The following is a 144179-nucleotide window of genomic DNA, read 5'->3' on the forward strand; positions in this document are numbered from 1 at the left end:
ACCTCTGTCAGACACAATATTCTCCGGAATGCCATGCAAACGAACCACATGCTGAAAAAACAATGGAACCAGATCTGAGGAGGAAGGCAACTTAGGCAAAGGTACCAGATGGACCATTTTAGAGAACCAGTCACAAACAACCCAGATAACAGACAGCTTCTGGGAAACAGGAAGATCCGAAATAAAATCCATGGAAATATGCGTCCAGGGCCTCTCAGGGACCGGCAAAGGCAAAAGCAACCCACTAGCGCGGGAACAGCAAGGCTTGGCCCGGGCGCAAGTCCCACAGGACTGCACAAAAGCACGCACATCGCGAGACAAGGAAGGCCACCAAAAGGACCTAGCAACCAAATCTCTGGTACCAAAAATCCCAGGATGACCAGCCAACACAGAACAATGAACCTCAGAAATTACCTTACTTGTCCATCTATCAGGAACAAACAGCTTCCCCACTGGACAGCGGTCAGGCCTATCAGCCTGAAATTCCTGAAGCACCCGCCGCAAATCAGGGGAGATAGCAGAAAGAATCACCCCCTCCTTAAGAATTCCAACCGGCTCCAGGACTCCAGGAGAATCAGGCGAAAAACTCCTAGAGAGGGCATCAGCCTTAACATTCTTAGATCCCGGAAGATACGAGACCACAAAATCAAAACGGGAGAAAAACAGGGACCATCGAGCCTGTCTAGGATTCAGCCGCTTGGCCGACTCGAGGTAAATCAGATTCTTATGATCGGTCAGGACCACAACACGGTGTTTAGCTCCCTCAAGCCAATGTCGCCACTCCTCAAACGCCCACTTCATAGCCAACAACTCCCGATTGCCGACATCTTAATTACGTTCCGCAGGCGAAAACTTTCTGGAAAAAAAAGCACACGGTTTCATCAAAGAACCATCAGACTCCCTCTGAGACAAAACGGCCCCTGCCCCAATCTCAGAAGTGTCGACCTCAACCTGAAAAGGAAGAGAAACATCCGGTTGACGTAATACAGGGGCAGAAGTAAATCGGCGTTTAAGCTCCTGAAAGGCCTCAACAGCCTCAGAGGACCAATTAGTCACATCAGCGCCTTTCTTCGTCAAATCAGTAAGAGGCTTAACCACACTGGAAAAGTTGGCAATGAAACGGCGATAGAAATTAGAAAAGCCCAAAAATTTTTGAAGTCCCTTCACAGATGTGGGTTGGATCCAGTCATGAATAGCTTGGACCTTAACAGGATCCATTTCTATAGACGAGGGAGAAAAAATAAAACCCAAAAAAGAGACCTTGTGAACTCCGAATAGGCACTTAGACCCCTTCACAAATAAAGCATTATCACGAAGGATCTGGAACACCATCCTGACCTGCTTCACATGAGACTCCCAATCATTGGAAAAAATCAAAATATCATCCAAATATACGACCATGAATTTATCAAGATAATTGCGGAAAATATCATGCATGAAAGACTGGAACACAGATGGAGCATTAGAGAGCCCAAATGGCATCACAAGGTATTCAAAATGGCCTTCGGGCGTATTAAATGCAGTTTTCCATTCGTCACCCTGTTTAATACAAACAAGATTATATGCCCCTCGGAGGTCAATCTTAGTAAACCAACTAGACCCCTTAATCTGAGCAAACAAATCAGTAAGCAGAGGAAAGGGGTATTGGAATTTAACCGTGATCTTATTAAGAAGACGATAATCAATACAGGGTCTCAAGGAGCCATCCTTCTTAGCAACAAAAAAGAAACCCGCTCCCAATGGTGATGAAGAGGGCCGAATATGCCCTTTCTCCAAAGATTCCTTAACATAGCTCCGCATGGCGGCATGCTCTGGCACAGACAGATTGAAAAGTCGGCCCTTAGGGAACTTACAACCAGGAATCAAGTTAATAGCACAATCACAGTCCCTATGTGGAGGAAGGGAACTGGACTTGGGCTCATCAAATACATCCTGGAAATCCGACAAAAACTCAGGGACCTCAGAAGAGGGGGAAGAGGAAATTGACATCAAAGGAACGTCACTATGTACCCCTTGACAACCCCAACTAGTCACCGACATAGTTTTCCAATCCAGCACCGGATTATGTTCCTGTAACCATGGAAAACCCAGTACAACAACATCATGCAGGTTATGCAACACCAGAAAACGGCAATCTTCCTGATGTACTGGAGCCATGTACATAGTCATCTGTGTCCAGTACTGAGGTTTATCCTTGGCCAAGGGTGTAGCATCAATACCCCTCAAAGGAATAGGGCTCTGCAAAGGCTGCAAGGAAAAACCACAGCGCCTGGCAAATTCTTAGTCCATTAAGTTCAGGGCAGCCCCTGAATCTACAAATGCCATGACAGAAAAGGACGACAATGAGCAAATCAGGGTCACAGATAAGAGAAATTTAGGCTGTATTGTACTAATGGTAACAGACCTAGCGACTCTCTTAGTACGCTTAGGGGAATCAGAGATAACATGAGCCGAATCACCACAGTAAAAGCACAGCCTATTCTGATGTCTGAATTCCTGCCGTTCTATTCTAGTCAAAATCCTATCACATTGCATAGGTTCAGGACTATGCTCAGAGGATACTGCCATATGGTGCACAGCTTTGCGCTCGCGCAGACGCCGATCAATCTGAATGGCTAGAGACATAGATTCGCTCAAACGGGCAGGCGTAGGAAAGCCCACCATAACATCTTTAAGGGTTTCAGAAAGACCTTTTCTGAAAATAGCAGCCAGAGCCTCTTCATTCCATTTAGTGAGCACAGACCATTTTCTAAATTTCTGGCAGTATAACTCTGCCGCTTCCTGACCTTGACACAAGGCCAACAGGGTCTTTTCTGCATGATCCACAGAATTAGTTTCGTCATACAATAATCCGAGCGCTTGAAAAAATGCATTTACATTCAATAATGCCGGATCCCCTGTTTCAAGAGAAAAAGCCCAGTCTTGAGGATCACCACGCAGCAAGGATATGATGATTTTCACCTGCTGAATGGGATCACCAGAAGAACGGGGTTTCAAAGCAAAAAACAATTTGCAGTTATTTTTAAAGTTCAACAACTTGGATCTGTCCCCAAAAAACAAATCAGAGGTAGGAATTCTGGGCTCTAAAGCCGGAGTCTGGACAACATAGTCCTGGATATTCTGTACTCTTGCAGCAAGTTGATCCACACGAGAAAACAAACCCTGAACATCCATGCCAAAACATATATCCTGAACCACCCAAATATCAAGAGTAAAAAAAAAAGACATACCAAAGCACAGAAAAAAAAAAATGGTTCAGAACTTTCTTTTCCTTCTTTTGAGATGCATTTAATTCACTTTTGGCCACTTGTACTGTTATGATCTGGTGGTTTAGGAACAACATGAGACAAGCTCTGAAGGAGGTGGTATCTGTACTGACCGCAAACCCTGAACATAGCAGCGCAACTAAAAATAGCCGTGGGGGGTACCTGACGCTCCCTAGACCCCTCGACACAGCCTAAGATCTAACTTCCCCTAAAGATGGAAACAGGAAACCTATCTTGCCTCAGAGAAAATCCCCAAAGGAAAGATAGCCCCCCACAAATATTGACGGTGAGAGGAGGGGAAAATAACATACGCAGAAATTAAATCAGATTTTAGCACAGGAGGCCAGTCTAGCTTGATAGACAGGACAGGAAAGGATACTGTGCGGTCAGTATAAAAACTACAAAAACAATCCACACAGAGTTTACAAAATCTCCACACCTGACTAAAGGTGTGGAGGGTAAATCTGCTTCCCAGAGCTTCCAGCTAACAGAAAAAATCCATACTGACAACTGGACAAATATAGAATGCACAGAACAATAAGTCCACAACATGTGGACTGAAATGAGCAAAGCCAGAACTTATCTTTGCAGAACTGGTCAGGAAACCAGGAGAATCCAAGCAGAGATGTGAATCAGCTAGGAACATTGACAAGTGGCACAGGCTGAATAGAGCCAGACTTAAATAGCGGACAATAAGTGGAGGCAGCTGATGACAGCTAACTCCATGGAGCAGCCATACCACTAGAAACCACCAGAGGGAGCCCAAGAGCAGAACTCACAAAAGTGCCACTTACAACCACCGGAGGGAGCCCAAGAGCGGAATTCACAACACTCCGCCTCACAGTGCGTGCAGAAGCACTCACACCAGCCTGCTGCCATTCCTGAGCAAGCTCGGCACTGCTGGTAGTCCGATCCCGCAGCTGAAACAGTTTTAAGATACGATCCTGGCGCTTGCTGGTCTTTCTTGGGCGCCCTGGAGCCTTTTTGACAACAATGGAAGCTCTCTCCTTGAAGTTCTTGATGATGCGATAGATTGTTGACTGAGGTGCAATCTTTCTAGCTACGATACTCTTCCCTGTTATTCCATTTTTGTGCAGTGCAATGATGGCTGCACGTGTTTCTTTAGAGATAACCATGGTTAACTGAAGAGAAACAATGATACCAAGCACCAGCCTCCTTTTAAAGTGTCCAGTGATGTCATTCTTACTTAATCATGACTGATTGATCGCCAGCCCTGTCCTCATCAACACCCACACCTGTGTTAATAGATCAATCACTAAAACGATGTTAGCTGCTCCTTTTAAGGCAGGACTGCAATGATGTTGACATGTGTTTTGGGGGTTAAAGTTCATTTTCTGGGCAAATATTGACTTTGCAAGTACAGTAATTGCTGTTAAGCTGATCTCTCTGACATTCAGGAGTATATGCAAATTGCCATTAGAAAAAATTAAGCAGTAGACTTTGGAAAAATTAATATTTGTCTCATTCTCAAAATTTTTGTCCATGACTGTAATGCGTGTTTTACGGACGTAATTTATGCGCTCATACGTCCGTAAAACTTGCTAGTGTGAAGCCGGCCTAAAGCACAGGACAAATGTGAACAAAGCCTTAAACACATTTCTGGAGGCAGAATGAACAAAAAATCAACAGTTGAAGACTTTTTAATATATTATTATTATTATTATTATTATATATATATTATTCTGCGGGGCTGTACAATAATGATGATACAAGATTTGTGTGTCCTTTTTTTGTAACTTTTACACGGTAAAAATTCTTTTTTACAAAACACAATTTATTATTTGCCATGTGTTAAGATCTATAACTTACCAAGTTTTTTTGTGGGGGATTTTGTTTGAGCTGGGACATTGCTTCCTTTCTTTATTTTTTGGTAGGCAAACTGAACAAGAACCAGCAGTTATTTGTTTTACGACATTCACCCTATGGTAAAAGTGATAAGACAAATGGTGGTTTGATGATATATCATCAATTTTTGCTGTGTTTAATTTTTTTAAATATTTTTATAGATCTGTTTTTTTCTGGATGCGGCAATACAAAATGTGTACTTTTTTTTACATTAACCCCTTCACCACATGCTGTACATGTACTGCGTATGTCGTGTCCCTCTCTTTGATGTGGGACACACATGTAATCGCGATCCACCTGCGGCTGTTAACCCGTTAAGTGCAGTTGTCAATCGCTGTCAGTGGCATTTAATGTGATCGCGCCGGAAGCACATCTCTTATACCGCCCATTGGGGACCCTTTCACATGATCGCGGGTCACCAATGAGTCAGCATGACAACCAGAGGTCTCCAGCAGACCTCTATGGTTATCATTGCTGAATTGCTATGAGCACCGCCCAGTGGTTGGCGATCATAGCAAGTGAGCATTTCTGCTACACACAGGCGATCTGATCATCGCCTGTGTGTAGCAATGACGATCGGACAACTGCAGCTTCTAGTCTCCATGGAGACTATTGAAGCATGCAAACAAAAAGTAAAAAAAAAGTTTTCGAAAATATAAAAAAATAAAATATATAAAAGTTCAAATCCCTTTTGCCCTATTCAAAATAAAACAATTTTAAAAAATAATAAAATATACACATATTTGATATTGCCGCGTTCATAATCGCCCGATCTATCAAGCTATAAAAAGAATTAATCCAATCGGTAAACAGCGAAGCGAAAAAAAGAAAAAAAAAGTAAAAACGCCAGAACTAGGGTCTTTTTGGTTGCCACAACATTGTATTCAAATGCAATAACGGGAGATCAAAAGATCATATCCACACCAAAATAAGCCCTCACCCAGCCCCAGATCACTAAAAATGGAGACGCTACGGGTCTCAGAAAATGACACAATTTTTTTTTTTTATTTTTTTTTTTTAACAAACTTTGGATTTTTTTCATCATTTAAATAAAAAAACAACCTATACACGTTTGGTGTTTACGAACTTGTAATGACCTGGAGAATCATAGTGGCAGGTCAGTTTTAGCATTTAGTGAACATGGTAAAAAAAAATCCCAAAAAATAGTTGTGGAATTGCACCCTTTTTTTCCACTTTCACCGCAGCTGGAATTTTTTTCCCATTTTCGAGTACACGACATGGTAAAACCAATGGTGTCCTTCAAAAGGACAACTTGTCCTGCAAAAATCAAGCCATAACATGGCCATATTGATGGAAAAATAAAAAGTTATGGCTCTGGGAAGAAGGGGAGCGAAAAGCGAAAGACAGAAATGCAAAAGCAAAAAAGGGCTGCGGCGTGAAGGGGTTAAAAACACATTTATTGTTGAAAAAAAACTTTTTTTAGTTATTCTTTATTTCAAGATTTTAAAACTTTTTTTTTTTCCTTTATTCAGTCCCACTATGGAATTTCAACTTTCAATTGTCTGAGCACTGGTCTAACACTCTGCAATACTTATGCATTACAGGGTATTACACCTGTCAATTTTTAACTGACAGAACGACTTCTGGTGGGATTTTACACACCACCGTACCTGGCAGACCCAGAGGTCATTTTTATGACCTCTGTTCACCATGACTACCATTGACACTTCACAAATGTATCGCGGGGGGAGGGGGTGATGAGTTGAGCGAGGGTACCCCCTTACTGTCAAATCCTTTTAAATACTGCATGTGGCATCTAATAAGTTAAACAGCCGCAGGTGTTTCAGCAGGAGGTTGGTGGTCTGTTAAGCCAAGCTCCAGCAGTGATCATGCCAGGCACATTTCTTGTGCCCATGCAATTCCCAAGACATGCCAGTCCATCCATTTCGGGAACTTCTTCCCGAATAAGATGCACTAATGTGTCTTATGTCGGGAAGAGATTAATAAAGATTCAAATTTTTCTTTTACATTAGTTGCTTTTTTGGTTTTGGAGTTGGATTAGAGATATCATGTGATTAAATGTCTGTATGTAGGAATAATTGGATTGTGTGTTATACCGGGGGCAGGACGGGGCCATGACTGGATGTAGTGATCATGTGACGCCGGTAACAGCTCTGGAGATTTCTTACATGGGATCTTTATGATGTTACATCGTCACCTTCTCCCCATTCAGGTCCCTACAATATTGGATCCTCTCAGTGGAGATCTTCTATATAAGAGAATTCTCCTGAGTGACCCTACAAGGATGGATAGGGACAGGGACAAGATGGCGGAGAGGATATTACACCTCACCCTAGAGATCCTCTTCCGGCTTACTGGAGAGGTGAGAGATTCTGATGACGTCACATTACATCATTCTTATCTATGGGAATAACAGATGGACAGAACTGGAGAGGTGAGGACTCTGTAAATGTCTGTAGTGAGATTTATTAATGTGTCTCTCCATAACCAGGATTACACAGTTGTGAAGAAGACCTCTAGTGAGCGCTGTCAGGACCCTGTGTCTGAAGAATGGGGAAGAACCCTGAACCCAATCATTGGACCTCCACTTCACCTGCTGATACATGAGAACTTCAATGTCCAGAAGATCCTAGAACTCACCTACAAGATGATTGAGCTGCTGACTGGAGAGGTGACACTGCTGGGAATGCTGGGACATTATACAGTAACGCTATGGAGGGATCAGGGGGATGACAGTATTATTGTATGTGTCAGGTTCCTATAAGGTGTCAGGATGTCACTGTCTATTTCTCTATGGAGGAGTGGGGGTATTTAGAAGGACACAAAGACCTGTACAAGGAAGTCATGATGGAGGTTCCCCAGCCCCTCACATCACCAGGTAATAGACAGGACTAAATACACACGGTCTATAATCATCTGTATGTAAATAATGAATTCAGTCCCTGTATGTGTTTCCTCCAGTTCTATCCAGTGAGAGGACAACACCAGAGAGATGTCTCCGTCCTCTTCTACCACATGACTGTAAACAAGAAAATCTCAATGTTCCTCAGGATCATCAGGTAGATGGAGAGAAGGTGTCATGAAATCTCCCCTAAGTGTGGAAAGCTGTGAAGGTCTTGTATTCAGTCTTATGTTATTCACCAGTATTAAGAACAATTTATTACCGACACAGGCTCTGTCCTAATTGAAAATGTATTATTTGGAAATTTAACTTATCGCAGTGATAGCAGCATAAAATTTAATGATCATGAATAAGTGTAAATCCTCATAAGAATGAGAAAATTGTAAGATGTAAGCAACTTTCAATGAGGCACAGTTAATTAGTGCTATATTAGCTAGAGCCAGTATTTAAAAAAATGCCAACCATAAGAGGTTTTACTTGCTGCGGTGTCAAGAATAAATAGGGTTGTGATTGAGGAAAAACCTACAGTCAAAGGGGATCATGTGGGCATAAACAACTCAATGAGGTAGATGGCTCTGAAGAACCGGAGGTGCATGTAAAATGTAGCTAAGCTCAGAACAGAAGATGACCAGTTCCAGTGTAGTTGATGTCTAAGGCAAAGAAAAAGGGAAGACTTCATTGGACAAAAAAAAGAGCAAAAATTATATTACTGAGAAATGGAAAACATTGGTCAGATGAATCCAGATTTTTGTAACCCCGGTCTGATGGGAGGGTCAGACAGCATGAATCAATATTTCAGATATCAATATTTCAGTCTGATTAAGGTGGATTAATGGGTCAGGGAATGTTTTCTGGGCACAACCTGAATCGTCTGATACCTGTGGATGGATGTTTGAACACTAAAGCTTACCTAAGCATTATGGCCAACCAAGTTCTTCCATTTACGGCAGCTGTTTACCATATGGTAGAAGATGATGCACCACATCACTAGGGTCATACACTCATGGAATGCTACCAGAACCATAACAGGGAATTTTTCTTGCTTCACTGATTCTTACAGTCCTCAGATGTCAATTCTACAAAGAATTTCTGGAATAAGGTAGATTGCAGTATTCAGGGCATGTCAGTACCTTCATTTAATTTGTAGAAACTGCAAGAACCTATCCTGTCAGCATAGGACAATTTTCCTGCACAACTGTTTAAGCAACTAATGGAATCTGTGATGTGATAAATTGCTGAGGTTCTGAAAGTGAAAGGAGATCCAGCACAACACTAGATGGGTGTCTCTATTAAAGTGGCCATTCACTGTACATTTTATACTTGGTGGAGATGACCAGAAAAAGCTGATCATAGACATTAGATGTTACCTGGATCTTCTCACAATTTTCTGGTTACGGAAACTGCTGGTTAGAATTAGAACCTGACAGGTCGGGTTTATACAGGAGACAAGCTGCTATGTGATAACTACTGCTGTCATGTCTTTTTTGGTTGCCATTTGATCTTTTCTGCTCTTTGAAATCATTTCTTATGACTTCTCCCTCTGTCTGTAACTTTGTACAACATTTGTTTCAGGGTAAAGATCTGCCCCATATTAATACTACAGAGACATATGTGAGGGGTGATGAGCGGTATAAAGAGGAGATTCCTACAGATAACTGTACAGGTGAGTGGTAACCATTAAACGCAGAGAAGTCACAGATTATACAGTCACTGGCTTATATTAACATTAATATAATAACCAGTAATGGCTAAGTAGACAGCTCTGAGCTAATATTAACCCCTTTCTGCCATTGGACGTACTATTCCGTCCATGTGGGGTGGGCCCTACTTCCCAAAGACGGAATAGTACGTCCGGCGCGATCAGCCGCGCTCACGGGGGGGAGCGCGGCCGATCGCGGCCGGGTGTCAGCTGACTATCGCAGCTGACATCGGGCACTATGTGCCAGGAGCGGTCACCGACCACCCCCGGCACAATAACCCCCAGCACACTGCGATCAAACATGACCAAAATATGGAAAAATTATAGCTCTCAAAATGTGGTAACGCAAAAAAATATTTTTTGCAAGAAAAAGCGTCTTTTAGTGTGTGACTGCTGCCAATCATTAAAATCCGCTAGAAAACCCGCTATAAATAGTAAATCAAACCCCCTTCATCACCCCCTTAGTTAGGGAAAAATAAAAAAAATAAAAAAATGTATTTATTTCCATTTTCCCATTAGGGTTAGGGCTAGGGTGAGGGTTGGGGTTAGGGTTGGGGCTAGGGTAAGGGCTACAGTTTGGGTTGGGGCTAAAGTTAGGGTTAGGGATAGGGTTGGGGCTAAAGTTAGGGTTAGGGTTTGGATTACATTTACGGTTGGGAATAGGGTTGGGATTAGGGTTAGGGGTGTGTCAGGGATAGGGGTGTGGTTAGGGTTACTGTTGAGATTAGGGTTAGGGGTGTGTTTGGATTAGGGTTTCAGTTATAATTGGGGGGTTTCCACTAGAGTTGAGCGAACATGATTGGCTCCCTCTTTAGTTGGCAAGCTATAGCGCTTGCCGACTAGTTGCATAGAAAATCCGGCTTCCTGGAGCACGCCGGCTGATCAGCCGTCTGCCTCCGCAGCTGCATGTGCCGCGGCTGTGTGACAGGCACAACACATGCAAGGAGAGCCTATTTGTTGGGCTCATTTTATTCCTTTTATTTATTAGATAAATACATGTACAGTAAGCTACACCCACACTGCACTAATTATATAGTTCACTGACTTCTTTATATCTATATATCTTTTCTATCTATTCTGATGGGTCATGCTGTGAATTTACTGTACTCGACTGATGAAATATCAAGTTTCCTATGAGATGGGTGTGTAAAAAATGTTTTTCTTGCACCAATTGACTTGCATTGGTGAGTCTCAGGCATCTTACATGGCCATACTCAGTATGCTGCAATTTTTTTTTTCTCATACCGATTCCAGGAGAGGAAAAACTTGCAGATGAACACTGCCTTCTTGAATAACATTGTTGAAAGTGCAATGAAATTTTATTATTGTTTTTTTCACATTGCACTTTCCGTTTTTATACACAGATGTGAGTGAATCCTTAGTGAATTGGTTGAATTATAAAATAGTTTTGTATGAAAATGTTCTAAAATAATTATATAAATATTATTCCAATGTAGTCTCATTGAAATATAATAAAATCCATTTTATTCTTAGCAGATGAATGTACCAGGAGCTCAGAGGAGCATCTGATATTTTCTGATTTTGTAGAAGATGACAATGGAGTCACACCAAATCCATGCGAAGAACGTGCCATTATCCGAGATGCACAACAAGCTCTTAGAAAAAAATTGTCATCCAATCCTTTTCAACAGGTCCTTTGTTCTGTTTCATCAAAGATGAACGTGCAAAGCGAAAATGAAAGCACTATTGAGTATGAAACAGCTCTTACAGGGGAGAAGCCATTTTCATGCTCAGAATGTGGGAAATGTTTTACAGAGAAATACTATCTTATTACACATCAAAGAAGTCACACAGGGGAGAAGCCATTTTCTTGTTCCGAATGTGGGAAATGTTTTAATCAGAAATCACATCTTGTCACACACCATAGAATTCACACAGGGGAGAAGCCATATTCATGTTCAGAATGTGGGAAAAGTTTTAATCAGAAATCAAATCTTGTTATACATCAGAGAATTCACACAGGGGAGAAGCCATTTTCTTGTTCAGAATGTGGGAAATGTTATAGCGAGAAATCGAAACTTGTTATACACCAGAGAATTCACACAGGGGAGAAGCCATTTTTATGTTCAGAATGTGGGAAATGTTTTATAGAGAAATCACATCTTGTTATACATCACAGAACTCACACAGAGGAAAAACCATATTCATGTTCAGAATGTGGAAAATGTTTTAATGGTAAATCTGATCTTGTTAGACATCAGAAAATTCACAGAGGGGTGAAGCCATTTTCATGTTCAGAATGTGGGAAATGTTTTACAGAGAAAACAAATCTTGTTAGACATCACAGAACTCACACAGGGAAATAGTGATTTACTTTTTTTGTTATTTTATTGACAACATTTACTGTACAATAAAAATTCAACCAATTGTAAAATCACACATCTAAAAGAGAAAGAGAAAATAATTAAGTGCATTAGATGATTCTTAGAAAATGTACTCATTTACCAGTTATTTGCTATTGAAAAGCAATTAGTATCCATATAATGCACCTATTTTTGAACCATGTTGAAAATAGTTAAAAAATAGTTGACACTGGCCATGTATTAGCGCTAGTATACATGACTAGGAAAGTTGCCATCCAAAACCCAGCTCATCTCATCTAATTAATAAGGTGACCCATTATATACATACAGTACACTGTACATTAGCACATTGTGATTTACCACTTTCTGCCATCAGATGGAATAGGAAGTCCGATGGCAGATCCCCTACTTTGATGCGGGCTCCGGCGGTAAGCCCACATTAAAGCCGGGACATGTCAGCTGTTTTGTACAGCTGACATGTGCCCGCAATAGCGGCGGGTGGAATCGCGATCCACCCGCTGCTATTAACTAGTTAAATGCCACTGTCAAATGCTGACAGCGGCATTTAACAAGTGCTTCCGGCCATCGGGCCGGAAATGCGTGCACCGCTAACCCCCATCACATGATCGGGGGTCAGTGGTGCGTTGGCATAACAACCAGTGGTCTCCTGAAGACCTCTATGGTTGTTGATGCCAGATTGCTGAGTACCACCCTGTGGTTGGCGCTCATAGCAATGCAGCAATTCTACTACATAGGAGCGATCTGAACATCGCTCCTGTGTAGCAGAGACAGCTTCCAGCCTCCCGATGTAGGATATTGAAGCATGGCAATAGTTAAAAAAAAGTTTTTAAAAATATGAAAAAAAAAAGTTCAAATCATCCCTCTTTTGCTCTATTCAAAATAAAACAGTAAAAAAAAAATCACACCTACACACATCTGGTATCGCCCCGTTCAGAATCGCCCGATCTATCATTAAAAAAAAAAAAACCTGATCGCTAAACGGCGTAGCGAGAAAAAAATGAAAACCGCCAGAATTACTTTTTTGGGTCGCCACAACATTGTATTAAAATGCAATAACGGGCGATCAAAAGAACGTATCTGCACCAAAATAGTATCATTAAAAACGTCAGCTCAGCACGCAAAAAATAAGCCCTCGCCCAACCCGAGATCACGAAAAATGGAAACGCTATGGGTATCGGAAAACTGCGCTTTTTTTTTTTTTAGCAAAGTTTGGATTTTTTTTTCACCACTTAGATGAAAAATAACCTAGACATGTTTGATGTCTATGAACTCGTAATGACCCAGGGAATCATAATGGCAGGTCAGTTTTAGCATTTAGTGAACCTAGCAAAAAAGCAAAACAAAAAACAAGTGTGGGATTGCACTTTTTTTGCAATTTCACCGTACTTGGAATTTTTTTCCCGTTTTCTAGTACATGGCATAGTTCAAAAATACAACTTGTCCTGCAAAAAATAAGCCCTCACATGGCCATATTGACGGAAAAATAAAAAAGTTATGGGTCTGGGAAGAAGGGGAGCGAAAAACGAAAACACAAAACCGAAAAAAAGCTCCAGTCTTTAAGGGGTTAAAAAGGTCCCTTAGTCTATTTTAGTAGGCTCCACAATCATGCAGAAGACTGCTGACTTGACAGATGTCCAGAAGGCAGTCGTTGACACACTCCACAGAGAGGGTAAGCCACAAAAGGTCATTGCTAAAGAAGCTGGCTGTTCACAGAGTGCTGTATCCAAGCATATTAATGAAAAGTTGAGTGGAAAGAAAATGTGTGGTAGAAATAGGTGCACAAGTAATAGGGATAGCCGCAGCCTTGAAAGGATTTTTAAGAAAAGGTCACTGAGAAATTTGGGGGGAGATTCACAAGGAGTGGACTGCTGCTGGAGTCATTGCTTCAAAAGCCACCACACACTGACGTATCCAGGACATGAGCTACAAGTGTCGCATTCCTTGTGTCAAGCCACTCATGACCAATAGACAACACCAGCAGCGGCTGGGCCAAGCAGAAAAAGAAATGGACTGCTGCTCAGGGGTCCAAGGTGTTGTTTTCAGATGGAAATCAATTTTGCATTTAATTTGGAAATCAAGGTCCCAGAGTCTGGAGGAAGAGTGGAGAGGCATACAATCCAAGCTGCTTGAGGTCTAGTGTGAAGTTTCCACAATCACTGATGGTTTGGGGAGCCATGTCATCTGTTGGTGTAGGTCCACTGTGTTTTATCAAGACCAAAGTCAGCACAGACGTCTACCAGGAAAGTTTAGAGCACTTCATGCTTCCCTTTGCCGACAAGCTCTTATGAGATGGAAATTTCATTCTCCAGCAGGACATGGCACCTGTCCACACTGCCAAAAGTACCAATACCTAGTTTAAAAACAAGAATATTACTGTGCTTGATTGACCAGCAAACTCGCCTGACCATAACCCCATAGAGAATGTATGTATTGTCAAGAGGAAGATCCAACCAGATCCACCAGATCCAACAATGCAAACAAGATGAATGATGCTATCAAAGCAACCTGGGCTTCCATAACACCTCAGCAGTACCACAAGCTGATCTCCTCCATGCCACGCCGCATTGATGCAGCAATTGATGGAAAAAGAAGCCCCAACCAAGTATTGAGTCCATTTACTGAACATACATTTCAGTAGGCCAACATTTCAGACTTTAAAATCATTTTTCAAGCTGGTGTTATAAAGTATTCTAATTTACTCAGATAATGACTTCTGGGTTTTCATTGGCTGTAAGTAATAATCATATTAACAGAAATAAACAGTTGAAGTAGATCACTCTGTTTTGTAATGACTCTATATACGAAATTCACTTTTTGTATTGAAGAACTGAAATAAATTAACTTTTTGATGATATTCTAATTTTGTGAGATGCACCTGTTGCACTTATTGACCAATATAATATTTTGTTAGTACTATTGCAAATCAAGTTTGGCCTAACAAAGAACTTTGTAAAGGCAATGGATAAAAATACAAAAGCATTCAAGTTTCTAAGGCCGGGTTCACATTGCGTTAAACAGCAGCCCGTTCAACACATATGTGAACGGGCTGCCGATGCAAGTGCCGACATTCTCCATCGCACTAGCGCAAATAGAGCATCTGCTAGCTCTATCTGCGCTAGCAGTGACGGACCCGGAAACACTGCAGCCCGCGTCTCAGGGTCCGTCACTCAATGACGGCACATCGCTAGCGCACGCCCTTTGTGGGCGTGCGCTAGCGATGCGTCCGACATAGGAATTAATGGTGGGGTTAACGGACTACGTTACACCGCGTTTATGCCGCGGTGTAACGTAGTCCGTCTAACGGACGCCACTAACGTAATGTGAACCCAGCCTTATTGATACACTTCAAGGTTGAGTGAAACAAAGATAAAGTAAGGAGCCTTGGAAATCATGTTCTACAAGATGAGGAGTTTCTCCATTTGTTGCGGGACAAGAAACAGACTGCACAGGTAAAATTTGCATTAGTGGTAACTAGTGAGGAGTGAGTATACTCGTTACTCGGGTGGTCTCCGAGTATTTATGACTGCTCGGAGATTTAGTTTTCCTTGTTGCAGCTGCATGATTTACGGCTGTTAGACAGCTTGATTACATGTGGGGATTCCCTAGCAACCAGGCAACCCCCACATGTACTCAGGCTGGCTAGTAGCTGTAAACATGCAGCTGTGTCAAGAAAAACTAAATCTCCGAGCAGTCACAAATACTCGGAGACCACCCGAGCGTGCTAGGGAAAACCCGAGTAACGAGTATACTCGCTCATCACTTAGTGGTAACTAGAGTTGAGTGAACATGATCGGCTCCCTCCTTAGTCGGCAAGCTATAGCGGCTGTGTAACAGGCACAACACATGCATGCAGAGCCCCACAAATAGCCTCTCCATGCATGTGCTGTGCCTGTCACACAGCCGCGGTACATGCAGCTGCGAAGGCAGACAGCTGATCAGCCGGCCCGCTCCAGGAAGCCGGGTTTCCTATGCAACTAGTCGGCAAGCGCTATAGCTTGCCGACTAAGGAGGGAGCCGATCATGTTCGCTTAACTCTAGTAGTAACTAGTTTTTTAGGAAACTCAAAAGCAGATAACTATGAAGAATGGATGAAATATCTCTTCAATACATAAGGAGCTTGGTTGCAACATGCCCTTAAAGTTATTGGGGAAAAAAATCAAGTAAAATGGAATCAATCAATGCTTGCAGATTACTGTTAGACAATTATAAGATATGAACCAATGCAGGAGTACAAGAGACAAGAAAAAAAGCTGTCACTGAACGATGACAAAATTTTGTAGTGCGATTTCTGTAGCTGTTTATAATTTGCAATAGTGTTCAGACTGGTTTTAGTCATTTGAATTGTTGCTAAGTTTCCTCTAAACAAAATATCAAAATTGGCATAACTAAGTATTCTGCAACAATAATAATGTTTCAAAGTGCTGATAGTATTATTCATTATTCATATTTAGCAGTAAAAGGAAAATTCTTTGATTTAATAGAAACAAAAGGCAACTAAACATTTTCATTGTCAGATTTGAATTCAGGCTAACATCATTAAGAAATTACTCAATTTCATAACTGAACCTGACAACTTTTGAAAATATGTAGAACAATAACAAATCCTTAGGCTCCGTTCCCACAATGAGATTTTTTGCATCCATTAAATAAAATAGGTTACTTGCCTTTTTCTGAAAATACACAGCTTTAAAAACGCACCAAAAATTCATTGTGGGATTGAAGCGTTCTAGGGAGTAGAAAAATTTATCCCACTGAGAGGACTCCAGAAACATGGAGGGATCTCCTGACCCAGAGAAGAAAGATCTGGGCTGTAAAACAAAAGAAGTGCAACATAATGTACAGCGGAAAAAAAGAAGTATTTAGTCAGCCACCAATTGTGCAAGTTCTCCCACTTAAAAAGATGAGAGAGGCCTGTAATTGACATCATAGGTAGGTCACAACTATGAGAGTCAAAACTGAGAAAACAAATCCAGAAAATCACCTTGTCTGATTTGGCAATAATAATAATATTTATAGAGCGCCAACATATTCCGCAGCGCTTTACAGTTTAACAGTATCAAACCGTTTCAAAGATTTATTTTGCAAATGGAAAATAAGTATTTGGTCACCTAAAACATGCAAGATTTCTGGCTCTCACAGACCTGTAACTTCTTTAAGAGGCTCCTCTGTCCTCCACTCATTACCTGTAGTAATGGCACCTGTTTGAACTTGTTATCAGTATAAAAGACACCTGTCCACAACCTCAGTCACACTCCAAACTCCACTATGGTGAAGACCAAAGAGCTATATAAGGACACCAGAAACAAAATTGTAGCCCTGCACCAGACTGGGAAGACTGAATCTGCAATAGGTAAGCAGCTTGGTGTGATGAAATCAACTGCGAGAGCAATAATAAGAAAATGGAAGACATACAAGACCACTGATAATCTCCCTCGATCTGGGACTTTACGCAAGATCTCACCCCGTGGGGTCAAAATGATCACAAGAACGGTGAGCAAAAATCACAGAACCACACAGGAGGGACCTAGTGAATGACCTGAAAAGAGCTGGAACCACCGTCAGGGCCGGAATACGGATGAGTGCTATGCGAGAAAAAAAATTGCATAACACTCGGACCAGTATTAATCTATGGGGCAGCTCCCATCATCGTTTTTTCTCTCGGCCATATTATCCGTGCAAGTGATTTCACCCGTGTATCAGCCGAGATTCGCCAATGCAAGTCAATAGGTGCAAAAAAAAAAAAAAATCGCACAGCACTCGCATCATGAGAGTGCTGTCCAATATTTACTCATCGGCGTCCTTTGAAAAGCCGGCAATTCATGTCCGGTGTACAGTAAAATCACACTGACAGTTTAGAATAGAAAAGATAGAATAGATATATACACATAAAATATATATATATATATACGTCAGTGACACACACATATACAGTATATGTAATTATATTAGATACAAGAAAAGGATAGAATAGATGGATTACATACAGTGCAAGCATACAGAATAGGTAGATGTATAGTTATGTGGGGCAAATACAATTAGTATGTTATGTGTGCAGCTTACTGTAAATGTATTGAATTAATAAAACCTTATTTTGGGGAAAAAATGGCGTTCCCAAGTGGTTTACAGTCAGGACGGATGCATCTTGGCACCCTCCTGGTTGTAAACTATATGGCCCAGATATGGATTACTGCGTAGGACACACCGGTGGACAGGTATGGTATATTGTTGCTTTGTTATTTTTTTTTATTTTTTTTTACAGGAGAACAAGGGCGTCGCATGGATTAGCTGTTTAATAAAGATGGCAAACTGTGTTTTGTGTTTTATTTAACTAAAAGACTTTTCTGGCTGTGTCTTTTTTTTTACCCCCTAAAACAACTGTAGGATTAGTAATGGATAGGAGTCTTATTAACGCCTCTCCATTGCTAAGCCGGGCTTGATGTCACCTTACAATACAAAGGTGACAAAAAAAAACAACTACTACCCCACTTTGCCACCTCTTCAGGGCAAGTGGGAAGAGAGGGGCTAAGTGCCGGAATTGGCGCATCTTACAGATGCACCATTTTTGGGGCGGCAGAGAGCTGGTGTTTGTAGCCAGGGGGTGGTCAATATCCATGGCCCCTTCCTAGGCTATGAGTATCAGCCCGCAGCTGTCTGCATAGCTTTTTCTGGTTATTAATTATAGGGGGACCCCACGTCATTTTTTTGGGGGCCCCCCTATTTTAATAGCCAGTAAAGGCTAAATATACAGCTGTGGGCTGATATTCATAGCCTGGGAAGCTCCATGGGTATTAACCCCCTTCCCAGGCTACAAACATCGGCCCCTAGTCGCTGGCTTTCCCTCTCGCGTAGAAAATTGCACGGGAGCCCACGCCATTTTGTAAATTTTTTTTAATAAATTAAACAGATATTGCATTTAAGGCCGGGGTCACACTTGTGAGAAACTCGCACGGGTCTCGCACCTCAATACCCGGCACTGCCGCTGGCACTCAGGACCAGAGCGTTCCGCTACATAGATATACATGCAACAGCACGCTCCACTCCCGACTGCCGGCGGCAGTGCCAGGTATTAAGATGAGAGACTCATCCGAGTTTCTCGCATGTGTGATCCCGGCTTAACTCTTTATGCACCATTTTATTGTTTATTACTAAACATCGGGCTTGGTATTATCTATAGATATATCTATCTGTCGTATCTACCTGTCTGTGTGTGTAAACATTATTCTTCAATGAAGTATGTAAAAGAAGAGGTTGGACAAGAAATTACATCACAATTTTTTTTTGGTATATATTTAGCTTACAAAAACACACACAAATCCGCATGAAAAACGCGGATGTACGCAGCATCCACTGACCGTGGGAACATATCCCAATATATCTGCAAACAGGAAATCACTTTTTGCTTCCCAGAAGCCAGCTTTCAATTAGCTTTATTTCAAGTGACAAAAAAAACACATGCAATGAAAAAAAACGCATCAAAAACGCATGCGGAAAAAAAGCATAAAAAATGCAGGTGACCTGCCTGTGACCTCAGATGCAGATTTGGTGCAGATTTTACCTTCGTCAAATCCTGAATACTGAGCCATTCCTGACCGTAGAAACATACGTTTAGGCTACTTTCACATCAGCGATTTTTGCCATTCGCAGCAGATCCAGCAGTTTTTCTGCATCTGCCGTGTAACAGATCACTTACGGCAACACTGCGTTCGGCCTCATTCATTCCCTATGGTACTTGCGGACATGTGCGGGACTTGCGGTTTTGCCGGTGTTCTGTCTCCGCCATCTAATATTGTTACCCTGATTATCTGTTTGCGTAATTGCAGGTTTCTCAGTATGGATGTTCATATCTTTATTTATCTGTGATGCTTTGGCTCTTTCTAGCGGTCAGAGTTATGTTGGCAGTCCTATTTTCTGTTTCTGGTATTTTCCATGTTTGATTCTCCTCCTCCTTTGCAATGCATTATGATAGCTCAGCCTCCATTTCCCTCCATTTTTCCTTTCACTTTCTTCGGTTTGCCTTCAAGGAAAGACGCTTCACTTCATCCCCCTTGCGATTGCATTGCCGGTATGTCTTTATGCTTCCTATAGATATTTCTGCTCTATATTAGCTTAGTTTAACCAGTTGTACTCCTAGTTTAGTCACTAGCTTTCTAAATGTTATGCATAATGTATATCATGTGTATTATGTATCTGTTCTATGCCATGCACTGATTCTATGTATATCATTGTTCACAGTTTCACCGCATCAATATACCACTACGTTTAATAAAGCACAGACTCAACCACAGTCTCTTTATTGGACCCCGGTATAGCGGTTTAGCTGACTGTATAGCTACGTATGAGCCTGCCTCAGCTAGTGAGGACAGAACAGCCGGATTTAGCAATGTTTTTTCTTCTCACCGCAAGTGCCGTACATGTCGGCAAGTAGCAATCACTACCTGTCCCTAGTGAATCAAACACAGGGAATGCTGGGATTTGCAGTCCCTACAGTATCAACCACAGGGCATGCTGGGATATGAAGTCCCTACAGTATCAACCACAGGGCATGCTGGGATTTGCAGTCCCTACAGTATCAACCACAGGGCATGCTGGGATATTTAGTCCTACAACATCCCCATAATTAGAATGAAAGGACATGTTGTAACCTGTAGTTATCCTGCAGCTACAGAATTAAAGACAGGGCATGAAGGGACAAGTCCCCCTTATACTAAGACTGGGAATGCTGGAACTTATGGTTCTACAGTAGCTCCAGAATCAGAAAAAACAAGACATGCTGGAACCTGTACAGGGGTGGACACATACTGCAGTGGCCCCCTTATAGTGATTAGGACAAGGTTAATGTCCTGCTTCAGTGCTGTCCCTCTCAGCACCTCCCCTCTCTGTTCATATCCTCATGTCAGCAGCAGCAGCACAGGCAGCAGTAGAGGGAATCACAGTGCGACGCTCGATGTGATTAGATCCTCATTTCCTCCCAACAGACAGCAACATCAACACTAACAGGTGAGGACAGGGCCCCTCTCAGCATAATCTTGTGTAGTCTGCAGCAGAGTGGGTCCGGTCTCTCCTGCTAGTGCTGAAGCTGCCAGACATGCTGGGACAAGTAGTTCTACACCAAGCACCGCACAACTAACCTGGACACAACAATCTGTCTGCACCATCCTCCCCCGCAGCTGCTCCGGCACTCAAGTAGGAACTGAACTTGGCGCCACAGCGAGGAGGGGGTGGGGCCTGCAGTGTGACGTGTTTCCTCTTCCGACTCCCTGTGCAGTACACGTGACAGCGCGGGATCCGAGAGCCCCACAGCAGCCAGAAGTCGTAGGTGGGAGGCAGGGCTTGTGGGAGGGAGGGTGGTTGGGTTTCCGTGGGCAGGCCCTGGAGTAATAATAAAAAAAAACAACCTTGCTCAGGCGCCACTCCCCCCGCCCTAGGCACATGCCCTCAAGTGTCTAGTGGCAAATTCGGCCCTGATGACCGTAACAAAGGCTATCATCAGTAACACACTACACCGCCAGGGACTCAGGTCGTGCAGTGCCAGATGTGTCCCCCTCCTTAATCCAATACATGTCCAGTTTCGTCTGAGGTTTGCTAGAGAGCATTTGGATTATCCAGAAGAGTATTGGGAGAATGTTATATGGTCTGATGAAACCAAAGTTGAACTGTTTGGTAGAAACAAAGCCCGTCGTGTTTGGAGGAGAAAGAATGCTGAGTTGCATCTACAGAACACGATACCTACTGTGAAGCATGGGGGTGACAACATCATGCTTTGGGGCTGTTTCTCTGCAAAGGGACCAGAATGACTGATCCTTTTACATGAAAGAATGAATGGGGCCATATAACGTGAAATTTTGAGTTAAAACCTTCCATCGGAAAGGGCATTGAAGTTCAAACGTGGATGGGTCTTTCTGCATTAAAATGATCACATGCACACTGCCAGGGCAATGAAGGAATGGCTTCATAAGAAGCATATGAAGGTCCTGGAGTGGCCTAGCCAGTCTCCAGATGTCAACAGCATAGAAAACATTTGGAGGGAGTTGAAAGTCCGTGTTGCCCAGCGACAGGCCCAAAACATCACTGCTCTAGAGGAGATCTGCATGGAGGAATGGGCCAACATAACAACAACAGTGTGTGCCAACCTTGTGAAGACTTACAGAAAACGTTTGTCCTCTGTCATTGCCAACAAAGGATATATAACAAAATATTGAGATGAACTTTTGTTAGTGACCAAATACTTTTTTCCACCATAATTTGCAAAATAAATCTTGCCAAATCAGACAAGGTGATTTTCTGGATTTGTTTTCTCATTTTGACTCTCATAGTTATGGTCTACCTATGATGTCAATTACAGGCCTCTCTCATCTTTTGAAGTGGGAGAACTTGCACAATTGGTGGCTGACTAAATACTTTTTTCCCACACTATGGAGAATAATCACCACTAGATAAAATAAAGCTTATATTACACCGGGAATAACCACAGAATATAAATAATAGAGACACAAAGCCCTGCTACATACATTTGAATGTAAAAGTTTGGGCACCCCTGGTCAAAATTACTGTTATTGTGAACAGTTAAACAAGTTGAAAATGAAATGATCTCTTAAGGGCCTACAGTTAAAAATGACACATTTGGGACTTCCGGGAGGCGGAGCCTTGGGATGGCCGCCTTTTAGTTGAGCTCCTGGATCGCGGGCCCCTTATGAAGTGAAATTCCCGACTTCAATCAAACCCAGCGCCAGGATAAGGTCCGGACAAGGGTCGGTGGCATTGACCCAGCTCTCCGGCTGCCCCGGAGGCACAGGGCGCAAGCAGCGCCGAAGTTAAAGCTGCGCACAGCGGAGCCTTTACAGCGGGAATCCACGATGGTGGAGGAAAGCACAGAGGTACACCCGCCAAGCTCCCATTCAGCTTACCGGCCAGGTGCGGCACGTCGGTGAGCAGCTCCGACGAGACCGAGGGATTCCCCCGGCCGGATCAGCGGTAAGAGCGGTGCAGGAAAGGGGAAGGCAGGAGGCAGAGTCAGACCGGCGCCATTTTGCAGACCCACGTGTCGGGCTCTGGGACAGTATACCACGCTGCAGCTCAGTGGGCTAGGCGCCAGCACATCCCTCCTGAGCCATCCTGGCAGCGCAGCCTCTTTCAAAACATCACACCGCTGACTGTCTCTATACACAGGCTGCAGGATTGCCACTGTCTGGAATAAAGGGGACCACAAAAAGCACTTATGAGTAGCTGTAATGGGGAGAGGAGAAAGAAGGCAGCACTGATTGACACATCTTTCTAATTTAGCTGCTAGATGTAAGCGACACTTATCACGACATCGCTGACTCCCTTATATAATATAACAGACTCTCATTTCATCTCATTATGGATAAATATATGGGCAAAAATGTCAAAGCTGGCAGAAGCTCTACGCGTATCCAGGCAGGCGCATCTCCAACTCCACAGGCTTCTGAGATCAATAGTGAGAACACACAATCTATAGCAGATGCCATCTTGGACCAGTTGACGCCTGTAATTGACAAACGCCTGGCAGCCTTCCAGTCCTCCTTAGATTCGATTCTGTCACAAGTCAATGCCCAAGGAATGCGTATAGCAGAAGCAGAACAGAGAATCTCAGACTTGGAGGACTCCACTAAAGGCCCCTTCACATTAAGCGACGCTGCAGCGATACCGACAACGATCCGGATCGCTGCAGCGTCGCTGTTTGGTCGCTGGAGAGCTGTCACACAGACCGCTCTCCAGCGACCAACGATGCCGGTAACCAGGGTAAACATCGGGCAACTAAGCGCAGGGCCGCGCTTAGTAACCCGATGTTTACCCTGGTTACCATCCTAAAAGTAAAAAAAACAAACAGTACATACTTACCTAACGCTGTCTGTCCTCGGCGCTCTGCTTCTCTGCACTCCTCCTGTACTGGCTGTGAGCACAGCGGCCGGAAAGCAGAGCGGTGACGTCACCGCTCTGCTTTCCGGCTGACCGACGCTCACAGCCAGTACAGGAGGAGTGCAGAGAAGCACAGCGCCGGGGACAGACAGCGGTAGGTAAGTATGTACTGTTTGTTTTTTTTACTTTTAGGATGGTAACCAGGGTAAACATCGGGTTACTAAGCGCGGCCCTGCGCTTAGTTACCCGATGTTTACCCTGGTTACCAGTGAAGACATCGCTGGATCGGTGTCACACACGCCAATCCAGCGATGTCCACGGGAGATCCAGCGTCGAAATAAAGTTCTGGACTTTCTTCAGCGACCAACGATCTCCCAGCAGGGGCCTGATCATTGGTCGCTGTCACACATAACGATTTTATTAACGATATCGTTGCTACGTCACAAAAAGCAACGATATCGTTAACAATATCGTTATGTGTGAAGGTACCTTAAGGCTCTCAAGGACAAACTGACTAATAAATTAAAAGACATTTCAGACCTCCTGGATAAGGTGGATGATCTTGAGAACAGATCCCGCCTCAACAATCTGAGGCTCATAGGCATACCTGAATCTGTCCCCTCATCAGAATTGATTAAACTAACTTCAGAATGGCTTCCGAAATCTCTTGGCATCTCACTACCATCAGGTGCAATAACCATAGAGAGAGCCCACAGGCTGGGACCTTTTAGAGATGGAGACGGAGGCAGACCAAGACAAGTCATTTTCAAAGTCCTTGATTTTCAAGATAAAACCCGCATCCTATCAGCTTACAGGAAACAGCGATCCCTGTTATATGACAATCATAAGTTACTTTTGTTCCAAGATTATTCGGCTACCATGGCAGCAAAACGCAAAGCCTTCAACCCAGCCTGCAGAATTCTTGTGGAAAATAACATCCGTTTTAGCTTGCAGTACCCTTCAATCCTGCGATTCAACTCGGCAGGGAAAAACTGGGTCTTCAATGACCCAAATAAGGCTCTAGAGTTTCTCCGTGGGGAGATCCATCCACCTGCTAACTATAGCCCTACTTGAACGATGAGTTCTACCAGGATTCTTTCATCGTCGGCGATGTTGAGTTTATTATGTTGCTCCTTTGCCCATTGAGTGGCATGTTTTTATTCTGTAAGATGTTCATTTTACAGTTGAGCTATCTGATGATAGTTATAAAAGTTATCTGGGTTGGGGGGGGATTACTGTGTGCGCATCCAATCTGTTTCTGTTAGGCGAGATCTCACGCTTACTCGCTGGGATGGGCGGGGATCTCATTTAAAGTATTTACATGTTGGACAAATGTTTAATCGAACAGGTGTGGGTTGATGACAAGTCAAGATATTGTTAAAGATACCACAATCCGTTCTCTACAATGGTGCTCATGGAATGTAAATGGGCTGAATTCCCCAATTAAGAGGAAAAAGGTTTTAGATTTTTTACATAAACAAAATTTCCATATTATCTTCCTGCAGGAAACACATTGGATAAAAAAATAACCACCCTTCTTTGCTTAGTAGAAAATATACACTTTGCGCAGAGGCATCTTACTCCAAGAAACAACGAGGTGTGGCTATGTTAATCTACAATGGCCTTAAGTATGAAGTTATTGATACCTTAGAGGACCCACAGGGCAGATTTCGTTTGGCCAAGATTGTAATTGAGGGGATAAATTATAGCCTAGTCAATGTTTACGCTCCAAATATACCGGACGCACAGTTTCCAGTCAAAATATTGGAAGGTATGGCGGGGTGGGATACATCTAGGGTGATTATGGGTGGCGACTTTAACGAGGTGGCTGATGCCTCCATGGATAGATCTGGTTCGACAGTCACTCAGATTAGCACAAGGAAACAGCATTCATTCACTTTCGAAACATCTAGACCTAGTGGATATTTGGAGACTGCAACACCCTCTTGAAAGAGATTACTCCCATTACTCCCACGTACATGACTCCCATGCTAGGATAGACTGCTGGCTCCTACACTCTTCACTGCTCTCCACACTAATTCAGACAGATATACTCAACATCCATATCTCAGATCATGCTCCAGTGACAATACATCAGGAGAGGGGGTGGCGTTTCCCATGCTATCTCTATCAATCAGATGATTTTAAGAAACATTTACAAATGTCATGGGAAGTATATAAACAGGACAATCACATTCATTGGAATGACTCACACTTGTTTTGGATGGCGTCAAAAGCAGTAATAAGAGGTCAGATTATCTCTTATGTTAGTCATAAAAAGAAAGATCTAATGAAAAGAACCGTAGATACACAAAATTCGTTGACACTGGCCTATAAGGCATTTAAGTCAAATAATAACCCTCTAACAAAGACAAAGTTTTTAGAGGCTAGAGAGAGAGCAGAGGCTTTGGCACATGAGAGGGCCATGTTGAACTTGGATTACCAGAAACACAAATTCTACAGGTGGGGCAATAAGCCAGGTAGGGTTCGGGCCTCACTTACAAAGCCCTATAGGAAAAGAGCAAAGATACACAAAATACAACACCGTAATCGACATCAAGTAACTAATGATGCAGAAATAGTAGAGGAATTTAGACTTTTTTTCAGCGAATTATACAAATCAGAACCTAAGGGGGGAGTAGAGATTGAGAAATTCCTCCAAAGTCATTTAGCACCAACATTAACTGAGGAAGAGAGGGAGGCAATCAATGCCCCCATATCCACTTCTGAAATTTTACAGGTTATTAATAATCTCAAAATCTCCAAGGCACCGGGCCCGGATGGGTTTAGCAATGAACATTATAAGATTCTAGGACCTAGTCTGGCACCTCACCTTTGTGATTTGTACAATGATGTGGTTAAGGGGCGGCATCTTCCAGACCATTTTAGTGAGGCGGTAGTCATAGTCCTTCCAAAGCCGGGCAAAGATCATATGCAGGTGGAAGGGTATAGGCCAATATTTTTATTTAACTCCGACTTTAAGATTTTTACAAAAATTTTGGCTGACCGACTTCAAAGAATTATCCCTAACTTAATCTCACCACAACAAATCGGGTTTGTTCACGGGAAATCCATCACTTACAATATTAGAACAGCCTTGGGAGCCATATCCTATTGCAGAGCACAAAAACATACGAAATCAATCGTGGTCAGCTTAGACGCTGACAAGGCTTTCGACAGGGTGGCATGGGATTATCTGCACGACCTATTAGCATTTCTAAACTTTGGCCCCTGGTTCTGTGAGGCTATAAAAACAATCTACAAGAATCTGATGTCTAGGTTGTCAGTGAATAACATCTTATCTAAACCATTCGAAATTCAACAGGGAACTCGTCAGGGATATCCCTTGTCCCCCCTGCTATTTAATTTGGCATTGGACCCGCTCCTAAAAACATTGCAGAATGAAGCGGTTTTTGAGGGGGTAGGGTGGGAACAAACTTTGTTAAACTTTCAGCATTTGCAGATGACATTCTTTTATTTATCGCCAATCCAGCCCGAGCAATTCCGGCTATTATGAGAATTTTAAAAGATTTTGGCTCGTGCTTGGGTTTTAATGTCAATTATAGTAAATCAGAGGCCCTGGCAGTTTTTAGAACTGGTAGGTTGCATGATCCAATGTTCCCATTTCACTGGAGCCAGGGGTCTATCAAATATTTAGGGATACGGTTGACAGCAGATATGTCTAATTTGTACACAGCCAATTATAAACCACTGATATCTTCAATAATCAATCTCCTTCACTCATGGAAACACTTCACATTATCATTTTCAGGCAGATGCCATTTAATCAAAATGATAGTCTTCCCTAAACTGCTATATGCCTTTCAGACCCTGCCCCTTCTGTTGTCCAAGACAGATCTTAGCTTACTTAACTCCAGGTTTCGAAAATTTATTTGGGGTGTAGGAGGTAGGATGCGTATTGGCCTTGCTAAACTGCAGGCGAAAAAAAAAGATGGTGGAGTAAATTTTCCGGACATAGGTAGGTACAACCTAGCTGCTAACTTCAGATTTGCCATTGATTGGATAAGGGGTATCTCTCATTTTGCTAACGTGAGTTTAGAACAACAGATGTGTCCACATATCTCGCTGGCGGCATTGCTGCATTTGAGGGGGGAGGAGGTCCCGGCGGAAATACAAGAATACCCAACGTTATGGCAGACAGTGTTGACTTGGAGAGGATGTAGGAGACTTTGCAGGTTAAGTGCTGGGATTTCCCCTTTTCAGCCATTCCTTAAGAATCCAGGATTTTTGGGGGGCAAGGCTCCGTCATTCTATACTCAACTGGCGACTCAGGGATGCAGACAGGCAATAGATCTGCTAGACCTTAATTTTTCTATATCTTCTTTTGAATCTGCCTCGCTCCGATTCCCATCATTTGGCAACAATCCTTTTCTGTTTCTTCAAGCACGCAGTCTAGTTCAAAAATGCCTTCTTACAGGGGGGAAAGAGGGAGGGAGGACCAATCTGGATGGTTTTATTAGAAACACGAGGTCTCAACCGACGTCAATAAGTTCTATTTACTCAGTAATAAGAAGGAAATGGTCGTGGGAAGGTTTGACCACAGGGGTCGCAAGGTGGTCTGGGGATCTTACAGGTTACCAAGCAGGAGACTTCCTTGAAGCAACCACGACACAGAGGAAATTTATTACATACAGCAGTTACACTGACATGGCCCTTTTGATTTTACATAGAGCCTATGTCACTCCTTACTTACAATCTAGAATGACTCCTTCAAATGTATACTTGTGCTCAAAATGTAAATCGCATAAAACACTGACATTTTCCATCATCTGTGGAGTTGCTCAAAGATCCGGGATCTATGGGACAATGTACATTCTGAGCTACAGAGGTTGTGCGGGATCAGCTTCACACTTACGCCGCAATGGGCCATCTTTAACATTATAGACGATGCAAATCATAATTGGCCTAAACACATTAAGGCAACTTTAGTGATCTGGGCCTCGGCCACTAGAAAAAGCATATTACAGCACTGGCTGAATCCGGTGGCTCCATCGCTTTCTCTTATACACACAAAGATTAATTTTTTGTTTAAAATGGAGTGGTTGGAAGCTCAGACTAAGGCCGGCTTCACACTCAGCGTATGAAAATACGGTCCGTATATTACGGCCGTAATACGCTGAAATGTCCCGAAAATAGTGGTTCGTAGCTCCTCCGTAGGCAGGGTGTGTCAGCGTTTTTTGCGCATGGCATCCTCCGTATGTAATCCGTACTGCGTGGTTTTCTCGCAGGCTTGCAAAACCAACATACCGCTATAGAAATGATCCACGTGTCCCAAAAAGAAAAAATAATATATATATATACTGTCTATATATATATATATATATATATATATATATATATATATATATATATATATATATATATATATATGTCATTAGACACATATATGTATATATATTAATATTTATTCCAGCGCTATACAGCTTGAAAGCCGGTAATTCAATTACCGGCTTTTTCTTTCTCCTTCTTAAAACCCGACATGATTTGAGACATGGTTTACATACAGTAAACCATGTCTTCTCTCCATTTTTTTGCAGATTCCACACTACTAATGTCAGTAGAGTGTATCTGCAAAATTTGGCCGTTCTAGCTCTTAAAGTAAAGGGTTAAATGGCGGAAAAAATTGGCGTGGGCTCCCGCGCAATTTTCTCCGCCAGAGTAGTAAAGCCAGTGACTGAGGGCAGATATTAATAGCCTGGAGAGGGTCCATGGTTATTGGCCCCCCCCTGGCTAAAAATATCTGCCCCCAGCCACCCCAGACACCTATCCACAGGGCCGCCATCAGGGCATTACAGGCATCACTGCCGTATGGGGCCCGGTGATGAGGAGCAAAAAGGGGGGCCCGAGCGAGCACGCTGGCAGCCGGTCCGGTCCGCGCTCTGCTCGGGCCCCCCCTGACATTTTTATTCAGGCTGCGGCTGCAGTGCCACTGTGCTGTGCCTGCTGTCTCTAAATGAGCCTTGTACCTTTAAGGCGGCGGTGATTCATGGGCCCGCCCGCCGCAAGTAAGTGACGTCACACGCTGCCCTGCTCCACTTCCTCATTCCGGGACCAGAGCAGAGCAGCGTGCGGCGGCACACCACGTGGACGGCGGAGGCCGAGGGAGCAGAGAAGAGGCAGCGGGGGACCACCGGACGACGAGGGACCCGGCGGAGGAGAAGAGGCAGGCGGCAGCGGGGGACCGGTCACCGGCAGAGGAGAAGAGGGCAGAGGCAAGCGCCGGCGGCAGCGGGGCCCGGGGGACCGGCAGAGCAGAGGAGAAGAGGCAAGCACCGGCGGCAGCGGGGCCCGGGGGACCGGCAGAGCAGAGGAGAAGAGGCAAGCACCGGCGGCAGCGGGGCCCGGGGGACCGGCAGAGCAGAGGAGAAGAGGCAAGCGCCGGCAGCAGCGGGGCCCGGGGGACCGGCAGAGCAGAGGAGAAGAGGCAAGCGCCGGCGGCAGCGGGGCCCGGGGGACCTGTCAGTGGGGCAGAAATGCTGGACACAGTGGGGCACAAATGCTGGACTCAGTGGGGCAGAAATGCTGGACACAGTGGGGCAGAAATGCTGGACACACAGTGGGGCAGAAATGCTGGACTCAGTGGGGCAGAAATGCTGGACTCAGTGGGGCAGAAATGCTGGACTCAGTGGGGCAGAAATGCTGGACTCAGTGGGGCAGAAATGCTGGACTCAGTGGGGCAGAAATGCTGGACTCAGTGGGGCAGAAATGCTGGACTCAGTGGGGCAGAAATGCTGGACTCAGTGGGGCAGAAATGCTGGACTCAGTGGGGCAGAAATGCTGGACACACAGTGGGGCAGAAATGCTGGACTCAGTGGGGCAGAAATGCTGGACACAGTGGGGCAGAAATGCTGGACACAGTGGGGCAGAAATGCTGGACACACAGTGGGGCAGAAATGCTGGACTCAGTGGGGCAGAAATGCTGGACACAGTGGGGCAGAAATGCTAGACTCAGTTGGGCAGAAATGCTGGACTCAGTGGGGCAGAAATGCTGGACACAGTGGGGCAGAAATGCTGGACTCAGTTCGGCAGAAATGCTGGACACAGTGGGGCAGAAATGCTGGACACAGTGGGGCAGAAATGCTGGACACAGTGGGGCAGAAATGCTGGACACAGTGGGGCAGAAATGCTGGACACACAGTGGGGCACAAATGCTGGACACAGTGGGGCACAAATGCTGGACACAGTGGGGCACAAATGCTGGACACAGTGGGGCACAAATGCTGGACACAGTGGGGCACAAATGCTGGACACAGTGGGGCACAAATGCTGGACACAGTGGGGCACAAATGCTGGACACAGTGGGGCACAAATGCTGGACTCAGTGGGGCAGAAATGCTGGACTCAGTGGGGCAGAAATGCTGGACTCAGTGGGGCAGAAATGCTGGACTCAGTGGGGCAGAAATGCTGGACTCAGTGGGGCAGAAATGCTGGACTCAGTGGGGCAGAAATGCTGGACTCAGTGGGGCAGAAATGCTGGACTCAGTGGGGCAGAAATGCTGGACTCAGTGGGGCAGAAATGCTGGACTCAGTGGGGCAGAAATGCTGGACTCAGTGGGGCAGAAATGCTGGACTCAGTGGGGCAGAAATGCTGGACTCAGTGGGGCAGAAATGCTGGACTCAGTGGGGCAGAAATGCTGGACTCAGTGGGGCAGAAATGCTGGACTCAGTGGGGCAGAAATGCTGGACTCAGTGGGGCAGAAATGCTGGACTCAGTGGGGCAGAAATGCTGGACACACAGTGGGGCAGAAATGCTGGACTCAGTGGGGCAGAAATGCTGGACACAGTGGGGCAGAAATGCTGGACACACAGTGGGGCAGAAATGCTGGACTCAGTGGGGCAGAAATGCTGGACACAGTGGGGCAGAAATGCTGGACTCAGTTGGGCAGAAATGCTGGACTCAGTGGGGCAGAAATGCTGGACACAGTGGGGCAGAAATGCTGGACTCAGTTCGGCAGAAATGCTGGACACAGTGGGGCAGAAATGCTGGACACAGTGGGGCAGAAATGCTGGACACAGTGGGGCAGAAATGCTGGACACAGTGGGGCAGAAATGCTGGACACACAGTGGGGCAGAAATGCTGGACACAGTGGGGCAGAAATGCTGGACACAGTGGGGCAGAAATGCTGGACACAGTGGGGCAGAAATGCTGGACACAGTGGGGCAGAAATGCTGGACACAGTGGGGCAGAAATGCTGGACACAGTGGGGCAGAAATGCTGGACACAGTGGGGCAGAAATGCTGGACACAGTGGGGCAGAAATGCTGGACACAGTGGGGCAGAAATGCTGGACACAGTGGGGCAGAAATGCTGGACACAGTGGGGCAGAAATGCTGGACACAGTGGGGCAGAAATGCTGGACACAGTGGGGCAGAAATGCTGGACACAGTGGGGCAGAAATGCTGGACACAGTGGGGCAGAAATGCTGGACACAGTGGGGCAGAAATGCTGGACACAGTGGGGCAGAAATGCTGGACACAGTGGGGCAGAAATGCTGGACACAGTGGGGCAGAAATGCTGGACACAGTGGGGCAGAAATGCTGGACACAGTGGGGCAGAAATGCTGGACACAGTGGGGCAGAAATGCTGGACACAGTGGGGCAGAAATGCTGGACACAGTGGGGCAGAAATGCTGGACTCAGTGGGGCAGAATGCTGGACACAGTGGGGCAGAAATGCTGGACTCATTGGGGCAGAAATGCTGGACACAGTGGGGCAGAAATGCTGGACTCAGTGGGGCAGAGATGCTGGACTCAGTGGGGCAGAAATGCTGGACTCAGTGGGGCAGAAATGCTGGACTCAGTGGGGCAGAAATGCTGGACTCAGTGGGGCAGAAATGCTGGACTCAGTGGGGCAGAAATGCTGGACACACAGTGGGGCAGAAATGCTGGACTCAGTGGGGCAGAAATGCTGGACTCAGTGGGGCAGAAATGCTGGACTCAGTGGGGCAGAAATGCTGGACTCAGTGGGGCAGAAATGCTGGACTCAGTGGGGCAGAAATGCTGGACTCAGTGGGGCAGAAATGCTGGACTCAGTGGGGCAGAAATGCTGGACTCAGTGGGGCAGAAATGCTGGACTCAGTGGGGCAGAAATGCTGGACTCAGTGGGGCAGAAATGCTGGACTCAGTGGGGCAGAAATGCTGGACTCAGTGGGGCAGAAATGCTGGACTCAGTGGGGCAGAAATGCTGGACTCAGTGGGGCAGAAATGCTGGACTCAGTGGGGCAGAAATGCTGGACTCAGTGGGGCAGAAATGCTGGACTCAGTGGGGCAGAAATGCTGGACTCAGTGGGGCAGAAATGCTGGACTCAGTGGGGCAGAAATGCTGGACTCAGTGGGGCAGAAATGCTGGACTCAGTGGGGCAGAAATGCTGGACTCAGTGGGGCAGAAATGCTGGACTCAGTGGGGCAGAAATGCTGGACTCAGTGGGGCAGAAATGCTGGACTCAGTGGGGCAGAAATGCTGGACTCAGTGGGGCAGAAATGCTGGACTCAGTGGGGCAGAAATGCTGGACTCAGTGGGGCAGAAATGCTGGACTCAGTTCGGCAGAAATGCTGGACACAGTGGGGCAGAAATGCTGGACACAGTGGGGCAGAAATGCTGGACACAGTGGGGCAGAAATGCTGGACACAGTGGGGCAGAAATGCTGGACACACAGTGGGGCAGAAATGCTGGACACAGTGGGGCAGAAATGCTGGACACAGTGGGGCAGAAATGCTGGACTCAGTGGGGCAGAAATGCTGGACTCAGTGGGGCAGAAATGCTGGACTCAGTGGGGCAGAAATGCTGGACTCAGTGGGGCAGAAATGCTGGACTCAGTGGGGCAGAAATGCTGGACTCAGTGGGGCAGAAATGCTGGACACAGTGGGGCAGAAATGCTGGACACAGTGGGGCAGAAATGCTGGACACAGTGGGGCAGAAATGCTGGACACAGTGGGGCAGAAATGCTGGACTCAGTGGGGCAGAAATGCTGGACTCAGTGGGGCAGAAATGCTGGACACAGTGGGGCAGAAATGCTGGACTCAGTGGGGCAGAATGCTGGACACAGTGGGGCAGAAATGCTGGACTCAGTGGGGCAGAAATGCTGGACACAGTGGGGCAGAAATGCTGGAGACAGTGGGGCAGAAATGCTGGAGACAGTGGGGCAGAAATGCTGGAGACAGTGGGGCAGAAATGCTGGACACAGTGGGGCAGAAATGCTGGACACAGTGGGGCAGAAATGCTGGACACAGTGGGGCAGAAATGCTGGACACAGTGGGGCAGAAATGCTGGACACAGTGGGGCAGAAATGCTGGACACAGTGGGGCAGAAATGCTGGACACAGTGGGGCAGAAATGCTGGACACAGTGGGGCAGAAATGCTGGACACAGTGGGGCAGAAATGCTGGACACAGTGGGGCAGAAATGCTGGACACAGTGGGGCAGAAATGCTGGACACAGTGGGGCAGAAATGCTGGACACAGTGGGGCAGAAATGCTGGACACAGTGACAGGGGCAGAATGCTGGACACAGTGACAGGGGCAGAATGCTGGACACAGTGACAGGGGCAGAATGCTGGACACAGTGACAGGGGCAGAATGCTGGACACAGTGACAGGGGCAGAATGCTGGACACAGTGACAGGGGCAGAATGCTGGACACAGTGACAGGGGCAGAATGCTGGACACAGTGACAGGGGCAGAATGCTGGACACAGTGACAGGGGCAGAATGCTGGACACAGTGACAGGGGCAGAATGCTGGACACAGTGACAGGGGCAGAATGCTGGACACAGTGACAGGGGCAGAATGCTGGACACAGTGACAGGGGCAGAATGCTGGACACAGTGACAGGGGCAGAATGCTGGACACAGTGACAGGGGCAGAATGCTGGACACAGTGACAGGGGCAGAATGCTGGACACAGTGACAGGGGCAGAATGCTGGACACAGTGACAGGGGCAGAATGCTGGACACAGTGACAGGGGCAGAATGCTGGACACAGTGACAGGGGTAGAATGCTGGACACAGTGACAGGGGCAGAATGCTGGACACAGGGGCAGACTGTGAGACCCGGGGGCAGAATGCTGGACATTCGGGCAGAATGCTGGAAATTGGGGCAGAATGCGAGACACGGGGCAGAATGGAGATACAGGGCATGATTGGAGACACGGGGCAGGATGAAAGACATGGGGGCATGACTGGAGACAGATGGGGGAGGATTGGAGACAGATGGGGCAGAATGGAGACACAGGGGGCATGATTGGAGACAAGTGGCTGGATTTCAGACATGGGGGCATGGTTGGAGACATAGGGGGCAGAATGGAGACATGGGGCATGATTGGAGACAGATCGTGCAGGATCATGGGGCAGGATGGATATGATGCAGAAAGATGGGGCAGGATGGAGAGATCACATGGGGCGATCATATGGGGCAGGATGGGGAGATCATATGGGGCAGAATGGATACTCATGAGGACAGGATGGGAGAACATGTGGCTGACGCCAGGAATGAGACACACGGTGGCCAGGCTGGGGGATATTATTACCATAGGGGCTAATTTAGGGATATTATTACTGCAGTGATGTATTTATTTTATTTTTTGAGGACACGGTTTTAAATGGGGGGGCGGTCCTGTTACTGTGTAGAGTGACACTATGTCGCCTCTTTTTCTTCATGTGGTGTAATGTAGAAGGTGGGAAAAATTAAGTAATGTATTCTACAAGCGGAGCTCGAGATAACTGTGTTATTTCCTGCAGAGAGAAGTCCTGGCTGGATTAAATGATGGCGGTCTGTGCTGGATGAAAGATGAAGGACTTCACCTAGAGACGTCACTGGTGAGTCAGTGTGTTACCTATACACTGACACTATACACTGTATACTGTATACAGAGCTCCTGTGTATAATTTCATCATTGATCACTGTATTATCTGTACACAGACACTGCATATTAAGTACAGATCTCCTGTGTATAATGGCACTTATGGTGATAGTATGGTGCTTTTTTTTAATTACTGATCAGAATTGTAGTATTCAGTCATTGTCATTTGCGGTGAGGCGCCCTCTGCTGGATGTTCATAGATCGTGGGAAATTTCCTAGAAAGCTCCCAGGCTTTCTAGGCAAGTTCCCACGATCTATAAACAGCCAGCAGAGGGCGCCTCACCGCAAATGAAGCTAAATATAGCTCATTGATCTATATTTAGACTCATTCCCCGGGGTTTTGCAGCGAGGAGCAGCCTGCATTAGCAAAGCTCCTTGCTGCAAAATGTTTTAACCCCTTCAGAAGGATTTACATCGTTGGACGTTACAGATCTGCGGAGGGTAAGTATATTGTTGGTTTATTATGTTTTTTCTTTCACAGAACGAGGGTCTTCAGTGATTGGATTGGGCGTAGAATAAAATACTCCAACAACCATTGTTTTTATTTCATTAAAATAATTTTAAATAATGTGTTTGTGTTTTATTTAACCCTTTCATTCAATTGGATTAATAATGGATAGGTGTCATAATTGACGCCTCTCCATTATTAATTAGGCTTAATGTCACCTTACAATAGCAAGGTGGCATTAACCCTTCATTACCCCATATCCCACCGCTACACGGGAATGGGAAGAGAGTGGCCAAGTGCCAGAATAGGCGCATCTTCCAGATGTGCCTTTTCTGGGGTGGCTGGGGGCAGATATTTTTAGCCAGGGGGGGGCCAATAACCATGGACCCTCTCCAGGCTATTAATATCTGCCCTCAGTCACTGGCTTTACTACTCTGGCGGAGAAAATTGCGCGGGAGCCCACGCCAATTTTTTCCGCCATTTAACCCTTTATTTTAAGAGCTAGAACGGCCAAATTTTGCAGATACACACTACTGACATTAGTAGTGTGGAATCTGCAAAAAAAAATGGAGAGAAGACATGGTTTACTGTATGTAAACCATGTCTCAAATCATGTCGGGTTTTAGGAAGGAGAAAGAAAAAGCCGGTAATTGAATTACCGGCTTTCAAGCTGTATAGCGCTGGAATAAATATTAATATATATACATATATGTGTATCACTGACATATATATATATACCTATTCTATGTGTACACATTTATTCTACCTATTGGACTGTAAGCTGTCAGTGTGATTTTACTGTACACCGCACTGAATTACCGGCTTTTCTCTCTAACAGCGCTGCGTATTTCTCGCAAGTCACACTGCTTGTCCGTGTGAAATCCGTATTTTTCACGCTTCCATAGACTTTCATTGGCGTATTTCTTGCGCAGTACGGTGACAAACGCAGCATGCTGCGATTTTGTACGGCCGTAGAAAGCCGTATAATACTGATCAGTAAAATACGGCAGATAGGAGCAGGGGCATAGAGAATAATTGTGCCGTATTTTTTGCGAGTTTTACGGACGTAGTTTCTGCGCTCTTACGTCCGTAAAACTCGCAAGTGTGAAGCCGGCCTAACAAGGAGAGGTTATCGAGTACATTTTTGAATACATGGTCTCTTTTTATCCCCTCGCTTCCTTTAGAAACCAGGGAGAAACTACGTACCCAATTTGAAAATACGCAATGGTATTTGTTACAACGGATAAGTGGTCGTTCACCAATTCCATAATTTTGTTGTTAAAGATGTGCACACGGAAGTTATGGGGGAGGGATAAGGGTGTGTTCCAAGGAAGGGAGTTATTGTTGAAATTACTATTACTGTATGACTGTTTTGTTATATGTTGAAAAACTCAATAAACAGAATTAAAAAAAAAAATGACACATTTCCTTTGTATTTTAGGCAAAAAATATACATATTGTAATTTTTTTACTTTTTAAAACTTACAAAAAGGAGAATGGACAGGTGCAAAAGTGTGGGCACTCTTGGATATTTATGTGCTCAGATAACTTTGACCAAGGCCAATTGATGAAAATTTCCCAGCTTCATAAAAACCCAGCCTCCTCTAACCTTGTGCTAAAAAACAGCAGCCATGGGTTTTCCTAAGCACCTGCCTAGCACTCTGAAAATAAAAATGGTGGAGGCCTACAAAGCAGAAGGCTGTAAGAAGATAGCAAAGCGTTTTCAAGTTGCACCTTCCTCAGTTAGAAATGTAATTAAGAAATGGCAGATAACTGGAAAAGTGGAGGTCAAGATTAGAGTTGAGTGAATTTGTTCGGGTTCCCTCTTATTCGGCCAACTATAGCGCTTGCCCAATAAGCTACAGAGGGAACCCGGCTTCCTGGACTTCGCCGACTGATCAGTTGATCGGCGCCACAGCTGCATCTGTTGCAGCTGTGTCACAGTCACAGCACATGCATGGAGAGCCCAACAAACAGGCTCACCGTGCATGTGACACATGCAGATGCGGCACCAATCAGCTGATCAGCAGGCACGTTCCAGGTAGTCGGGTTCCCTCTGCGATAGCTTGTCGAATAAGAGGGAACCCAAACAAATTTGCTCAACTTTAGTCAAGATAAGGTCTGGAAGACCAAGCAAAATATCAGTGACAGTTGTTTGCAGGATTGCTAGGGAGGCAAATCAGAACCCCTGCTTGACTGCAAAAGACCAGAAAGATTTCGCAGACTGTGGAGTTGTGATACATTGTTCTACTGTTCAGAGACACTGCACAAATTTCATCTTCATGGAAGACTCATCAGAAGAAAACCTCTCCTGTATCCTCACCATAAAATTCTGTGTCAGAAGTATGAAAAAGAACATCTAACAAATATGATGACATTTTTTGAAACAAGTCCTGTGGACAGATGAGGTTAAAATAGAACACTTTGGCCACAATGATCTAAGGTACATGTGGAGAAAAAAAGCACAGAATTTCAGGAAAAGAACTTCTTGCCAAACATTAAATGGGTTGTTCGGTCCAAATCGATAATTCTGCAATCACTCTGTGTTACTGCAGATAGTAATGCCAGTGTCTCTACTTGCCTCCTCCTGATGGCAGGCACCATCATGGCATGTTGCAGTCATCTTGAATAGTTTGCGCACACGTGCACTTTATGTCTTACAGGGAAAGCGAGCCCGTGCCTAGGATGCCCCCATCCAATTCTTGGCTAACATCTGATATTTAAGGCATCTTCCCCTATTGGGAGGTGACTGTTCAACCTCAAGGACTTAAGTGTCTACCTTGTCTGTAAGCTGCTAAGTCCATTGTCAGGTCCACTCTTTTCCTGCACCTGTTTCTCCTGGTCAATTTGTCTAGGCCTGAACTCTAACCCTGTGTCTTATCCTGCTTTCCTGGGTCTGAATTAAGAACTGACTCTTTACCTGTTTATATCTGAGGCTATGTGCACACGTTGCGAATTAGCCTTAGGAATTTCTGGTGCGGATTCTGCCTCTCCTGGCAGAAAACGCACCTGCGGATTTGTTGCGGTTGTTGTGCGGTTCCGCAGCGTTTTTGTGCATTTTTGCTGCAGTTTTCTTGCGGATTTGCTGCGTTTTTTACCCCTGCGGTTTTCTATAATGGAATGGGTACAAAAACGCTGCAGATTCACAAAAAAAAAGTGACATGCTAGTTCTTTTAAACCGCAGCGTTTCCTCAGCGGATTTTCCGCAAAGTGTGCACAGCATTTTTTTCCCATTGATTTACATTGTACTGTAAATCAATTGCGGATCTGCAGCATTTCTGCACTGCAAAAAACGCTGCAGATCTGCAGAGAATCCACAACATGTGCACATACCCTAAGTCTGTATCTTTCCCTGAGCCTGCCGTGTCAGAATCTGAACCTGTTTCTGAACACTGTGTGCTGCGGGTATTCGCCGGTCTATGAAGAGGGACCAGAGGGCATGTATGTGTTATACACAGGGCCGCCATCAGGGCATTACTGCCCTAACTGGTGCAGAAACTGAACCTGAGTTTGAGACGCAGGTTCAGTTAAACTCTATTGCCATGCAGGCCCACAATAGCTAAAAACCACCAGCCAATTGGAGGCTGGCAGCTGATGTCAGCGCGCACATCGCCGGCATATGATGTCATTGTCATTCGCTGGTGAGTCCGTGCTTGAAATGCCTGAAGGGAACATCGCTGCAGGAACGCAGCCAGGTAAGGAGAAAGATTTTGTTTTTATTGAAAGCGGAAAGCCACAACATGTTTCGACGGCAGGATGGAGACACATGGACCATGTGTCTCCATCCTGCCTGGGGCAGAATGGAGACACAGGGGGCAGAATGGAGACACAGGGGGCAGGATGGAGACATGGGCAGAATGGAGACACGGGGGCAGAATGGAGACATGGAGGCAGGATGGAGAGCATAGTGTATAAAACCCTAAAAGTGTATGGGAGTGAGGTCGCACCCACTGGCTGGGAGTATGTATAATGGTATAATGCCTAAGGTACATATTCTCTGGTCCCAGGTCAGGAACTGGCGAATATCTGCAGCGCACAATGCGTACACTGGGGAGGGAGATTCATAAGTCTGAAGTCAGACTGCAAGTGACTGCAGACTTTACAATTTTGGACCAGACAACCCCTTTAAGCGTGGGGGTGGATTAATCATGTTTTGGGGTTGTGTTGCAGCCAATGGCACTGTGAACATCTGAAATTCTTGATGAAAACATAACACCATTTTAAAAAATGAAATTGAAAAGAGGATGGCTTCTACAAATGGATAATGATCCTAAACACACGTCAAAATCCACAATAGACTACCTCAAAAGGCGTGAGCTGAAGTTTTTACAGTGGCCCTCACAGTCCCCTGATCTGAACATCATTGAAAATCTGTGGCTAGACCTCAAAATAGCAGTGCATGCAAGACGACCCAGGAATCTCACAGAACTGGAAGAATTTTCCAAGGAAGCGTAGATGAAAATCCCTCAAACAATAATATAAATACTCGTGTCTGGCAACAAAAAGTGTCTACAAGCTGTGATACTTGCAAAAAGGAGTGCTACTAAGTACTACCCATATGGGTTCCAAAACTTTTGCATCAGCCCATTTTCCTTTTTGTAATTTTTAAAATGTAAAAGTTGAAAAAATATATTTTTTTTGCCTAAAATGCAAAGGAAATGCGTCATCTTTAACTTTAGGCCTTTTAGAGATCATCATTTCATCTTCAACTTGCTTAACTGTTCACAATAACAGTAATTTTGACCAGGGGTGCCCAAACTTTTACATGCCACTGTAAACATCATACATACATGGCTCTGCTCAGTACACCTTGTACTCACACTGCTCTGCTCCGTACACCTCGTACACACACTGCTCTGCTCCGTACACACACGGCTCTAATCCGTACACCTCGTACTCACACTGCTCTGCTCCGTACACACACGGCTCTGCTCCGTACACCTCGTATTCACACTGTTCTGCTCCGTACACCTCGTACACACACGGCTCTGCTCCGTACACCTCGTACACACACGGCTCTGCTCCGTACACCTCGTACACACACGGCTCTGCTCCGTACACCTCGTACACACACGGCTCTGCTCCGTACACCTCGTACACACACGGCTCCGCTCTGTACACCTCGTACACACACGGTTCCGCTCCATACACCTCGTACACACGCGGCTCTGCTCCATACACCTCATACACACAAGGCTCCGCTCCGTACATCTTGTACACGCATGGCTCTGCTACATGATACATCCACACTGTGAACTATACCTCCCAACTTTTGAAGTTGGGAAAGAGGGACAAAGTTTGCGGCGCGCAACGCGGCAAATTTTAGGCCACGCCTCTGACCACACCCATTCACTAGTCACACCCATATCCACGTCCCAACCACAACCATTTAGCACTGCTGATCACACTGTTCATAAAGAATAATTATAAACAAAAAAATATGGTCACACTGCTCCATACTGTATAATGGCCACACATGATGCTCCATACTGTATAATGGCCACACATGATGCTCAATACTGTATAATGGCCACACATGATGCTCCATACTCTACAATGGCCACACATAGTGCTCCATACTGTATAATGCCCACACAGTGCTCCATACTGTATAACGACCCCACATGATGCTCCATACTGTATAATGGCCGCACATGATGCTCAATACTGTATAATGGCCCCACATGATGCTCAATACTGTATAATGGCCGCACATGATGCTCCATACTGTATAATGGCCACACAGTGCTCCATACTGTATAATGGCCGCACATGATGCTCCATACTGTATAATGGCCACACATGATGCTCAATACTGTATAATGGCCACACATGATGCTCCATACTCTACAATGGCCACACATAGTGCTCCATACTGTATAATGCCCACACAGTGCTCCATACTGTATAACGACCCCACATGATGCTCCATACTGTATAATGGCCGCACATGATGCTCAATACTGTATAATGGCCCCACATGATGCTCAATACTGTATAATGGCCGCACATGATGCTCCATACTGTATAATGGCCACACAGTGCTCCATACTGTATAATGGCCACACATGATGCTCCATACTGTATAATGGCCACACATGATGCTCCATACTGTATAATGGCCACACATGATGCTCCATACTCTACAATGGCCACACATAGTGCTCCATACTGTATAATGCCCACACAGTGCTCCATACTGTATAACGACCCCACATGATGCTCCATACTGTATAATGGCCGCAAATGATGCTCAATACTGTATAATGGCCCCACATGATGCTCAATACTGTATAATGGCCGCACATGATGCTCCATACTGTATATTGACCGCACATGATGCTCCATACTGTATAATGGCCACACATGATGCTCCATACTGTATAATGGCCACACATGATGCTCCATACTGTATAATGGCCACACATGATGCTCAATACTGTATAATGGCCACACATGATGCTCCATACTCTACAATGGCCACACATAGTGATCCATACTGTATAATGCCCACACAGTGCTCCATACTGTATAACGACCCCACATGATGCTCCATACTGTATAATGGCCACACATGATGCTCCATACTGTATAATGGCCACACATGATGCTCAATACTGTATAATGACCACACATGACGCTCCATACTGTATAATGACCACACATGATGCTCCATACTGTATAATGGCCACACATGATGCTCAATACTGTATATTGGCCGCACATGATGCTCCATACTGTATAATGACCGCTCATGATGCTCCATACTGTATAATGGCCGCACATGATGCTCCATACTGTATAATAGCCGCACATGATGCTCCATACTGTATAATGACCGCACAGGATGCTCCATACTGTATAATGACCGCACATGATGCTCCATACTGTATAATGGCCACACATGATGCTCCATACTGTATAATGGCCGCACATGATGCTCCATACTGTATATTGGCCGCACATGATACTTCGTATCGTATAATGGCCACGCATAGCTACTCCTACACTTTGCACACACGGCTCCGCTCCGTACACACGGCTCCACTCCATACATCTCATCCACACACGGCTCCGCTCCGTACACCTCGTACACATTCAGCTCCGCTCCGTACACCTCGTACACATTCAGCTCTGCTCCATACACCTCGTAAACATTCAGCTCCGCTCCATACACCTCATACACACACGGCTCCGCTCTATACATCTCATACACATGGCACTACTCCGTACACCTCATACACACACTGCTCCGCTCCATACACATTGCACATGCTGCTCCGCTCCGTATACCTTCCACACACACGGCTCCGCTGCGTACACATACGGCTCCTCTCCATACATCTCATACACACACGGCTCCGCTCCGTACACCTCGTACACATTCAGCTCCGCTCCGTACACCTCATACACATTCAGCTCTGCTCCATACACCTCGTAAACATTCAGCTCCGCTCCATACACCTCGTAAACATTCAGCTCCGCTCCATACACCTCATACACGGCTCCGCTCCATACACCTCATACACACACGGCTCCGCTCCATACATCTCATACACATGGCACTACTCCGTACACCTCATACACACACCGCTCCGCTCCATACACATTGCACATGCTGCTCCGCTCTGTATACCTTCCACACACACGGCTCCGCTGCGTACACATACGGCTCCTCTCCATACATCTCATACACACGGCTCCGCTCTATACACATCGCACACGCTGCTCCGCTCCATATACCTTGTACATGCATGGCTCTGCTCCGCACACCTCGTACACACGTGGCTCTGCTCTGTACACCTCGTACACACATGGCTCCGCTCCGTACACCTCGTACACACGTGGCTCCGCTCCATACACCTTTCACACTCTGCTCTGATCCGCACACCTCTTACACACGACTCCGCTCCATACATCTTTCACATGCTGCTCCGCTCCGTACACCTCGTACACACGCGGCTGTGCTCCGTACACCTCGTACACACGCGGCTGTGCTCCGTACACCTCGTACACACGCGGCTGTGCTCTGTACACCTCGTACACACGGCTCCGTACACCTCTTACACACGACTCTGCTCCGTACACCTTTCACAGTACGAGGTGCACCGAGCGGAGCCGCGTGTGTACGAGGTGTACCAAGCGGAGCCGCGTGCGTGTGTGAGGTGTACCAAGCGGAGCCGCGTGTGTGTGTATACACGAGGTGAACCGAGCGGAGCCGCGTGTGTGTACGAGGTGCACTGAGCAGAGCCGCGTGTGTGTGTCTGTGTACGAAGTGTACCGAGCGGAGCCGCGTGTGTGTCTGTGTACGAAGTGTACTGAGCGGAGCCTCAGCCGCGTGTGTGCACCGAGCGGAGCTGCAGCTTGTAATTAGCACATGATGATACAGTGACTGTCATAGGGGCTTAGGCTTAGCACTTTTATGCCTGGGGAAAAAAAGCAGCCACATTGATTAGTGTTGTCCCAGGAGGCTGCAGCTCCTCCTCCACAATGCACTGGACGGAGGAGTCATCTCTGTGACATCCGCTACTCACTGATCTGCATCTGTCCCATTAGCAGCCTCCAGTCCACTCATGGTCTGCTGCTTACATTGCCGCCGGCACCCAGGCTGTGTCCGGCTGTGTTATGTCCCCTCAGGTGTCCCCTCTCTCTGAACTGTGAGGTACACTGAAGACTCAGGAACACACCGACGAGGAAGGGGCGTGACCTAACAAAAGGGGGCGTGTGACAGGAGCTTCAACTGTTCTGTCTGCGGGAAGCTCTGCGTCCCGTGCAGGACAGACGGGGCAAGCATCAAATCCGGGGCAGTCCCGCACAATGAGGGACGGTTGGGAGGTAACCATTCCAGACCCCACACAGAAACTTCCCCTCATCCAGCACCATGACAACCAGCACAGCAGAGTCCTGCAGACACTGAGGCCCCTGATCATGTGACCCCTGACTCCTCCCCCCTGTGACCTCATCACAGGTCCTGTGCGCACAGAACATCCATATATGTGGTGTGCGGCTCTGCAGGTGGAGGTAGGTGCTGGAGATTCCCCATTACTGGGCGCAGGGGACATTAACCCCCTCAGCGCTGCGGTCCCATTCCAGGAGACAGAACGTGTTCCCGTCTGTGTCGCTATATCAGGGTCTCTCTGTATTGGATTACATTGGGTCACTTCCCTCCTGACGGCGCTCGCTGCTCTGTTACTGTACAGTCTCCATTACGGCCCTCACCCGCTCCATGTTGTCACTATCAGGGGATATTAATGTTCTATCATTATCTGTAAGGGCTCATTCTCACTCGCGATGAAATCGGACAAATGCAATCCAATAAAAAATCAGATTACATTCTGACCGATGTTATTCTATCATTGTGTGTTGATCTGTGTTTTTTTTCCAGTTCGGATTGGATCATGATCGGACTGGAAAAAAATCAAAGCATGCTATGATTGTAATCGGAAATCGGATTGCATCCCGCAATAGAAGTCATTGGGTGCGAGAAAAAAATCCCACAGCACTCGGACCATGCGATTACCGTCCGATATGTACACACCGATCGTATTTGAAAAGCCGGCAATTTATATGCCGCATACAGTAAAATTACACTGACAGGTTAGAATGGAATAGATATATACACATAGAATATACAGATATCTATAATATAACGCTGGGAGCGTCACTCTGTCCGAGGCCTTTATAGACTGCGCAAGCGCCGGCGCAGTCTGGGCCTCACAGAGTGACGCTCCCGGGAGATCGCGGTGTGCGTTCACACTGAACGCACACCGTGATCTCCAACAGAGAAGCAGGGACCGCCAGGAGGGTGAGTATGAGCTATATTCACCTGTCCTGCGTTCCATCGCTGAGCGCCGCCATCTTCCCGGTCTTCGGCCTGTGACCTTCAGTTCAGAGGGCGCGATGATGCTCTTAATGCGCGCCGGCGCCGCCCTCTGACTGAACAGTCACGGCCAGGAGACCGGGAAGATGGCGGCGCTCAGCGATGGAACGCAGGACAGGTGAATATAGTAAGTGCTGGGGAGCCTGAGCTGGCGGCGATACCAGCACCTGACCCCCACAGCGCGCCGGTGTCCCCGCCTGCTCAGGCCCCCCAGCACTCGGCGCCGAGCGGGTCAGAGGCAGTATGGGGACGCAGGATGGAGCAGCACATAAGGATGGGGACGCAGGATGCAGCAGCACATAAAGATGGGGACGCAGGATGCAGCAGCACATAAGGATGGGGACGCAGGATGGAGCAGCACATAAGGATGGGGACGCAGGATGGGAGCAGCACATAACAGGATGGGGACGCAGGATGGAGCAGCACATAAGGATGGGGACGCAGGATGCAGCAGCACATAAGGATGGGGACGCAGGATGGAGCAGCACATAACAGGATGGGGACGCAGGATGGAGCAGCACATAAGGATGGGGACGCAGGATGGAGCAGCACATGACAGGATGGGGACGCAGGATGGGAGCAGCACATGACAGAATGGAGGCGCAGGATGGAGCAGCGCATGACAGGATGGGGACGCAGGATGGAGCAGCACATGACAGGATGGGGACGCAGGATGGAGCAGCACATGACAGGATGGGGACGCAAAATGGGAGCAGCACATGACAGAATGGAGGCGCAGGATGGAGCAGCGCATGACAGGATGGGGACGCAGGATGGAGCAGCACATGACAGGATGGGGACGCAGGATGGAGCAGCACATGACAGGATGGGGACGCAGGATGGGAGCAGCGCATCACAGGATGGGGACGCAGGATGGGAGCAGCGCATGACAGGATGGGGACGCAGGATGGGAGCAGCGCATGACAGGATGGGGACGCAGGATGGAGCAGCACATGACAGGATGGGGACGCAGGATGGAGCAGCACATACCAGGATGGAGACCATATACCAATATAAATGCTCGCCATCCGGGCGTAGAACGGGTTCAATAGCTAGTATATATATATATATATATATGTCAGTGACACACACATGTACACACTGCTCAAAAAATAAAGGGAACACATTAAAAACAGAATATAACTCCAAGTGAATCAAACTTCTGTGAAATCAAACTGTCCACTTAGGAAGCAACACTTTGACAATCAATTTCACATGCTGCTGTGCAAATGGAATACGATACAATACGATACGATACACTTTATTGATCCCGTGGGAAATTATGGTATCACAGCAGCACGACTTAAAACATAAAAATCATAAAGACTACATATAGACAACAGATGGAAATTATTGGCAATTATCAAGACACCCTCAATAAAGGAATGGTTCTACAGGTGGGGACCACAGACCACATCTCAGTACCAATGCTTTCTGGCTGATGTTTTGGTCACTTTTGGATGTTGGTTGTGCTTTCACACTCGTGGTAGCATGAGAAAGATTCTACAATCCACACAAGTGGCTCAGGTAGTGCAGCTCACCCAGAATGTGAGCTGTGGCAAGAGGATTTGCTGTGTCTGTGAGCGTAGTGTCCAGAGGCTGGAGGCGCTACCAGGACATAGGCCAGTACACCAAGAGACATGGAGAGGGCCGTAGGAGGGTAACAACCCAGCAGCAGGATGGCTATCTCAGCCTTTGGGCAAGGAGGAACAGGAGGAGCACTGCCAGAGTCCAGCAAAATGACCTCCAGCAGGTCACAAATGTGCATGTGTCTGCACAAACAGTTAGAAACCGACTCCATGAGGATGGTCTGAGGGCCCGACGTCCACAGATGGGGGTTGTACTCACAGCCCAACACCGTGCCGGATGCTTGGCATTTGCCACAGAACACCAGGATTGGCAAATTCGCCACTGGCGTCCTGTGCTCTTCACAGATGAAAGCTGGTTCACACTGAGCACATGTGACAGAGACGCAGTGGAGTCATCTGCTGCCTGCAACATCCTTTAGCATGACCGGTTTGGCAGTGGGTCAGTAATGGTGTGGGGTGGCATTTCTTTGGAGGGCCGCTCAACCCTCCATGTGCTCGCTAGAGGTAGCCTGACTTCTGTTAGGTACCTAGATGAGTTCCTCAGACCCCTTGTGAGACCATATGTTGGTGCAGTTGTCTCTGGGTTCCTCCTAATGCAGGACAATGCCAGACCTCATGTGGCTGGAGTGTGTCAGCAGTTCCTGCAAGATGAAGGCATTGAAGCTATGGACTGGCCTGCATGTTCCCCAGACCTGAATCCGATTGAACACATCTGGGACATCATGTCTCGCTCCATCCACCAACGTCACGTTGCACCACAGACTGACCAGGAGTTGGCGGATGCTTTAATCCAGGTCTGGGAGGAGAGCTCTCAGGAAACCGCCGCCTCATCAAGAGCATGCCCAGGCGTTGTACAGTAGGGAGGTCATACAGGCACGTGGAGGCCACACACAATACTGAGCATCTTTTCCTTGTCATGAGGCATTTCCACTGAATTTGAATCAACATGTAATTTGATTTTCCACTTTGATTTTGAGCATAATTCCAAATCCAGACCTCCATGTGATATTCATTTTGATTTACGTTGATAATTGTTATGTTTTATTGTTCTGAACACATTCCACTATGCAATGAATAAAAATGTGCAACTGGAATATTTGATTCAGAGATATTATTATTATTATTATTATTTATTTATATAGCACCATTGATTCCATGGTGCTGTACATGAGAAGGGGTTACATACAAGTTACAAATATCACATACAGTAAACAAACTAACAATGACGGACTGATACAGAGGGGCGAGGACCCTGCCCTTGCGGGCTTACATTCTACAGGATTATGGGGAAGGAGACAGTAGGTTGAGGGTTGCAGGAGCTCCGGTGTTGGTGAGGCGGTAGCTCCGGTGTTGGTGAGGCGGTAGCTTCGATAGTGATGAGGCAGCAGCGGTGTCAGTGCAGGCTGTAGGCTTTCCTGAAGAGATGAGTTTTCAGGTTCCGTCTGAAGGATCCGACTGTGGTTGATAGTCGGACGTGTTGGGGCAGAGAGTTCCAGAGGATGGGGGATATTCGGGAGAAGTCTTGGAGGCGATTGGATGAGGAGCGAATAAGTGTGGAGGAGAGAAGGAGGTCTTGGGAGGACCGGAGATCACGTGAGGGAAGATATCGAGAGATTAGTTCAGAGATATATGGAGGAGACAGGTTGTGGATGGCTTTGTAGGTCAGTATTATAGATATCTAGGATGTGGTATTTTAGTGTTCCCTTTATTTTTTTGAGCAGTATATATATGAATATACAGCTCTGGCAAAAATTAAGAGACCACTGCAAAATGTTCAGTTTCTCTGATTTTTCTCTTTATAGGTATATTTTTGAGTAAATGTAAATTGTTCTTTTATTCTATAAACGTCTGACAACATGTCTCCGAATTTCCAAGCAATAAATTTTGCATTTTTTTTCTGACAAAGAAAAATTGTCAAAATTTTAAAAACAAAACAGTGCTTTCAAACCTCAAATAATGCAAAGAAAACACGTTCATAATCATTTAGAAACAACAATACTAATGTTTTAGCTCAGGAAGAGTTGAGAAATCAATATTTTGTGGAATAACCATGCTTTCATGCCTCTTGGCATGCTTTTCACCAGTCTTTCAGACTGCTCCTGGCGCAAAAATTTAAGCAGTTCTTCTTTGTTTGATGGCTTGTAATTATTAGTGATGAGCGAATATACTCGTTACTCGAGATTTCACGAGTACGCTCGTGGGTCTTCCGAGTATTTTTTAGTGCTCAGAGATTTTGTTTTTCTTGCCGCAGCTGAATGATTTACATCTGTTAGCCAGCATAAGTACATGTGGGGATTCCCTAGCAACCAGGTGTTGGGTCTCGAGTTCCCGCTTCTGCACAGGGGGAATCTCGAGCCGTCTCCGCTGCGGTCTCCCATTCTTATCCAGCCGCAGTGTAGTCTGCTCAGCAGGGACATCGGTCCCAGCGTCTTGCTCAGTCTCACGCTGTACAGAGAGTTACTGCTGCTTCTTCAGCTTCTGCCATTAAAGTCAGTGCTGGTCAGCAGCGAGCGGACTTCCCTGGGACTAAGTCCTTGTCTGCACACACTGAGCATTCCCAGGGCAAGATCTCCCGTTGGAGATCGAGGGTCATGTGCTCAGGCTCTGCAGCACATTCCATTGGTCCTCTTGGCAGGTCTTGGAAGGGCAAAGTTTCTGTGGCCACTTCCTGTGCTGCAACTATATAAACTGCGCATGACCGCACGGCCATGCGCTAGTGTACAATTGTTAATGTGTGTATGTTGTGAGTGCAAGTCGTCCTTGGATACCCCTACCCTATTGAATGTCTGTTCGCGGAAGGTGTATGGTTGCTATCTAGCGCCCGACTTAGCCTACAGCACGAATCACACATTACAGCGTCCAGTTGCTGTGACCGCCAGTACGGCGCCGTGCACTTCCTCTGTGCTTTCCTTACCCAAGCCTGGGTGGTTAGTGGCGTTCGTCAGTGCGGCACCGCATGCACTCTTGTGCCTTAAAATCGTTATCTAGTTTCCTTACACACCCAGTTGCGGTGTTATGCCAGCAAGGGTCTAATCGGACTTCAATCCTAGTTGGGGTTGAGTTCGCTGACTACTTGCTCGCGCTCTATGTGCGGTACCGCGGTCCTGTGACGCAACAGGATCGCTTCCTTCACGTTGGGTGAAGTTTAACCCACGTGTGTATACTTATGAGTACCGCCATATAGTCCGTCGTTACTTGGCAGCAGGTTCCATCTCTGCACGGTGGACCCCGGACTGCGAACGCACCATACTCTATCTGTCTCAATATTTGGTGCGTTCCGCTAGCCCTAACACCAGGCAACCCCCACATGTACTTATGCTGGCTAACAGATGTAAATCATTCAGCTGCGGCAAAGAAAACTAAAAAATACTCGGAGGACCCCCGAGCGTACTCGAGAAATCTTGAGTAACGAGTATATTCGCTCATCACTAGTGATTATCCATCATCCTCTTGATTACATCCCAGAGGCTTGAACAAGGTACAGCATGTGTGTACTTAATTGATAAAAGATTATTTTTCAGAGAAAAATGGCATGGGCTTCCGCGCAATTTTCTTAACCAGCAGAGGGAAAGCCGATGGCTGGAGGCAGTTGTTTATAGTCTGGGAAGGGGGTAATACCCATTGAGCTTCCCAGGCTATTAATATCAGCTCACAACTGTATACTTAGCCTTTACTGGCTAAGGATGGTTTCACATTTGCGTTTAAATCCGCAGCGTTTAAAACGCATCCGCAAGTGGTGAAAAAAACGCATGTAAACGCGTACAAACGCTGCGTTTTTTAGACGCATGCGGTTAAAAAAAACGCCGCGTTTGTACGCGTTTACATGCATTTTTTCCTGCGCTTGCGCTTTTGGTACGCATGATGAGAAATTTCACAGGCTGGTTTTTGTTCATTCTGCTTCACAAAAATCAGAATAAAAAGCAATAAAAAAAAAATGTCACGTGCCCGAAAATGTTACCAATGAAAATGTCAACTCGTCCTGCAAAAAACAAGACCTCACATGACTCTGTGGACCAAAATATGGAAAAATTGTCGCTCTCAAAATGTGGTAACGCAAAAAATATTTTTTGGAATAAAGAGCATCTTTCAGTGTGTGACAGCTGCCAATCATAAAAATCCACTAGAAAACCCCTTATAAATAGAAATCAAACCCCCTTCATCAACTCCTTAGTTAGGGAAAAATTAAAAAAATGTATTTATTTCCATTTTCCCGTTAGGGCTAGGGTTAGGTTTAGAGTTAGGGTTTGGATCCCTTTATCACCTTGATGGTGGCTTAGGGCTAGGGTAAGGGTTTGGATCCCTTTATCACCTTGATGGTGGGTTAGGGTTTGGATCCCTTTATCACCTTGATGGTGGGGGGTGGCTTATCAGTGTCTAGACTTGTTTTTCTCTATTGAAACGCATGCATTCAAAAACACAACCAAACGCATGTGCTTAAAAACGCATGCGTTTACATAGACAGCAATGCTTTTTTTACGCAAACCGTGCGCAATCGAACGCATGCGTTTCCTGGCGGCAAATAGACGCCTCTAAAATTACTACATGTTGCATTTCCGCGCCAAGCCGCAAGCGACAAAAGGTTTTTTTTTATGTTAAATATAGAAAAACACGACGCATGCGTTTATATGCGGTACAAACGCTGCGGCAAAAAACACAAATGTGAAACCAGCCTAATATAATGGGAGATACTAAAAAAAATTACGCTGGGTCGCCCTATAATTTATAACCAGCAAAGGCTATGCAGACAGCTGCTGGCTGGGCTGATATTAATAGCCTAGGAAGGAGCCATGGATAACAGCCCTTCCCAGGCTAAAAACATTAGCTCTCAGCCACCCCAGAAAAGGTGCATCTCTAAGGTGCACCAATTCTGGCAATTAGCCTTGCTCTTCCCACTTGCCCTGTAGCAGTGGCAAGTGGGGTGGTAGTTGGGGGGTTAATATCACCTTTGAATTGCCAGGTGACATCAAGCCCCGAGGTTAGTAATGGAGAGGCGTCAATAATCATGTTGTATAAAAACACAGATACCCAGAATAAAGTCCTTTAATTAAAAGAATGACACAGACTCCTTTAATAATCTTAATTAAACCATACTTATGACCTCGCCCATTCATCCGATGCCCTCATCATCTGCAAAGTAGTTAAAAAAACAACAATATTCCTCACCTTTCCACAGAGATGCTGCTAATCCATTTGTCCCACGATGGATCTAGCTCTGCTGCAACTAGATGGCAGGCTGCATGGTTGCATGATGCGACCATACAGTCTGTCATCCAGCAGACACTGAGCAGCGTCTCTCAGTATTTCCCTGTGAACTATTACCTATCTGACAGCACCACGATCATGAGAAAAGTCGCCCTATAATTTATAACCAGCAAAGGCTATGCAGACAGCTGCTGGCTGGGCTGATATTAATAGCCTAAGAAGAGGCCATGGATACTGCCCCCCCAGGCTAAAAACATCAGCTCTCAGCCGCTCCAGAAAAGGCGCATATCTAAGATGCGCCAATTCTGGCACTTAGCCTTGCTCTTCCCACTTGCCCTGTAGCGGTGGCAAATGCTGTGATATTTGAAGGGCTTGATGTCACCTTTGTATTGTCAGGTGACATTAAGGCCCGAGGTTAGCAATGGAGAGGTGTTTATATTGTATGAAAACACACCATGCTTACGACCTCGCCCATTCCTCCGATGCCCTTGTCATATGCAAAAGAGTTTAAAAAAACAACAACAATATTCCTCACCTTTCCACAGGGATGCTGCTAATCCATTTGTCCCAGGACAGGTCTAGCTCTACTACATCTAGATGGCAGGCTGCATGGTTGCATGATGCGACTATACAGACTGTCATCCAGCAGAGAGACTGAGCAGCATGTAAACATGCAGTCTGCCATCTAGACGTAGCAGAGCTAGACCCATCGTGGGACAAATGGATTAGCAGAATCTCTGCGGAAAGGTGAGGAATATTCTTGTTTTTTATTTTTTACTCTTTTGCAGATGACAAGGGTGTCAGTGGAATGGGCAAGGTCGTAAGTATGGTTTAATTTAGATTTATTAATGGAGTCTATGTGATTCTTTCAATTAAAGGACTTTATTCTGGGTGTCTGTGTTTTTATGCAATATGACTATGTGGTTAGTAATGGGGGCATCTTATTGACGCCTCTCCATTACTAATCTCGGGGCTTGATGTCTCCTAACAATACAAAGTGACATCAACCCCCCAACTATCACCCCACTTGCCACCGCTACAGGGCAAGTGGGAAGAGCGAGGCTAATTGCCAGAATTGGCACATCTTAACCCCTTAGCGACCGCCGATACGCCTTTTAACGGCGGCCGCTAAGGGTACTTAAACCACAGCGCCGTTAATTAACGGCGCTGTGGAAAAAGTGTATAGCGCCCCCCAGAGTCGGATTTTCTTTGGGGTCTCGGCTGCCGGGGGTAGCCGAGACCCCAGAGAACATGATTCGGGGGTTTTTTAACCCACCCCGCATTTGCGATCGCCGGTAATTAACCGTTTACCGGCGATCGCAAAAAAACAACAACAAAAAACGCGATCTCTTTTTAATTTCTCTGTCCTCCGATGTGATCGCACATCGGAGGACAGAGAAAAGGGGTCCCAGGTGGCCCCCCAATACTCACCTAGCTCCCCCGATGCTCCTCGTGTCTCCCGGTGGGCGCCGCCATCTTCAAAATGGCGGGCGCATGCGCAGTGCACCCGCCGGCCGGCACCGGGAGAATCTTTGGGGTCTCGGCTGCCGGGGGTAGCCGAGACCCCAAAGAGCATGATCGGGGTCGGTTTTACCGACCACTGTTTTGCGATCGCCGGTAATTAACTGTTTACCGGCGACCGCAAAAAAAAGTAAAGTGTAATTCTCTGTCCTCTGATGTGATCGCACATCAGAGGACAGAGAAATAGGGGGATTCGGGGACCCTACAATACTCACCTGTGTCCCTGGATCCTCTTGCTGCTCCTCCTGGCCGCCGGCAGAAAAACATGGCGGACGCATGCCCAGTGCGCCCGCCATCTGTCTCCATCTGCCGGCCGGCAGGAGAACAGCAGTTGGGGCTAAAATTAGGGTTAGGGGTAGGGTTAGGTTAGGGGTAGGGTTAGGGCTAGGGTTGGGGCTAAATTTAGGGTTAGGGTTGGGGCTAAATTTAGGGTTAGGCTTCTTTCACACTTACGTCGGTACGGGGCCGTCGCAATGCGTCGGCCCGAGATACCGACGCACGTTGTGAAAATTGTGCACAACGTGGGCAGCAGCTGTAGTTTTTCAACGCATCCGCTGCCCAATCTATGTCCTGGAGAGGAGGGGGCGGAGTTACGGCCACGCATGCGCGGTCAGAAATGGCGGATGCGACGTACAAAAAAAGTTTCATTGAACGGTTTTTTCTGCCGACGGTCCGCCAAAACACAACTGATCCAGTGCACGACGGACGCGACGTGTGGCCATCCGTCACGATCCGTCGGCAATACAAGTCTATGGGCAAAAAACGCATCCTGCGGGCACATTTGCAGGATCCGTTTCTTGTCCAAAACGACGGATTGCGACGGAATGCCAAACGACGCAAGTGTGATAGTAGCCTTAGGGCTAGGGTTAGGGTTGGGGCTAAAGTTAGGGCTAGGGTTGGGGCTAAAGTTAGGGTTAGAGCTGGGATTAGGGTTAGGGTTTGGATTAGAGTTGGTATTAGGGTTAGGGTTGGCATTAGGGTTATGCTTGGGATTAGGGTTAGGTTTGGTATTAGGGTTAAGGTTAGGGTTGTGATTAGGGGTGTATTGGGATTAGGGTTAGGTTTGAGGTTAGGGTTGAGATTAGGATTAGGGGTGTGTTGGATTTAGGGTTTTGATTAGGGTTATGGTTAGGGTTGACATTAGGGTTGTTTTGGGGTAAGGGTTGTGATTAAGGGTAGGGTTAGTGATTAGGATTATGGATCAGGTTGGGATTAGGGTTAGGGGTGTGTTGGGGTTAGGGTTGGAGCTAGAATTGGGGGGTTTCCACTGTTTAGGTACATCAGGGGGTCTCCAAACACGACAGCCAATTTTGCGCTCAAAAAGTGAAATGGTGCTCCCTCCCTTCTGAGCTCTGCCGTGCGCCCAAACAGTGGGTTACTCCCACATATGGGGCATCAGCGTACTCGGGATAAATTGGACAACAACTTCTGGGGTCCAATTTCTCTTGTTACCCTTGTGAAAATAAAAACTTGGGGGCTACAATATCTTTTTTGTGAAAAAAAAAATATTTTTTATTTTCACGACTCTGCATTCTAAACTTCTGTGAAGCACTTGGGCATTCAAAGTTCTCACCACACATCTAGATAAGTTCCTTGGGGGGTCTAGTTTCCAAAATGGGGTCACTTGTGGGGGGTTACTACAGTTTAGGTACATCAGGGGCTCTGCAATCGCAACATAATGCCCACAGACCATTCTATCAAAGTCTGCATTCCAAAAAGGCGCTCCTTCCCTTCCGAGCTCTGCCGTGCGCCCAAACAGTGGTTTACCCCCACATATGGGGTACCAGCATACTCAGGACAAATTGGATAACAACTTTTGGGGTCCAATTTCTCTTGTTACCCTTGTGAAAATAAAAACTTGGGGGCTAAAAAATCTTTTTTGTGGAAAAAAAAAATATTTTTTATTTTCACGGCTCTGCATTCTAAACTTCTGTGAAGCACTTGGGCATTCAAGGTTCTCACCACACATCTAGATGAGTTCCATGGGGGGTCTAGTTTCCAAAATGGGGTCACTTGTGGGGGATTTCTACTGTTTAGGCACATCAGGGGCTCTCCAAACGCGACATAGCGTCCGATCTCAATTCCGGCCAATTCTACATTGAAAAAGTAAAACGGCACTCCTTCTATACCAAGCTCTGCGGTGCGCCCAAACAGTGGTTTACCCCCACATATTGGGTATCAGCGTACTCAGGAGAAATTGCACAACAACTTTAGTGGTCTAATTTCTCCTGTTACCCTTGTGAAAATAAAAATTTGTGGGCAAAAAGATCATTTTTGTAGAAAAAATGCAATTTTTTTTTTTCACGGCTCTACGTTATAAACTTCTGTGAAGCACATGGGGGTTCAAAGTGCTCGCCACACATCTAGATAAGTTCCTTAAGGGGTCTAGTTTCCAAAATGGTGTCACTTGTGGGGGGTTTCCACTGTTTAGGCACATCAGGGGCTCTCCAAACGCGACATGGCGTCCGATCTCAATTCCAGCCAATTCTACATTGAAAAAGTAAAACGGCACTCCTTCTCTTCCAAGCTCTGCGGTGCGCCCTAACAGTGGTTTACCCCCACATATTGGGTATCAGCGTACTCAGGAGAAATTGCACAACAACTTTTGTGGTCTAATTTCTCCTGTTACCCTTGTGAAAATAAAAATTTGTGGGCAAAAAGATAATTTTTGTGTAAACAAAAGCGATTTTTTTATTTTCACGGCTCTACGTTATAAACTTCTGTGAAGCACATGGGGGTTCAAAGTGCTCGCCACACATCTAGATAAGTTCCTTAAGGGGTCTAGTTTCCAAAATGGTGTCACTTGTGGGGAGTTTCCACTGTTTAGGCACATCAGGGGCTCTCTAAACGTGACATGGCGTCCGATCTCAATTCCAGCCAATTCTGCATTGAAAAAGTCAAACGGCGCTCCTTCACTTCTAAGTTCTGCGGTGCGCCCAAAAAGTGGTTTACCCCCACATATGGGGTATTGTCGTATTCAGGAGAAATTGCATAACAAAATTTATGGTTACATTTCTGTTTTTACACTTGTGAAAATAAAAAAAATGGTTCTGAATTAAGATGTTTGCAAAAAAAAGTTAAATGTTCATTTTTTCCTTCCACATTGTTTCAGTTCCTGTGAAGCACGTAAAGGGTTAATAAACTTCTTGAATGTGGTTTTGAGAACTTTGAGGGGTGTAGTTTTTAGAATGGTGTCACACTTGGGTATTTTCTATCATATAGACCCCTCAAAATGACTTCAAATGTGATGTGGTCCCTAAAAAAAAATGGTGTTGTAAAAATGAGAAATTGCTGGTCAACTTTTAACCCTTATAACTCCCTAACAAAAAAAAATTTTGTTTCCAAAATTGTGCTGATGTAAAGTAGACATGTGGGAAATGTTATTTATTAACTATTTTTCGTGACATATCTCTCTGATTTAAGGGCATAAAAATACAAAGTTTGAAAATTGCAAAATGTTACAAATTTTCGCCATATTTCCGTTTTTTTCATAAATAATCGCAAGTAATATCGAAGAAATGTTACCACTAACATGAAGTACAATATGTCACGAAAAAAAAATCTCAGAATCAGCGGGATCCGTTGAAGCGTTCCAGAGTTATAACCTCATAAAGTGACAGTGGTCAGAATTACAAAAATTGGCTCGGTCATTAAAGGGACTCTGTCACCTGAATTTGGCGGGACTGGTTTTGGGTCATATGGGCGGAGTTTTCGGGTGTTTGATTCACCCTTTCCTTACCCGCTGGCTGCATGCTGGCTGCAATATTGGATTGAAGTTCATTCTCTGTCCTCCATAGTACACGCCTGCGCAAAGCAATCTTGCCTTGTGCAGGTGTGTACTATGGAGGACAGAGAATGAACTTCAATCCAATATTGCAGCCAGCATGCAGCCAGCGGGTAAGGAAAGGGTGAATCAAACACCCGAAAACTCCGCCCATATGACCCAAAACCAGTCCTGCCAAATTCAGGTGACAGGTTCCCTTTAAGTACCAAATTGGCTCTGTCACTAAGGGGTTAAAGATGCTCCTTTTCTGGGTGGCTGAGAGCTGATGTTTTTAGCCTGGGGGGCCAGTATCCATGGCCCATTCCTAGGCTATTAATATAAGCCCACAGCTGTCTGCATAGCCTTTGCGGTTTATTAATTATAGGGAGATGTGACATCATTTTTTTGGGGGGTCCCCATTTTATTAGCCAGTAAAGGCCATGTGTACAGCTGTGGGATGATATTCATAGACTGGGAAGCTCCATGGGTATTACCCCCTTCCCAGGCTATAAACATCTGCCCCAGCCGTCGGCTTTCCCACTGCTGGTTAAGAAATGTATGCGTGAGCCCACGCCATTTTTGTCTGGAAAATAATCTTTTAAAACTAAATACATGTAAAGTAAGCTGCACACACGCTGTACTAATTGTATTTGTAACTGATATCTATATATCTACATATTCATTCCATTTGTATTTGCTGTATGTTATCCATCTCTCCTATCCTGTCTGTTCCTGCTGTGATTTTACACTATGCGGCTGCTGAATTGCCTGCTTTTATTCTATGTATCTGTTAAATATGTGTATAAAATATATATTTTTTTAACAATATTTCCTTTGAAAATGATGTGTAAATGACATAGAGAATTGCTCTGTGTAAAAGCTCATTTTAAAATCACATTGCATTCTGATGTAAATCTGATGCTGGGTGTAAAAATCAGATTGTGATCGTACGCGCATGAAAAAGCATGACACTTGCATTACACTCGTCCGACTTTGCAGGAACGAAATCGGACTGTTTATAAAATCGCCAGTGTGACTCTAGCCATACTGACGTCCCCAGTTCTGCCGTCCCGATCTCTGTGGATGTTCCCTGCCATTTATAACTTTGTGTCTTATTCTTATGAAATATTTTCAGATATTTTAGATTTGTTCTGTGTTTTTGGTGCTAGATAGGAGATATTCTGTAATTAATCTCTGTATGTGACTATAATTGGACTGTGTGTTATACCGGGGGCAGGACGGGGCCATGACTGGATGTAGTGATCATGTGACGCTGGTAACCGCTCCGGAGGTTTCTCACATGGGATCTTTATGATGTTACATCGTCATCTTCTCCCCATTCAGGTCCCTACAATATCGGATCCTCTCAGTGGAGATCTTCTATATAAGAGAATTCTCCTGAGTGACCCTACAAGGATGGATCGGGACAGGGACAAGATGGCGGAGAGGATATTACACCTCACCCTAGAGATCCTCTTCCGGCTTACTGGAGAGGTGAGAGATTCTGATGACGTCACATTACATCATTCTTATCTATGGGAATAACAGATGGACAGAACTGGAGAGGTGAGGACTCTGGAAATGTCTGTAGTGAGGTTTATTAATGTGTCTCTCCATAACTAGGATTACACAGTAGTGAAGAAGACCTCTAGTGAGCGCTGTCAGGACCCTGTGTCTGAGGGACGGGGAAGACCCCTGAGCCCAATCACGGGGCCTCCATCTCACCCCCTGATACATGAGGACATCAATGACCAGAAGATCCTAGAACTCACCTACAAGATGATTGAGCTGCTGACTGGAGAGGTGACACTGCTGGGAATGCTGGGACATTATACAGTAACGCTATAAATGGATCGGGGGGATGACTGTATCATTGTATGTGTCAGATTCCTATAAGGTGTCAGGATGTCGCCGTCTATTTCTCCATGGAGGAGTGGGAGTATTTAGAAGGACACAAAGATCTATACAAGGACGTCATGATGGAGGTTCCCCAGCCCCTCACATCACCAGGTAATAGACAGGACTTAATACACACGGCCTATATTTATCTGTATGTAAAGAATGAATTTAGGCCCTGTATGTGTTTCCTCCAGAACTATTCAGTAAGAGGACAACACCAGAGAGATGTCCCCGTCCTCTTCTTCCACGGGATTGTAAACTAGAAGATCCCGACATTCCTCAGGATTATCAGGTAGATGGAGAGAATATGTCATGAAATATAGAGATTGATTACAGCACCAAGTAAAAAATAATACTTTAATGAACAGTTATATCAAGTAAGAGGACAACTCCAAAGAGATGTCTCCGTCCTCAGGACTGTAAACAAGAAGATCCCAATGTTCCTCAGGTTCACCAGCTAGATGGAGAGAAGGTGTCTTGAAATCTCAGGACTTGTGTTCAGTCTTGATTTATACCCTGAATGGCTAGTTTATTAGAGATAACGACCGCCTCACGATCAAAGACTTCCCTATATAGAGATTATTTCCCGAGCAATGAAATGATCAGTTTTCTGTGTATCAGTTTCAGTGTGAATCCACAGTAAAATGGGAAAATCAAGAGATCTGAGTATGTTCAAATGAGGCATAATCTTTATTGCTAGACTAGAATATGCAAGCATGTAAAGACATCCTATGAAAGGAATCCAAGGAGGATATACAAAATCATTCTGATGATCAGGAGGTGCACATTTATTTACTTTACTCGCTTTTATATCAAGAAGATGCAAGTTGCAGCTGGATATAACGTTAATTCTCTGACTAATATGTCCAAATGCACAATGTATTGTGACCATCATATGACTGATGTAATATTAATCCTCCATAAATCTCTTGTAAGTCCATATCTTAAAAATGGGATCCAGTTCTTGGGATTAACTTATTAAATGGGAGGGTATGTTTGTCTTTTAATGAAGGGTTAGAAAAATGTATTTCTTAGCATAGGAAAAAGGTGCCTCAGAGGTAATCTGTGTATGAAAACATTTGTTGTCAAGACAAATGAGTCACAAGATTTATTTAATACAAGACCCTTACAAAGGACTAGGGGACGTTCATTATTTGTGGTAGAAAGGTGATTATGACATCTAAACAGGAAAGGGTTCTTTACAGTAAGAGTAGTCAGACTATGGACTGCCCAACCACCAATGGTAGTAATGGCAGACACTGTATTAGCAGATGATTTTCTAACAAATGGTACTATGGGATATAAATAATCAAGTGTTAAATAATGTATATTTGCTCAAGAAAGGTTGGAATTGTTGGACTTGGGTCTATTTTCCACATACAGCACAGACCAAAAGTTTGGACACACCTTCTCATTTAAAGATTTTTCTGTATTTTCATGACTATGAAAATTGTAAATTCACACTGAAGGCATCAAAACTATGAATTAACACATGTGGTATTATATTCATAACAAAAAAGTGTGAAACAACTGAAAATATGTCTTATATTCTATGTTCTTCAAAGTAGCCACCTTTTGCTTTGATGACTTCTTTGCACACTCTTGGAATACTCTTGATGAGCTTCAAGAGGTAGTCACCGGGAATGGTCTTCCAACAATCTTGAAGGAGTTCCCAGAGATGCTTAGCACTTGTTTGCCCTTTTGCCTTCACTCTGTGGTCCAGCTCACTCCAACCATCTCGATTGGGTTCAGGTCCGGTGACTGTGGAGGCCAGGTCATCTCGCGTAGCACCTCATCACTCTCCTTCTTGGTCAAATAGCCCTTACACAGCCTGAAGGTGTGTTTGGGGTCATTGTCCTGTTGAAAAATAAATGATGGTCCAACTAAACGCAAACTGGATGGAATAGCATGCCGCTGCAAGATGCTGTGGTAGCCATGCTGGTTCGGTATGCCTTCAATTTTGAATAAATCCCCAACAGTGTCACCAGTAAAGCACCCCCACAACATCACACCTCCTCGTCCATGCTTCACGGTGGGAACCAGGCATGTAGAGTCCGTTTGTTCAACTTTTCTGCGTTGCACAAAGACACGGTGGTTGGAACCAAAGATCTCAAATTTGGACTCATCAGACCAAAGTATAGATTTCCACTGGTCTAATGTCCATTCCTTGTGTTCTTTAGCCCAAACAAGTCTCTTCTGCTTGTTGCCTGTCCTTAGCAGTGGTTTCCCAGCAGCTATTTTGCCATGAAGGCCTGCTGCACAAAGTCGCCTCTTAACAGTTGTTGTAGAGATGTGTCTGCTGATAGAATTCTGTGTGGCATTGACCTGGTCTCTAATATGAGCTGCTGTTAACCTGCGATTTCTGAGGCTGGTGCCTTGGTAAGCAGAGGTGACTCTTGATCTTCCTTTCCTGGGGCGGTCCTCATGTGAGCCAATTTCTTTGTAGCGCTTGATGGATTTTGCAACTGCCCTTGGGGACACTTTCAAAGTTTTCTGACCTTCTTCTTCTTCTGACTGACCTTCATTTCTTAAAGTAATGATGGCCACCTGTTTTTCTTTACTTAGCTTATTTTTTCTTGCCATAATACATATTCTAAAAGTCTATTCAGTAGGACTATCGGCTGTGTATCCACCAGACTTCTGCTCAACACAACTGATGGTTCCAACCCCATTTATAAGGCAAGAAATCCCACTTATTAAACCTGACAGGGCACACCTGTGAAGTGAAAACCATTTCCTGTGACTACCTCTTGAAGCTCATCAAGAGAATGCCAAGAGTGTGCAAAACAGTCATCAAAGCAAAAGGTGGCTACTTTGAAGAACCTAGAATATAAGACATATTTTCAGTTGTTTCACACTTTTTTGTTAAGTATATAATACCACATGTGTTAATTCATAGTTTTGATGCCTTCAGTGTGAATTTACAATTTTCATAGTCATGAAAATACAGAAAAATCTTTAAATGAGGTGTGTCCAAACTTTTGGTCTGTACTGTATAAAACATTGTAACTCCTTATTCCATAGGTATAACCACAAATGATCATTTTGATCACTGTCAGTGGTGTCTAGGACAAGAAAGACAACTATAGGGGGTGAGAGAGTAAATAATTGTCTTCATCGGAGGGTCAGAATTTATCACAAGCATCCTGAAGTATTTGATTGGTTCCATGAAAACGACAGTGAGAATTTCTTGCTTCCCATTACCTTCACAGTCCCAAGTCTTAATGTTAAAACGAATCTCTGGTAAAAGGTACAAAAGGCGGTTTGGAGCATGTTTGACCCTCCATCAAATCTACAACTGCGAGAATTTATTGTATGAGCATCGACCCAATAATTCTGCAGAATAATTTCACCACCAAGTGGAATCTATGACTAGACATATCACTGAGGTTCTAAAGGCCAAAGGAGATCCAACCAGATACTACATGGGTGTCTCTAGTAAGGTGGCCATTCAGAATATGTTTTATACTTGGTGGAGATGACAGAATAAAGCTGATCATAGACATTAGATGTCTGGATCTTCTCACAATTTTCTGGTTATAAAGACTGCTGGCTAGAATTAGGACCCAAAAGGTTGGATTTATACACAAGACCTGCAGCTATGTGATAAGTACTGCTGTCATTTTTGGTCATCCTGTTAATTTATGATCTTTTCTGTTCTTAGAATTCATGTCACGTGACTTCTCCATCTATCTGTGACTTATACATTCTTTCTTTCAGGGTCAAGATCTGACCTTTATTAATACTGCAGGGACATATGTGAGGGGTGATGAGCGGGGTAAAGAGGAGATTCCTACAGATAACCGCAGCGGTGAGTAGTATCCAGAGAAATCACCAATTCTACCCAATCACTGGTCGCTAGAATTATGCGCTGAATGTTTTTAGTGTTTGTTTCATAGACTTTTGGATGTGTAATTTACTGGCAAAAAATTTTTCACAACACAACATTTTTTTTTCTGTTTATTAACACATTTTTACCAGCAAATTGTCAACAAGGAAAACTGATGTAAATACTTTTATGCCCAAAAATAACAAAAGTATTCTCAGAGTGATACCTTGATTGTCTAACCAGAAAAAAATATATTTGCAAGCTTTCAGAGCACAGAGGCTCCTTCTTCAGACCGGTTTACAAATGAATTAAATAAACCCGATAGCCAATAAAGGTATCACACTTTTCTCATTTTTGGGCATAAAAGCATTTACATTGATTTTTTTTTCTGGGTAACACGGTACCACAATATAATTTTTTTATTTAACAAAGAAAATTAAAATGGCACTTTTTTCCCCCTCATAGAAAAAAATACAGGGCCAATCTCAGTACATTATTCACTGTTCCTACAAACACTCAGTTGCTAAAGCCAAAAATTTGCCCCAGTAGAGGCATATTTCTCATTGCTTCTGGTAATGATTGGCTTTAAAAGTAAGTATAGAGACCAGCGGGGTACTGGGGTAGCAATGAAAAGGAGTTTTAGGGGATCGGTAATGTGAATTTAGTGAGTTATTATTTTAATGCATACAGGATGATTTTTCAATTTAACCCCTTCGCGACATGCACCGTACTAGACTAGTACTGCTCTGCGGGAGGTGCACTGACGCCACGAGCAGTACTAGTATGGCGCCGTGATCGCGTGGCCTCACGCTTATCGCTGCGGTGATCGTGTGCGGGTGTCAACTGTATGTGACAGCTGACACCCCGAAGCAACACACACAATCGTTGCTAGCACCGATTGTGGACATTTATCCCCTCTTATGCCGCAGTTAGTAGTGACAGCAGCATATAGAAGCAGCGGGCTCCCTGCGCGCTTCCATCAGGACAACGCGATGCGAATGCGTTGTCCTGATGGGCTCCATGGAGACCCTAGGCACCAAGATGGACTTCGGGTCCTTCCGGGTCTTGCAGAAAGGTGGCTTTTGAGCGCCTGCTAAGAGCAGGCACTGGCATGCCTCCTTACCTGCCAGTCAGATCGCTGATCTCATTCTCTGCAGTGCAGAATATCAGATCAGCTATCTGATGTAAAAGATTAATGTCCCATACTAGGACAATGTAAAAAAGTAAATAAAAAAAAATTACAAAGTGTAAAAATATAATTTTTTTAAAATCCCTAAATAAAGAAAAAAAAGGAAATATTTTCCCAAAAAATGCATTTATTTATGTAAATAAAAAAACAATAAAAGTACACATATTTGATATTACCGCATCTGTAATGACCCTCTCTATAAAATTGTCCCACTAGTTAACCCCTTCAGTAAACACCGTAAAAAAAAAACAAAAAAACGAGGCAAAAAACAATGCTTTATCATCTTACCGCCAAACAAAAACTGCAATAAAACATGATCAAAAAGGCGGATGTAAAAAAAAATGGTACTGCTGAAAACGTCATCGTGTTCAGCAAAAAACAAGCCACCATACAGCTCCATCAGCAGAAAAATAAAGTTATAGCTCTCAGAACAAATCGATGCAAAAATAATGATTTTTTCTATAAAATAGTTTTTATTTGTGTTAAATCTGTGCTCCAGGAGGCAAATGGCGCTCTGTCCCTTCCGAGTCACTCCATATGGCAAAGTAGTACTGTACAGTCACATATGGGGTATTTCTACAGCAGAAATTGTGGGACGAATTCTGGTTCCATTTATACCCATTTCCCAGTGTGGAAATGTAAAGCTTGGGGCTAACACACAATCTTGGTGGTAAAAATGTAAATTTATTTTTTCTTCACTTCCCAATGGCATAAAAGTCTGTGACACACCTGTGGTGTCAATATAATCACTGCACCTCTAAATGAATTCATGGAGAGGTTTCAATGGTAAAATGGGGTCAGTTATGGGGGCTTCTGAAGTTCTGGCACCTCAGTGGCTCTGCTAATGTAACATGGCACCCTCAAACCACTGCAGCAAAATCTGCATTGTAATATGGCGCTCCTTCCCTTCTGAGCTTTGCATTGTGCCTCAAAAGTAGTTTTCGACCACATATGGGGTATCGGTGAACTCAAGATAAATTGCACAACAAACTTTGGGGTCTATTTTTCTCCTTTTGCCCTTGTGAAAATACAAAGTTTGTAGCTAAAAGAGATTTTTGTGGGAAAAATTTGAATTTTTTTATGTTTTTTTTTAATTTTCACGGCTTAAAGTTATAAACTTCTGTGAAGCACCTGGGATTTCAAGGTGCCCAATACACATCTAGATAAAGTCCCAAAGGGGTCTGGTTTCCAAAATGGTGTCACTTGTGGGGGGTTTCCACTGTTTAGGCACATCAGTAGCTCTCCAAATGCGACATGGCAACCGCTAATTATTCCATCAAATTTTGCATTCCAAAAGTCAAATGGCACTCCTTCCCTTCCGAGCCCTGCCGTGCACCCAAACGGTTGTTTTCCTCCACATATTGGGTATCGGTGTACAAATTGTGTGGTGCAATTTCTCTTTTTACCCTTATGTAAATGCAAAATTTGGAGCTAAAATGATTTATTTAGGAAAAATATGATTTTTTATTTTTTTATTTCCACGGCTCTACGTTATAAACTTCTGTGAAGCACTTGTGGGTTCAAGGTGCTCAATACACATCTAGATAAGCTCCCTAAGGGGTCTAGTTTCCAAAATGGTGTCACTTCTTGGGGGTTTCCACTGTTTAGGCACATCAGGGGCTCTACAAACGCGACATGGCAACCCCTAATTATTCCAGCATATTTTACGTTCAAAAACTGAAATGGCTCTCCTTCCCTTCTGAGCCCTGCCGTGTGCCCAAACAATAGATTTTCCCCACATATGGGGTATGGGCATGCTCAGAAGTAATTGCACAAAATGTGCAGTCCATTTTCTCCTGTTACCCTTGCGTAAGTAAAAAAAAAAAAAAAAATAGGTCTAAAGGAAATTGTTTGTGAAAGAACCGTAAATGTTTATTTTTAGCTTCCACATTCCAAAAATTCCAGTGAAGCACCTGAAGGGTTAATAAACTTCTTGAATGTGGTTTTGAGAATCATGTGGGGTACAGTGTTTAGAATGGTGTCACTTTGGGACATTTTCTGTCATATAGGCCCCTCAAAGTCACTTCAAATGTGAGGCGGTCCCTAAAAAAAAAAAGGGGTTTGCAAATTTTGTTCTAAAAATGAGAAATCGCTGGTCAACTTTTAACCCTTATAACTTCCTGACAAAAAAAAATTCTGTTTCCAAAATTGTGCTGATGTAAAGTAGACATATGGGAAATGTTATATAATAATAATAATAATAATATTTTATTAACTATTTCGTGTGATATGACTCTCTGGCTTAAGGGCATAAAAATTAACAGTTTGAAAATTTCTGTTTTTTTTTTCCGCAAATAAACGCAAGTTATATCGATGAAATTTTACCACTATCATAAAGTACAATATGAAAACATTCCAGAGTTATTACCTCATATAGTGACAGTGGTCAGAATTGTAAAAATTGGCCCGATCATGAAGGTGAAAGCAAATAGGTGTGAAAAACCCTTTTAATATTTTCCACAGTTTCTCAACATGTCTTTTTCTGGAGCATAATTTTTCTATTCCACAAGACAAAATAGTTTTTCACTTATCAATGTATTTACACATAGAGATAACAGGTCACTTGAACAAGGACACAGATCAGGACAGTGAGAGCTGTGTTTAGAAGACCTGCTCTGAAAATGGCAAAAATGGTGTTTTTGGAAAGTGTATAATAGCAGCTTGTCAGGAACTGAGAGGCAGTGGGAGGGAGGTGAGCAGGTAACTGCTGTAATGTAATCAGTGGGCTGGAGATAGGTTGCTGTGATGCTAGAAGTCAACCTCTCTCCTGGAATTTAACTGTTGCACATTCTTGGCCAGGGTCTGGTGGCTGAAATCCATGGAAATGAACCATGCAGATTGAAAATTAAAAGCTCTTCTTGCAGGATAATGACAACGGATAGAAAAACAGATACGCAACAGAATCCACACGGACACCATAATCAATGGGGTCAACCTGCTTTCCTTGTGCAACAGATCAGTTTTGGACATGAATTCTTTTAATTGGCCAGTGATATTTCTCCAAATCCTGGTCTTCCTCACCACATTCCCACAGTCATTTCTACCTCCCATCCACGTTCTATCACAACTTTCCGTAACCTCTCTAACCTTATACCCATTCGCCCAGCCCCGCTTCCCCAGTCATTCTAACAGGAGATCTATGGAACGCTCGCTCTGTCTGTAACAAACTTTCCTACATCCATGATCTTTTCGTTACTAACAAACTTTCCTTTCTCGCCATTACTTAAACCTGGCTCACCCCCTCTGATACAACCCCTCCTGTTGCACTTTCGTACGGTGGATTCCACCTTTCCCACACACCCCGTCCCAGTAGCAAGGATGGCGGAGGAATTGGTTTTCTCCTGTGAGATAACTGATCCTTCCCCCACATCCCACTGCTACCCTCTGTTACCCTCCTTTCCTTAGATGTGCACTCTGTGCGCATCTACTCCCCCTCCAACTGGCTTTCATTTAGCAGCCACTACCTTCTTCGACCTCTTCACCACCTGGCTGCTTCATTTCCGTTCTGCTGACATCCCCACTATCATCTTGGGTGACTTCAACATCCCCATTGACACTTCCATCTCAGCTGTCACTAAACTTCTATCTCTCACTTCCTCCTTCAACCTCAGTCAATGGTCGTTTGCAGCCACTCTCAAAGATGGCCACACACTGGACCTCATCTTCACCTGCCTCTGCTTCCTATTTAACCTCTCTAACACACCTCTCCCTCTTTCTGACCACAACCTGCTTACATTTTCTTCCCTCTCCACTTCATATCCACAATTCCCACTCCACAAACTTGCACACCCTCACAGAAATCTTAAACGCTTCAATCCACACTCGCTGTCTAAATCTCTTCTGCTTCTTAGAGACATAAGATCCTTACACAATGCGGATGCTGCTTTATATAGCACCACAATAGCTGACGCTTTTGAATCAGTAGCCCCTCACATACATACCAAAACTCGCAAAATCAACAGACAGCCCTGGCACACCGGACTGACCAAAGAACTGAGATGGGCTACCAGGGTTGCTGAGCGGAGATGGAAAAGATCACACTCCAATAAGGACTTCATCACATTCAACAGTCCCTCACGACTTTCAAGGCCACACTCGCTGCAGCAAAACAAACATACTTCTCATCTCTCATATCCTCCCTGTCTCACAACCCTAAACAGTTATTCAACACTTTCAATTCTCTCCTCTGACCCCCCAGCACCTCCTCCCTCTCCACTCATCTCAGTTAAAGACTTTGCCTCATTTTTCAAGCAGAAGATTGATAACATCAGAGACAGTTTTGGTCGACAACCCCCAGAGCCCTTCCTCCTAACTGCTCGCTCTCCTCCTCCATAACCAACTTCTCAACCATTACAGTAGATTGACTCTCCACTCTACTCTCAAGATCACATTTCACCACCTGTGAACTTGACCCGATCCCATCCCACTTCATCCCAAGCCTCACCACAGTCTTCATCCCAACCCTAACCCATCTCTTCAACCTATCATTAACAACTGGTGTTTTCCCCTCAAGCTTTAACCCCTTCCCGACCCATGACGCCACGTAGGCGTCATGAAAGTCGGTGCCAATCCGACCCATGACGCCTATGTGGCGTCATGGAAAGATCGCGTCCCTGCAGATCGGGTGAAAGGGTTAACTCCCATTTCACCCGATCTGCAGGGACAGGGGGAGTGGTAGTTTAGCCCAGGGGGGGTGGCTTCACCCCCCCCCCCCCCCCCGTGGCTACGATCGCTCTGATTGGCTGTTGAAAGTGAAACTGCCAATCAGAGCGATTTGTAATATTTCACCAGTTATAACTGGTGAAATATTACAATCCAGCCATGGCCGATGCTGCAATATCATCGGCCATGGCTGGAAACACTAATGTGCCCCCACCCCACCCCACCGATCGCCCCCCCAGCCCTCCGATCTGTCCGGTACACTGCTCCGGCTCCCCTCCGTCCTGTGCTCCGCTCCCCCCGTGCTCCAATCACCCCCCCTGCACTCCGATCCACCCCCCCGTGCTCCGTTCCACCCCCCCGTGCTCCGTTCCACCCCCCCCCCTCCCCGTGCTCCGTTCCACCCCTCCCACGCTCCGATCCACCCCCCCATGCTCCGATTCCCCCCCCGTGCTTCCCCCCCACCCCATCATACTTACCGATCCTGCCGGGGTCCGTCCGTCTTCTCCCTGGGCGCCGCCATCTTCCAAAATGGCGGGCGCATGCGCAGTGCGCCCGCCGAATCTGCCGGCCGGCAGATTCGTTCCAAAGTGCATTTTGATCACTGAGATAGATTATATCTCAGTGATCAAAATAAAAAAATAATAAATGACCCCCTCCCTTTGTCACCCCCATAGGTAGGGACAATAAAAAATAAAGAATTTTTTTTTTCCACTAATGTTAGAATAGGGTTAGGGGTAGTGTTAGGGGTAGGGCTAGGGTTAGGGGTAGGGCTAGGGGTAGGGTTAGGGCTAGGGTTAGGGTTTCGGTATGTGCACACGTATTCTGGTCCTCTGCGGATTTGATAAATCCGCAGTGCTAAACCGCTGCGGATTTATGGCGGATTTACCGCGTTTTTTCTGCGCATTTCACTGCGGTTTTACAACTGCGATTGTCTATTTGAGCAGTTGTAAAACCGCTGCGGAATCCGCACAAAGAAGTGACATGCTGCGGAATGTAAACCGCTGCGTTTCCATGCAGTTTTTCCGCAGCATGTGTACAGCAATTTTTGTTTCCCATAGGTTTGCATTGGACTGTAAACTCATGGGAAACTGCTGCTGATCCGCAGCGTGTGCACATACCTTTAGAATTAGGCCATGTGCACACGGTGCGGATTTGGCTGCGGATCTGCAGCGGATTGGCCGTTGCGGATTCGCAGCAGTGTTCCATCAGGTTTACAGTACCATGTAAACCTATGGAAAACCAAATCCACTGTGCCCATGGTGCGGAAAATACCGCGCGGAAACGCTGCGTTGTATTTTCCGCAGCATGTCAATTCTTTGTGCGGATTCCGCAGCGTTTTACACCTGTTCCTCAATAGGAATCCGCAGGTGAAATCCGCACAAAAAACACTGGAAATCCGCAGGTAAAACGCAGTGCCTTTTACCCGCGGATTTTTCAAAAATGATGCTAACAAATCTCACACGAATCCGCAACGTGGGCACATAGCCTTAGGGTTAGGGTTGGAATTAGGGTTGTGGTTAGGGTTGTGATTAGGGTTATGGCTCCAGTTGGTATTAGGGTTAGGGGTGTGGGGGGGTTAGTGCTGGAGGTAGAATTGAGGGGTTTCCACTGTTTAGGCACATCAGGGGTCTCCAAACGCAACATGGCGCCACCATTGATTCCAGCCAATCTCATATTCAAAAAGTCAAATGGTGCTCCCTCAATTCCGAGCCCCGACATGTGCCCAAACAGTGGTTTACCCCCACATATGGGGTACCAGCATACTCAGGATAAACTGCGCAACAATTACTGGGGTCCAATTTATCCTGTTACCCTTGTGAAAATAAAAAAATGCTTGCTAAAACGTCATTTTTGAGGAAAGAAAAATGATTTTTTGTTTTCACGGCTCTGCGTTGTAAACGTCTGTGAAGCACTTGGGGGTTCAAAGTGCTCACCACATATCTAGATAAGTTCCTTGGGGGGTCTAGTTTCTAAAATGGGGTCACTTGTGGGGGGTTTCTACTGTTTAGGAACACCAGGGGCTCTGCAAACGCAACGTGATGCCCGCAGACCATTCCATCAAATTCTGCATTTCAAAAGTCACTACTTCCCTTCTGAGCCCCGACGTGTGCCCAAACAGTGGTTTACCTCCACACATGGGGTATCAGCGTACTCAGGAGAAACTGGACAACAACTTTTGGGGTCCAATTTCTCCTGTAGCCTTTGGGAAAATTAAAAAATTCTGGGCTAAATAATTATTTTTGAGGAAAGAAAACGTATTTATTATTTTCACGGCTCTGCATTATAAACTTCTGTGAAGCACTTGGGGGTTCAAAGTGCTCACCACACATCTAGATAAGTTCCTTTCGGGGTCTAGTTTCCAAAATGGGGTCACTTGTGGGGGGTTTCTACTGTTTAGCCACATCAGGGGCTCTGCAAACACAACGTGACGCCCGCAGAGCATTCCATCAAAGTCTGCATTTCAAAACGTCACTACTTCACTTCCGAGCCCCGGCATGTGCCCAAACAGTGGTTTACCCCCACATATGGGGTATCAGCGTACTCAGGAGAAACTGGACAACAACTTTTGGGGTCAAATTTCTCCTGTTACCCTTGGGAAAATAAAAAATTGCAGGCTAAAAGATCATTTTTGAGAAAATAATTTTTTTTTTTTATTTTCATGGCTCTGCGTTATAAACTTCTGTGAAGCACTTGGGGGTTCAAAGTCCTCACCACACATCTAGATTAGTTCCTTTGGGGGTCTAGTTTCCAAAATTGGGTCATTTGTGGGGGATCTCCAATGTTTAGGCACACAGGGGCTCTCCAAACGTGACATGGTGTCCGCTAATGATTGGAGCTAATTTTCCATTTAAAAAGCCAAATGGTGTGCCTTCCCTTCCGAGCCCTGCCGTGCGCCCAAACAGTGGTTTACCCCCACATATGAGGTATCGGCGTACTCAGGACTAACTGGACAACAACATTTGGGGTCCAATTTCTCCTATTACCCTTGGCAAAATAGGAAATTCCAGGCTAAAAAATCATTTTTGAGGAAAGAAAAATTATTTTTTATTTTCATGGCTCTGCGTTATAAACTTCTGTGAAGCACCTGGGGGTTTAAAGTGCTCAATATGCATCTAGATAAGTTCCTTGGGGGGTCTAGTTTCCAAAATGGGGTCACTTGTGGGGAAGCTCCAATGTTTAGGCACACAGGGTCTCTCCAAACGCGACATGGTGTCCGCTAACGATGGAGATAATTTTTCATTCAAAAAGTCAAATGGCGCTCCTTCCCTTCCGAGCCTTACCATGTGCCCAAACAGTGGTTTACCCCCACATGTGAGGTATTGGTGTACTCAGGAGAAATTGCCCAACAAATTTTAGGATCCATTTTATCCTGTTGCCCATGTGAAAATGAAAAAATTGAGGCTAAAAGAATTTTTTTTGTGAAAAAAAAGTACTTTTTCATTTTTACGGATCAATTTGTGAAGCACCTGGGGGTTCAAAGTGCTCACTATGCATCTAGATAAGTTCCTTGGGGCGTCTAGTTTCCAAAATGGGGTCACTTGTGGGGGAGCTCCAATTTTTAGGCACACGGGGGCTCTCCAAACGTGACATGGTGTCCGCTAAAGAGTGGAGCCAATTTTTCATTCAAAAAGTCAAATGGCGCTCCTTCCCTTCCAAGCCCTGCCGTGCGCCCAAACAGTGGTTTACCCCCACATATGAGGTATCAGCGTACTCAGGACAAATTGGACAACAACTTTTGTGGTTCAGTTTCTCCTGTTACCATTTTGCGACTAAAAAGTTAAATGTTCATTTTTTCCTTCCATGTTGCTTCTGCTGCTGTGAAGCACCTGAAGGGTTAATAAACTTCTTGAATGTGGTTTTGAGTACCTTGAGGGGTGCAGTTTTTAGAATGGTGTCACTTTTGGGTATTTTCAGCCATATAGACCCCTCAAACTGACTTCAAATGTGAGGTGGTCCCTAAAAAAAATGGTTTTGTAAATTTCGTTGTAAAAATGAGAAATCGCTGGTCAAATTTTAACCCTTATAACTTCCTAGCAAAAAAAAATTTTGTTTCCAAAATTGTGCTGATGTAAAGTATACATGTGGGAAATGTTATTTATGAACTATTTTGTGTCACATAACTCTCTAGTTTAACAGAATAAAAATTCAAAATGTGAAAATTGCGAAATTTTCAAAATGTTCGCCAAATTTCCGTTTTTATCACAAATAAACGCAGAATTTATTGACCTAAATTTATGACTAACATGAAGCCCAATATGTCACGAAAAAACAATCTCAGTACCGCTAGGATCCGTTGAAGCGTTCCTGAGTTATTACCTCATAAAGGGACACTGGTCAGAATTGCAAAAAACGGCAAGGTCTTTAAGGTCAAAATAGGCTGGATCATGAAGGGGTTAAACATGCCTTAATCACACCTATCCTCAAAAAGCCCTCTCTTGACCCATCATATGTATCTAGCTATTGCCCCATATTACTTCTCCCCTATGCCTCGAAACTACTGGAACAACACGTCCATCTTGAACTGTCCCTCCACCTCTCTTCTTCCTCACTCTTAGATTACTTACAATCCGGCTTCCGGCCGTATCACTCAACTGAAACTGCCCTAAATAAGGTCACCAATGGCCTTAAAACCTCCAAAGCCAAGAGACACTACTCTGTCCTCCTCCTCCTGGACCTGTCCTCTGCCTTTGACACAGTGGACCATTCCCTATTACTACAGAATCTCTCATCTCTTGGCATCACTGACTTGGCCCTATCTTGTATCTCGTCATACCTAACAGACCAGACATTCAGCGTCTCCCACTCACACACCACCTCCTCACCTCACCCCTATCTGTCGGAGTCCTGCAAGGTTCAGTCCTAGGGCCCTTGCTCTTCTCCATTTACACCTTTGGCCTGGGACAGCTCATAGAATCTCACGGCTTTCAGTATTACCTCTATGCTTATGACACACAGATCTACATCTGAATCAGATATCACCTACTGCTAACCAGAATCACACAATGTCTGTCTGCTATTTCATCCTTCTTCTCCACTAGATTTCTAAAACCTAATATGGATAAAACAGAATTCATCATCTTTCCCCCATCTCACTCGACCCCACCCAATGGACCTATCCATTAAAGTATATGGCTACTCACTCTCCCCAGTCCCACAAGCTCGCTGCCTCGGGGTAATCCTTGACACTGATATTAAAGCAGGGTGTGATTAGTTTAAAATTACAATAATTGTTATCACATAATTCTTAAAAAGAGCCCAAGCCTGGGCACAAAGACAACAAACAAACATATAATGCAAATGTCAACCTGTATTGCTGACCATATTAGCAGCTTTGAATCCCATAAGAGACCAAAGTAGAAACAATTTCTCATTAACACTGCCATCTCTATTTATGAGAAAAATACTGTACAATTAGGTTATGTGCACACGTTCAGGATTTCTCGCAGAAAATTCCTGAGAAAAACCGGACATTTTCTGCAAGAAATCCGCAAGAAAACCGCATGCGTTTTTTGCCGCGGTTTTGCCGCGATTATGCTGCGTTTTTTTCCATACATTTCCCAATGCATTTTTTAGTGGGAAATCCGCAAGAAAACCGCAAAATTAATGAACATGCTGCGGTTTTTACCGCAATGCGTTTTTTTCACGGAAAAAAATGCATCATGTGCACAAAACATGCAGAATTCATTCTAAATGATGGGATGCTTATTGTATGCATTTTTTTTGCGGTTTTATAGCGATTTTATTGGGAAAAACCGCGAAAAAACCGCAACATGTGCACACAGCCTTGTAAAAAGGGAGACAATCTTTTGTCAAACTATGACGATCGGAGCTTTAATCAAATGTCATTCATGTCAATAGGAAAGTTCTCACCTTACTTTCCTTTATTTTATCTAGCTCAGATCGTGTCATAAATATAGGAAAGATTTCACCTTACTTTCTTTTGTTCATCCAAACTTCAAAGGGCCATATAAGAGAGACATCCAAAGCGGGGGGCACTAATCTCATCCATACATTACCCCAATAAAGAAATCGAATAGGACCCTTGCTGTCATAACCCCAAAAGTTTACTTCCAAACGTGTTTCGTTTTTACAAACTCATCAGGGGAAGAAGGATAAGATGCTATAGAGTGGGTACGTTGGAGTTAAAGACCCATTATAAATGTGGGGGATGGATCAGCTTACCGTCTCATCAGAGGTATGCTGTTTAAATAGACCGCCGAACATTCCTCGTGTTGTGAGCATGCGTACGTCATTCTCTGTGCGCCTCCATATTAGGTGCACTGGTGAGCCGCATGTGTCACTTCCGATGCCTGTGAATGTGCCATCATTTCTGGTGCGCTTCATTGTGGAACGCACTGGTGAATCGCACATGTCACTTCCGGTATCGGGAAGTGTAACTACACTGTGTGCAGAATTATTAGGCAAGTTGTATTTTAGAGAATTATTTTTATTATTGATCAACAACTATGTTCTCAATCAACCCAAAAGACTCATAAATATCAAAGCTTAATATTTTTGGAAGTTGGAGTGTTTTTTTTTAGATTTGACTATCTTAGGAGGATATCTGTTTCTGCAGGCAACTATTACTGTGCAGAATTATTAGGCAACTTAATAAAAACCAAATATACTCCCATCTCACTTGTTTATTTTCACCAGGTGAACCAATATAACTGCACAAAATATAGAAATAAACATTTCTGACATGCGAAAACAAAACCCCCGATAACTGTGGCCAGAGAGTTATTGCATCTTTAGACGCTCACAAGGCGTTCGATAGTGTGGAGTGGGGGTATCTCTGGCAGGTGTTGCGAAAAATGGGGTTTGGACCGCAGTTCATATCCTGGATTCAACTAATGTACTCGATGCCGATGGCCAGGGTAGGGTAAACGGGGAGTTGTCACGGACCATACAATTGGCTCGAGGGACGAGACAGGGGTGTCCGCTCTCCCCCCTTTTGTTTGCTCTGGCTGTGGAACCGCTGGCCGCTACGCTTCGACGGTCTGATGAGATGACGGGGTTTAAATATGGGGTGATTGAAGAAAGGGTGGCGTTGTATGCGGATGACATTTTATTGTTTCTGGCTGATCCAGTTGCATCCTTGGAGGGAGCCATTGGGATTATTGAACGATTTGGATCAGTGTCGGGGCTTAGGATAAATTGGAGTAAGTCTATCTTGTTTAAGGTGGACGATGAGGGTGGGGAACCATTGGAGGATGGACGACTGGAGGTGACGAGTAAATTTAAATACCTTGGAATATGGGTATCTATGCCGGTCACTGAGTATATACATGAGAATCTGACTCCAATCTTGGGTGTCCTCAAGGCAAAGGCGGATGCTTGGCTTAAGCTGCATTTATCTGTGGTAGGTAGGGTGAATCTTATCAAAATGATTCTGATGCTGAAATTACTATATATTCTCCACAATGCACCGGTTTGGATACCACGCGGGAAATTTAGACAAATCAACTCTCTGTTTAGGAATTTGATATGGGGGAGGCAGCATCCGCGTATCAAACTGGAGACACTTCAGCGACTCAAGGATGATGGGGGTCTGGCATTGCCTAACCCGGAATTGTACTTTCTTGCAGCCCAGAGTCAGCATCTAAGGGGATGGGCGCATGAAGGGTCATCTGGGGCGGTACAGCGGTTGATGGAGGTGGTGACAAAAAGAAGGCCAGTGGTGCAATGTTTGGAGGATGGATCCTTGGAGAGTCTGGGGAAGTTACATCCGACTGTGCTGTTGATACGCAAGCTGTGGAGTAGATTGAGGCACATACGTGGGATCACGGACTTGACTAGATACTCGCCGCTATGGCATAATAACAATCTGAAAGAATTTGAGGCATTGGGGGTACTGATAGAGTGGTTGGGCAAAGGGATTCAGTATGTATACCAAATAATTGAGCAAGGTGAACTGAAATCATTTTCCCAATTGCAGGCGGAATTTGGTATCGGGACTGCAGGGGAGTATTAGTATTTGCAGATGAGGCATGCCTTTGGAGCTCAGAGTAGGAACGGAGGTATTAGGATTCAAAGGGATATAGTACTGGAGTATGTGTGTAATGATGGGACGACTGGAGGAGTCATATCCACGCTGTATAGGGATCTGTTGCACACTTACCTATTGGGGTTTCCAATAATGGCAAGAGCTAAATGGGAAAGGGATCTGGGTCCAATGGATAATGAGACTTGGGAGTCGGTGTTGGAATGGGTCCCAAGACTGTCGCTGAGTGAACCGTATAGGCTGTCACAGCTTTATGTGATACACAGAGTTTATAAGTCTCCAATGGTGCTATATAAGGCAGGATTGCGTAATGACTCTGAATGTCCGAGGTGTAGGTCTACGGATGCAGATATTTTCCATATGATGTGGACATGTCAGAGGTTGGCTGCCTTCTGGGTGGTAGTTTTGAGTCGTATGGAAGGTGCGTATGGGTGCACGGTGCCAAGGGATCCAGTTGTGTTTGTTGGGATGCGTGGATGAGATTGCAGTGGATAAACACCTAAAGATAGCTATAGCCAGATTGCTATACATGGCTAGGAAGGTGATAGCTCGAAATTGGATTAGGGAAGAGCCGCCGTCAAGAGGAGAATTCCTCCAGTATGTGAAGCAGGGCCTGACACTGGAAAAGGGGATTTATAAGAAGAGAGGGAAAATTGAAACGTTCAATAAAATGTGGTCTTCATGGATAGCTATGGGATAGTAATGTAAAATGTGGCTTATACGATTGGTTGAGGGATTAGATACTCTATTGTCTTAATGATGGAAGTAATTAACAAGATGAGCTGCTTTGTGGGGTGGGGGTGGGGGGCCTTGGGATTGAAGGGGGTTGTTTGAAGGGGGAGGGGGGGGGAAATACTCTGTATTGAAAATGTGAATGTAACATGCTAATTGTCTTGTTATTCTTAATAAAAATTTATTTGAACAAAAAAAAGAAAACAAAACCCCCAAAAATTTGTGACCAAAATAACCACCTTTCTTTATGATGACACTCAACAGCCTTCCATCCATAGTTTCAGAATATCAGAATTCTGGATTGGTGGTCATTGCTTTTTTTTGTTAATCCTTGACACTGATCTCTCCTTCAAACCACATATCCAAGCCCTTTCCATTTCCTGCCAACTTCAACTCAAAAACATTTCCCGGATCTGTACTTTCCTCAATCAAGAATCTGCAAAAACCCTAGTCCATGCCCTCATTATCTCCCGCCTTGACTACTGCAACTGCCTGCTCTGTGGCCTCCCCTCTAACACTCTCGCACCCCTCCAATCTATTCTAAACTCTGCTGTCCCCCTAAAATCCACCTGTCCCCCCGCTATTCCCCGGCCTCTCCTTTTTGTCAGTCCCTGCACTGACTCCCATTACCCAAAGATTCCAGTTCAAAACCCTAACCATGGCATACAAAGACATCCACAACTTGTGTCCTCCATACATCTGTGACCACGTCTCCTGGTACTTACCTGCACGCAACCTCCGATTCTCACAAGATCTCTTTCTCTACTCCCCTCTTATCTCATCTTCCCACAATCGCATACAAGAATTCTCCCACACATCACCCCTACTCTGGAACTCTCTACCACAACATATCAGACTCATGCCTACCATGGAAACCTTCAAAAAGAACCTGAAGACCTACCTCTTCCGACAAGCCTACAACCTGCAGTAACCAACGATCCACCAATCCACTACACAACCATCTCTGCCCTCGCATACTGTATCCTCACCCTCCCTTGTAGATTGTCAGCCCTCGTGGGAATTGTCCTCTCTCCTCCTGTGCCAGTGTGACTTGTTTTGTTTAAGATTACTGTACTTGTTTTTATTATGTATACCCCTCCTCACATGTAAAGCGCCATGGAATAAATGGTGCTATAATAATAAATAATAATAATAATTGGTTCCTAAGACAAAACTCCCAAGCACAAACGTAAACACAGGCTAAGGTTGTCCACCCCAAAAAAAAAGAAGTCCTGTCCATTTTTTATTCGATTTCTAGGTCAATCAAGTGAATGGGTCTGTGAAAAAACTAATAGTTCTCAGATGCCATCCATGTGTCCTCTGTCCATTCTTCATTTTTATTTTTAGAGTTTTGATATGAGAGTCTTTAACAAACCTCATCCATTTTTCTTTTCTCATAAAAAAAACAGATTGTGAAAACTGCTACTCGGACCAAAATTTGATCAAAAACATTGAGAAAAATAAAAAAAATTGTGTAAATGTTAAATATGCTTATTTTGTACATTTATTTAATCTGGACTCTTTACCAGGTGTGTTACTCTTAAAGAAAAAATGTCATGATATTTTCATAAAAATTGTAGTGGTTTATTGGATTGTCCACAGAAAAACCACATTGCAGCAAAACATAAAATAGATAAAATAGTTACGAACAGATTGTCCATTTGTTCCTCATCTTTCCTGAGATGGTAAAAATCATCTGTGTGTCATGGAGTTGAAGTCATCATGGCTACTAGTTGTTCATTCCTTCTGTAAGTTGTCTGAAGTCCGTGGAGAAAGATGGAGAAGCAGGCAGGAGGTGACCCCCACGTGAGAGCAGCCCCTCCTCCTCTTAAGAGCTGTGATTATAAATGCGTCCCACAGACCACATATTTTCTCTATATGGTGTTGACTTATACTCTGAGCTACATACACAGTAATAGCTTTATGTAATGTCAGCGAGATGCGATGTGCTCAGTACAGAATTGAGAATAAGAATAATTCAATTAATATTTAACAGTAAACCCCAAAAATGGATATCTGATTGAAGCCTATGGCTACATTCTCATTTTGAAATGTTGAGGGGGGTTACTTCTGCATACATGAAAATAATTTACAGTGGTGCACTTACTCCTTAAAAGAGTTTTCTTCAGTTTGAAAGTTATTCCCTATCGATTCTAACAACCATGGAAAGTGGAGAATGATGGTACGTGCCCACGATCAGGAATTTCTGCAGTTTTTATGCTTTCATAAAATAGGTGAAAAAATGGTATGAGGGTTTCTGATGAGAAGGACAATTCAATGCAAAGAAACCGATAACTGCAAATTTACTAACTTCAGAAGCTTAATCACATATGCTTTTACTAATCTTTGTGTTCAAGGGTGTTTATAGCCCTTAAATTAGATAATCTATGAAAGAAACTGTGACTGGCAACCATCACTGACATAGGACACTGCTACAAATTCTTTCTCCGATTCCCCAGTGCTCTCATATTTATATGTTTGCGATGGGATGTAATGTTTCTGTTGGCTGCCATCATGTAGAAAGCGTGTAAAGACCTTTTTTCCCTTTCTTAGATCTTTTCCTTAGTTCCATTAAAATAAACACCAAAAATTGAATTCGATCATATATACTCCAAAAAAATAAAAAAATATGCATACAAGCCACCAATAATGACACTTTTAGAGAATAATATTTACCGTAAATTAATATTCTTTATTATTACAATAAATATAAAAACACCAAACAGGTGTATCAAAATATAAATAAAAAAGCTAATGGGGGGGGAACAAAAGAGAAAAAGGGGTGGGTATGGTTTAATTTGTATAGCATATAATATATATATAGAGGGGTACAATATTAGGTTACATAAAGTGCAAGTGCCCATGTAAATTTGTATATAACATAACAAGCAAATATGCATACAGGTGCTATCAAAATACAATAATACTACTCAATCCATGGCTTGTGGCTTTTGCTAGGTAACTATAACCATTATTTATATAGTGCAGGTTTATTTATGTTTTGCCATTTTATGTGAGTTTATCTGCTCTCTGTGGGGTATTCCTGGTACCAAGTCTTGTCACAGTTTATGACTTTTTTTGCTAATATTAAATTATTGATATTACATGGTATGCATGTTTTCTTTATGGATTGAGTAGTATTATTTAGTGATGAGCGAATATACTCGTTACTCGAGATTTCCCGAGCACGCTCGGGTGACCTCCGAGTGTTTTTTAGTGCTCGGAGATTTAGTTTTGCTCACCTCAGCTGAATGATTTACAGCTAATAGCCAGCTTGATTACATGTGGGGATTCCCTAGCAACCAGGCAACCCCTACATGTACTTATGCTGGCTAACAGATGTAAGTCATTCAGCTGCGGCGATGAAAACTAAATCTCCAAGCACTATAAAATACTCGGAGGACACTCGAGCGAGTAACGAGTATATTCGCTCATCACTAGTATTATTGTATTTTGATAGCACCTGTATCCATATTTGCTTATGTTATTTTATATACCAATTTACACGGGCACTTGCACTTTATGTAACATAATATTGTATCTATTTATATAATTACCTTAAATTATCTGTCATCCACTTCCTTCTGGACGTCCTCGAATCCCGAAATCCACTGAGCTGCACTGGAACTACGCCGACCACCATATTGGAATACCCAAGTGATGGGTATTCCAATATGGCACCCGCTGGTGGTAACAGGCCCTTGAGCAGTACCACCAGCGGGTCATCGCTGGACTCCCCACTGCTGGGACTCCCCCGGTGCATAGAGTGCGGGGCTGCAGAAGGAGAGAGCGTGATGGCGGTGGAGAGCTGGGCTGCTGAGGGAGAGAGCGGGACGTCCAGTGGAGACTGGCTGTGGAGGAAGACAGCGTAACAGTGAATGGCGAGTGTGGCTTCTGAGGGAGAATTCAGGACGGCGGGTAGAGCGCTGGGCTTCGGGGGGAGAGAGCGGGACGGCCAGTGGAGATGGGCTGTGGAAGGAGACAGCGGGATGGTGGATGGGAGAGAGCGGGACGGCGAGTGGAGAGCGGGGTTGTGGAGGGAAAGAGTGGGATGGCAGTTAGTTACTATGCGCCCATTAATTTTTATATTTATATTTTGATACATCTGTTTGGTGTTATTGTAATAATAAAATGTATTATTTAAATTTTATTCTGGATATTATTATTATTGGTGGCTTTTAGTTCCATTAAAACAAAAGAGAAGACCGCTTTACACTAATTCCAAATCAATGGCTTCTCATACCTCCTTCCATCTGCCTTGCTCTGTGCCAGACTGCATGTACTGTAGTTATCACAGAGGGCATGAAATGGACTCCTGATAGCAGCAACTTACAGGCCCATTTGAGTCTCTACTAAACACGTAACTTGAAATGATTAGGGACAGAGAAATATGAATCTATGGAGAAGGCAACTTCATGAGAGAACCTTAATACCAGTAAGAGTAACTAAATACCATAATCTATTGGGCTCTAATTTGTGGTCTATTGTCTTAGTTGATAATTGAGTTATCTTACAGCTTTGTATGAAAATGTTATAAAATAAGAATATAAATATTAATGTCATTCCAAAGCAGTTTAATTGAAATATAATTAAGTCTGTTTTATTCTTGGCAGATGAATGTACCAGGAACTCAGAGGAATATCTGATATTTTCTGATTTTGCACCAGATGATCACGGAGTCACACCAAATCCAAGTGAAGAATATGGCATTGTTTCAATTACACCTCAAGCCCTTAGAAAAAATATGTCATCCAATCCTTTTCAACAGATCCTTTCATCAAAGACCAATGTGCAAATTGAAAGTGAAAGGACTGAGTATGAAATGGCTCTTACAGGGGAAAAGCCATATTCATGCTCAGAATGTGGGAAATGTTTTACAGAGAAATACAATCTTATTACACATCAGAGAAGTCACACAGGGGAGAAACCATTTTCATGTTCAGAATGTGGGAAATGTTTTAATCAGAAATCACATCTTGGTGCACATAATAGAATTCACACAGGGGAGAAGCCATTTTCATGTTCAGAATGTGAGAAAACTTTTAATAAGAAATCAAATCTTGCTATACATCAGAGAATTCACACAGGGGAAAAGCCATTTCCTTGTTCAGAATGTGGGAAATCTTATAGGGAGAAATCCAAACTTGTTATACACCAGAGAATTCACACAGGGGAGAAGCCATTTTTATGTTCAGAATGTGGGAAATGTTTTGTAGAGAAATCACATCTTGTTATACACCAGAGAATTCACACAGAGGAGAAACCATATTCATGTTCAGAATGTGGGAAATGTTTTAATGGCAAATCTGATCTTGTTAGACATCAAAAAATTCACAGAGGGTTGAAGCCATTTTCATGTTCAGAATGTGGGAAATGTTTTACAGAGAAATACTATCTTATTACTCATCAGAGAAGTCACAAAGGGGAGAAGCCATTTTCATGTTCAGAATGTGGGAAATGTTTTAATCAGAAATCAAATCTTGTTACACATCAGAGAATTCATACAGGGGAGAAGCCATTTTCTTGTTCAGAATGTGGGAAATGTTATAGTGAGAAATCCACACTTGTTAAACACCAGAGAATTCACACAGGGGAGAAGCCATTTTTATGTTCAGAATGTGGGAAATTTTTTTTTGAGAAATCACACCTTGTCATACATCAGAGAACTCACACAAAGGAGAAACCATATTCATGTTCAGAATGTGGGAAATGTTTTAATGGTAAATCTGATCTTGTTAGACACCAGAAAATTCACAGAGGGGAGAAGCCATTTTCATGCTCAGAATGTGGGAAATGTTTTACAGAGAAAACAAATCTTGTTAGACATCAAAGAACTCACAAAGGGAAGTAATGTTTTTTTATTATTTTATTGACAACATTTACTGTACTATAAAAATGCAATTCACTGTAAAATCACACGTCTAAAAGACAAAGGGAAAACTATTTAGAAAATTAGATTAGAAAATGTACTCAATTACCAGTTATTTGTTATTGAAAAGCAATTAGTATCAATCTAATACACCTACTGTATGTTTGAACCCTGTATATAAAATATATAATATTTACATCCTGTAAACTGTATAACTGCAGATTAAATGGTTTGTCTGATGCGGCTCTTTATTGCTTGAGTTGACATTGGCCATGGAGAGATGCTAGTATACATGATCAGGAAAGTTGCCATCCAAAACTCCAAACTACTTTAATTAATAGGGTGACCTATTACATACATACATACATTGTGCGTTAGCACATTGCGATAAATGAATACAATAATTCCACTACTGCTATATATGTAAAAAAGTGAGTCATCCAGCCCAGATTAATTCAATTTGGATAGTCCCTAACCCTAGTGGCTCACTTCTCCATGTGCCCAACCAGGCCTCAAATGAAATGGGGAAGAGTTGGGAACTAGCCTTAGCTCGTAACAAACCTTTTCTGGGAAAGAAGGGTGGATACGGGTTTACAGCTTGAGAGGAGGCCACACCCCTCGAAGCAAACTACAATAAACAAAAAAGAACCAACAAACCTTTAGTAGTAATTGATACCTAGGTGCGTGAATACACTATGGCCAATATATGACATATACATACACTGTGCATCAACACACTATGATTAATGAATACATTAATTCCACTAGGTGAGCCATTAGAGCTAAAGACTGACCTTATGAGGTCACCTTTTTGTGGATGAACGTTGTTTTCCACAAATTATTATCCACGGGGCGCTTTAGAAAAATAACCTACCCCTTTTCCCGCACAAGTAAACAATTATTCAGCAGGAACATTGAACAAACAGACCCAGTCACAGAAGAACATATCTACCAACTATTGAGTCAGGAAAGAGGGAAATGTATTGTAGGACACACCCAAAAATAGTGCCTTTTTGTGTCCCATCCACTATAATACCCCTTTCATGGCATCCATACAGTTTGACAGCCCTTTGATGTCCCTCTTGCTGGCTCTATGAGTTAAGTAAAGTCTAAAAAATACTTCGGTCCAGCACATCCTTGGGAAAATTCCTTTTTTTAGATATTATTTACCATTATTGCATCATTTATTCCATGGTGCTTTTCATGTGAAAAAGGGTATACATAATAAAAAACAGGTACAATAATCATGAACAATATAAGTCACAAACCGGTGCAGGAGGAAGGAGGACCTGGCCCATGAAGGCTCACAGTCTGCAAGGGATAGGTGATGATACAATAGTTGAGGGTAGAGCTGGTCATGCAGTGGTATAGTGGAATGAGGGTTACTGTAGGTTGTAGGTTTGTCGGAAAAAGTAGGTCTTCAAGATCCTTTTGAAGGTTTCCACAGTAGCCGAGAGTGACATGTCGGGGTAGAGGGTTCAAGAGTAAGAGGAGGCACGAGAGAAATCATGTATGCGATTGTGGGAAGAGGAGATAAAAGGTGAGTAGAGAAGGAGATTTTGCAAGAAGCGGAGGTTGCGTGCAGGTAAGTATCGGGATAATAGGTCCAAGATGCATGGAGGAGAAAAGTTGTGAATGACTTTCTCATTGATAGGATTCTGAACTGGAGTCTCTGCGCAATGGGGAGACAGTGAAGGAATTGCAGAGAGGCCAAGGAATAGTGGGGGGACAGGTGTATTAGTAGCAGAGTTTAGGATGGATTGGAGGGGTGTGTGAGTGTTAAAAGGGAGGCCCCAGAGCAGGAGGTTGCAGTAGTCGAAGCGGGAGATAAGGGCATGCACTAGACTAGTGTTTTTGAAGATTCTTGATTAAGGAATGTATGGATCTAATAAATATTTTTGAGTTGGAGTCAGCAGGAGGTGGAAAGGAGGGATTGGATATGTGGTTTGAAGGAGAGAGCAGAGTCAAGGTTTACCCCGAGGCAGCAAGCTTGGGTGACTGGGGAGAGTGAGCAGCGAGATTTCTGGATGTACATTTTTTTATAAGCCTCACAATAGCCACAATATTATAGGTATAAACAACAATATTACATATCAGGAATATCAACACTATTATATTATGCATTGTGTAAAATAGGAGGCAGGTCACTGAATAATCAGAGACCTGTCATAAGTTCATAAGGATGCATACTTAAGCAGAGCACCACATAAAGCCCTGCCCACAGATCGCTCCGAAGCACAAGAATCTCATTAACTGAAAACTACAAATAAAGATTAAGAAACAACCACAAGACGGATTTCATCAACCAAAGTATCATTTTAGTCAGTATACAAGTGCCAACCTGACAGTGTCTGTAGTTTACTTAGCATAATCCTGCTGTCAGGCTCACTTTAAAGCATTGCAGAGATTTCTAAACTTTGAAAATTTTTACCAGAAGTCAGAAGTTTATTAAGAATTTTTTTGGTCATAGCCAAGCCTTTAACTGACATGACCAAGAAGGGAACAAACTTTTCCTCCTGATCAGCAAAGGCAGTTAATGCTTTTTGTGCCATCATCATAGCCTTTTCCATAGTTCGTGTTCTTAGTCCGCATGATATCGATCTTCCTTTCGTGGTTGATGTAGACACTTCTGCAGTGGGGATGGGGGGGGTGCTTTCGCAAAAAAAAGATGGTTACTTTCATCCCCGGCATTTTATTCCCAAAAGTTCTTTCAAGCCAAATCAAATTATGATATTGGTGACTGTGGAGTCACGGGGGTCAGTGAGTGCCCTAGTCCTCTAGCCCAAATCATCCCACCGAATGCCCGCTCTCCTTTCACTGTGGCCATAATACTACTCAGACAGCACAGGGTGGGGATAAAATAGTGTGGCAATACTTTATTGAAACACAAAACAGGCAAATAACACATAAAACCGTCTCAGCAAAATACCCAACATGGTGCACAATTGCACTGACTCGCCGGGATAACAACAGCTGTGACTTCAGAGCTTCCAGACCCGACTTTTCCACCTGCGGCACGCACACGGAGAGGAGATAATGACAAGCTTAGGAAGACTACAGTCCGTTGAGGTACATGGTTAATTGGCCAGAGGGTCAGAACCTGGATTTTCCGAACATCTCCATGGAGCCAGGTGACGGGCGGGTCCCATTCCTAGCTCCTAACAATGTACCCATGGGGTGGTTCCAAGGTGGGATCAAATCCTGACTACCCCAAACATATCCATGGATTCGTGAAAGTAAATGAAGCAAATCTATTCTTCCAGCCTTGGCCCCTAAGCTGGCATCCTGTAAAATGACAAATCTGTATCCCTTGTGATGAATCCACGATGTCTTGGCTGCTGTCCTGCAGAGAGTATGTGGTTGTTTGGATGACCTGTTGAAGCGCAATGTAAGCGCGAAACGATCGTCGTCTGCATTTGCTCCACCGTTTTATCTTCCTGCTGTTGCTATTATGATGACACAATAAAGGATTTTGTTGCACGGGACAGTATGTGCCTATCCGCTTTCTTTTCTATGGTTGTTTGGATGTGTTTGCTGAATATCTGTTTCTTGTTACATAGGCATATAACCTCTTTTTATAGTCAGCAACCTTCATCCAGTATTCACAGGCAAAGGGGAAGAATAGTGATAAGACCAACTAGCATTGTTTGGTTATGTAGTCTATTTGTATAGTTTTTCTTCCTCTATTTTGTAAATCAACAAACCTGGCCTGGAAATTGTGTAATCAACATTTCAGCAAACATCATTATTCCCTGACCGTGTATCACTACTCATCAAGGATAAATTGTCAACTTACAAGTTAATATTATAGGCTTACACGAACAAGAGTCTGTTTTCTTAACCAGAAAGAAACACATAAATTCAAAAGTTAATTTGCTGAAAATAAACATCTAATTAAGATAAAATGCTATGTCGTCATAGTGACCGTTGGCTTTTGGCTGTTAAAAGAGCCTTTGAGAAATGGAGACATTGGTTGAAGAGGGCTAGACATAAGGTGACGGTCTTTACAGATTATAAGAACCTTTTGCATATTGATTCTGTTAAGGTACCGTCACACATAACGATATCGTTAGCGATATCGTTGCTTTTTGTGACGTAGAAACGATATCGTTAACTAAATCGTTATGCGTGACAGCGACCAACGATCATGCCCCTGCTGGGAGATCGTTGGTCGCTGGGGAAAGTCCAGGACTTTATTTCGTCGCTGGATCACCCGCTGACATCGCTGAATCGGCGTGTGTGATGCCGATTCAGCGATGTCTTCACTGGTAACCAGGGTAAACATCGGGTTACTAAGCGCAGGACCGCGCTTAGTAACCCAATGTTTACCCTGGTTACCATTGTAAAAGTAAAAAAAAAAAACACTACATACTTACATTCCTGTCACGTTCCTCAGCGTCAGCTTCCCTGCGTCTCCCAGTGTCAGCGCGGGCCGGCCGTAAAGCAAAGCACACCGGTGACGTCACCGCTCTGCTTTACGGCCAGCGCACTTACACAGTGCAGGGAAGCTGGCGCTCGGGCCCTGCGCTTAGTAACCCGATGTTTACCCTGGTTACCCGGGGACTTCGGGATCGTTGGTCGCTGGAGAGCTGTCTGTGTGACAGCTCTCCAGCGACCAAACAGCGACGCTGCAGCGATCGGCATCGTCTAGATCGCTGCAGCGTCGTTTAATGTGACGGTACCTTTAAGTGTTTATACACCAGACAGACCCGGTGGGCACTTTTTTTGCCCGCTTTCATTTCTCAGTGACTTATTTCCCCAAGTCTAAAAATGTTAAAGCTGACACTTTGTCACTTTTGTTAGTTTTGTTTCAGAGTTTAGGGACAAAAATCCTGTTAAGATTCTTAGTGAGGGGGTGGTGGTGGGTGCTCTGGTGATAGTTCTTTGACAGGGGATTCAGGATGCTCAGGACAGTGAGCCGGAGTCTCATACAAATTGTATGTACCATCCTCTTTACGTACAGATCCTTTTAATGAGATACATGATTCCATTTGGCTGGGCTTCCAGGTTCTGTCACTTGGAGATCCCTTTATAGGTCCTTTTGGTGGCAGAATGATTGCAAGGATGTTGAGGAGTAAGTTCGTAAATGCAGAATTTGTGTCATATCTTCAGGCCACAGTGGGTTATTTTTAGCCTAGTTAGATTCCATAACAGTCCAGGACCCACTTGCCCATTGATTTTGTTACTGATTAACCTAATTATTGTGGTAATACTGTTGTGTGGGTGGTGGTAGACTGTTTCAGTAAGATGGTTCATTTGATTCTACTTCAAAAGTTGTTCCCAAGCACAATATTTCTGAGAGAGGTTTAGTTTTTGTCTAAATTTTGGCATAGGTTTTTCTCCAGATGGGTATCAAATTGTCATGTTCATCAGGTTACCACCCCGACACTTATGGACAGACTGAGAGGATGAACTAAGAGAGAAATCAGTATTTGAAGTGTTTTGTTTCTTCTAATCAGGATGATTGGGTAGAGTTTCTACGCCTTGCTGAATTTGCTCTAAATAAATGTACCTCCATGTCTACTGATACCTTTCCATTTTTGTTATTGTGGGGGTTTTCATCCAGTATTTGGTAATTTTTCAGGATTGCGGTCATCCGTGCCAGAAGATAAATTTTCTTCTCCATTGATAAAAGTCTGGATGCAGGTCTAGAGGGATCTTTTGGTGACTAGCAATTGGGCCAAAAAGGGAGCAAACCGCAGATGTATAAAGGCCCCTATCTTTAGGGTGGGGAAGTTTGTGTGGTTATCCTTGAAGAATTTACGTCTTGAGGTGGCTCCTGAGAAGATTGCTCCCAAATTTGTATGTCCTTACAGAATTACCAAAATCTTGAATTGACGGTTAAGCTTTAACCTTCCCTGTAGTTGGACAACTCCTTCCATTGTTCCCTTTTAAAGAAATTTGAAGGGACACCTGGTAAACTATATATTATTGAGGAGGATCTAGAAGGGGATCAGGAGTATGAAATAGAATGAGTTCTAGGATCCATGTGGGTCAGGCGACATTTGCAGTATCTCGTCAAATGGAAGAGTTATGGTCCGGAAAATAACTCCTGGGTTAATTTGGAGGATCTGCACTCGTATCGCCTAATAAGAGAGTTCCATCAGCATCATCAGAGGATGGGGTTTCTGAGGCTATGGTTTCTCCTCGTAGAAGGGGGGGTACTGTCATGACTCAACGCGGGAGTGCAATCCAATGATCTCTGGCTATGTGGTTGGTTTCCCTCTCTATTGGACAACAGTTAGTGTTGTCTCTGTCCAACTGCTGACAATGCTCTTGTCTTTGCTGTGTTGCTTCTATGTAGGTGTTTTCACTTTATTTGGTATGTCCTATCACATCTTAGGAGAGGCTATTTATACTCGCAGTGTACATGCAGTCTTTGCTGGCTATACTCCAAATTAGATGAATGTTTGGAGTCTCATCTCCCCAGTCAAGGATTATCTTGCTGAGGTTTTCTGTATTGCCTCTCCTGCAGTTTGTTTGGGTGTTCCTGTTTCCAGCGCTCTTACCATTTTGTTCCATATATGGTCTGGGGGTTTTCATGTATACCGATGGTCATTTTAAATTCCTTTCTTCTGTCTTTCATGTATGACTGTGAACACATCCTTAGTCCTGTGTTTCACCATTGTCTGTGTGCACTACGTTCTGTTGTTGTGGGTTACACACTGTGCATAGTTGAGGGTGTAGTTAAGGACGCTCAAGGTCAACCTCCTCAATCTTCTTACAGATTTGCCTAGTCTGTATAGGAACCTTTGCTGTGCAGGTTTAACATCTTCCCTGGTTTGTTCATCCACGTACAAGTGTTAGGACTCAGTCACAATACTAATATTGTGGTGCTGCAAAGAAATACGATGCTTATATTTGCTGATTGGCTCTAAGTTTCAAGATCCAGAGGAGGTTGTAATTACTTATGACACCTTTCATGCAGGCTCTGCATGAGATTTGAGATTTGGATCTGCCCAAGAGTAAAGGTACCTTCACACTAAACGACGCTGCAGCGATCCAGACAACGATCCGGATCGCTGCAGCGTCGCTGTTTGGTCGCTGGAGAGCTGTCACACAGACAGCTCTCCAGCGACCAACGATGTCGGTAACCAGGGTAAACATCGGGTTACTAAGCGCAGGGCCGCGCTTAGTAACCCGATGTTTACCCTGGTTACCATCCTAAAAGTAAAAAGAACAAACGCTACATACTTACCTACCGCTGTCTGTCCCCGGCGCTGTGCTTCTCTGCTCTGGCTGTGAGCGCCGGGCAGCCGGAAAGCACAGCGGTGACGTCACCGCTCTGCTTTCCGGCCGCTGTGCTCACATCCAGAGCAGAGAAGCAAAGCGCCGGGGACAGACAGCGGTAGGTAAGTATGTAGCGTTTTTTTTTTTTACTTTTAGGATGGTAACCAGGGTAAACATTGGGTTACTAAGCGCGGCCCTGCGCTTAGTAACCCGATGTTTACCCTGGTTACCAGCGAAGACATCGCTGAATCGGTGTCACACACGCCGATTCAGCGATGTCAGCGGGAGAGCCAGCGACCAAAGAAAGGTCTGGCCTTCTAGCCCCGACCAACGACATCACAGCAGGATTCTGATCGCTGCTGCGTGTCAAACTAAACGATATCGCTAGCCAGGACGCTGCAACATCACGGATTGCTAGCGATATCGTTTAGTGTGAAGGTACCTTTAGGCTGCCGTCACACTAGCAGTATTTGGTCAGTATTTTACATCAGTATTTGTAAGAGAAAACCAGGAGTGGGTGATAAATCCAGAAGTGGTGCATATGTTTCTGTTATACTTTTCCTCTATTTGTTCCACTCCTGGTTTTGGCTTACTAATACTGATGTAAAATACTGACCAAATACTGCTAGTGTGATGACAGCCTAAGGCTGAGCTCTTAGGTTCCAGGCTACAGCAGTGGAGTCTCCTGGAGGGTGATGTTCAGATTTCTTTGAACCGTAACCACTATAAAGATATTGTCCAATACTTCATCATAGAGGGTGATCTTGTGGCATGCAATAACATCAACAGTTTAATGGAAGCTCTAAATATAAGTCATAATCCAGGGGAATGGAGGCTCTCCATCGTTTCGTCTAAGAAAAGCTTAAAAGCCGTCTTCCTGCATAATGGCAATGTGCTACCTTCAATTCCAGGTGGTTATGCAGTTGACAAAAAAAACTATGACAACATAAAACAGCTGTTGAGGTGTTTGAGCTATGACCAACATTTGTGGCCTCTCTGTGGTGACTTAAAAGTGGTTGCCCTCTTACTTGGTGTCCAAGGTGGATACATAATGTACTGTAGTTTCTCATGTGAGTGGGATAGTGGAGCAAGAGAAAATCACTACAATAAAAGAGGCTGGCCTCTCCGACATTCACTTCAATCAGGGAGTAAAAAAGTCCTGCATCCAGCACTTGACTCACATAAGATGTTACCCTTGGGAAAATAAAAAATTATGGGCTAAAAAAAACATTTTTTACCCAGGCATTATAAACTTTAGTGAAACACTTGGGGGTTCAAAGTTCTCACCATACATCTAGATAAGTTCCTTAGGGGGTCTAATTTCCAAAATGGGGTCACTTGTGGGGGGTTCTACTGTTTAGGCAAATCACGGGCTCTGCATACAGAACATGACGCCGGCAGACCATTCTTTCAAAGTCTGCATTCCAAGCAGCGCTCCTTCCCTTCCGACCCCCAATGTGTACCCAAACAGTAGTTTTCTCCCACATGTGGGGTACCAGCGTACTCAGGACAAATTGGATAACAACTTTTTGGGTCCAGTTTCTCCTGTTACCCTTGGGAAAATAAAAAATTGGAGGCTAAAAAAATCATTTTTGTGGAAAAAAATGTGTTCTTTTTTTCTCATGGCGGGGCATTATAAACTTTAGTGAAACACTTGGGGGTTCAAGGTTCTCACCACACATCTAGATAAGTTCTTAGGGGGTCTAGGTTCCAAAATGGGGTCACTTGTGGGGATTTCTACTGTTTAGGCACTGTTGCTGTGCAGGTACTGACGGAATCTGAGCCTTCCCTTAACATGATCTAAGGACTCATCCACGCAGATGTCCATTTGGGGCACATACACTTCAGCAAACTTTTTGGTGAAGTGTTCTATGACCAGCAAAACTTTGAACAGACGGTCAAAGCTGGGGTCATGACGTGTGGGACACTGTGCATTATCGGTATAATGCAAGAATTTGTGGGTGGCCTATAAGCGCATTCGGGCCATGACCATTCGGAACACTGGAGTGTTGTATAAAACATCTACAATCCAATATTGCCGAAGTTCTGGCTTCTTCAGGATCCCCATGTGAAGGACCAGGCCCCAAAACTACATCATTTCAACTGCGTCTACAGGAGACCAGTTAGAAAATGATGAACTGGGGCTTTGTGACAAAAATTTACAAGCATATAAATTAGTTGGGCCCACCATGAGGTTAACAAAATCCTCAGAGAAAAAGACTTTGAAAAAGTCTATTTCTGTGAGGCAGATGGTGTTAAACTTGATTCCTGATTCTGCCACAAAATCAGGAATCAGTGGCTTGTAATTTTCTGGGGCCGAGGTCCATACGGGGTCCATAATGGGGTGCGTTGCCTCATCTTCTGTCCTGGGACATCTGCGTGGTGGTTCCGCAGAACCCGATGAGGAAGATGAGGTAGAGGAAGAGGATGAAGAATCTGGAAAATAAAGAAATGTAGGATCCTCTCCCTTGCTATCAGTGTCAGAGTCAAGGAAACCATATGCCTCCTCCACTGAATAGCATAGTTGTGACGAACAAGACGGGTAGATAGACATTTTATGTATATGGTGTTTGTGTCAGCACTTTATTTTTAATTGTGTGTGTGGGGGGGATAGTGATTGGGGTAAACTTTTGTCTGAAAAGAAAAAGCTAAAAGAAATAAAGCACAACCAGGGAGAAAAAAATGCCTGTGAAAAGTGTAAAACAGCAGGCATGAGCCCTGATGAGTGAACTGTTTCACTTATCAAAGTTCGGTGGCTGCTGGATGTGCGAACGGAGGTGGTGAAAATAAAAGTGTGTAAAACAGCAGGCACGAGCTCTGATGAGTGAACTGCGTCACTTATCAAAGTTCGGCGGCTGCTGGATGTGTGCACGGAGCTGGCACAAAGGGGGGTGAGAAAGAAAAGCGAGCAAGAGTGTTGATCAGTGAACTGCGTAGAGGGGGGTAAAAAAGGGGGTAAGGGCATTGGGGTTGAATGAAGAGAGATCGGGCAGGGATCAGGGATCAAAGCACAGTTGTAGTCTCTCTTCTTTCTTCTGACTTGTCCTCTTTCTTTTTTTTTCAGCAGGGATTGTGGTATCACAGGCTCCTGTGGCACTACAAGGCCCAGCACAGCAGGAGATCCTGTAGCATGACCGCACTGCAGGAATCCTCAACGAGTGTAAGTGGAACGCCCACCAGGGCTGTGGGGTACTCGGTACTGGGTCCGTTATTTATAGGGGATGTCACGGCGGTGGCGACCCGGTCCGTGGCCCTGGGCGCCCGAGTAAAAGGGACGGTCTTTAAAAGGGTTTGAATACAGTCTGTAATATAGGAATTGTTTGTGACGCCACCTGTGGTACTCGGTAAGGAGTGACCGATGCTGCTTAAAGGGGTCCTCTGGGGGTGATAGTACTGCAACAAAGATGGTATTGCTTCCCACAGGTGAAGCTGAGTCCAAGGGCTCCCGGTGTGTTTGGGCAAATATGGTTTGGTGCTGGAAATAAACAAGGGACACAGGGCTGCAGTCTCTTAACGTGGTTTACTGTTGGTAGACAGTCTCAGTCTAGGGTACCAGCAACAGGTGACGGTGGAGTCCTGGCAGCCTGGAAACGAATTGATCTCCCTTGATCAGGTAAGATTGAGAGCCTTCCACTATGCGCTGAATATTAGTTCCTTGCTGCCTGCGGCTTCCTTACAAGGTCCACTTTCTCTCCTGTCCTGGGACAGTACCTGCATGGCAGGCAACTCGAGCCGTTTCCTTGGGGTCTCTATCCACGGTGACTCCGGGCTCTAGATGTTGCTATACCTCAGGTGTAATGTGGGCAAGTCACTTCCAATTTCCTGCCCTCCGGTTCTGCCGTGGGACTTGTAGTTCCACATAGCCTGGTGCCCGGTTTCTGCGCTCTAGCTTAGAGGGAGCCCACTCGCAGCTCTCCTCTAGCTCCTGACTTCTCCTGTGCTCCTTCTCAGACTAACTAATCCTCCTCCAGACCAGAATATATATATTATCTAGGGAAGCTCCCCTGAAAACCGTGTTCAGAGCCCCCCTTCTGGCCTGGAGTCAGAAAGTGTTGCATGTAAGATTACCTGTCAAAGGGATCCTCCTCGTTTCCATGGATGGTGTCACCCTCCCCAAGAGAAAGGCATTACCACTGTGGTACCTGAACTCCTGAGGTACCACATTCCCCCCCCCATTAAATCCAGTACTCCCGGACTTGGAAAAGAAAACATAAACAATACAGGTTAGGAAATGTGCAAAGGTTTTTGAAACATTTCCACAGGTTTAAACAGGCACAAACATTTTCTACCCTTACGGGAGGCACTTTTGGCTTTAAATGTTACATAACTTAATTTATATAAGTTCGACTGGTCTTATAGCAGGGTGTCCTTGTTCATAAACCATAGTAATGATGCGGGAGACCTGTCATAAACCCCCAACATGGGGCATGGGCGGGCTACAAGGCATAGCATTGAGACCTGGTCTTCGGCCACGCCAGACCAGAGCAAACATTTTTAAACAGGTATCACCAATTATTGACATTTTTAGCCCCTGTAACGGGCTGGGATCTGACCTCTGGTGCTACGGGTAGATCTACGCAGCACAGACAATGAGAGTGGTCTGTCCAGATTTACTAGGCTTGCTATTACTGGTGTTATGCGCTCTCTTATGGCTACGCTACTGGGGATTCTAGGTAGCACAGGTGTACTTGATCTACTAAGAGTACTTCTGCTCACTGTGGGCATGACAGATTCCCTGATAGCAGGGGGTGGATTCTCTTGCTCCACTGCTGGTGTGATGTCTGATGCTTGAGCCCGCTGGTGTAGAGTCTCTTCTGTTTCAGGACGGTTTTGAGTCACATCTCCTTCTGGTATTTCCAACTGGGGAAAGGTCAAAACAGGCACCACTACGGCTTGATTTACCTGAGTCCATGACTGGGGAAAGTCTCCAAGAACGGTATGGATTCTCTTTTCCTCTTTTTCTGTGGGTTGAGAAGTACCTGGGTCTTTCTCCTTGTCTCTCAGTTGGTCAGGGCACACTTTAAGATGAACTCTTGATACCGTAGTCATGGTTTCTCCTCCATCTTTGCTTGTGAGACACACTTTAGTGTTATCAAAGTTTGATGGTAAGATGGTATATGGTTCTGCATCCCACTGGTCATCAAGTTTGTGCATTCTTCTTTTCCGCTTTAGATTTTGTTCACCTGGTGACAAGGGAATTGCAAGGGCACGTTGATTACAGTTTCTTTCTTATCTGTCTTGCCTGGGACAAACTTCTTTCCACACATTCTTGTACTTGGCGTTATTTGTGCTGTCACTCAGTATCACAATCTGCATCTGTTGAGGTTGTTTCTGGTGTTAGGCCTCCCATATCAAGGTCAACAGGTAATTTGCTAGATCTTTCTCTCATTAGGTATGCTGGAGTGCAGTTGGTGGAATTCACTGGGATATGATTGTACAGATCTACTATGTCCGGCAACTTCTATGGCCATAAGTTTCTCTCTTTCAAAGGAAAAGTCTTCAGTAAGTCAATTACCACCTGATTCATCTTCTCACACATACCATTTGTCTGTGGGTGGTACGGTGTTGTCCTGATCTTTTTACATCCGTACATGTGACAGAAATCCTGGAATACTTCTGCTTCAAAGGCTGGGCCGTGGTCGGTGAGTACCTTTTCAGGGTAACCATGTGGTTGACAAAAGAGTTGTTGGAATGGCTTGGCTGCCGTCTTCGCTGTCTGGTCCTTGTCAGGTAAGACTACCAGGAATCTGGAGTAATGGTCCACTATGGTCAAAGCATAGACATAGCCTGACTGACTTGGGGTTAGCTTCACATGATCCAAAGCGACCATTTAAATTGGCTGTTTGGTGACTATGGGGTGTATGGGTGCCCTCTGGCTGTCACGGACCTTTCTGCAAAAGTTGCATGGGCCACACTCACGGCACCACTTTTCAATGGCTCTTCTCATGCCAATCCAATAGAACCTCCCACGAAGTAGGACCTATAACTTCTTCCATCCGAAGTGTCCTGCTCCATCGTGGTACACTTCCAAGACCATTGGCATATCTTGTTTCGGGACTACCACTTGCCAGACCAGCTCGTGAGTGTGCGGATCAATATTCCTCCGACACAGCTTACTGTCGTAGAATTTGCCCTTCTCTTTCCACAGCTGTTGAGTCTCTTGTGGAGCATCTGGACCAGGGTGTGAATCAGCCTGTGTCAACAGTTCTTTTACCAGACGGACTGCTGGGTCGCTATCCTGCTTCTCTGCCCATCCATGGTGGGGCAATGGGATCAGCGTGGCTTCTAGCCTGTCATTATGCTTGTTCTTCACACAATGGGAGTACTGGGTCACCTCGGGGCAATGGAAGGCTGGTATCTCAATCCGAATATTCTCCCACCTCTGTTAAATGGGGCATCCTGGACAGCGCATCGGCACTTGCATTTTTGTGCCCCACACGGTACTTAATGGTGAACTTGTAGTTGGACAACCAGGCCATCCATCGCTGCTCCAATGCCGTCTCCAGGTGAAAATGGTGAATTTTGCTGAGGCAAGGTAGTGCTTGAACTGCTCTGCTACCGCCCAGACTATGGCGAGGAACTCCAGCTTCAACGAACTGTAGTTTTCGGGGTTCCGTTCAGTGGGACAAAGCTTCCTACTGGCATAGGCAATTACTCTTTCTTTGCCTTTCTGCACCTGGGACAACACTGCTCCCAGTCCCATGTTGCTGGCGTCTGTGTAGAGCACAAATGGTTGGTCATAGTCAAGGTAGACCAGTGCCTCATCTCCCGTGACAGCCAACTTCAACCGAGTGAAGGATCCTTCCAGCCTGTCGTTCCATTCAAACGGAGGACCCTTGTTCTTGGTCTTCTTGGATTGGCCCACTAACAGGTCTTGCAGGGGTGCAACTATCTTAATGAAGTCCTTAATACACACACAACTCTACTACATACACATCACACACACAACTCTACTACATACACATCACATCACACACACACAGCTCTGCTACATACACATCATACACACGGGGCTCCGCTCCATACACATCGTACACACCCGGCTCTGCTACATACACCTCGTACACACATGGCTCTGCTCCATACACATCGTACATACCCGACTACGCTACATACGCAAGCGGCTACGCTATTTACACCTTGCACACAAGCGGTTCCTCTCTGTACACCTCACACACACGTGGCTCCGCTCCATACACCTCGCACACACGCAACTCTGCTCCGTACACCTCATACACACACAGCTCCACTCCATACACCTCGTACACACGGCTCCGCTCCATACACCTCGTACACACACGACTCCGTCGTACACTTCATACACACACGGCTCTGCTCCGTACACCTCGTACACACATGGCTCCGCTCTGTACACCTCGTAAATACACAACTCCGCGCCGTACACCTCGTACACACACGGCTCCCCTGCGTACACCTCGTACATACACAGCTCTGCTCCGTACACCTTGTACACACGCGGCTCTGCTTTGTACACCTCGTACACACGCGGCTTTGCTCCGTACATCTCATACACACGCGGCTCCGCTCCGTACACCTCGTAAACATACGGCTCTGCTACATCGACACTGTGCCTTCCTTCTGACCCCACACAGAAACTTCCCCTCATCCAACACCATGACAACCAGCACAGCAGAGTCCTGCAGACACTGAGGCCCCTGATCATGTGACCCCTGACTCCTCCCCTCCTGTGACCTCATCACAGGTCCTGTGCGCACAGAACAGCCATATATGTGGTGTGCGGCTCTGCAGGTGGAGGTAGGTGCTGGAGTTTCCCCATTACTGGATATTAACCCCCTCAGTGCTGAGCCTGTGATAAATCTCTGGATGTGACTATAATGGGACTGTGTGTTATACCGGGGGCAGGACGGGGCCATGACTGGATGTAGTGATCATGTGACGCCGGTAACAGCTCCGGAGATTTCTTACATGGGATCTTTATGATGTTACATCGTCATCTTCTCCCCATTCAGGTCCCTACAATATCGGATCCTCTCAGTGGAGATCTTCTATATAAGAGAATTCTCCGGAGTGACCCTACAAGGATGGATAGGGACAGGGACAAGATGGCGGAGAGAATATTACACCTCACCCTAGAGATCCTCTTCCGGCTTACTGGAGAGGTGAGAGATTCTGATGACGTCACATTACATCATTCTTATCTATGGGAATAACAGATGGACAGAACTGGAGAGGTGAGGACTCTGGAAATGTCTGTAGTGAGATTTATTAATGTGTCTCTCCATAACCAGGATTACACAGTAGTGAAGAAGACCTCTAGTGAGCGCTGTCAGGACCCTGTGTCTGATGGATGGGGAAGACCCCTGAGCCCAATCACGGGGCCTCCACCTCACCCCCTGATACATGAGGACATCAATGACCAGAAGATCCTAGATCTCATCTACAAGATGATTGAGCTGCTGACTGGAGAGGTGACACTGCTGGGAATGCTGGGACATTATACAGTAACGCTATGAAGGGATCGGGGGGATGACGGTATCATTGTATGTGTCAGGTTCCTATAAGGTGTCAGGATGTCACCATCTATTTCTCCATGGAGGAGTGGGAGTATTTAGAAGGACACAAAGATCTGTACAAGGACGCCATGATGGAGATTCCCCAGCCCCTCACATCACCAGGTAATAGACAGGACTAAATACACACGGCCTATAATTATCTATATGTAAAGAATGAATTCAGTCCTTTATGTGTTTCCTCCAGTTCTATCCAGTGAGAGGACAACACCAGAGAGATGTCCCCGTCCTCTTCTTCCACAGGACTGTAAACAAGAAGATCCCAATGTTCCTCAGGATCATCAGGTAGATGGAGAGAAGGTCTCATGAGATGTCCCCTATGATGTGTAGATGGCTGTGAAGGTCTCGTGTTCAGTCTTGTTTTCTACGCTGAATGGCTAATTTATAAGATATGATGACCTCCTCACAATCAGAGTGTTCCCTATGTAGAAATTATACCCTGAGCTCAGCTTAAAATGAAGTGATTAGTTTCAGTGTGAATCCACAGCAGAATGGGAAAGTCAAGAGATCGGAGTGTGTTTACATGAGGCATAATCTTTATTCCTAGACTAGAATATGCTAGTATTTAAAATAAAAAAACCTGACAACTTTCAAGAGTTTTTCCATTGTCACAGTGTGGAGAATGTACAGACAATGTTGTGATCAAAGAAAAACATTAGTTGTTGTAAATCGATTTGCACTTCCAATCCATCAGCCAAGACCGTGCTCTGTGGACCTTGTAAGGAAGGAGTACCACCTTTTACATGACTACATCCACTGGTGTTCTTGTGATTAGACGTCATTGTTGTGGGTTAATGCACATGTCACATCTTGCCAGTCCAGCTACTCAAAGGAAGAACAGCAGCAGAGGCCATTGGATAAAAGGTGGCATTCCTCTCCCGTGTAAAGATCCACAGAGCACTGTCATAGCCAATAGAATGGGATGTGCGAATACATTTAAAGACATAAGGAAGATATAAAAAAAATCATTCCGATGAGCAGGCTGTGCACGTTTACTTATTTTACTCACTCTTTTATCTCCCATTATGTTTTTTTCTTGTAATGTAGGGTTAAGAAAATGTCTTTGTTTAGCATAGGAAAAGGCGCATCAGAGGCAATCTGTGTATAAAAACATTTGTGGTCAAAACAAACGTGAGGCACAAGATTTATTTTATCCAAGGACCTTACAAAGGACTAGGGGACGTTCATTATTTGTGGTAGAAAGGAGGTTCCGGCATCTAAATAGGAAAGGGTTCTTTACAGTAAGAGTAGTCAAGACTATGGACTGCCCAACCACCAATGGTAGTAATGGCAGATACTGTATTAGCAGGTGATTTTCTCCTAACAAATGGCATTATGGGATATAAATATTGTATAGTTGCTCAAGGAAGCTTGGATTTGTTGGGCCCGGGCCTATTATAAAAAAAAAGGTAACTTCTTTTGCTTAGGAAGAAAGTGGTATAACAGGAGATGATTATTTTTGATAACTGTCAGTGTTGTCCATGGGGACATGGAAAGGCAACCATAGGGGGGTGAGAAAGTGCAAAAATTGTCTTCATTTGAGGGTCAGAATTTGTCACAAGGATCACATAGGCCATGATTGGTTCCAGGAACGCAACAGTGAGAATTTCTTGCTTCCCATGACCTTCACAGTCCCCAGGTCTTAATGGTAAAGCGAATCCCTGTTAAAAGGTAGAAAAGGCGGTTTGGAGCATGTCTGACCCTCCATTAAATCTACAAAAGCTGCGAGACTCTATTGTATGAGCATCGATCCAATAATTCTGCAGAATAATTTCACCACCAAGTGGAATCTACGACTAGACATATCACTGAGGTTGTAAAGACCAAAGGAGATCCAACCAGATACTACATGGGTGTCTCTAATAAAGTGGCCATTCAGTGTATGTTTTATACTTGGTGGAGATGACAGGGTAAATCTGATCATAGACATTAGATGTTGTCTGGGTCTTCTCACAATTTTCTGGTTATGGAGACTGGTGGTTAGAATAGGACCCGCAGGTGTCCTGCAGCTATGTGATAAGTACTGCTGTCATTTTTGGTCGTCCTGTTAATTTATGATCTTTTCTGCTCTTAGAAATCATCTTGCGAAACTTCTCTATTAGTCTTATGATTTTTACAATATTTGTTTTAGGGTAAAGATCTGCCCCATATTAATGCTACAGAGACATATGTGAGGGGTGATGAGCGGTGTAAAGAGGAGATTCCTGCAGATAACCACACAGGTGAGTAGTAACCAGAGAAGTCAGAGATTCGTGTTTAGAAGACTTGCTCTAAAAAAAAGCAAAACTGGTGATTTTGCAAAATTTATAACAGCAGCTTGTCAAGAGCTGACAGGCAGCGGGAGGAAGGTGAGCAGGTAACTGCTGTAAAGAAATCAATGGGCTGGAGATAGGTGGCTGTGATGTTGGATGTCAACCTCTTTCCTGGAATGTAACCGCTCTTCACTCTCGACTAGGGTCTGGAAAGTGTCTGGCAAAATCCATGGAACCGAACCCCTAACAATGGAAAATAGAAGCTCTTCTTACAGGATAATGACAGCAGATAGAAAAAGCAAGTCACCTGAAAACTTATAATACCATCAAAAAGAACAAGGCAGGTCCATAATGTGTCATAAAATATAGCCTTTTATTATGGAGGGAAAAAAATTATTTAAAATAATTACATGCAAAAACAGAGTAATTCTATAATGTACCAGAAGAAATATACTATAAGGTTACTATTACTGGTTACATGTACTATCAATGTTTTTTCATTTACTTTCTAACATGTCAAATGCTATTTTGATAACAAAGTGTTTTTGCCATGTGGCAGAGCAAGAAAATGCAAAGTAGTATTTACATGGCAAAGAGTGTGGTGTAACCTGTGATCCTGTGTAACCTGCGGTCCGTGAACACCCCTGATGAAGCTTGAAATATGCGTTGTGGCACACAGGACCACAGGTTGCAGCCCGCTCCTTGTCATGTAAGTACTACATTTTTTTTGCTCTGCCACATGGCAAAAACGCTTTATCAAAAGAGCATTTGTTATGTTAGAGAGTTAATTTAATAAAATAAAATTTATAGTACATGTAACCAATAATAGTAACCTTATAGTATATTGCTTGTGGTCCAATATATGATTACTCTGTTTCTACATGTACAAGTGTTTCTCACTAAATTTTAATATCATCAAAAAGTTAATTTATTTCAGTTAAATACAAAAAGTGAAACTTGTATATTATATAGTCACTAGATGGTGGCCCGATTCTAACGCATCGGGTATTCTAGAATATGCATGTCCACGTAGTACATTGCCCAGCCACGTAGTATATTGCCCAGCCACGTAGTATATTGCCCAGCGACGTATTATATTGCCCAGTCACGTAGTATATTGCCCAGCCACATAGTATATAGCAGAGCCACGTAGTACGGTATATTGCCCAGTCACGTAGTATATTGCCCAGCCACATAGTATATAGCAGAGCCACGTAGTATATTGCCCAGCCACGTAGTATATTGCCCAGCCACGTAGTATATTGCCCAGTGACGGAGTACATTGTCCAGCCACATAGTATATTGCCCAGTCACATAGTATATAGCAGAGCCACGTAGTATATTGCCCAGTCATGTAGCAGAGCCACGTAGTATATTGCCCAGTCATGTAGTATATTGCCCAGCACAGAGCCACGTAGTATAGAGACTTAAAAAAAAACAAAAAAAACATATACTCACCTTCCGAAGGCCCATTGGAAGTCCTGCTATACTCACCATCTGCCGCCTTTGCCGCTCCTCGCCACGCTCCCGGGACCGCTCCATTGCCAGCGGCAGCTTCCGGTCCCATCCCAGGGCTGATGTGAGCAGGACCTATGATGACGTCGCGGTCACATGACCGTGACGTCACGGCAGGTCCTTGTCGCACACCAGCCCTGGGATGGGACCGGAAGCTGCCGCTTGCAATGGAGCGGTCCGGGAGCGTGGCGAGGACCGGGAAAGGCGGCGGAGGGTGAGTATAGCAGGTTTTTTTTTTTTTATTAATTTTAACATGACCTATTTTTACTATTGATGCTGCATAGGCAGCATCAATAGTAAATAGTTGGGGACACACATGGTTAGTAGCAGCAGTAACGGAGTGCGGTACACCGCGGGCCATTACCGTTGCCATTAACCCTGTGTGAGCGGTGAGCGGAGGGGATTACGGAGCGGGCGCCGGGCAGTGAGTGCAGGGGAGTAGGGGAGGGACTAATCGGACTGTGGCCATCGCTGATTGGTCGCGGCAGCCATGTCAGGCAGCTGCCGAGACCAATCAGCGAACGAATAACCGTGATAGAAGGACAGACAGACAGACGGAAGTGACCCTTAGACAATTATATGTATAGATTACAGACAGAGTGATCTATTTCAAGTGTTTATTTCTGTTAATGTTGATAATTATGGCTTACAGCCAATGAAAACACAAAAGTCATTATCTCAGTAGATTTGAATAATTAACAAAAAACACCTTCCTAAGCTTTTAAAAAGGTCCCTTAGTCTGTTTCAGTAGGCTCCACAATCATGGGGAAGACTGCAGACTTGACAGATGTCCAGAAGGCAGTCATTGACACACTACACAAGGAGGGTACACCACAAAAGGTCATTGCTAAAGAAGCTGGCTGTTCACAGAGTGCTGTATCCAAGCACATTAATGGAAAGTTGAGTGGAAGGAAAAAGTGAGGTAGAAAAAGGTGCATAAGCAACCGGGATAACCGCAGCCTTGAAAGGATTGTTAAGAAAAGGACATTCAAAAATTTGGGAGAGATTCACAAGGAGTGGACTGCTGCTGGAGTGATTGCTTCAAGAGCCACCACACACAGATGTATCCAGGACATGGGCTACAAGTGTCACAAGCCATTAATGACCAATAGACAATGCCAGAAGTGTCTTACCTGAGCCAAGGAGAAAAAGAACTGGACTGTTGCTCAGTGATCCAAGGTGTTGTTTTCAGATGAAAGTATTTTTTGCATTTCATTTGGAAATCAAGGTCCCAGAGTCTGGAGGAAGAGTGGAGAGGCCACAATCCAAGCTGCTTGAGGTCTTGTGTGAAGTTTCCACAATCAGTGATGGTTTGGGGAGCCATGTCATCTGCTAGTGTAGGTCCACTGTGTTTTATCAAGACCAAAGTCAGCGCAGCCGTCTACCAGGAAATTTTAGAACACATCATGCTTACCTCTAACGACAAGCTTTTTGGAGATGGAAGTTTCATTCTCCAGCAAGACTTGGCACCTGCTCTTACTTCCAAATGTACCAATACCTGGTTTAAAAACAACAGTATCATTGTGCTTGATTGGCCAGCAAAATCGTCTGACCTGACCTTGATAATACCCCATAGAGAATCTATGGGGTATTATCAAGAGGAAGATGAGAAACACCAGATCCAACAATGCAGACAAGCTGAAGGCTGCTATCAAAGCAACCTGGGCTTCCATAACCCATCAGCAGTGCCACAGACTGATCGCCTCCATGCCATGCCACATTGATGCAGTAATTGATGCAAAAGGAGCCCCGACCAAGTATTGAGTGCATTTACTGAACAGACATTTCAGTAGGCCAACATTTTAGATTTTAAAATCATTTATCAAACTGGTGTAATAAAGTATTCTAATTTACTGAGATAATGACCTTTGGGTTTTCATTGGCTGTAAGCCATAGTCATCAACATTAACAGAAATAAATTCTTAAAATAGATCACTCCGTTTGTAATGACTCTATATAATATTAGTTTCACTTTTTGTATTGCAACTGAAATAAATTAACTTTTTGATGATATTCTAATTTAGTGAGAAGCATTTGTATATATTTTAAATATTTTTTATTTATATATTTAATAAAGGCTATTTTTATGAGAGATTATGCACTTGTCTTCTTCTGTTTGATGGTAATATATGCCAGAGGTGTGTCTCAAAGTTCAAAAATTCTTGATATAATTATGCTCCATAGTGGTTGGTCTATTCAGTTGGAAACTTGCTTGTTTTCATGCTGACTGAACAATATAGTTATATGAGAATACTCTTTAACACCCAACATTCATAACATAAGTTTAGAATTAAGCATCAGGACTAAAAGAGAACTCTGAGGAAAGATAATAATAATAATAGGGGTTCCTTGAGAAAATATAAAGAATTAGTGGCTTAAGAAGAGACACATGAAAATAATTGAGAATCCAAAAAGATGATTAAATGTGCAGCTTGTAGCAGATTGGATTAACTTTTTTGATATGACTTGAACAGGGCCCTATCAATTCTATGAGGCAGGTTGATTACCTCGCCTCAGGCGGCAGCATGCAGCATCCTAGAGTAGTGGCAGGACAGGTAAGAGCTGCCGACTGAAGGCTTTACTAAAGTTACAGCTGCAAATATGCTGTAAAGTTTTAATTTTTCAGCTCTTAAAGTGCTCCAATATTTGTGATAGAGGCCAATGTTTCTGTCATGCATAAAGAACTTATCAAACACTCCTTACTTCTGCTGAGATTAAAAAAAAAATTGCTTGTCCAACCCTACATTTTCCCCAAAGTCATGACTTATTTGTACATGTCCATACTATACCTCCCCTGTGTGCTGCTCTGTGCTGGAGGGAGTGTATGTGATGGATACCTAATGGCACTGACTTTAGTCTTTTTTTTTTTTTTTTTTAATAAAGTATCTTTATTGAAGTTTTCCAACAATTTTTACATGAACATACTACCCACTTTGGGTAAACACAGAAAATTAAGAACAACTGGGAAGGGGGGGAATGGGACATGGAAAGGGAAAGACCAAATTAAATTTAAAAAAAAATTATCATTCTACAAAAAAAAGGGACAAAACATATAGTTATCACCACTATAATGTCTAGAAAGAAAACATACATCTCCTTTTGGAGCTTCTAGCCATGCAATCATTATTGCTCATGGGATAAACATGGATCATATCTCTCGTAATCCTCTTTATTAAATCAAGCCCAACTGATATCTCACTTATTCCCTCGATAGGAGCCCTGATTCATCTATCCAGGAAGCCCAAAGCTCTTCAAATGTATTAATATTGCCTTTTTTTTCGTACACACCTTTCTTCAAACTTATAAACCAGTTTATTTTGTTGATATACTCCTTTTCTGTTGGGCTCACAGCATCCAACCAGTGTTGTGCTATTAGTTTACTTACTAAATACAGCATTCGTGCTATAGCTATTTTACCCGCCTCAGTTGTCTGTAGATCTTCCACATACCCCAGCACACAAACCAAGAGCGTAGTTTCCAATACCACCTTAAACGCTCGACCGATTGATCTTTCCTCCAGTATCCCTCTAGTTTAGGACATGACCACATCATATGAAGTAGAGTAGCTGGCTGCACCCCACACCTAGGACAGCTTGCGTCTTCTCTGGCCCCAATCTTACACATAAACTCCGGTGTTCTATGCACCTTATGTATTAGATAAAGTTCAGAAAGTCTATGCGCTTCACTAAAGCTGAGGTACCCTTTCCAATATCTCTATCCATTGACCTTCTTCTATTGGGCCGATCTCTGCCTCCCATCTCTCTTTACTATGAATTGTATGTTTGCTTAGCACTGATGTTAATAAAGATAGATATAGCCGTGATGTTATCCCATATGAACTATTTTATCTACTAATTAACTGTATATATTCACAAACACTTGCTAAAAAATGCTAAAACCCTTCTATCTAGAGGGTACAGCACCACAAAATAACATCATATCTCACTCCCAGGGTGACCAAACGCATAATGATCTCCACAGTGGTACTTATATAAAATCAATTTTTATTAATATAAACCAGATAAAATACTTATAAGTAATACATTACAAGAAGGGTACATAATCCAAAGACGAGGTACTACATTACCATAGGATTTTTCAGAAACAAGGCTGAGCATATACGTGGATTACCAAATAACCACCAATGAAATGCCCTAATGCATAGTAAATCTATATATTATTCCTGCCAAAATGCATGCATGTTTCCTAAACATAGGTGTCACTCTTCAATAATATTTGGGTAAGTAACACTTATCCGTGTGATAACCTAGTGCATAGCAAACTAATAAGGAATAGCATTCATAAGGTGTTAGGACTGGCGGAACGCACCAAGACAGATGGTATAGATGCGTTCGCAGTCCGGGGTCCACCGTGCAGGTGAAAACCTGCTGCTAGCAATTAGCAGACTATATGGCGGTACACTAGAGTATACACGCGTGGGTTAACCTCACCCAGCGTGAAAGAAGCAATCCTGTTAAGGCACAGGACCGCGGTACCGCACCTAAAGCGCGAGCAAGTAGTCAGCGAACTCAACCCCAACTGGGATTGAAGTCCGATTAGACCCTTGCTGGCGCAACACCGCAACTGGGTGTGAAATGAAACAGAAGAGCATGCAGTGCCGTACTGACGAACGCCACTAACCACCCAGGCTTGGGTAAGGAAAGCACAGAGGAAGTGCACGGCGCCGTACTGGCGGTCACAGCAACTGGACGCTATAATGTGTGACTAGTGCTGTAGGATAAGTCGGGCGCTAGGTAGCAGCCATACACCTTCCGCGAACAGTCATACTATAGGGTAGGGGTATCCAAGGACGACTTGCACTCACAACATACACACATTAGCAATTGTTTGACAATACTAGCGCATGGCCGTGCGGTCATGCGCATTTTATATAGCAGCAGCACAGGAAGTGGCCACAGCACTTTTGCCCTTCTAGGACCTGCCAAGAGGACCAATGGAATGTGCTGCAGAGCCTGAGCACATGACCCTCGATCTCCAACGGGAAACCTTACGCTGGGCATGCTCAGTACGTGCAGACAAGGACTTAGTCCCAGAGAAGTCCGCTCGCTGCTGACCAGCACAGACTTTAATAGCATTGACTGGAGAAGCAGCAGTAACTCCCAGAACAGAGTGAGAATGAGCAAGACGCTGGGACCGACGTCCTTGCTGAGCAGACTCCACTGCGGCTGGACAAGAATGGGAGACCGCAGCGGAGGTGGCTTGAGATTCCCCCTGTGCAGAAGCGGGAACTCGACCCCTAACATTACCCCCCCTCCTAGGGCCCCCCCCTCCTTGGGCCTCGCTACGTTCGAAGGCAGCAATGAGCTGCGGAGCCCGAATGTGCTCAGCAGGCTCCCAGGACCTATCCTCAGGGCCGTAACCCTTCCAGTCCACCCAAAAAAATTTTTTGCCACGTACCACCTTGCACCCCAAGATAGCGTTCACCTCGAAATCGTCCGTAGACGAACCCGATGTCCCGGCAGATGACTCAGAAAACCGAGACATGTATACGGGCTTAAGGAGGGACACATGAAAGGTGTCGGTGATACCAAGGCATGGAGGAAGGGCCAGACGGTAGACCACAGGATTAACCTGTTCGAGGACCTTGAAGGGACCCAAGTAGCGAGGAGCAAATTTAGTGGACTCAACTCGCAGCCTGATGTTACGGGCGGAGAGCCACACCAAGTCGCCAGGAGCAAAGGGCGGGGCGCCGATGAGCATCGGCGGAGGACCTCATTCTCTCCTTAGAGGCCCGAATGGCATCCTGAGTGCGGTCCCAAATATCCCGTGCCTCCACAGCCCAGTCTGCCACCCTGGAGTCTGCGGAAGACACGGGCATAGGCACAGGTACCCGTGGATGCTGACCATAGTTGAGGAGGAATGGGGTTTGTCCAGTGGAGTCGGCTACGGCGTTGTTCAGCGCAAACTCTGCCCATGATAGCAAGGATGCCCAGTCATCCTGCCTGGCTGAAACAAAATGTCGCAGGTATGTGACCAAGGTCTGGTTGGCCCTCTCTACCAACCCATTCGTCTCGGGATGATAAGCGGGAGAGAGATTCAACTCAATACTGAGAAGACGACACAGCTCTCTCCAGAACCGAGACGCAAACTGGGGACCCCGGTCACTGACAATTTTGTCAGGCATACCATGTAGGCGGAAGATGTGCTTAATGAACAAAGCAGCCAAGGCCCGTGCAGAAGGTAACCGTGGTAGCGGCACCAAATGCACCGTTTTCGAGAAATGATCGGTGATGACCCAAATGATGGTACAGCCGCGAGACTTGGGCAAACCCACGACAAAGTCCATCCCGACCATCTCCCAGGGCCTATCTGCCACCGGCAAGGGATAGAGCAACCCAGCTGGCCTTTGACGTGGAGATTTATTTTTGGCGCAGGAGACACACGCCAGAATATAATCCCTGACCATATGCGGCCACCAGTACGTCCTCGCCAGTAGCTCAGATGTCCTCTTTGTCCCAAAGTGTCCACCCACTCTGGACGAATGAGCCCAAGAGAGAACCTCCGGTCGCAAATTAATGGGCACAAAAGTCTTGCCCGGAGGCACAGACTCAAGCGAAACCGGTGCTACGGTTCTCAGGCTCTCAGAGGGAACAATAAGCCGAGGCTCCTCTTCCTCCTCTTCAGTTGACATAAGGGAGCGAGAGAGAGCATCAGCACGAATATTCTTCTCCCCGGCGAGAAAATGAAGAGAAAAGTGGAACCGGGAAAAGAACAAGGACCATCTGGCTTGGCGAGAATTTAGCCGCTGGGCTGTCTGTAAGTAGACCAAATTTTTGTGGTCAGTGTAAACCTGGAAGGGAAACCGCGCACCTTCCAGAAGATGTCTCCACTCTGAAAAGGCCAACTTCATTGCTAGCAGCTCCCTATCCCCGATGGAGTAGTTTCTCTCCGCTGGCGAGAAAGTCTTAGAGAAGAAGAAGCATGGATGCTTCCGACCTTGAGCATCCTTCTGGTAGAGGACTGCTCCAGCACCAACGGACGAGGCATCCACCTCCATTAGGAATGGCTTATCCACATCGGGACGATGTAAGATGGGGGCGCTAGCAAAGTGGGACTTAATAGAAGTGAAGGCCTTGGAGACCTCTTCCGACCACAATTTAGGATTCGCTCCCTTCTTGGTGAGGGCTACCAAGGGAGCTACCAGAGTTGAGAAGTGGGGAATGAACTGGCGGTAATAGTTAATGAACCCCATAAAGCGCTGCACCGCTTTAAGAGAATGGGGCTCTTGCCAGTCCAACACAGCCTGTAGTTTGGCAGGATCCATAGCCAATCCCTGGGCGGAGATGATATAGCCCAGGAATGGCAAAGACTCCTGCTCAAACATACACTTCTCCAACTTAGCGTAAAGAGAGTTTGCCCGTAGGAGGTCGAAGACTCTGCTAACATCTCTCCGGTGGGAGTCAATATCTGGAGAAAAGATGAGAATATCATCCAGATAGACTACAACTGAGGTGGAAAGCATATCCCGGAAGATGTCGTTGACAAAGTCTTGAAAAACGGCTGGGGCATTACAGAGCCCGAAGGGCATCACCAGATACTCATAGTGCCCATCTCTGGTGTTAAACGCCGTTTTCCATTCGTCCCCCTCACGGATGCGAATCAGGTTGTAAGCACCCCGCAGATCTAATTTAGTAAATACCCTTGCTCCCCGAAGCCTATCGAAGAGCTCAGATATCAAGGGCAAAGGATACTTGTTCTTAACGGTGATAGCGTTAAGACCCCTGTAGTCTATGCATGGACGTAGCTCCCCATTCTTCTTCTGCACGAAGAAGAACCCTGCCCCAGCAGGTGACACTGACTTCCTGATAAACCCTCTTGCCAGATTCTCTTGAATGTACTGAGACATGGCCTCTGTCTCCGGGAGAGATAAAGGATAAACTCGACCCCGGGGAGGCTCCGCACCAGGCAAGAGATCGATAGGACAGTCATAGGGGCGATGGGGCGGAAGGGTCTCCGCCGCCTTCTTGGAGAACACATCTGCGTAAGACCAATATTGCTTGGGGAGAGAGGATAGATCTGCGGGTATCTCAGTAGTAGCAACCTGAACGCACTCTCGGTGACACCTACCCCCACATGATTCACCCCATCCCAGAATTCTGCCTGAGGACCACTCGATGTGAGGAGAGTGGTACCGTAGCCAAGGTATCCCCAACAGGACCTCATCAATACCCTCAGGAATGAAGAGCAGAGAAATAATCTCCTGATGGGATGGCGACAGGGACAGAGTAACAGGGATGGTCTGATGTGTTATCTGTGCGGGGAGTGTCGACCCATTCACCACTCGTACCGTTACTGGTTGAGATAGCATAACCAGGGGTATTGCGTGACGTTGGGCGAAGGCAGAAGACATAAAATTGCCCTCCGCCCCAGAATCCACGCAGAGGTCTACCGAGTGGGAGGATGAGCCAAAGGTAATTGTCCCCTTAAAGGACAATTTGGAGGCAAACGTCGCAGTGTCTAGTGCACCTCCACCTACTACCACTAGACGCTGACGTTTCCTCGACCGCTGATGACATCTGGTGGCAAGATGTCCTGACTGTTGGCAAACATGGCAACCCTGGAGTGCACGAGCGGTCTGGGACTTACATCCTGCTCGTGACACCACCTTAGGTTCCTGGAACTCAGGAGCCTGGACTGGAGATTCCAAAGGTTTGGCGAAGGTGGGAGCCAGCCGAAACCTCTGCCTACACTGGGCTCTCTCTAACCTCCGCTCGTGAAAACGGAGGTCAATGTGAGTAGATACTGCTATTAACTCCTCCAGTGTGGCGGGAATCTCCCTAGTGGCCAGAGCATCCTTAACGTGGTCAGCCAGCCCCCTCCAAAATATAGGGATAAGGGCTTTATCCGACCACTCCAGCTCAGATGCCAGAGTGCGGAAATGGACGGCAAAAAGGCTGACCAAGGACGAGCCCTGAGTCAGTGCCAACAGTTGGAGCGCCGTGTCATGGGTGACACGAGGTCCTAGAAAGACCTGTTTCAGAGTGCTCAGGAATAACGGAGCACTCTGCACCACATGATCGCCACGCTCCCACAGCGGCGTAGCCCACTGCAACGCCCTGTCCGACAATAAGGAAATTATAAAGCCCACCTTAGCCCGCTCTGTAGGGAAACGAGAGGCCAGAAGCTCGAGATGTATTGAGCACTGACTCACGAAACCCCTACAGGACTTACTGTCACCAGAAAATTTCTCTGGTAGCGGGAGGCGAGATAGCGTCGGTACAGGAGCGGCAGTGGACAAGGTAGCTGCAGCCACACTTGCAGCCTGAACAGCGACAGCAGTAACATCCACAGCTGAGGTTTAACGCTCAAGAGCCGCCAACCTTCCCTCCAGCTGCTGGATGTACCACTGTAAACGCTGGTCGTCCGCCATTTTACTAGCCAGACCCTGGCGCTAGTATTCTGTTAGGACTGGCGGAACGCACCAAGACAGATGGTATAGATGCGTTCGCAGTCCGGGGTCCACCGTGCAGGTGAAAACCTGCTGCTAGCAATTAGCAGACTATATGGCGGTACACTAGAGTATAGACGCGTGGGTTAACCTCACCCAGCGTGAAAGAAGCAATCCTGTTAAGGCACAGGACCGCGGTACCGCACCTAAAGCGCGAGCAAGTAGTCAGCGAACTCAACCCCAACTGGGATTGAAGTCCGATTAGACCCTTGCTGGCGCAACACCGCAACTGGGTGTGAAATGAAACAGAAGAGCATGCAGTGCCGCACTGACGAACGCCACTAACCACCCAGGCTTGGGTAAGGAAAGCACAGAGGAAGTGCACGGCGCCGTACTGGCGGTCACAGCAACTGGACGCTATAATGTGTGACTAGTGCTGTAGGATAAGTCGGGCGCTAGGTAGCAGCCATACACCTTCCGCGAACAGTCATACTATAGGGTAGGGGTATCCAAGGACGACTTGCACTCACAACATACACACATTAGCAATTGTTTGACAATACTAGCGCATGGCCGTGCGGTCATGCGCAGTTTATATAGCAGCAGCACAGGAAGTGGCCACAGCACTTTTGCCCTTCTAGGACCTGCCAAGAGGACCAATGGAATGTGCTGCAGAGCCTGAGCACATGACCCTCGATCTCCAACGGGAAACCTTACGCTGGGCATGCTCAGTACGTGCAGACAAGGACTTAGTCCCAGAGAAGTCCGCTCGCTGCTGACCAGCACAGACTTTAATAGCAGAGACTGGAGAAGCAGCAGTAACTCCCAGAACAGAGTGAGAATGAGCAAGACGCTGGGACCGACGTCCTTGCTGAGCAGACTCCACTGTGGCTGGACAAGAATGAGATTCCCCCTGTGCAGAAGCGGGAACTCGACCCCTAACATAAGGTGGATAAAAAATAATGATTTGTCATGTACCTCACAAACAGCCACGTGAAAAATTCCTCGGCGTCCCTCTGCCCCGACGCGCGTTTCGCACTGCTTCTTCAGGAGGGGTCAACCCTGGATAATTAACTGCATAACAGTATTTGGTACATAGACTTTAAAACCACTCTCGGTAAGTTAGCATTGAACGCGTGACGTAGCTGGAGGTATTTATAAAAGTCCATTGGATTGAGCTCAAACTCCTCCTGTAATTGAGCATAAGATTTGAGTACATTATATAATAGCAGCTGGAATACCCTACCCACCCCCCTCACCCTCCACTTCCCAAAACCCACCAAACTTCTCAGATTAACTAACCGTGGGATGTCCCATATTGATGTAAATTGTGAGCATCTCTCTATTTGTTGCAGATCTCTTATTTTTCACCATATTTTATGCATTAACGATAATATGGGAAAAAATTTTTAAGAAGATTTGAATTGTTACCCTCTAGTGCTTCCTATAAAGATCGGCCTTTTACCCCCCACTGCAGGAGATCCTTTAACAAATTTTTAACCTGTATCCTCCCATCCTCTAAAATATTGAGCCTGGGCTGCCAAGAAAAAGACCCATGGGTTAGGGACCGCTAACCCCCATCTGATTTTTCCCTCTGCAGAGTTTCCAATTTAATATGAGCCGTTCACCCCTTCTAAGCAGAGATCTAAACACCCCTTCAATAGCCGGAAAGAACCTAAAAGGGATCCATATTGGTGAATTGTGAAGAAGATACAGCAGCTGAGAGATCCATATCATTTTAATTAAATTGGCTCTCCCCACAACTGATAAAGGAAGTTTACACCACGCATCCCTTTTCCGTGTAAACTTAGTGAGGATTGTGGCTAAAGTTAGTTTTTCATAATCTAGTGGGCTAGGTGAGACCATCACTCCCAAATATTTAAATATTGATACCTGTTGCAGTCCAGAGCTTTGTTGATTGACAACCTGACCCCCCTCTCATCTAAAGGTATCAGCACAGATTTAGACTAGTTACTCACCAGCCCAGAGTAGGTCCCAAAAGACTGGATCACCTCCATTGCCATCGGTAGAGACTTAGAAGCATTAGCTAGAAAAAGTAAAATGTCATCCACATAAAGTGCAATTTTATCTTCTAAACCCCCTCTATTCCAGAATGTTTCCGTAGCAGAATCGCCAGGGGCACAACCACCAATGTAAAAAGCAAAGGTGACAAGGGACAACCTTGTCTAGTACCTCTCCCCAATGCCAATTCTTCTGATAAAGAACCATTCACCCTTATTCTGGCTGTAGCATTGTTATATAAGATTTTTTATCAAATTTATAACTTCCGCCCCCAATCCATATTCTTGTAAAACTGACCACAGGAATCCCCACTCCATGCTGTCCAAAGCTTTGGCCGCATCTAAGGAGCAAATTACTCTATCCCCTGAGTTATCAACTGGCATCTGCAGATTCAAATATAGACGTCTTATGTTAGTTGTCATCAACCTTCCTGGCATAAACCCGGACTGATCTTGATGAACAATAGAAGAAATAACCCTGGTAAGTCGATTGGCCAGAACCTTAGCTATTATCTTTACACCCCTATTGAGAAGGGAAATGGGCCTATACGAATCTGGTTGTAGGGGATCCTTATCTTGTTTAGTTATCGTTACTATAATGGCTTCTTGCATGGATTTAGGTAATGAATGTGATTTAATGGCTTCCTGAAACATATTTAAAAGTTTAGGTAACAGTATACCCCCATATTTTTATACAATTCAATGGGGATCCCATCAGAGCCCGGGGATTTATTATTTGCCATGTCTGCCACCGCCCCCTCCAACTCCACCAACGTGTTTGGCTTGTACAAGAACATCCTATTCTCATCTGAGATCTTAGGGAGACCTATTCCTCGCACAAACTCCTGCGTCTGGGATTTCGTTCCAGTTGCCCTGGATGTATACAGGGATTCATAGAACGTTTTAAATTGTTTTAATATTTGTGGGGTTTCATACATCATCTCCCCAGTCTCATCCCTCAGTGCCGCAATATATGTTGCCCCCTCTATGCGTTTGCTATTAATGCTAGCACAAGTCCCGCTTTTTTGCCTTCATCAAAGTAAAATTGATTTTGAAATGATCTCTTAACTTTAGCTAATTCTAATACATGTGAATTGTAAGCATCTTGAGCACCCATCATCTCAAGAAGAAGCGTTCTTTCCCCATTTGAGATAAAAAGTTGTTCCATGTCCTGAACTCTCAACTTGAGGAATTCCCCGAACTGTCTGTTCTTTAACTTTTCTCTGCTCACTTCCTGAATAAGAGCACCCTAAGAAAGGCCTTCATTGCATCCCACAAAGTATCCCATGACATTGTTTTGGAGTTATATAAGAAATAATCCTTGATGGCCTGTACTATCAAGTGACCATCAATCATCTGCAACCAAAATGCAATAAAACTCCACAGTTTGGGCAGAGATATACTATTGGAAAATTTTGATAATTTCACCAATAATGGCGAGTGATCTGACAATAATCTAGGGAGGTGTTCTATTGATTCCAATTGTTGGCATATTGGATCCGTACCCAAATCCAAACCTATACAAGACATTGTGTTATGTGAACTTGAGAAACAAGAAAACTGCTTAATATCAGGATGTCTCCCAAATTTTGAGACCAAATTATATTTCCCACCCTCCCCAGAGCATGAACCCTGACTCTTTCTATCCAACCCTGGATTTATAACATTATTAAAATCTCACAACATTAGGATTGGCAGCATCAGTAAAGTAGTTACAGCTGACATAGGCTCCCTCATTACTGAATCGTTGTATGGGGGAGGTATATACACTGAGACAAGTACCGTATTTTCCGGCGTATAAGACGACCTTTAAACTCCTGAAAATCTTCTTAAAACTCAGGGGTCGTCTTATACGCCGGGTCTCGTCTTATAGGGCAGGTGCATATGGTGGGTGGGGGGAGTGGTCCCGATGACGAAGAGAGGGGGCATCTCACTGGGAAGGTTTAAGTGGAGTATCCCCCATTACCTCATTGTAGCAAAGCAGCAATGCTCTCTGTGCTGGGGGGGCGTCGTCGGTGTATCTCTGTGCAGCATCGGGGCTCCGCCGACATTTCCTCAATGCCCGGAGACACCGGCAGTTCCATTGCTGCGATGCGGTGACCTCCGGGAAAATGGTTGCTGGGGGCGGCGTATGCTCAGGACGAGATCTGAATCTGAGCATGCGCCGCCCCCAGCGGCCATTTTCACGGACGCCACCGTATCGCAGCAATGGAACTGCCGGTGCCTCCAGGCTTTGAGGAAATGCCGGCGGAGCCCCGATGCTGCACAGAGATACGCCGCCGTCGCCCCCCAGCACAGAGCCCCCACACTGCAAAAAAGCCGCCGCCGCCCCCAGCACGGAGACCCCACACTTAATATAGAGGAACCGAAGCTGCCCCCCCCCCAGCACAAAGAGCATCGCTGCTACAATGAGGTAATGGGGGATACTCCACTTACACCTTCCCTGTGAGACGCCCCCTCTCTTTGTCATCGGGACCACTCCACCCCACCATATGCACATTGGTCACCCGCCCTATTAGGCGACACACAGCGTATAAGAGGACCCCTGACTTTTAAGAAGATTTTATATTTTAACTAGAAAAGTTGGGGGGGTCGTCTTATACGCCGGAAAATACGCTATGTATTCCTGTCTAAAGATTCTACAGTGGAGGCAGATGTATCTCCCTTCCCCATCTATCTTACAGCGGAGAAGATCAAACGAAGTATCTTTATGTATAATAATGGAAACTCCTCTAGCATAACTAGATCCCACTGAATGAAAAGTATCCCTCAGCCAGGCCCTATCAAGTATTGAGAGATTAACTCTACTCATGTGCGTCTCCTGCCTCATGTCAATCTCCACAAGGAGAAACGATACTTCTTGGATATCCTGCAGACACGTGATGGATGGCGCTGTTTCCCTGATGTAATTTAGTATTGCTGTACGTTTAATAGGGTCTCCAAATTCCCACACATTCCAGCTCATCAAAGATATATGCTTAGCCATTTTTTTAGAAGAATGATCCATAAATGACCCATATGCTTAGCCTGCATCTCACACTTAGACATACTTTCAGATGTTATGACATTAAACAGCATTGAATGGCATGATGACCAAATGACACTCATAGAAAACTCTTTTAACCAAAACACGAAAAGAAAAGCAAAAAATACAGTGATACTATGTGAACTTGTATCACACTTTAGAGAACAAAATCTGGGGAACCTGTCCTCCAGTAAACAGTACATGTTGATTGCACTTTTTCAATGCCGCCACTGCAGCAACTGGCAATGTAAAACCTCCGGACTCCACCGGTTCAAGATGCAAATACAATACCAGTCCTCATTTCAGCAGATTATAAATTCAAACTCGAACAAGAAAAAAAAATGGAACCATAAGGAACCTTTTGTAAACAAAGTTTATTCACCAAGTCTTTTAGTGTTGCGTTTTCTCAGTTGTTGTTCATGTTGATCCAGCCAGGCCATGGCATTTTTTGGATTGTCAAAAAAACTGAACTGACTCCAACTCTGCCACCCGCAGCTTAGCTGGCTATAGCATTGAGTTTTGGACTTCTGCTGCCCTTTGACGCCTCTTGACATCAAAGAATTGAAGCCTCTTTTTTTTTTTACTTACGCCGAATAATCTGGATAGAAGGATATCGTCTGGCCGTTGATAGTAATATCCGGGTTATTTCTGGCTGAACGAAGAATAGCATCTCTGTAATGTAGCAATTTTATTAGAACGGCTCTGGGATGTGCACCAAGCCGCATAGGACGAGTTGGGAATCTTTGAGCCCGTTCCATTGCATAGAGTGAGGACAATGTGTCTGACACAAACACTTTCTTAAGCCAGGCCTCAAAGTGTGCAGTGGGATTCCCATTCTCCGTCTTTCCGGAACTCCCACCAGCCTAATGTTGTTTCTCCTTGAATGATTTTCCAGGTCCGTCAGTTTTTGCAAGCAGATAGGCAATCTGACTAACATGTCATCTAATATCTTTACAGTAGTGAGGTCTGGCAGCTTGTCTTCTATATCGCTGACTCTATTTTCCACTTCCACTATTCTCTCATTTACCTACCTGAGGGTAGAGAGCAAAGTTCTAATTGGTGATAGCTTTAACCCCTTCCCGACCTGTGACACAGCGTATGCGTCATGAAAGTCGGTGCCAATCCGACCTGTGACGCATATGCTGTGTCACAGAAAGATCGCGTCCCTGCAGATCGGGTGAAAGGGTTAACTCCCATTTCACCCGATCTGCAGGGACAGGGGGAGTGGTAGTTTAGCCCAGGGGGGGTGGCTTCACCCCCCCGTGGCTACGATCGCTCTGATTGGCTGTTGAAAGTGAAACTGCCAATCGGAGCGATTTGTAACATTTCACCTAAAAAACTGGTGAAATATTACAATCCAGCCATGGCCGATGCTGCAATATCATCGGCCATGGCTGGAAACACTTATGTGCCCCCACCCCACCCCACCGATCGCCCCCCCAGCCCTCCGATCTGTGGTCCGCTCCACTCCGTCCTGTGCTCCGCTCCCCCGTCCTCCTGTCCGCTCCCCCCGTGCTCCAATCACACCCCCCGTGCTCCACTCAAACCCCCCCGCACTCCGATCCCCCCCCGCACAGCGATCCCCCACCCCGTGCTCCAATCCACCTCCCCGTGTTCCGATCCACCCCCCCCCCCCCCCGTGCTCCGACGCCCCCCCGTGCCCTGATCTTCCCCCCCCCTTATACTTATCTAGCCTCACGGGGTCCGTCCGTCTTCTTTCCTGGGCGCCGCCATCTTCCAAAATGGCGGGCGCATGTGCAGTGCGCCCGCCGAATCTGCCGGCCGGCAGATTTGTTCCAGAGTGAATTTTGATCACTGAGATAGGTTTTATCTCAGTGATCAAAATAAAAAAAATAGTAAATGACCCCCCCCCCCCCTTTGTCACCCCCATAGGTAGGGACAATAAAAAAAGGTTGGGGTAAGAACTAGGGTTAGGGCTAGGGTTAGGGGTAGAGTTAGGGGTAGGGGTAAGGTTAGGGGTAGGGTTAGGGTTAGGGGTAGGGTTCGGGATGTGCACACGTATTCTGGTCCTCTGCGGATTTTTCTGCAGAGGATTTGATAAATTCGCAGTGCTAAACCGCTGTGGATTTACCGCGGTTTTTCTGCGCATTTCACTGCGGTTTTACAACTGCGATATTCTATTGGAGCAGTTGTAAAACCGCTGCGGAATCCACAGAAAGAAGTGACATGCTGCGGAATGTAAACCGCTGCGTTTCCGTGCAGTTTTTCTGCAGCATGTGTACAGCGATTTTTGTTTCCCATAGGTTTACATTGAACTGTAAACTCATGGGAAACTGATGCGGATCCGCAGCATGTGCACATACCTTTAGAATTAGGCCATGTGCACACGGTGCAGATTTGGCTGCGGATCCGCAGCGGATTGGCCGTTGCGGATTCGCAGCAGTGTTCCATCAGGTTTACAGTACCATGTAAACCTATGGAAAACCAAATCCGCTGTGCCCATGGTGCGGAAAATACCACGCGGAAACGCTGCGTTGTATTTTCTGCAGCATGTCAATTCTTTGTGCGGATTCCGCAGCGTTTTACACCTGTTCCTCAATAGGAATCCACAGGTGAAATCCGCACAAAAAACACTGGCAATCCGCGGTAAATCCGCAGGTAAAACGCAGTGCCTTTTACCCGCAGATTTTTCAAAAATGGTGCTGAAAAATCTCATACGAATCCGCAACTTGGGCACATAGCCTTAGGGTTAGGGTTGGGTTGGAATTAGGGTTGTGGTTAGGGTTAGGGGTGTGTTGGGGTTAGGGTTGTGGTTAGGGGTGTGTTGGGGTTAGGGTTGTGATTAGGGTTACGGCTACAGTTGGGATAAGGGTTAGGGGTGTGTTGGAGTTAGAATTGAGGGGTTTCCACTGTTTAGGCACATCAGGGGGTCTCCAAACGCAACATGGCGCCACCATTGATTCCAGCCAATCTTGTATTCAAAAAGTCAAATGGTGCTCCCTCACTTCCGAGCCCCGACGTGTGCCCAAACAGTGGTTTACCCCCACATATGGGGTACCAGCATACTCAGGACAAACTGCGCAACAATTACTGGGGTCCAATTTCTCCTGTTACCCTTGAGAAAATAAAAAATTGCTTGCTAAAACATCATTTTTGAGGAAAGAAAAATGATTTTTTATTTTCACGGCTCTGCGTTGTAAACGTCTGTGAAGCACTTGGGGGTTCAAAGTGCTCACCACATATCTAGATAAGTTCCTTGGGGGGTCTAGTTTCCAAAATGGGGTCACTTGTGGGGGGTTTCTACTGTTTAGGCACACCAGGGGCTCTGCAAACGCAACGTGACGCCCGCAGACCATTCCATCAAAGTCTGCATTTCAAAAGTCACTACTTCCCTTCTGAGCCCTGACGTGTGCCCAAACAGTGGTTTACCCCCACATATGGGGTATCAGCATACTCAGGACAAACTGGACAACAACATATGGGGTCCAATTTCCCCTATTACCATTGGCAAAATAGGAAATGCCAGGCTAAAAAATCATTTTTGAGAAAAGAAAAATTATTTTTTATTTTCATGGCTCTGCATTATAAACTTCTGTGAAGCACCTGGGGGTTTAAAGTGCTCAGTATGCATCTACATAAGTTCCTTGGGGGTCTAGTTTCCAAAATGGGGTCACTTGTGGGGGAGCTCCAATGCATAGGCACACAGGGGCTCTCCAAACGCGACATGGTGTCCGCTAACAATTGGAGCTAATTTTCCATTCAAAAAGTCAAAAAACAGTGGTTTACCCCCACATATGAGGTATCGACGTACTCGGGAGAAATTGCTCAACAAATTTTAGGATCCATTTTATCCTATTGCCCATGTGAAAATGAAAAAATTGAGGCTAAAAGAATTTTTTTGTGAAAAAAAAACGTACTTTTTCATTTTTACGGATCAATTTGTGAAGCACCTGGGGGTTTAAAGGGCTCACTATGCATCTAGATAAGTTCCTTGGGGCGTCTAGTTTCCAAAATGGGGTCACTTGTGGGGGAGCTCCAGTTTTTAGGCACACGGGGGCTCTCCAAACGTGACATGGTATCCGTTAAAGAGTGCAGCCAATTTTTCATTCAAAAAGTCAAATGGCGCTCCTTCCCTTCCAAGCCCTGCCGTGCGCCCAAACAGTGGTTTACCCCCACATATGAGGTATCAGCGTACTCAGGACAAATTGGACAACAACTTTCGTTGTTCAGTTTCTCCTTTTACCATTGGGAAAATAAAAAAATTGTTGCTGAAAAATCATTTTTGTGACTAAAAAGTTAAATGTTCATTTTTTCCTTCCATGTTGCTTCTGCTGCTGTGAAGCACCTGAAGGGTTAATAAACTTCTTGAATGTGGTTTTGTGCACCTTGAGGGGTGCCGTTTTTAGAATGGTGTCACTTTTGGGTATTTTCAGCCATATAGACCCCTCAAACTGACATCAAATGTGAGGTGGTCCCTAAAAAAAATGGTTTTGTAAATTTCGTTGTAAAAATGAGAAATCGCTGGTCAAATTTTAACCCTTATAGCTTCCTAGCAAAAAAAAATTTTGTTTCCAAAATTGTGCTGATGTAAAGTAGACGTGTGGGAAATGTTATTTATTAACTATTTTGTGTCACATAACTCTCTGGTTTAACAGAATAAAAATTCAAAATGTGAAAATTGCGAAATTTTCAAAATTTTCGCCAAATTTGTTTTTATCACAAATAAACACAGAATTTATTGACCTAAATTTACCACTAACATGAAGCCCAATATGTCACGAAAAAACAATCTCAGAACCGCTAGGATCCGTTGAAGCGTTCCTGAGTTATTACCTCATAAAGGGACACTGGTCAGAATTGCAAAAAACGGCAAGGTCTTTAAGGTCAAAATAGGCTGGGTCATGAAGGGGTTAAAGACGTCACCCAACGTGGGCTCCTTGCCTATCTGAAGACTCTGTTCCTGATTAGGTGTCTGTCCCTGAGTCAATCTGGGAGGAGTATTACTATTTGTAGTCTCCCCTTCCTCAGAATCAATTCCTTTACCCTGGTCAGGGGAGGTCCCTGCACATCCGAATTCTATATTTCCTGCAGATCTAGCGAAATGTGCAAGTTTTGTCACTACACTCTCTGTGCTGACACTCTTCCTCCTCCTGCACGAGTGTTATGTATCAGGCCGCTGGAGGAGTTACGGTGATCTCGGCTGTCGGCACCCGCCATCTCCTTCCCCTTCTTGGATATGCCACCAGTCATATTGATTTACCCCGTGTAATATTCTCCTCTTCCCTAATGATAGACACCAGGCAATCTAGCCACCGAGCACAGCACCCTTTTTATTGCCTCAGTTACTCAGCAGCGCCGTAAGTTGACCCGTGGTCGGTCCAGCACCTCCAGCAGCTCACAAGTGAAAGTCTCTGATATCCACTCACAACGTCCTGTGGGAATATATCCCAGGATAGTAATTACGCGTTAATCACCGATCCTCACCTTCACTGTAACGGGGACCTCATTGATTAACTTGAATCTGCTATTTTAGAATATTATGAGTCCAGAAAATGAATGGATTTTTGGCTGGAGCAATGATTTCTTGACTCTCACATGGCTGTAAGGATTATTCCCTCCTCCGGTTGGTGCTCTACAACAAGTTCAAGTCCGTAATTTCACTTTCAATGTTACACTAAATAAGAAACAGCTTAACTGTAAAGTCCTCTGTATAGCTTGACAAAGACTCTTGCTTTGACTGTAATTTTAGGATCAGCCACTAGGTAGAGGCAGAGCCCCAATAAACAATTTATTTTTTGGAGCTAAGTGTGTAAGTACATAAAACAGCCACTGGATGTGAGCAGTGAGCGCACGAGAGACTCTTGTAATAGCAAGGGAATTCTTTACTATAATGGAGGCACCTCTTTCAGTAGAAGTCCCTGGTGTTCTCCTCCTCCGCACTCAGAAAGGGCTCAGACTTACAGTCTTTATGAGTCACAACTGAAAAAAAGACTGGTGACTGGGCACACTAAAATATGAATCTATGAAGTAGTCTCAGCAGAGATGTAAAAATTTGAAAGCACAGCTCTTACCCACTACTTTAATTGATAATTGAATTATACTACCATGTTTATAGAAATGTTATACAATATGCAGGGCGATTCATTTGAAAGAGGCCCTGAATATTCTGCAGTAACTCCCATTAGGATGAAGCAATCTGAACCTAAAAAATTCACTAGATACCTTGACATATGTATCATTGAATGCTTTGCAATGCTGGAAGTGATCTCCGTTTTCTAGTAGACACATTTTGACATGGTGTTCCATGTTGTGGTTTTTGTTTGTTTTTTTTCATCTTCTGAATATCACTCCTTGGGAGTACGTCACAAGCGTCGTAATTCTTCTTAACTTCACACTGACCTCACTTAAACAAAAGGGTGACACAATAGATTTGAGCCATGAACATGTGCTTCTCAATATTGTACTCTACCATCCTGATGAGAAGTTCAGTGACTGAGTAAAGGTGTATAAGGGAAGGCACCCAGGAGTTTGAAATGGAGGTTAAACATTGTAATGACTTGGCTGCCCAGTTTGAAGCTCCCAATACTGAGGATTACTTTGCACATTGTTTCGTTCAGATTACTTAATTCTACCTAAAGTTATTACAGAATATTTGTGGCCTCTTTCAAGTGAATCTCTCAATGTATGACATAGCATAATTAACGTTATCATATAATAGAATGGCTGTTGAAAAATAATTAAGTTGGTTTTTTTTTGGCAGATGACTGTACCAGAAACTTAGAAGCACATCTGATACTTTCAGATTTTAAAGCCGAAGATCATGGTATCATAACAGATACATATGAAGAACATGCACTTATCCTCAACCTACCTCCAACACCTTACAACCATGGTCTATCATCTAATCTGTTTCAACAGGTCATATCTTCTGATTCATTGCAGACCGCTAACTCAAGTACAAATGGCAAAGGGAGGGTTGAACATATAAGTGCTCACACAGGAAAGAAGCAATATCCATGTTCAGAATGTGGGAAATGTTTTAAACAGAAAGTGAATCTTGTTAGACATCAGAAAATTCATAGAAGGAAAAAGCTATTTTTATGTACAGAATGTGGAAAATGTTTTAATCGGAACTCACATCTAATTGCACACCAGAGCATTCATTCAGTGGGAAAGTTACTTTCATGTTTGGAATGTGGGAAATGTTATACTAGCCAATCTAAGCTTACTCGTCATAAGAAAATTCACACAGGGGAGAAGCCATATTTGTGTTCAGAATGTGGGAAATGTTTTACAAAGAAATCAAATCTTGTTAGACATCTGAGAATTCACACAGGTGAAAAGCCATTTTTCTGTTCAGAATGTGGGAAATGTTTCAATCAGAAATCAATTCTTGTTACACATCAGAGAATTCACACAGGAGAGAAGCCATATTCATGTTCGGAATGTGAGAAGTGTTATGCTAACACATCTGATCTTGCTCACCATCACAGAATTCACACAAAAGAGAAGCCATATTTTTGTTTAGAATGTGGGAAAAGTTTTAATCAGAGATCAGTTCTTGTTTCACATCAAAGAACTCACACAGGGGAGAAGCCATTTGCATGTTCAGAATGTGGGAAATGTTTTAATCAGAAATCAGTTCTTGTTACACATCAGAGAATTCACACAGGGGAGAAACCATTCTCTTGTTTGGAATGTGGGAAATGTTTTCATCAGAAATCTGTTCTTGTTGCACATCAGAGAACTCACATAGGCAAGAAACATTTTAATTCTAATGTGGGAGATCAAGAAATGAACACACGGGAAAAGACATGATCATGTTCAGAATGAAAGTCTGTCCTTAAACATCAAAGAAATCACACAGGGAAGTAGCTATTTTTGTGCTACTCATTTATTGAAAAATGTATTCAAAAGCTACCAAAGTAGAGCATCACATCTACGTGAGAATGGGAAAGTAATTTAGAGTAGTATATGATTAGGAAATGTATGAAATTACTAATATACTCCTACTATTGAAACGCAAATAAAATACAATTAAAACACCTACATAGCAATCATTTGTAGAAAACATTTCATATAGTGTAAACATTGTAACTGCATTGTATTTTCGTTGCTCACTTCTTCCATCCAATATGTCAATGATCAAGAAACAGTACTATATTATTATTAATACTAATTTTTAGAGCACCATTGATTCCATGATATTGTACATGAGAAGGGATACATACAAAGTACAAAAATAAATTACAGTGCACAAACTAAAAAGGACTGGCTGGTACAGAAAGCAGTGGGACCTGCCCTTGCGAGATTACATTCTAGACTATAATGGGGAAGGAGACCGTATGTTAGGGGGTTGTGGCAGTTCCGGTGATAGTGAGATAGCAGGGGGTCATTGAAAGATGTAAACTTTCTTGAAGAGCTGAGTTTTCAAGTTCGGTCTGAAGGTTCTGAGTGTGGTGGATAAGCGGATGTGTTGCAGCACAAAATTCCAGAGGATGGGGTATACACAGGAGAATTGGGTGAGGAGTGTATGAGTGTGGAGGAGAGAAGGAGATCTTGGGAGGACCAGAGGTTGTGTATTGGGAGATTAGTTCTGAAATATATCTCCATATATTTATACAGATTATAGTGGGAAAAAATATATATACAGATTATGATCGGCTTTGTAGGTCAGTGTTAGCAGCTTGAACTGGATACATTTGGAAATTGGGAGATAATGAAGTGATTTGCAGAGGAGAGAAGCAGATGAGAATTGTGGGGAGAAGTGGTTTAGTGTGGCAGCAGATTTATGGACAGACTGGAGAGGTGCGAGAGTGGAGCAAGAGCTTGGATTTGTGGTTTGAAGGACAGGGAAGAGTCGAGGGTTACTCTGAGGCAGCGGACTTTCTATACTGCGGAGAGCATGGTGTCATTAATTGTGATAGATTGAGTAGGGGGTTTAGGTGAGATGGAGGATAGATGATGAGTTCAGTTTTATCCACATTGAGTTTTAGGAACCTAGAGGAGAAGGAGGATTTGGCTGATAGACACACTGGGATTCTGGACAGCAAAGTGGTGACGTCTGGGCAAGAGGTAGATCTGAGTATCATCAGCGTATAGGTGGTACTGGAAGCCATAGCCAAATAGGCCAAGATTGAGGGGAATAGGAGTCCCAGGACAGAGTCTTGAGGGAAACCAACAGAGAGAGGGCAGTATGAGGATGTGGAGGGGAAGATGATAGCTGGGGGGGGTTGCACTGAATGACCCTGCTATTACTATTTTATCACGAACAGCCCCCTATTGGCCCCCATCATCAAGACAATGACACAAATGACCGATGATTAACGGAGGCGGCCGCATGCTGTTTCCACTACTTGGCCGATTATTGGGGAACTCGCTTTGAGGGTATTGGGTAGATATACACCTGATTCCATTGCATGGAATTTATATACAGTAGTGATAATAAGTATTTGATACACTACCGATTTTCAAAGTTTTCCCACCTACAAAAAGTCCAGAGGTATGTAATTTTTATCGTATGTGCACTTCAACTGTGAGAGGCAATCATTTAAAAAGAAGAAAAAAAAAATCACATTATATGGTTTTTACAAAATTAAGTAACAGAACTCAATATTTGGTACGGAAACCTTTGTTTGCAATTATAGAGCTCAGGCGTTTCCTGTAGTTCTTGATCAAGTTTGCACACACTGCAGCAGGGATTTAAGCCAACTCCTCCACACAGATCTCCAGATCGTTCAGGTTTCAGGGCTGTCCATGGGCAACTATGAGTTTCAGCTCCCCCCTCCAAAGGTTTTCTATTGGGTTCAGGTCTGGAGACTGGCTAGATCACTCCAGGACCTTGAAATGCTTCTTATGGAGCCACTCCTTAGTTGCTTGGCCGTGTGTTTCAGGTCATTATCATGCTGGAAGACCCAGCCACGACCCATCTTCAATGCTCTTACTGAGAGAAGGAGGTTGTTGGCCAAAATCTCGTTATACATTACCCTATCTTTCATCCCTTCAAGACGATGCAGTTGTCCTGTCCCATTTGCAGATAAGCCCCCCAAAGTATGATGTTTCTCCACCATTCTTCACGGTTGGGACAGTGTTCTTGGGGTTGTACCCATCCTTCTTCTAACCTCCAAACACTACGAGTGGAATTGATATCAAAAACTTCTATTTTGGTCTCATCTGACCACATGACCTTCTCCCATGCCTCTTCTGAATCATCAGATGGTCATTGGCAAACTTCAAATGGGCCTAGACATGTGCTGGCGTGAGCAGGGGGACTTTGTGTGACCCTCATGGTTTTTAATCTATGACGGTGTAGTGTGTTACTAACATTAATGTTTGAGACACTGGTCCCAGCTCTGTTCGGATCATTGACCAGGTCCTCCCATGTAGTTCTGGGTTGATTCCTGACCTTTGTCAGAATCATCCTTACCCCACTAAGTGAGATCTTGCATGGAGCCACAGACAGAGGAAGATTAACAGTCATCTTGTGTTTCTTCGATTTTCTAATAATTGTACCAACATTTATTGCCTTCTCACCAAACTGCTTGTGTATTGTCGTGTAGCCCATTCCAGCCTTGTGCAGTTCTACAATTTTGTCCCAGGTGTCCCTAGACAGCTCTTTGGTCTTGGTAATGGTGGAGAGGTTTAAGTGTGATTGTTTGGACAGGTGTCTTTTATACAGGTAATAAGTTCAAACAGTTGCAATTAACACAGGTAATGAGTGCAGTGTAGGAAGGCGTCTTAAAGAAAACCTTACAGGTCTGTGAGAGACAGTATTCTTGCTGGTTGGTAGGTGATCAAATAATTAAATTGTATTTTATTGCATGAAATATTTACAAATCATGCAATGTGATTTTCTGTTTTTATTTTTAGATTGTTTTCACAGTTGAAGTGTATCTAGGATAAAAATTACAGACCTCTCTATTCTTTGCAGGTGGGAAAACTTGCAAAATGGGCAATACATCAAATACTTATTTCCCCCATTGTATATACCTCAGTACGGTTGCTGTCAACTCCATAATGACCCAAGAAAAATTATCAGCTGCCACCACGAATCGATTTACAGACTGATCTGACACCCATCACAAGTAGCGCATGGCTTCAGGGTGTGGTTTACGGAACAGAACTATTACATTTTATATTTAATCCAGAAAGATAGGCAGTATTTTTATAAAAAATATACAAAAGATTTTACAAAGAGTACAAAACAATACAGCATGTACATTTACATAAAATAAAAAGGATTAACCCCTTATTGACCAAGTAAATTTTAACCTTCATGACCCCTCACAAGTGACCCAATTTTGAAAGTCAGACCCCCCAAGGAATGTAATGTAGGTGTGTGGTGAGCATCTTAAATCCCCAGGGGGGCTTCACAGAAGTTTAAAACAGAGCCATGAAAATAAAAAATCTAAATTTTCCCACAAAAACTTACTTTTAGCCTCAGACGTGAGGGAAAACTACTGTTTGGGTGCATGACAAGGCTCAGAAAGGAAGGCGTGATGTTTTGGAACTCAAATTTTGATGGAATGGTCTGTGGGCATCATGATGCGTTTGCAAGGCATTGAAAACCACCCACAAGTAACTCCATTTTGGAAACTACACCCCTCCAGGATTTTGTCCAGGAGTATAGTAAGCATTTTGAACCCACAGGTACTACACTAAATTTGATAATTATAGGTCGCCACATAGAAAATTTTCATTTTTTTTTTCCTGAAAATGTTCTTTTAGCCCTAAATTTATAATTTTCACAATGGATATTAGGTGAAAACATACCCCATATTTTGTTACGCAATTTCTCCTGAAAGCTATTTGTCTGGAATAGATTATGAATGCCATGTCGCATTTGGATAGTGCCTGACATGCAAAAACAGCAGAAATACCAGCACAAGTGACCCCATTTTGGAAACTAGATCCCTCAATGAATTCATCTAGGGGTGTACTGAGCATTTTTAACTCATAGGTGATTCACCAAATTTTATAACATTTAGATGTGAGAACAAAAAATATAAATGTTGCCACTTAAATACTGTTTTAGCACCAAATTTATAATTTAAACTAGGGGTAATGGGAGGAATTGGACCTTACAATATGTTATGCATTTACTCCTGAATGTGGCAGTGTCCTATATGTGAGTGTACACTATTGTTTGAGCATTCTGCAGGGATCAGATGTGAAGGAGCTCTACTTGGCTTTTAGAACCCAGATATCATTTGAATAGATTGGGGGCTCCATTAGCGGAGACCCAGAGGTGCCAACACAGCAGAACCCCCCCAGGTGACCCCATATTAGAAACTTCACTGCCTAAAGAATTCATCTAGTGGTGTAGTGAGTACTTTGAACCCATTAGTGTCTCACAGAATTTTATAACCTTGAGACGTGGCAATATTACCTTTTAATGGTAAAAATATATTTTTTGTATTTGTTGCAAATTTGTCAGGTACACAAGGTTTAAAAGGTGAAACTGGACCCCATAATTTATAGTGCCATTTCTTCTCATTGCGGTGATGCCTCATATGTAGAGATGAGCGAATATATTCGTTACTCGAGATTTCTCGAGCATGCTCGGGTGTCCTCCGAGTATTTTTTAGTGCTCGGAGATTTAGTTTTTCTTGCCACAGCTGAATGATTACCATCTGTTAGCCAGCATAAGTACATATGGGGGTTGCCTGGTTGCTGGGGAATCCCCACATATATTTATGCTGGCTAATAGATGGCTAACAGATGTAAATCATTCAGCTGCGGCAAGAAAAACTAAATCTCCGAGCGCTAAAAAATACTCTAAGGACCAGCCGAACGTGCACGAGAAATCTCGAGTAACGAATATATTCGCTCATCACTACTCATATGTACTCAGAAATTACTGTTAGGCCACACGCCAGAGCTGACAAGGAAGGAGCACTGTTTGGCTTTTGGAGCACAGATTTTGGTGGAATAGTTTATGGCGACATTTATTTCATCTACAGCAGTAGTGACTATTTTGTAAGATCCACTCCAGGCTTTTTTTATGGAGAATAGAAAATATGCCAGTTTAGTGCCCATACATTGTTCCCCCATAAAGTGTAGAGCCTCCATATATTGTTCCCAGCTTGTGCTTCTGGTGACATACACCCCGTAAATTAAGTGCTCTCTCCCTACTACAATGATGCCAAACATGTGCCCGCTTACTGTGGTTTAGGCACAATGGGGCTCAGAAGGAGAGAGCATTTGGATTTAGGAGCGCAATATTCATTGGATTTTATTTGAGGGGGCAGGAGCCATGTCGTTTTTCCAGAATCTCTGTTCTACCAGTAGCGTGGGAACCCCCTATAGTTCCAGTGACAGATGATGCACAGGGGTGGGGACTGGTTTTGTGTATGATAAATTAGGGGTTCTGTTGGTAACATTTTGGGGTATATAATATTTTTTGACCTCTTTCAGTATAAGGCTGGAATCACATTCTTGTATTCTTGAGCACTTACATTGGGGTGTCCATGTAAATCCAACAAAAATGCAATTCAGACGAAACCCCCAATGGAACCACCCACCATGAGGCAGACCAAGACACTTTGAACTTCATTTGGCCTCTGTTCCAGTGGCATCCATTTTTTTTTTTTAGGCGCTCACAGATCTATGATCACCTACACTTGTACGCTAAAAGATGCCTAAAATGGTGGGACACTGCCGGAACACAGACCAGTACAAAGTGGCTCCAACTGCCTCATAAATGAGTGGTTCCATCCGGAATTTTGTGTTGATCGCAGTTTTTGGGAATCTACAAGGAAACCGCAACAAAAGCGCTCAACAGAGAGCGCAGAATAATTGTGAGCCGAGCCTTATACCGATTTTTGGGAGGTAGAATGAACTAATGGACAGCAGTACGAGAATAGTTCTTATTTTTGTTTTGGCGCGGTTCACTGTGCGATATAAGTGATAAGGCGCATATATTCTTCGAGTCGGTGCGATTACAGCGATACCAGATTTATATCGGATTTTTTATGTCTTGCTGCTATCGCACAGTAAAAATGCTATTTTATAAAAATACTTTTTTAATATTTTGAGAGCTGTAACTTTTTAATTTTTTAGCAGATCTGTATGAGGTCTTTTTTGTGGGATGAGTTTTAGATTTTTTTTCTGTGTCATTTTAGGGTACATAGTAGTTTTTGATCGCTTTATATTCAGATTTTTCAGGCACAGAATGAATAAAAAAACAGCAATTCAGCTATTTTTTGCTCCTTTAACTGTGCGTTAAAAGTGATAAGATCGATTTGTCCATTGGGTCGGTATGATTACAGCGATGCCAGATACCGTATATATCTTCTTTTTATGCTTTGCTATTTTCACACACAAAAACAATATTTTACAAAAATGAATTTATTTTTTATCGTGATATTCTGAGAGCTGTAACTTTTTATATTTTTGCCTAATGAGCCATATTAGGGCTTGTTTTTTTTGTGGGACGGTATGGAATTTTTATTTATACAGTTATTTTTGCATACAACTTTTTGATCGCTTTTGAGAGTCAATATGATGAAAAAGCGACATTTTTGTCTTGTTATTATTTTTTTAAAGGCGTTAGCCATATGGAACAAATAACGTGCTAGTTTTATAGATCGGTTCGTTCCAGATGCGGCGATACCAATTATTTGTATTTTGTTTGTTTTATAATAAACTCTGCGTTTTGTGTGACAAAACTGCTTTTAGTGATTTTGTATGTGCTCTTTTATATTTAATCTTTCTTACATATTTTATTTTACTTTTTCACTTGGTTCCACTGTGGGACATATATAATTTTTATTTTGATCACTGGTCTCATACGCTGCTGTACTTGTGTAATTCAGTGCATGAGACAATCAGTGTCTCACTGACTTTGCCTGTGAGACCCTCGGTACCATGGTAACCATCGGCACCCGCGATTCTTATACTGCAGGCAGTCCTAGCTTCAAAGGAGATTTCAATTCGTTTTTGTCACTTAGTTACCAGGAAATTTTCTCTCTTCCCATATGTTAACATGTGATTCTACTTCAATGAAGTTTGTTCTTGTGTTTCTGGAATTCTATATGAGGGTGGTGTTGGAGGGGTGAATGTGTCATCCCTTATGGATTTTAATCTTTCTCTATGACATGTATTTAGAAATGTTTAAGGAGATCCAGGAGAGGGCAACATATGTGATGCAAAATGAAAAGAGGGTTTGTAGTAGGAGGGAGTTTGGAAGCTAACAGCGGTAGCGATATTGGGTGATAGCTAAGTGTAAAGGTGGGACCAAGAGATGGTTTCTTCAGGAAAGGTGTGATTATGGCATGTTTGAAAGCAGAAGGGAAGGTACCAGAAGTTAATGATGGGTTGAAGAGATGGGTAAGGGCTGGGATAAGTATGATCGTGAAGTTGGGAAGGGGTCAAGTTCTTAAGAGGTGTAGTGGGATTTGGAGAAAAGATTAGAAAGCTCTCTTTCAGTGATGGTGAGGAGGAAGATTATAAAATATTTGGCAAAGTCCTCCGTAGAGGGAGGTCAAAGGTGGCGGTGGTGGGCGGTTGAGTGAGATAAAAGTGTTGAATAACTGGGGTTGGAAGATCAAGAATATACGAGGATTGTGAAGTAGAGCTGTTTAGCAGAGGTGAGGGCTGACTTGAATGTAAAAAATGCTTTTTTGAATACGGTGAGGTTTTCTTGCAAGTGTGTTTTCTTCCATTTCTTCCAATTTTTTTTTCATATTTTTTGTACATTATACCATAAAATGAATGGAGCCATTCAAAACTAAAACAAGAACAACTCTAAAAATCCAGTCAATGTCCTTAAGGGCGAAGAGTCCTAGAAGTGATGTTCTGGCCCCACAGAGCCCCGATCTCACATCATCCGGTCTGTCTGGGATCACATGAATAGACAGAGTGATCTGCACAAGTGACATCCACAGAAGATCTGTGGTAGTTCTCCAAGATGTTTGGAAAAACCTGCCAAGATTTTTCAAAAACTGTGTACAAGGGACAAGTACCAAGAAGAAGTGATGAAGACAAAGGACGGTCACCAAATATTGATTGGCTTTCGATGTCTGTATTGTTCGTTCACTTTGCATTTTGTTAATTGATAAAAAGAAACTATTAACACTTCAATTATTGAAAGTACTCTCACTTTGCAACATTTTTTTCTACACCTGCCTAAAACTTTTGCACAGTGCTATAGCAGCTGTGTATCACTAGACTATTTTAATAGCATGCCCATATACATTCAACAAAATGTCACCATGCTTGCTGTTATTTTACAATAGAAATAAAGAAGAGACATAGTCTATGACATGGACAGGATTACAGGCATGCTTCCCTAGTACTTTGTTGCACAACTTTTGTGTTGTATCAAAACCAAATTCCATAGATTGCTGTGCGGCTTATGGTGGGTGCTAAGGAGCTGACAATGCGCTCCCATCAAAACGCAGAAGATAACACAAGGAATTGCACACATGAAAGGAGACTGGAAAATGTTTATACACAATATATTAGTATCTCATGTCTATTATTCATATTGCAATAGGTACCGGTGTAGATAGCATTGTTTTGTGTATAACACCCTTCATCAAGCAAATATCAGTGGATATACAGTATAGAAATTCACACGTTTGGGATGAATTTCCTCAGGGTGCAAACTCAGGGTGCGAACGTGCTGGGTGACACTTGGATATCACTCGAGTATGTTGGTACTCGGCACTCGACAAGCATTGGCTGGTGCTCTGATTTGAAGACTGAATCCCTGTCCAGCGTGTTTGGCACCTGTTACACAGCCAATAAACATGCAGGGATTGCCTGCCAGTAACTTTAATGCCGTAGCCATCTTGGTAGTGCCATTACTATAATTGGCAGCCCGGATTACATCATCAGAGGTTACAAAAGGACAGGTGCCGCCACGCTCGGTTCACTGTCTCCATTGTACAGATCGAGGACACTTGTGATTGGTGAGAAAGTAGTAATCCTGACTTATGTGTGCACAGTTTAATCAGAGTCCTCTAGTGTTGATACTGGTGCTGATGCTGAACCATCATGCTAACAGTCCTTCTAAAAGCTAATCTTGTGCTTTGCTTTTTGTATCAGACACATTCTGCATTTAGCCTAGGGACAGTTGAAGGAGCAGGGAGAGTGGCAGATTACAGCCTATAGGCAAGGCTTAGGGCTTTGCAGTCCATTGCTAAATATATTGCTGCTGCACTTGACCACATTCTTTTTTTGGAGGGGTGAAAACATTAAGTATTGTCATCAATAGAATTAGTATTACATTACAGTGGTATATAAAACTAAAAAACAAGTTCAAAAAAATGTTTCTGGATTCAGTTAGTCATCCATACTGTTCTACTTGCTTTGTGTTGCATTACGGTGGTACTAAACTCCAAAAGAAAAACCACTTTGCCTGCTGCAGGTGACCTTTTTTTTTCTTTATTAAAAATAAACTTGTTTTCCAGAGACCTAGCAATAAGAAAATGCAGTAAGGAATGGGGAAGTGGAAGTGCTGGTGATGGTGCATGCAGACACAGAGGACAGGGGCAGGTGTGACTATGACTGTTGCTGGAGCACAAGAAACACGCCCATCCATGACACATAGCTTCCCGTCCCACTTTGCAAAGAAGCATGGGACACCACTTCTAAGCCACACCAGTGCGAACAGGTGGTTGGTTGGATAATGTGGAAGCATACTTACCAGCACCACACAGTCCGGTCTCACCAGCCATCAGTCTGGATCACTTAATCCTCACCCTGATCCTCTTTCCTCCAACCATGTTGAGTCCCAGGAGACCAGTAATTCCATACTAGGACACTCTGAGGAGCTCTTTACTACATAATTTCTTGATTGTCATCTTTCACCCTGTATGTTCCAAGAGAGGACAGGAGGAAATGCTGTGTACTGATACACAAAAATTAGAGCAGCCACGATCCCAAGAACATGTTGATGGGGAATGGCAAATTTTGTCTAAGGAGGTAGATGATGATGAGACACAGATGCCGATAAGTCTTGTTATTGTTAAGTCACCAAGTCAGGAGGACCAGGGTGCGGCGGTGGAAGACGAGATGGTGGATGACAAAGTCATAGACTCAACCTGGGAAGCTGGTTTGCAGAGCGAGACTTTCAGGACTCCATAAATATGGTGAGCGGCGATGACGCCATAGTCAGCGCAACGATCCCGCTTCTGTACCTACTTAAACAATCGCTGCTCACAATTAAAGCTGGAGCTTTGCATTTGGACCACGTGGAGATGGAGGAAGATGTGAGTGGAAGATACAACCCAGCCTCATCTCATCTGCACAGCACGGATTGGGTAACAATGAGGAGTTGGAGGCTGAGTAGGAGGAACAGGAGCTAGCACAACAGAGGCTAGCTTTGTCCCGTCTCTCCTACATGAATGGGCTGAGGAGAGAGATGAGATGTAGAGCAGTCATAATGGTAGATACAGTGAAGTGCTAACTATAGGGAGCTTAGCCCATATGACAGACTTTATGTACTGTTTCCTATCCCATGACCTTTGTGTTACATTCATCTTGGCAAAAAAAAAAACCTGGCTGTTTACCCTGCTAGATCCATGCAACAAGGAGAACCTTGCATCTCTCTTTCCCGTGGAGGAGAAGTCTACTAAAATGGTGCTATACCAGAAGGCCATTGTGGAAAATATGTTGAAAAAAAATTCCTATCAGGCAATGCTAGCGGCAGGGGCAAGCTTCCTTGCCCAACCAAGTCTTGGGTACATTGTCAAAGGCCTGGCTCAATTTCATAGCTAAAGAGATTAACCGTACACTCTATTTTGGGTAATGTTAGGTTCTTTATTTCGTGGAGATAAAAAAAAATAGAAAGTGGCTGTGAAATGTACAAAAAAGTAAAGACGTTTTGACCCACCAGGGTCTTTATCACAATGTCGCTTCAAGAGAAGAAGACAGTATACAGTACATACCAAAAGTTTGGACACACCTCATTTAAAGATTTTTCTGTATTTTCATGACTATGAAAAATGTACATTCACACTGAAGGCATCAAAACTATGAATTAACACATGTGGAATTATATACTTAACAAAAAAAGTGTGAAACAACTGAAATTATGTCTTATATTCTAGGTTCTTCAAAGTAGCCACCTTTAGCTTTGATGATGACTGCTTTGCACACTCTTGCACACTTTTTTGCTAAGTATATACTGTAATTCCACATGTGTTAATTCATAGTTTTGATGCCTTCAGTGTGAATGTACAATTTTCATAGTCATGAAAATACAGAAAAATCTTTAAATGAGAAGGTGTGTCCAAACTTTTGGTCTGTACTGTAAGTGAACAAAATGATAGTGACAAGGCAGAAATCAACAGTATATACTAGATATTCCAAGAGGTATATATGTATAAATAAAGTACTGTGCAAACATATAATATATACAAGCTAAGATAGCAGTCGTACAGATTGAAAATAAAAAGCATAGCAAAGCATACTGTATGAAAGATGCTTACTTAACTAGTTGATGTAGAAGGAATATCTTAGAAGAGGAAGGTTTGCAGTCAGTGCTGTAAGGGAAGGACAATTTGTGAGACATGCATACAAAGTTGGTGATAAAGCATCTAACACTCTGTTCTTCACTATATCTTCAATATATATATATATATATATATATATATATATATATATATATATATATTGATATGTTCTTCAACTATATCAATAGTAAAAGAATAAAAACTGAAAATGTAGGCCCCTTAAAAAATAGTGAGGAAAGAATGGTTGTAGATGACGAGGAAAAAGCTAACATATTAAACACCTTCTTGTCCACGGTATTCACGGTGGAAAATGAAATGCTAGGTGAAATCCCATGAAACAATGAAAACCCTATATTAAGGGTCACCAATCTAACCCAAAAAGAGGTGCGAATCCGGCTAAATAACATTAAAATAGATAAATCTCCGGGTCCGGATGGCATACACCCACGAGTACTAAGAGAACTAAGTAATGTAATAGATAAACCATTATTTCTTATTTTTAGGGACTCTATAGCGACGGGGTCTGTTCCGCAGGACTGGCGCATAGCAAATGTGGTGCCAAAATTCAAAAAGGGCTCTAAAAGTGAACCTGGAAATTATAGGCCAGTAAGTCTAACCTCTATTGTTGGTAAAATATTTGAAGGGTTTCTGAGGGATGTTATTTTGGATTATCTCAATGAGAATAACTGTTTAACTCCATATCAGCATGGGTTTATGAGAAATCGCTCCTGTCAAACCAATCTAATCAGTTTTTATGAAGAGGTAAGCTATAGGCTGGACCACGGTGAGTCATTGGACGTGGTATATCTCGATTTTTCCAAAGCGTTTGATACCGTGCCGCACAAGAGGTTGGTACACAAAATGAGAATGCTTGGTCTGGGGGAAAATGTGTGTAAATGGGTTAGTAATTGGCTTAGTGATAGAAAGCAGAGGGTGGTTATAAATGGTATAGTCTCTAACTGGGTCGCTGTGACCAGTGGGGTACCGCAGGGGTCAGTATTGGGACCTGTTCTCTTCAACATATTCATTAATGATCTGGTAGAAGGTTTACACAGTAAAATATCGATATTTGCAGATGATACAAAACTATGTAAAGCAGTTAATACAAGAGAAGATAGTATTCTGCTACAGATGGATCTGGATAAGTTGGAAACTTGGGCTGAAAGGTGGCAGATGAGGTTTAATAATGATAAATGTAAGGTTATACACATGGGAAGAAGGAATCAATATCACCATTACACACTGAATGGGAAACCACTGGGTAAATCTGACAGGGAGAAGGACTTGGGGATCCTAGTTAATGATAAACTTACCAGGAGCAGCCAGTGCCAGGCAGCAGCTGCCAAGGCAAACAGGATCATGGGGTGCATTAAAAGAGGTCTGGATACACATGATGAGAGCATTATACTGCCTCTGTACAAATCCCTAGTTAGACCGCACATGGAGTACTGTGTCCAGTTTTGGGCACCGGTGCTCAGGAAGGATATAATGGAACTAGAGAGAGTACAAAGGAGGGCAACAAAATTAATAAATGGGAAGGGAGAACTACAATACCCAGATAGATTAGCGAAATTAGGATTATTTAGTCTAGAAAAAAGACGACTGAGGGGCGATCTAATAACCATGTATAAGTATATAAGGGGACAATACAAATATCTCGCTGAGGATCTGTTTATACCAAGGAAGGTGACGGGCACAAGGGGGCATTCTTTGCGTCTGGAGGAGAGAAGGTTTTTCCACCAACATAGAAGAGGATTCTTTACTGTTAGGGCAGTGAGAATCTGGAATTGCTTGCCTGAGGAGGTGGTGATGGCGAACTCAGTCGAGGGGTTCAAGAGAGGCCTGGATGTCTTCCTGGAGCAGAACAATATTGTATCATACAATTATTAGGTTCTGTAGAAGGACGTAGATCTGGGGATTTATTATGATGGAATATAGGCTGAACTGGATGGACAAATGTCTTTTTTCGGCCTTACTTACTAACTATGTTACTATGTTACTCTAACCAGCCCACAGACGTTACCTGCATTGTCATGTTTCCACGTGGCGCTCCTGCGCATGTTTGCCTGCTTAGTAGTTGCTATCTCTGGCTGTAAGGCCTTTTTAAATGTTGGCGTGTACCGCAGGATCGGAAGTGCATCATGGAGGTGACGCCCACGGGACGCCCACGAGATGCGGTGACGTGGCGAGTGCATCTTGAATGGATGTGTGTATGAATGCTGCCTTGGGAGAAGAGACGCTCCCCTGGGCCAGAACTAATGCCACTTTCAGTCACATGGTATGCAGATCAGATGTATCTGCATAGCAGCCATTGTGAGCCACAGCCCTCCTATACATATGTAAATACACACATAAGTGTGGGTTTGACTGTAGTGGAGAGTGTGGCTCCTAAGATTTAGGCATGTAATGGGGTATAGGAGGATGCGACTATACACTATGTGTGTTCTATTGAGAGATGTATCTGAGGTGGTCAGGGCTGAATAAGCCTAATGTTGGGAAGTTAATAGCTTCTCTATAGTGAGGGACAAGATCCATATGGAAGAAGAGAAAGGGGAAAGCCATAATGTAATGACAGACCATATCATGTTTTCACTGATGATGCAAATGGTATTAAATGTATTAGGACTTCATGAAGTTTTTATGTTAAAGGGACATGTTCGCTCATTAGTAGTGTTGAGCCACCTCCCTAGTGTTTGGGGTTGGTTCGGTTCGTCGAACTGGGACGTGTTCGACGAATGTTCGTCAAACACCGTTGAACCCATTGAAACCAATGGCAGGCAAACACAAACACATGAAAACACATAGAAAACATATAGAAAACACCTTAAAAGGTGTCCAAAAGCTGACAAACTGCTCATAAGACACAACAAACACATGGAAAAGTCACAACTACATATAGTCGTGCGAATAGAAAAGAGGTGGAGGAGTAAAAGAGTAAAAGGAGGAGGAGACACAGATATAGGCATGCCATGCCCTTCTAAAATCAAGAAAGGCTGGAGTAAAAATCTAAAATCACTCTACCAACACCCAGACATCTTGACAACAAAAAATAAAAAAAGAAATATCTTTATGTAGAATGGCGGCGGGTCCATTCAGAACACTTTCCTTAGAAGACGTAGTGGTACCCCCATTGGGAGTTGTGCCAAAAAATGAACCCAATACAATCAGACTAATCCACCATTTGTCATATCCAAGGGGCAGGTCAGTAAACGACAACATCGACGCGGAACCTCCTTTGACGAGGCAATCAGGCGGATCAAGAAGTTGGTAAGGGGCACCCTAATGGCCAAAACAGACATTGAGGGGGCATTCCGGTTACTACCTGTGCCTCCGAATAGTGTCCTCCCATTGGGCTGCTTCTGTGAAAGAGCATACTACATAGTTCGCTGTTTGCCCATGGGTGCTCCATATCCTGCTCACTATTTGAGGCGTTTAGTTGCTTCCTCGAATGTGTCATCATGGACGTTTGTAAGGCAGCACATATTATCCATTACCTCGATGACTTCTTATGCCTGGGCCCAAAAGATTCACCACAGTGTGAAAACACACGGTAGTCCACCTGTGAGAAGGAGAGAGCTGGAGGGAGAGTGGACACCCCAGAACCGAGGGGTTAGATTGAGAAAGAAAGAAGGCGGTGTAGCTTGCTTCATGGGTGTGGTACTCTGCTGAGTAGCAGAAATTGCTACTAGGCCCAAAAGGATTTCCTGGGCCAGATGCCGTTACAAAATAGTAGTTAGGTAAACAGACAGTGTAGCTTGCTTCATGGGTGAAGTACGCTGCTGAGTGGCACCAAATTCTTCTAGGCCCAAAAGGATTTCCTGGGCCAGATGCCGTTACAAAATAGTAGTTAGATAAACAGGCGGTGTAGCTTGCTTCATGGGTGAAGTACTCTGCTGAGTAGCACCAAATTCTACTAGGCCCAAAAGGATTTCCTGGGCTAGATGCCGTTCCAAAATAGTACTTAGGTAAACAGGTGGTGTAGCTTGCTTCATAGGTGGGGTATGCTGCTCAGTAGCACTAAATTCTACTAGGCCCAAAAGGATTTCCTGGGCCAGATGCCGTTAAAAATAGTACTTAGGTAAAGAGGCGGTGGGTGGCTGGGCTACTCTGCTGACTAGCAGACACTGAAGCTTTGGAGCAGACCTCAGAATCCCAGGCCATATGAGTAAACAACTCTGCAGATGACCCCACCCACCTGGAATTGACGATGGCAAGATCATGTAAAACTCAGCAAGGGGACTAAATAGTCTCCATTTTTTTCCAAAAATTCGGCCACAGACACCACTTAAGTGGCATCAAATCAGTTTTTTAAAATGGTTGGTGAGGTGATTTTCAAAAATCATCAAGCTTTTAGTCTCCCCAAGATGACACAGGTGTAGAAAAGTCCTTGCGGATCCAGGATTTGTTCATCTTGGTGAACGTTAGTCTGTGTACATTGTCACTGGACAGCCGCGTGCGCTTATCTGTCAGCACACCACCAGCAGCGCTGAACACACGTTCAGAGAGAACGCTGGCTGCGGGGCACGACAAGATCTCCAAGGCGAGTGGCGAGCTCAGGCCATTTTTCAAGATTGGAAGCCCAAAATGAGCAAGGGTCCAGTTCCACAGTCATGGCATCGATGTTAACTTGGAGATACTCTTGTACCATCCTCTCTAGGCATTGGCTGTGCGTCAGACTTCTTGTCTCCTGTGGCCTTGCAAAGGATGGTCTAAAAAAAATCTTGAAACGATTGGAAAAAATTGCTGTTACCAACAGATACGATGTTACTGTTACGGTTTGAGTGATGACTCGATAGTCCCACGGTTGGCAAATTAGAACTCAGAGATTCACTACGTGCACCACTGGTGTTTTGTGGAAAAGCAGATGTTAAATTCTGTAACAGTCTCTGCTGATACTCCTGCATGCGTGAATCCCTTTCTATGGCAGGAATTATTTCGCCAAATTTACTTTTGTACCAGGGATCTAAGAGTGTGGCAACCCAGCAGTCGGCATTACTTTGGATTCTGACAATCCGAGGGTCATGTTGCAGGTAGTGCAGCAAGAAGGCACTCATGTGTCTTGCGCATCCAGGAGGACCAAGTCCTTGTTGTCTTGGTGGTGGCGAGGTGAGAATCATGCTTCCTTCGTCTGCCCTCTCCCCCCAACCTCGCACAACAGAAATTTGATCAAGGTCTCCCTCATCTGATGAGTCTTCCATGCCCAGCGCCAGTTCATCCTCCACTTCTTCCTTGCCTCCTGCACCTTCCTCAACAGTTTGGCTGCTACCATGCACCCTCGGTAATCCCTCTCCCCCAGCCTCCAATGCCAGCCGACTTGGTGCTGCCAACCTTCTTGACCTTGGAGATATTATCCCTTCCACATATGACTCCTCCTGTTCCTCCTCCTCCTCTTGTTCCACCACCTGACTACGAACACTGTTTAAGGTGTGCTCCAGCATATAAATTACCGGAATGGTCATGCTGATAATGGCATCGTCAGCACTAAACATCTTCGTTGCTATTTCAATACTGTGCAGAAGGGTGCATAGGTTCCTGATTTGAGACCACTCCTGCAGCGTGATTTGCCCCACCTCTTGATCTTGTTGGCCCAGGCTATACGTCATAACATATTGCACCAGGGCTCATCGTTGCTGCCACAGTCGCTGCAACATGTGCAGAGTTGAATTCCACCGTGTGGGCACATCGCATTTCAGCCGGTGAACTGACAGGCGCAACGACTTCTGTAGAGATGTAAGTCGCTGAGCTGCGGGATGCGAACAGCGGAAGTGAGCACACAGCGACCGTGCCCTCTGCAGAAGCCCATCTAGTCCGGGATAGTGGGATAAAAATTGCTGGACAACCAGGTTCAAAACGTGAGCCATACAAGGCACGTGTGTGACATTGCCCCGGTGAAGGGCCGCATCCAGGTTTGCAGCATTGTCGCACACAGCCTTCCCTGGCTGCAGGTTGAGTGGAGACAACCATTGATGGAACTCGGTCTCCAGAGCTGACCACAACTCCTCAGCTGTGTGACTCACATTTCCCAGACATTTCAATGTAAATACTGCCTGATGCCGTTGAGCCCTGGTGACGGCATAGTGAGGAGGTGTGCAGGATTCCTTCTGCGCAGTTACAACGTGGGTGGCATTACCAGACAGGCTTTGGGTGCAGGTGGAGGACCGAGAGGAGGTTGAGGAGGCAGAAGCAGTGGAGAAACTTCTAGATACAGAGGATCGACGAGCAACTCGTGGGGACGGCAAGACTTGGACAGCAGCCCCTTCTCCTGATGTCGCCGTAGTTACCCAGTGCCCAGTCACCAACATGTAACGCCCCTGTCCATGTCTACTCGTCCAAGTGTCTGTGGTGAAATGCAC

General features: G+C 44.4%; 2 protein-coding genes across 2 annotated transcripts; both read left to right on the forward strand.

Annotated features, from left to right (window-relative positions):
- The first annotated feature begins 7347 nt into the window (after positions 1-7347).
- Positions 7348-84637, forward strand: LOC138666668 (zinc finger protein 271-like). The gene is made up of 14 exons (XM_069754857.1): positions 7348-7476; positions 7606-7785; positions 7869-7992; positions 8076-8173; positions 9589-9679; positions 11210-12041; positions 22757-22934; positions 45220-45279; positions 59558-59707; positions 59837-60016; positions 60100-60223; positions 60307-60404; positions 63833-63923; positions 83143-84637. Exons 1-14 carry the CDS (start codon positions 7399-7401, stop codon positions 84378-84380), a joined length of 3522 nt encoding a protein of 1173 aa, XP_069610958.1. The 5' UTR covers positions 7348-7398; the 3' UTR covers positions 84381-84637.
- Positions 84638-99353: 14716 nt separating this feature from the next.
- Positions 99354-126546, forward strand: LOC138667023 (zinc finger protein 773-like). The gene is made up of 7 exons (XM_069755266.1): positions 99354-99404; positions 99620-99769; positions 99899-100078; positions 100162-100285; positions 100368-100465; positions 102312-102402; positions 125124-126546. Exons 1-7 carry the CDS (start codon positions 99378-99380, stop codon positions 126179-126181), a joined length of 1728 nt encoding a protein of 575 aa, XP_069611367.1. The 5' UTR covers positions 99354-99377; the 3' UTR covers positions 126182-126546.
- Positions 126547-144179: the final 17633 nt, after the last annotated feature.

This window comes from Ranitomeya imitator, chromosome 2 (genome assembly GCF_032444005.1).
Source record: "Ranitomeya imitator isolate aRanImi1 chromosome 2, aRanImi1.pri, whole genome shotgun sequence".
NCBI classification, from domain to species: Eukaryota; Metazoa; Chordata; class Amphibia; order Anura; family Dendrobatidae; genus Ranitomeya; species Ranitomeya imitator.

Excerpts from the sequence above, each read along its gene's own strand:
- LOC138666668 (XM_069754857.1), top strand. The coding sequence starts at position 7,399 with ATGGATAGGGACAGGGACAAGATGGCGGAGAGGATATTACACCTCACC. Across the intron at positions 7,477-7,605 it reads TCTTCCGGCTTACTGGAGAG|GATTACACAGTTGTGAAGAA; the intron begins GTGAGAGATTCT and ends CTCCATAACCAG. Across the intron at positions 60,224-60,306 it reads CCAGCCCCTCACATCACCAG|AACTATTCAGTAAGAGGACA; the intron begins GTAATAGACAGG and ends TGTTTCCTCCAG.
- LOC138667023 (XM_069755266.1), top strand. The coding sequence starts at position 99,378 with ATGTGGTGTGCGGCTCTGCAGGTGGAG. Across the intron at positions 100,466-102,311 it reads ATGTTCCTCAGGATCATCAG|GGTAAAGATCTGCCCCATAT; the intron begins GTAGATGGAGAG and ends TATTTGTTTTAG. Across the intron at positions 102,403-125,123 it reads TCCTGCAGATAACCACACAG|ATGACTGTACCAGAAACTTA; the intron begins GTGAGTAGTAAC and ends TTTTTTTGGCAG.